The 144,179-nt window shown below is 44.4% G+C and overlaps 1 protein-coding gene across 2 annotated transcripts; it reads right to left on the bottom strand.

Annotated features, from left to right (window-relative positions):
• Nucleotides 1-58,287: 58,287 nt before the first annotated feature.
• LOC138663324 (zinc finger protein 271-like) lies at nucleotides 58,288-107,332 on the bottom strand. Of its 2 annotated transcripts, none has more exons than XM_069749503.1 (7): nucleotides 107,266-107,332; nucleotides 95,577-95,726; nucleotides 95,268-95,447; nucleotides 95,065-95,188; nucleotides 94,884-94,981; nucleotides 94,594-94,684; nucleotides 58,288-61,382 (listed from the first exon to the last, which is right to left on the bottom strand). In XM_069749503.1, exons 2-7 carry the CDS (start codon nucleotides 95,652-95,654, stop codon nucleotides 59,425-59,427), a joined length of 2,529 nt encoding a protein of 842 aa, XP_069605604.1. In that variant the 5' UTR covers nucleotides 95,655-95,726; nucleotides 107,266-107,332; the 3' UTR covers nucleotides 58,288-59,424. The 2 variants fall into 2 exon arrangements, with proteins under 2 accessions (XP_069605604.1, XP_069605603.1); XM_069749502.1 differs by having other exon boundaries at nucleotides 106,973-107,308.
• Between the last annotated feature and the right edge of the window lie 36,847 nt (nucleotides 107,333-144,179).

The following is a 144,179-nucleotide window of genomic DNA, read 5'->3' as shown; positions in this document are numbered from 1 at the left end:
GTACGCTGATACCCCATGAGTGGGGGTAAACCACTGTTTGGGCACACGTCGGGGCTCAGAAGGGAAGTAGTGACTTTTGAAATGCAGACTTTGATGGAATGGTCTGCGGGTGTCACGTTGCGTTTGCAGAGCCCCTGGTGTGCCTAAACAGTAGAAACCCCCACAAGTGACCCCATTTTAGAAATTAGACCCCCCAAGGAACTTATCTAGATATGTGGTGAGCACTTTGAACCCCCAAGTGCTTCACAGACGTTTACAACGCAGAGCCGTGAAAATAAAAAATCATTTTTCTTTCCTCAAAAATTATGTTTTAGCAAGCATTTTTTTTGATTCACAAGGGTAACAGGAGAAATTGGACCCCAGTAATTGTTGCGCAGTTTGTCCTGAGTATGCTGGTACCCCATATGTGGGGGTAAACCACTGTTTGGGCACACGTCAGGGCTCGGAAGTGAGGGAGCGCCATTTGACTTTTTGAATACGAGATTGGCTGGAATCAATGGTGGCGCCATGTTGCGTTTGGAGACCCCTGATGTGCCTAAACAGTGGTAACCCCTCAATTCTACCTCCAACACTAACCCCAACACACCCCTAACCCTAATCCCAACTGTAGCCATAACCCTAAACACAACCCTAACCGCAACACACCCCTAACCACAACCCTAACCCCAACACACCCCTAACCATAACCACAACCCTAATTCCAACCCTAACCCTAAGGCTATGTGCCCACGTTGCGGATTCGTGTGAGATATTTTCGCACCATTTTTGAAAAATCCGCGGGTAAAAGGCACTGCGTTTTACCTGCGGATTTTCCGCGGATTTCCAGTGTTTTTTGTGCGGATTTCACCTGCGGATTCCTATTGAGGAACAGGTGTAAAACGCTGCGGAATCCGCACAAAGAATTGACATGCTGCGGAAAATACAACGCAGCGTTTCCGCGTGGTATTTTCTGCACCATGGGCACAGCGGATTTGGTTTCCATATGTTTACATGGTACTGTAAACCTGATGGAACACTGCTGCGAATCCGCAGCCAAATCCGCACCGTGTGCACATAGCCTAATTCTAAAGGTATGTGCACACGCTGCGGAAAACGCTGCGGATCCGCAGCAGTTTCCCATGAGTTTACAGTTCAATGTAAACCTACGGGAAACAAAAATCGCTGTGCCCATGCTGCGGAAAAACTGCACGGAAACGCAGCGGTTTACATTCCGCAGCATGTCACTTCTTTGTGCGGATTCCGCAGCGGTTTTACAACTGCTCAAATAGAAAATCGCAGTTGTAAAACCGCAGTGAAATGCGCAGAAAAACCGCGGTAAATCCGCCATAAATCCGCAGCGGTTTAGCACTGCGGATTTATCAAATCCGCAGCGGAAAAATCCGCAGAGGACCAGAATACGTGTGCACATACCGAAACCCTAACCCTAGCCCTAACCCTACCCCTACCCCTAGCCCTAACCCTAACCCTACCCCTAGCCCTAACCCTACCCCTAGCCCTAACCCTACCCCTAACCCTAACCCTAACCCTACCCCTAACCCTAACCCTATTCTAACATTAGTGGAAAAAAAAATTTCTTTATTTTTTTATTGTCCCTACCTATGGGGGTGACAAAGGGGGGGGGGTCATTTATTATTTTATTTATTTTGATCACTGAGATAGATTATATCTCAGTGATCAAAATGCACTTTGGAACGAATCTGCCGGCCGGCAGATTCGGCGGGCGCACTGCGCATGCGCCCGCCATTTTGGAAGATGGCGGCGCCCAGGGAGAAGACGGACGGGACCCCGGCTGGATCGGTAAGTATGATGGGGTGGGGGGGGACCACGGGGGGGGGATCGGAGCACGGGGGGGGGAATCGGAGTGCGGGAGGGGTGGAACGGAGCACGGGGGGCGTGGAACGGAGCACGGGGGGGCTGGAATGGAGCACGGGGGGTGGAACGGAGCACCGGGGGGGGGGTGGATCGGAGTGCAGGGGGGGTGATTGGAGCACGGGGGGGTGATTGGAGCACGGGGGGAGCGGACAAGAGCACGGGGGGGAGCGGAGCACTGGACGGAGGGGAGCCGGAGCAGTGTACCGGCCAGATCGGAGGGCTGGGGGGGCGATCGGAGGGGTGGGGTGGGGGCACACTAGTATTTCCAGCCATGGCCGATGATATTTCAGCATCGGCCATGGCTGGATTGTAATATTTCACCCGTTATAATGGGTGAAATATTACAAATCGCTCTGATTGGCAGTTTCACTTTCAACAGCCAATCAGAGCGATCGTAGCCACGAGGGGGTGAAGCCAACCCCCCTGGGCTAAACTACCACTCCCCCTGTCCCTGCAGATCGGGTGAAATGGGAGTTAACCCTTTCACCCGATCTGCAGGGACGCGATCTTTCCATGACGCCGCATAGGCGTCATGGGTCGGAATGGCACCGACTTTCATGACGCCTACGTGGCGTCAAAGGTCGGGAAGGGGTTAATATAGGGTTTTCATTGTTTCTTGGGATTTCACCTAGCATTTCATTTTCCACCGTGAATACCGTGGAGAAGAAGGTGTTTAATATGTTAGCTTTTTCCTCGTCATCTACAACCATTCTTTCTTCACTATTTTTTAAGGGGCCTACATTTTCAGTTTTTATTCTTTTACTATTGATATAGTTGAAGAACAGTTTGGGATTAGTTTTACTCTCCTTAGCAATGTGCTTCTCTGTTTCCTTTTTAGCAGCTTTAATTAGTTTTTTAGATAAAGTATTTTTCTCCCTATAGTTTTTTAGAGCTTCAATGGTGCCATCCTGCTTTAGTAGTGCAAATGCTTTCTTTTTACTGTTAATTGCCTGCCTTACTTCTTTGTTTAGCCACATTGGGTTTTTCCTATTTCTAGTCCTTTTATTCCCACAAGGTATAAACCACTTACAGTGCCTTATTTCTGAGGATATTGTCCAAGTCTACCAGATTAAGGGCATCTCTAAGCTGATCAAACTTTGCCTTCCTAAAGATCAGTGTTTTTGTGACTCCCTGACAAGTCCCCCTAGTGAAAGACAGGTGAAACTGTACAATATTGTGGTCGCTATTTCCTAGATGCCCGACCACCTGCAGATTTGTTATTCTGTCAGGTCTATTAGATAGTATTAGGTCTAAAAGTGCTGCTCCTCTGGTTGGATTCTGCACCAATTGTGAAAGATAATTTTTCTTGGTTATTAGCAGAAACCTGTTGCCTTTATGGGTTTCACAGGTTTCTGTTTCCCAGTTAATATCCGGGTAGTTAAAGTCCCCCATAACCAGGACCTCATTATGGGTTGCAGCTTCATCTATCTGCTTTAGAAGTAGACTTTCCATGATTTCTGTTATATTTGGAGGCTTGTAACAGACCCCAATAAGAATTTTGTTACCATTTTTCCCTCCATGAATTTCAACCCATATGGACTTGACATCCTCATTCCCTTCACTAATATCCTCCCTTAAAGTGGACTTTAGACAAGACTTTACATAGAGACAAACCCCTCCTCCTCTCCGATTTTTACGATCCTTTCTAAACAGACTGTAACCCTGTAAGTTAACTGCCCAGACATGCCTGATGACGTGAAAATTAAGACGTATAATGCCATCCTACAGAGATACTTGGTTCATGCTAAACACGATGCAAAGGAACCAGCAACTTTACATTTCGTCAGCTCCTGAATCTGATCAACAACAACTGTCAAATTCAGACCATGACAAAAATCAAGAGGTCACTGGAATTGTCAGCCATGTAAACCAGCGATATAGAAAGAAGGATGAATTTTTACTAAACAGGTTACTGCAGAATAAGACTTTTACAGCATGGAAGGATAAAAGCGAATTTATTTTCAAAGGATCTGGAATAGCAGGATCTAACATGCTGGAGTTGGTACGCAGTACAACACAGAGCTGTGCCCTGTCCCGCAGGAATCTACCTCGGGGTTGGGATTCATTTATGGAGGAAATGGCCGAATTGAATATTCCATCCAGTTGTGGATAATCAGCTACTAGACAGCTTTTAGATGGATTCAAAATCTCCATCAATGAAGCTATTGCTGTATCAACATCCCAAACACGATCCACACCGCACCGTGTGATTCAATCTTTACACTCCCCATCATTAGGTATCACACAAGGAACTCTGCTACCTAAAAAAAAAAAGGTCTCTTCCAATCCTCAAAATCCATGTAGCTCACGATGTAACTGATGTGTAGGATAAATGATTTAGCTGGATTGTAATGCTCTATATTATTCTGTTAGAATTGTAATAATATATTATTAATTGCAGTTGTAATGTGTCTCTCCTTTTTTTACCTATGTAGAAAAAAACACATGTCAAGGTGATTTGGAAGAGCTAAATAATAGGTTTATGGGCCATATAAATAATATGCCCAATCAGTGAGAAACACTATCATATAAGAATGACAAATCATCTGATGGGTATATCAAACTCAAAATATATAGAGAGATATGAGATATCAAGGTCAAATAAAATACAGGGAACAGATGGTCTGAGAGGGGAGGGGGAATGTGTTTGGAGAGGGACGGGCAGCAGAACACACAATTTACGATACACTTTAATAAGGGTATGGCACCTCTCAGATTAAGTTTGAGTAGTAATATGTAAGCTACACTACTTTTTTTTCAGCCGGGGCCATGGACCCCTTAACTGGCATCCTGCGGAATGACAAATCTGCGTCCCTCATGTTGGAGCCATGCTGTCTTATAGAGAGTCTCAAGGTTCTTTGGATTTAAATCTGTATATGGAGGTATATATTATAGAGGCACATGATATTCTCTTTTTATAGTTTACAAATGTCCTTCAAGCCAGCATCCAGAAGTAAAGGGGAAGAATGTCAATGAGATCAACTCGCATTATTTGATTATTTAATCCATTTGCATAGTTTTTCATCCTCTGTTTTGTAAGCCAACAAGCTAGCTGGCCTGAACAATGTTTAATCAACATATCAGCAAACATCATTATTCAATTATTCTGTATTTCTAGTCATCCAGGATAACAGCACAATATGTTACATCAAATGTCAACTTACAAGTCAATATTACAGGTTTACACGAACAAAAATCTGTGTTTTCTTGACCAACCAGAAAAACACATTAATTCAAATGTCTACATATATATATATATATATATATATATATATACAGTATATATATATATATATATATATATATATATATATATATATATATATAAACAGTGAATGCCTCTTGGTAAAATTTATGCAATGCTACACTCCTAAAGGCTTTGCACAAAGTGTAAAATCACAAAATAATTATAAAGAGGAACAATCATACACTCTTAAAAGGCAACAAATGGAGGGCTTCATTCAAATATTGACCATTAAAAACACTTTATGTGCTGCTGTCATCTGGTAGTGTGGAAAAATGGGACTAAGCCAGGCTTTTTTCATTTTTGAGAGTGAGCCTGTCAGAATTCTCTGTTGACAAGCAAAAAACTAATGTCTGTTATGACCCTTCCAGGCAGCACTAAGACCCTCTCAGACAAGATCCAAGCAGCAGGGCTGCACAATACCTCCAAAGTATAGAGGGGCAGCTCATGCCAGGTGTCCAGCTTTGAGACCCAATAGTTGAAGGTCGCAGAGGAATTAGGGAGTACGCTGGTTTGGTCAGCCAGGTACTGCTAGACGATCTTTAAAAACGTTTCCCTCCTTGTGAAAAATAATTGGGTTATCGGCCCTGGATGCTAAGATGGTGTAATGAAATTGGACAAGGCCTTTGATAGTTAACCCTGCCACTGCTGTGTATCTCGCTCGCCTCTCTTCCTTGGTTGGGCAAGGAAGCTTGCCTCCTGCTGCTAGCGTTGTTTGACAGGAATTTTTTCAACATATTTTCCACAATGATCTTCTGGTGTAGCAGCATTTTAGAAGACCTCTCCGCCTCAAGAAGGAGAGATGCAAAGTTCTACTTGAAACATGGGTGTAGCAGAGTGAACAACCAGTACTCTTATTTGGCCAAGGTAAATATAAGGCTAGGGTAAAAAAAAGGCAGCACTATGTGAAATCGGCTATATGTGCCAAACTCCCTACAGCCAACACTTCCCTGTCTCTACCATGATGACTACTCTCCATCTATTCCTCAGCCTATCCACATAGGAGAGTCAGGACAAATCTTGCGTGGGTAACTAGCCTATGTTGTGTTAGCTGTTATGTAGTCAATCCAGTGACACAGTGTGCCAGCAATCAGAGCTCATACAGTGATCTGATAATAACCCAAAAACAATAGAACGAGCTCTGAGACGTGGAATCTCTGTAGACCGCAATACCTGAACCTATCCTAAACACAACTAAAGGCAGCTGTGGATTGCGCCTGACACTACCTATGCAACTCGGCACAGCCTGAGGAACTGACTAGCCTGAAGATAGAAATACAAGCCTGACTTGCCTCAGAGAAATACCCCAAAGGAAAAGGCAGCCCCCCACATATAATGACTGTTAGCAAGATGAAAAGACAAAACGTAGGGATGAAATAGATTCAGCAAAGTGAGACCCGATATTCTAGATAGAGCGAGGATAGCAAAGAGAACTTTGCAGTCTACAAAAAACCCTAAAGCAAAAAACCACGCAAAGGGGGCAAAAAGACCCACCGTGCCGAACTAACGGCACGGCGGTACACCCTTTGCGTCTCAGAGCTTCCAGCAAAAACGAATAGACAAGCTGGACAGAAAAAACAGCAACAAAAGCAAAGAAGCACTTATCTAAGCAGAGCAGCAGGCCACAGGAAAGATCCAGAAGCTCAGATCCAACACTGGAACATTGACAAGGAGCAAGGAAGACAGAATCAGGTGGAGTTAAATAACAAAGCAGCCAACGAGCTCACCAGAACACCTGAGGGAGGAAGCTCAGAAGCTGCAGTACCACTTGTGACCACAGGAGTGAATTCAGCCACAGAATTCACAACAGTTAGCAACCAGATCCTGTTCCTCCTCTTCATTGTCATACAATCAGGGCTGTGCAGATGAAATGAGAGGAGAGTCGGCTAGGTAGTATCTCCCTGTCTCATATCTTCCTCTATCTCCACCTGGTACACATGCATAGCTTCATGTTTAATTTTCAGTGACTGTTTAAGTAGGCACAGAAGTAGGATCGTTGCATAGACCATGGCGTCATTGCCTCTCACCATCTTTGTAGACTCCTCAGTCTTGGAGAATCACACAAATTACAGACATCCATGCCCATGATTTAGGCACAGTACCCAAGGGCGTGTTGGAGTGGGTATTGCACAACTGGCCTCTGCCTCTCACAAATACTTACCAGTATATGCTGCGTGGAGTTTTAGTGTGTGGTCACATCGTATACCAGTCGGCAAGCTGATACTTGCATGCGCTGCTGCAGCACTGCCAGAGTGGCAACAGCTGTAGCAGATTTGCGGAAATTGACACTGACGCAGCATACCTTGAACAGAGGCTCTGGAAAATCTGGCTGACCGCTGTGCTGGGACGATTTGGAATTGCCTAATGATGGAGAGTCATAATGTGCAAGGACAGGTCAGGCCGGGAGGCATCTGCACCAGTGGACAGGGGATTGGGAAGTACCTAGCAAAGGAGAAGAGGCAGTGGTGTCAACTGCTGGCACAACAGAGCCAGGCATCAGGTGCTTAGATGACATGTGCTTGATCATGCTAATGGTGGTTAGGCTCTTAGTGGTTAGGTCTCAGAACTTTCTTTAAAAAAGTCCCAGACTGGGGAACTCCTAACTCTGTGATGGAGAAATTCACGAGGGTCAGAACTCTACAAAACGGTTATCTGCCTTCTTCCTCTGGTCACCCCACTGCCTCTTTCTGCCTGTTTCAGTGTGGTCGATCTATCACCCTCAGCGCTTCTGGCCTCGCTCTGCATGCCATCTTGGGTCACTGACTTCGTCATCCACCGCCTCATCTTAAACCGCTGCATCTTGGTCCGCCTGACTTGGTGAATTAACAACAACCTGACTTGTAGACAGCTGTGCCTCATCATCATCTTCCTCTTTAGACAAAGTTTGGTGGTCTAAGTTTTATGCATCATTAAACAGAAAGTCCTCTTGTCCCTCTTGGAATATGCAGGTTGGGAGGTCACAATCAAGTGTGGGATCACTAATCTCCTGGGACTCAAAATGGAAGGAGGATCAGCATGCTAAAAGCATTATCTGCTATCCAACCGACCACCTGTTCGCACTGTTCTGTCTTCAGAGATGGTGTAGCTTATCTTCCTGCAAAGTGGGACAGGAAACTATGTGATGTGGATGGGCGTGGTTCTTGTATTTAAGCAACTTGCGTAGTCACATCTGTCCCACATCCTCGGCATCCACGTGCACCATCATTAGCACCTCCACTTCCCTGTCCCTTACCTTACACACTACAAATTTTCTAATTGCTAGGTATCTGGAAACCAAGTTTATTTTTTATCTAAAAATTAAAAAAATTGGCCACCTGCAACTGCCACTTTTTTTTTAGTTAATAACTCCATAATGTAACACAAAGCAGGTAAAAGCGTATGGATGACAAATTCAATCTAGAAAAATTTCTCAACGCTTATTTGGAGAGTTATATACCACCAAAATGCCCCACAAAGCACGTAATACTTTATGGATAACACTATAATCTATTTTTTCACCCCCTTAAAAAAGAATGTGGTCAGCCGTCCCTGCTATATATTTAGCAACGGACTGCAAAGCACTAAGTGCCTGTATTCAGCCAATCCCCCTGCTCATGCAACTGTCCCTCACTAGGCTAAATGCAGAATATATCTGATACAAACAACAAAGCACAAGATTAGCCCTTACAAGGACTGTTAATATGGTGGTTCAGCTTCAGAACCAGTAACAACACTACAGGACTCTGATTCATTATACTGTGCACACACAGGCCTGTACAACCACTCTTTCCAATAAGAACTGTCCCTGAACTATGCACTGGCATCAGTGTGCTGAGCGTGGCGACACCTGTTCTTTTATAACCCCTGATTATACAATATGGCCAGCCAATCACCAATCACAGTAATGCCACTGCTGAGATGGCTACGACATTACAATGCCTGGCAGGCAATCCCATGCATGCTTATTGGCTGTGTACCAGACACCAAACATGCGGACTGGGGAATTTGACCTTCAGATCCGAGCAACGGCTAATGCTCATCAAGTATTTCCAAGCACCCAGATACTCAAGGGATATCCAAGTATCACTGAGCACGTTCGCTCATCCCTAGTAATTAACCTTTTTCATTTAATTATACGACTTATTTTTTTGTGCAATTTGTCAATAACATATGTAGTGTCTCCCAGTCTGAGTTATTTTTGATGGTCAACAAAATTCGATTTTCTAGTAATTTATTTTCCACACTCTACTGTAGGTATTATAATGGTTTATCTTTGTGTGGGATTTTTATTGTTTAAAGGTGATGTTCACTACTTGGACAAACCCTTCTCATTGGAAAAGGAAAGATTGATCCAGCTTCTACTCTACAAATCCACGACATGTTTAAAATGATGAATTCTTTATTTTTTTTAAAGTTAAAATAGTCATATCAAAAAGTGTTTTTTTTTAATTTCTTCGTTGAAACCTGTAGGAAAATGTATTTAAAAAACATAGGGAAAAGACTAATACAGTTATGGACAAAAATTTTGAGAATGAGACAAATATTAATTTTTCCAGAGTCTACTGCTTTATTTTTTCTAATGGCAATTTGCATATACTCCTGAATGTCAGAGTGATCAGCTTAACAGCAATTACTGTGCTTGCAAAGTCAATATTTGCCCAGAAAATGAACTTTAACCCCCAAAACACATTTCAACATCATTGCAGTCCTGCCTTAAAAGGAGCAGCTAACATCGTTTTATTGATTGATCCATTAACACAGGTGTGGGTGTTGATGAGGACAGGGCTGGCGATCAGTCATGATTAAGTAAGAATGACATCACTGGACTCTTTAAAAGGAGGCTGGTGCTTGGTATCATTGTTTCTCTTCAGTTAACCATGGTTATCTCTAAAGAAACACGTGCAGCCATCATTGCACTGCACTAAAATGGCCTAACAGGGAAGAGTATCGCAGCTACAAAGATTGCACCTCAGTCAACAATCTATCGCATCATCAAGAACTTCAAGGAGAGAGCTTCCATTGTTGTCAAAATGGCTCCAGGGCGCCCAAGAAAGACCAGCAAGCGACAGGACCATATCTTAAAACTTTCAGCTGCGGGATCGGACTACCAGCAGTGCAGAGCTTGCTCAGGAATGGCAGCAGGCTGGTGTTCTGCACGCACTGTGAGACGGAGACTCTTTGAGCAAGGCCTGGTTTCAAGGAGGGCAGCAAAGAAGCCACTCCTCTACAGAAAAAACATCAGGGACCGACTGATATTCTGCAAAAAATGTACAAAACACGGCACTCTGCTAGTTGGTGAGAGATGGTGCTCAAGTAGGGTCTCCAACCCGTCAATCAATGTATACAATAAACTTGGCACTCAAACGGTAGTAAGGTGAAGTTAATCAGCTTTATTGCAAGTCCCAGATACAGTTTCGACAGTTAAACGTTTTCGGTCCCACCGGACCTTCTTCAGAACAATTTCCAATTTATCTGATGTAAAATACCAAAAAAGGCATATAGAACAATATTTTAGTTTCTGTCTGGTTACACAACATCACATATTAGGTGCAAAAATTAGCGAAAGATATGTCTACAAAAGAAAGAAACAAAAAAAATAAAACAAGGGCAGAAAAATATCAAACAAATTTCAAAACCAAGTATATACAAAATATACGATAATTAAGCGGATGCTACCGCAGCCTACGATTAACTCCAAGGACTAAACATTTAATGGAGATCTGACTCAGAAAAATTGGATATAGTATACTATGCTATAAAGAGCCCCTATGAGAAAAGGATATATGTTCACAGGTGAGGGGTGGAGCTCCCACGTGGATCAGAAATGAAGTGACGATATTTATTCATCTTTATAGCCTGATAAACTTAGTGCATGGTATAACGTGCCTAGGGAGATAAAGAATATAGGGTGTTGAAATCTAAACACAGACTAAACCTATATATGGAAAATAGAACAAGAGTACCTGGTAGTGGTGCTAAATGGTATGAGGTAAGATAGAAGCTGTGGAAAAGTGTGTAGTGAGGATGAAGAGCCATGATGAATGGTAAAAAATGAATAAAAATGAATAAAAAATGAAGTGTAAAATGAAAAATGAATCACCTGGTTAAGCTGGTTACAACATGTGGAAGGAAAAATCACCTTCTTACGCGAAACTGTGGAGTAATGCTGTAAAAAGTAAAAAATTACCAGAGGGAGAATGTGAGTGGTGGTGAAAAATATTGCAGCATGTGGGATAAATGTCCTTAAGAGAGGGTTGACAGGGGGCTTACCAATAAATGAGAAAACAAAGGGGCTCAGATATGACGTTAGATAGTGCTATAAAGCGAGACGCTGGAGCGTTGTAATATGCTCTAAAAATGAGACGCAGGAGAGTTATATAAGTGTCTGCTGTCTGTGTAGCGCGCTGGAGCGCAATATAAAGAAAGAAGGAGCTATATGAGCGTGCTATGAAGATGTGAGCAGGAGGTTAAGGGTAGAAACCTTCAGTAATAGTGTACTGAGTGGCATCCTATATACTATATACTATACCGTGAAGAGTGCAGGGTGCCACGAGGGAAGCATAAAGAGGGAAGAGGTTTTAGCGATTCTAAAAAGATAAAGAAAACAGGATTAATACTGGCATATCTTATTGAACAAATGTCAACCACATGTTCAAGCATAATACAAGGGTACAGCTTAGAGGAAACTAGATGTATCAAAATCTCTATTAAGGCCTTTCGGTTCTAAAGTCTGTAAAGTGAAAATCCAATAGGCCTCACGTTTCTTGAGCAGCCTTGTCCTGCTCTGTCCCCTTCTCCCTTGGTCGACATGTTCCAATACCTGATAGCGTAGTTGGGCAACGCTATGGCCCGTAGTACGGAAATGGTGTGGGAGGGGAAGATGGTCCCTGTTACACCGTATGTTCGACTTATGTTGTGATACACGATCACGTATGGCTTGAGTAGTTTCTCCAACGTATGCCAGGCCGCAGGGGCACTTAATGATGTAGATTACATACGAGGAATCACAAGTGAAGAAGCCACGTATAGGAATGCCTTTTCCAGTGTGCGGGTGGAAGACCTTGTCTCCCTTCTGGACATTATTACACTGCAGACAGTTTAAGCAGGGAAAAGTTCCCTGTTTTTGAGTGCGTAGAAAAGTCTGTCTAGGTACTCGAACGTCGGAACCTACATCAGCCCTCACCAACTTGTCCTTAATGTTGGTTGGGCGCCGGTAACAAGACAGGAAAGGTTGCTGAAATTCTGGAACTCTAGGGTAGCTCTTGCTTAGGATGTTCCAATGACGGTGGATTGAGGCCTGAACCCGTCTTGAGAATGGATGGTATGTATTCACGAATGGAATTCGTGGGACCGAATTTTTGGGCTTAGGGGATGAGTGTTTGGCTTGTGCTAAAAGGCTCTTGGGATAACCCCTATTGGAGAATTTCTCCTCCATTTCGTTCAGTCTTTGGTTTCTAGTGTCATTATCAGTAACTATCCTTTTAACCCTCTGAAATTGAGATATTGGGATAGATTTTTTTATTGCCGTAGGATGAAAGCTAGTGTACTGAAGAAGACTGTTTCTGTCGGTGGGTTTGATATATAGGTCAATGGAAAGCCTGCCATCCGTGTTTTTACAAACTCTAGTGTCAAGGAAACTGATGTTGTCGACACTGTATTGTAAGGTGAATTTAAGTTCCGGCCATATATTATTAATGTGAGAATCAAAGAGAAGGAGTGATTCAAGGGGGCCTTCCCATATGCAAAAAATATCATCTACGAACCTCCGCCATATCCTAGAATGTTGTTGAAAAAGGGAATGATTAAATATGAAATCTTCCTCAAAGGCCGCCATGTAGGCTACTGCATAAGGCGGCGCTACGTTAGAGCCCATAGCGGTCCCTTGTCGCTGGACGTAAAACGTGTCTTGAAAAAGAAAGAAATTCTCCCTGAGGACTAAACTCAAAATGTCTGCACAGAACCGCCTTACTTTGGGTTCAACCTTGGCCTCTGTCAGTAGTCGATCTGTGGCTTCCATCCCCTTGGTATGTGTAATGGATGTGTAAAGACTACATACATCCCAGGTGACGAGTATAGTAGATGTAGATAGTGGGCCCAAGGATTTAATTAGTCCCAAAAATTCATTGGTATCAAGCAGGAAGGATTTTGTTTGTTTGGTGAGTGGTGTCAAAATTCTTTCTAGTGTAATGGCTAGAGGTGAGAGAATGGAGTCAGTTGATGAGACTATGGGACGTCCCGGTGGTTTATGCAGATTTTTATGTATCTTTGGAAGTACATAAAAGATTGGTGTTATAGGGTCGGTTTTAATGAGATAATTTTTCAATTTTTTGTCTATAGTGCCCTCTTCAAAGTGATGATTAACAACTGACTTGATTTTAGAAGCTATACTGTTTGTAGGATTGTGAGGGATAGATTCATAAACCTGGGTGTCATTTAATTGTCTTAATATTTCAGACATATAATATGTACTGTCCATCACAACGATGGCACCGCCCTTGTCGGCAGGTTTAATGGTTAGTGTTTTGTCGGTGGATAATTTATTCAGAGCCAATTTCTCTTGTTGTGTCAAATTAGTTTGATGGTGGAACTTCCCTAAATGGACCTCACGGTTAAATGTCTCGATATCTTTTTCAACCAGAGAAATGAACGTCTCGATAGGGGGATAGTTTTTGGGTGGCATGAATGTACTAGGTATCCGTAAACCTAGTTTACTAAGTTGTAATGGGGCAGAGTCATTTTGACTGGCCACAGAATCAGGAATGCCCTGGAAGTGTGCCTTGAGTCTTAAATTGCGGAAGAATCTCTGGAGGTCCAGATTAAGTTCAAAAAAATTGAACTTATATGCTGGGCAAAAAGATAGGCCTTTTTGTAACAATGAGAGTTGGTGGGAGTCTAAATTCTTAGAGGAAATGTTGACAACTAGGGGGTTTAGCCTACCTGTGACCTGGTTGTGACTTGTGTCCTGGTGTCCCCGGCGGCATTGGCCCCCCCGCCTCGTCTTCCTTTGGATCGGCCTCTGTTGACCCCTAAAAAAGAAGCTGTAGTAAAGGAGTTTGTTGGGCCGGTTCTGCTGTCCGCTGATCGAGAGGAACTTGGTGAGGTGTTTCGTCTGAAAAACCGTTGTCTGTCCCGCCATTGATAAACTCTATTTTGTAAATAATCTTCAGTGTCTCTTAAAAATTTTGACCTCTTCCTCTTCTCAAGGTCTTGACGATGGGCCTGTAGGGTCTCCTGGTTCTTTGCTTTAAAAGACTGGAACTCTTCTTGTGTTAAAGTGCTTGACAATTGGTTTTCAATGGTGGTTATCTGTGTATTCACTGTATCAAGATTTTTCTGTAAATATGCTAGGGTTAAAGTCATGAGATCAAATGAGCATTTGTTCAGGATGTGTTCGAATTTAGAACAATATTCTCTATCTTCCTTGAAGAACGTAGGAAGTAACGGAAGTAATACCCAGGCATTCAGTGCGTCCCTCTCTGGCGATCCGGTGCCACGCATATCTGAGCTCCTCACCCTGGTAAGTCGGGCTGGTCCCCACATGCAGCGTCCTTAGATAGTGGTCTGATTAGACACGGTGGTCAGGCATTTATCTTATTGTGTGCTTCCTTTTCACGCAGATTATGGGCCACAGACTCCATTAGCGACTTAGTTCGCCTAGAGCCCCTTCGTTTTCTCATTTATTGGTAAGCCCCCTGTCAACCCTCTCTTAAGGACATTTATCCCACATGCTGCAATATTTTTCACCACCACTCACATTCTCCCTCTGGTAATTTTTTACTTTTTACAGCATTACTCCACAGTTTCGCGTAAGAAGGTGATTTTTCCTTCCACATGTTGTAACCAGCTTAACCAGGTGATTCATTTTTCATTTTACACTTCATTTTTATTCATTTTTTACCATTCATCATGGCTCTTCATCCTCACTACACACTTTTCCACAGCTTCTATCTTACCTCATACCATTTAGCACCACTACCAGGTACTCTTGTTCTATTTTCCATATATAGGTTTAGTCTGTGTTTAGATTTCAACACCCTATATGCTTTATCTCCCTAGGCACGTTATACCATGCACTAAGTTTATCAGGCTATAAAGATGAATAAATATCGTCACTTCATTTCTGATCCACGTGGGAGCTCCACCCCTCACCTGTGAACATATATCCTTTTCTCATAGGGGCTCTTTATAGCATAGTATACTATATCCAATTTTTCTGAGTCAGATCTCCATTAAATGTTTAGTCCTTGGAGTTAATCGTAGGCTGCGGTAGCATCCGCTTAATTATCGTATATTTTGTATATACTTGGTTTTGAAATTTGTTTGATATTTTTCTGCCCTTGTTTTATTTTTTTTGTTTCTTTCTTTTGTAGACATATCTTTCGCTAATTTTTGCACCTAATATGTGATATTGTGTAACCAGACAGAAACTAAAATATTGTTCTATATGCCTTTTTTGGTATTTTACATCAGATAAATTGGAAATTGTTCTGAAGAAGGTCCGGTGGGACCGAAAACGTTTAACTGTCGAAACTGTATCTGGGACTTGCAATAAAGCTGATTAACTTCACCTTACTACCGTTTGAGTGCCAAGTTTATTGTATACATTGATTGACGGGTTGGAGACCCTACTTGAGCACCATCTCTCACCAACTAGCAGAGTGCCGTGTTTTGTACATTATTTGAACTTTCCTTCTACACGAGCACCTGTCGAGTATGTCTAGTGAAACTTTCTTCTATAATGCTGAAGAAACAGCAGAGATTATCTCCAAGGTCACGGCATCTGGCGAATTCCTTCATACCTCCACGCAGGAATTGAAGAACAGGGATCTGGAGAGGGAGACTAAGAGGGCGATCAATCTCGAGCTACACACTGTCACCATTGCCAAGTATCTACGTGTTCAACGGATTCCTAGGGGTTTACGAGTACCGCTTCAACCTACGTTCTTCAAGGAAGATAGAGAATATTGTTCTAAATTCGAACACATCCTGAACAAATGCTCATTTGATCTCATGACTTTAACCCTAGCATATTTACAGAAAAATCTTGATACAGTGAATACACAGATAACCACCATTGAAAACCAATTGTCAAGCACTTTAACACAAGAAGAGTTCCAGTCTTTTAAAGCAAAGAACCAGGAGACCCTACAGGCCCATCGTCAAGACCTTGAGAAGAGGAAGAGGTCAAAATTTTTAAGAGACACTGAAGATTATTTACAAAATAGAGTTTATCAATGGCGGGACAGACAACGGTTTTTCAGACGAAACACCTCACCAAGTTCCTCTGGATCAGCGGACAGCAGAACCGGCCCAACAAACTCCTTTACTACAGCTTCTTTTTTAGGGGTCAACAGAGGCCGATCCAAAGGAAGACGAGGCGGGGGGGCCAATGCCGCCGGGGACACCAGGACACAAATCACAACCAGGTCACAGGTAGGCTAAACCCCCTAGTTGTCAACATTTCCTCTAAGAATTTAGACTCCCACCAACTCTCATTGTTACAAAAAGGCCTATCTTTTTGCCCAGCATATAAGTTCAATTTTTTTGAACTTAATCTGGACCTCCAGAGATTCTTCCGCAATTTAAGACTCAAGGCACACTTCCAGGGCATTCCTGATTCTGTGGCCAGTCAAAATGACTCTGCCCCATTACAACTTAGTAAACTAGGTTTACGGATACCTAGTACATTCATGCCACCCAAAAACTATCCCCCTATCGAGACGTTCATTTCTCTGGTTGAAAAAGATATCGAGACATTTAACCGTGAGGTCCACTTAGGGAAGTTCCACCATCAAACTAATTTGACACAACAAGAGAAATTGGCTCTGAATAAATTATCCACCGACAAAACACTAACCATAAAACCTGCCGACAAGGGCGGTGCCATCGTTGTGATGGACAGTACATATTATATGTCTGAAATATTAAGACAATTAAATGACACCCAGGTTTATGAATCTATCCCTCACAATCCTACAAACAGTATAGCTTCTGAGAGCTTCTAAAATCAAGTCAGTTGCTAATCATCACTTTGAAGAGGGCACTATAGACAAAAAATTGAAAAATTATCTCATTAAAACCGACCCTATAACACCAATCTTTTATGTACTTCCAAAGATACATAAAAATCTGCATAAACCACCGGGACGTCCCATAGTCTCATCAACTGACTCCATTCTCTCACCTCTAGCCATTACACTAGAAAGAATTTTGACACCACTCACCAAACAAACAAAATCCTTCCTGCTTGATACCAATGAATTTTTGGGACAAATTAAATCCTTGGGCCCACTATCTACATCTACTATACTCGTCACCTGGGATGTATGTAGTCTTTACACATCCATTACACATACCAAGGGGATGGAAGCCACAGATCGACTACTGACAGAGGCCAAGGTTGAACCCAAAGTAAGGCGGTTCTGTGCAGACATTTTGAGTTTAGTCCTCAGGGAGAATTTCTTTCTTTTTCAAGACACGTTTTACGTCCAGCGACAAGGGACCGCTATGGGCTCTAATGTAGCGCCGCCTTATGCAGTAGCCTACATGGCGGCCTTTGAGGAAGATTTCATATTTAATCATTCCCTTTTTCAACAACATTCTAGGATATGGCGGAGGTTCGTAGATGATATTTTTTGCATATGGGAAGGCCCCCTTGAATCACTCCTTCTCTTTGATTCTCACATTAATAATATATGGCCGGAACTTAAATTCACCTTACAATACAGTGTCGACAACATCAGTTTCCTTGACACTAGAGTTTGTAAAAACACGGATGGCAGGCTTTCCATTGACCTATATATCAAACCCACCGACAGAAACAGTCTTCTTCAGTACACTAGCTTTCATCCTACGGCAATAAAAAAATCTATCCCAATATCTCAATTTCAGAGGGTTAAAAGGATAGTTACTGATAATGACACTAGAAACCAAAGACTGAACGAAATGGAGGAGAAATTCTCCAATAGGGGTTATCCCAAGAGCCTTTTAGCACAAGCCAAACACTCATCCCCTAAGCCCAAAAATTCGGTCCCACGAATTCCATTCGTGAATACATACCATCCATTCTCAAGACGGGTTCAGGCCTCAATCCACCGTCATTGGAACATCCTAAGCAAGAGCTACCCTAGAGTTCCAGAATTTCAGCAACCTTTCCTGTCTTGTTACCGGCGCCCAACCAACATTAACCCCTTTACCCCCAAGGGTGGTTTGCACGTTAATGACCAGGCCAATTTTTACAATTCTGACCACTGTCCCTTTATGAGGTTATAACTCCGAAACGCTTCAACGGATCCTGGTGATTCTGACATTGTTTTCTCGTGACATATTGTACTTCATGATAGTGGTAAAATTTCTTTGATAGTACCTGCGTTTATTTGTGAAAAAAACGGAAATTTGGCGAAAATGTTGAAAATTTCGCAATTTTCAAACTTTGAATTTTTATGCAATTAAATCACAGAGATATGTCACACAAAATACTTAATAAGTAACATTTCCCACATGTCTCCTTTACATCAGCATAATTTTGGAACCAATTTTTTTTTTGTTAGGGAGTTATAAGGGTTAAAAGTTGACCAGCAATTTCCCATTTTTACAACACCATTTTTTTTTAGGGACCACGTCTCATTTGAAGTCATTTTGAGGGGTCTATATGATAGAAAATGCCCAAGTGTGACACCATTCTAAAAACTGCACCCCTCAAGGTGCTCAAAACCACATTCAAGAAGTTTATTAACCCTTCAGGTGTTTAATAGGAATTTTTGGAATGTTTAAATAAAAATGAACATTTAACTTTTTTACACAAAAAAATTACTTCAGCTCCAATTTGTTTTATTTTACCAAGGGTAACAGGAGAAATTGGACCCAGAAAGTTGTTGTCCAATTTGTCCTGAGTACGCTGATACCCCATATGTGGCAGTAAACCACTGTTTGGGCGCATGGGAGAGCTCGGAAGGGAAGGAGCGCTATTTGACTTTTCAATGCAAAATTGACAGGAATTGAGATGGGACGCCATGTTGCGTTTGGAGAGCCACTGATGTGCCTAAACATTGAAACCCCCCACAAGTGACACCATTTTGGAAACTAGACCCCCTAAGGAACTTATCTGGATGTGTGGTGAGCACTTTGACCCACCAAGTGCTTCACAGAAGTTTATAATGCAGAACCGTAAAAATAAAAAATCATATTTTTTCACAAAAATTATATTTTTGCCCCCAATTTTTTATTTTTCCAAGGGTAAGAGAAGAAATTGGACCTCAAAAGTTGTTGTCCAATTTGCCCTGAGTACGCTGATACCCCACATGTGGCAGTAAACCACTGTTTGGGCGCATGGGAGAGCTCGGAAGGGAAGGAGCGCAGTTTGACTTTTCAATGCAAAATTGACAGAAATTGAGATGGGACGCCATGTTGCGTTTGGAGAGCCACTGATGTGCCTAAACATTGAAACCCCCCACAAGTGACACCATTTTGGAAAGTAGACCCCCTAAGGAACTTATCTAGAGGTGTGGTGAGCACTTTGACCCACCAAGTGCTTCACAGAAGTTTATAATGCAGAACCGTAAAAATAAAAAATCATATTTTTTCACAAAAATTATATTTTTGCCCCCAATTTTTTATTTTTCCAAGGGTAAGAGAAGAAATTGGACCTCAAAAGTTGTTGTACAATTTGTCCTGAGTACGCTGATACCCCATATGTGGCAGTAAACCACTGTTTGGGCGCATGGGAGAGCTCGGAAGGGAAGGAGCGCCGTTTGACTTTTCAATGCAAAATTGACAGGAATTGAGATGGGACGCCATATTGCGTTTGGAGAGCCACTGATGTGCCTAAACATTGAAACCCCCCACAAGTGACACCATTTTGGAAAGTAGACCCCCTAAGGAACTTATCTGGATGTGTGGTGAGCACTTTGACCCACCAAGGGCTTCACAGAAGTTTATAATGCAGAGCCATAAAAATAAAACAAAATTTTTTTCCCACAAAAATTATTTTTTAGCCCCCAGTTTTGTATTTTCCCTAGGGTAACAGGAGAAATTGGACCCCAAAAGTTGTTGTCCAATTTGTCCTGAGTACGCTGATACCCCATATGTGGGGGGGAACCACCGTTTGGGCGCATGGGAGGGCTCGGAAGGGAAGGAGCATCATTTGGAATGCAGACTTAGATGGATTGGTCTGCAGGCGTCACATTGCGTTTGCAGAGCCCCTAACAGGGGCTGGCTGGCAAATTTTGGCCTGGGGGGCAAGCACACAGTAGTGGCCCATTACCGGCTGCAGCCCATCCTTACTGTTTACCTGTGGCTTATTCATAAAGAGAGTAGAGGTAACAAGGTTATAAAAAGATAAAGCTGGAATAATGATGAGATACTTGTGGTGAAATGCCAACTAAATTCTCATCCACTTCTATCAGTCAGCTACTCAGAGAGATGTCTGAGACTCTAGTCGGCACCAGGGCCGGCGTTAGGGGCATGCAGACCAGTTGGCTGCCTAGGGCCCCCGCTCCTCCAGGGGTCCGAGTAAGAGGAGCTCAGTGTCTTCCACTTATCGGCTGATACAGTTGAAAGCAGTGATGGATGAGAGTGCATCAGGTGACACTACCTCTCCCATCACTCCCCCTCTGCCTCTGACTCAGAGTGTGCCAGCAGTAGAGCTGATGAGACGCTAAGACGCCCTGTATTGTGTGTGCATTATAGTGTGTGAGTGTGTGTGTCTGCTGCATTATACTGTGTGTATGAGGCATTATACTGTGTGTGCATTATTGTGTGTGTATGAGTGTCTGCTGCATTATACTGTGTGTGTCTGCTGCACTATACTGTGTGTGGGGGACTGCACTATACTGTCTGTGTCTGCTGCATTATACTGTGTGTTTGCTGCATTATATTGTGTGTGCATTATAGTGTGTGAGTATGTGTGTGTCTTCTGCATTATACTGTGTGTGGGATGACTGCACTATAATGTGTGTATCTGCTGCATTATACTGTGTGTGTCTGCTGCACTATGCTCTGTAGGGGGGACTGCACTATACTGTGTGTGTCTGCTGCATTATACTGTGTGTGTCTGCTGCTTTATACAATGTGTTTGCAGCATTACACTGTGTGTGTACATTAGTGTGTACATGATACTGCATTATACTGTGTGTCTGCTGCACTACTGTACTGTGTGGAGGGACTGCACTATGCTGTGTGTGTGTGTGCTGCATTATACTGCATGTGTGCATTATAGTGTGTGTATGAGTGTCTGATGCACTATACTGTGTGGGTGGACTGCAATATACGGTGTGTGTCTGCTGCATTATACTGTGTGTACATTATAGTGTGGGAGTGTGTGTCTGCTGCATTATACTGTGTGTGGGAGGACTGCACTATAATGTGTGTGTCTGCTGCACTATACTGTGTGGGGGACTGCACTATACTGTGTGGCTGCTGCACTATACTGTGTGGGAGGTCTGTACTATGTGTGTGTGTTTGCTGCATTATACTGTGTGTGTCTGCTGCATTATACTGTGTGTGTTTGCTGCATTATACTGTGTGTTCATTATATTGTGTGGGCATCATTTTTACTGTGTCTGCTGCATTATACTGTGTGTGTGCCTGCTGCACTATACTGTGTGGGGGGACTGCACTATACTGTGTATGTGGGGGGCTACATTATACTGTGTATGGGGGGGACTGTATTATACTGTGTTGGGGGCTGCATTATACTGTGAGGGGGCTGCATTATACTCTATCAAGAACCATGGAGAGTGCATTCTACTATATCTACTATATGGGACCTGCATCATACTGTATCGAGGACTATCTGTACCCATCATTCTTCCTCAGCCGAAGTAAGGGTATGTTCCCAAGATCAGTAAAAACTGCGGGTTGGACGCTGTGTAGTTGTTCAGCGTCTAATCCGCAACGTCCTGATGTTACAGCACAGTGGAAATCCCATGCCCACTATGCGTGCACAGATGCCCGTGGATCACCCGCCGAGACGGACATGTAGTGCGTCTCTCGAGACTGCAGCATGTCTATTTATCTTGAGGAGACGCGAGGCTCTGCAAGATACATATCACCATTGCAATGTATTGGCCGTGGTGATTCCGCACGGTTCAATGAACACATGCGGATTTCCCTGCATTCAATAGTGAGGAGCGCTTTGGACGGAGCGGACATGTGCTGTGTCCAAAGTGCAGCCAGCTACTGAAGGTGTGCACATACCCTAAGGAGGCTGGGAAACAAGTGTCGAATGACTTCAATATTGTCGATCACACTCGTTTAGCAGCCTGAACTGAGCGCAAGTAAATACATCTGGAATGTTTCTATCTGATGGTGCAATATGTTAGCATTTGGGGACCCACTTTAAACTTTTGCCCAGGGCCCTACTTTGTCTTAAACTGGTCCTAGTTGACACGTGACTATAACTATGCAAACTCATACTTGCAATCACTACGCTGGGAACACAGAGGAACCATGACAGTGTGTGCACAGCGCTCTATCACGATTCAGTAACCTGCCGTAACACACAGACTGACTGCAGAAATTTGTCTTGAGTCCAGAAATCAGTGTTGGAAAAAAAAGTGTGAGGCTTGGCAATTTCTTATTGTCCTTATAGAACTAATTCAAATATACTCACCTCCATTGTGAAACAGACAACAGTCCAGCTAAAGAAGCCGCCATTAACTTGGTTTCTTCAAACCTGTGTAGAGTTTAGTTTAGTTTCAGTGTGTTAGTATACTCACTGATTGCAGCGTGTCAGTGTGGTAATATACTCACTGATTGCAGCGTGTCAGTGTGGTAATATACTCACTGATTGCAGCGTGTCAGTGTGGTAATATACTCACTGATAGCAGCGTGTCAGTGTGGTAATATACTCACTGATTGCAGCGTGTCAGTGTGGTAATATACTCAGTGATTGCAGGGTGTCAGTGTGGTAATATACTCAGTGATTGCAGGGTGTCAGTGTGGTAATATACTCAGTGATTGCAGCGTGTCAGTGTGGTAATATACTCACTGATTGCAGCGTGTCAGTGTGGTAATATACTCACTGATAGCAGCGTGTCAGTGTGGTAATATACTCACTGATAGCAGCGTGTCAGTGTGGTAATATACTCACTGATTGCAGCGTGTCAGTGTGGTAATATACTCACTGATTGCAGCGTGTCAGTGTGGTAATATACTCACTGATTGCAGGGTGTCAGTGTGGTAATATACTCAGTGATTACAGGGTGTCAGTGTGGTAATATACTCACTGATTGCAGCGTGTCAGTGTGGTAATATACTCACTGATTGCAGCGTGTCAGTGTGGTAATATACTCACTGATTGCAGCGTGTCAGTGTGGTAATATACTCACTGATTGCAGCGTGTCAGTGTGGTAATATACTCACTGATTGCAGCGTGTCAGTGTGGTAATATACTCAGTGATTACAGCGTGTCAGTGTGGTAATATACTCAGTGATTGCAGCGTGTCAGTGTGGTAATATACTCACTGATAGCAGCGTGTCAGTGTGGTAATATACTCAGCGATTACAGCGTGTCAGTGTGGTAATATACTCACTGATGGCAGCGTGTCAGTGTGGTAATATACTCACTGAAAGCAGCGTGTCACTGTGGTAATATACTCACTGATAGCAGCGTGTCAGTGTGGTAATATACTCAGTGATTACAGCGTGTCAGTGTGGTAATATACTCAGTGATTGCAGCGTGTCAGTGTGGTAATATACTCAGTGATTGCAGCGTGTCAGTGTGGTAATATACTCACTGATTGCAGCGTGTCAGTGTGGTAATATACTCACTGATAGCAGCGTGTCAGTGTGGTAATATACTCACTGATTGCAGCGTGTCAGTGTGGTAATATACTCACTGATTGCAGCGTGTCAGTGTGGTAATATACTCACTGATTGCACCGTGTCAGTGTGGTAATATACTCACTGATGGCAGCGTGTCAGTGTGGTAATATACTCACTGATAGCAGCGTGTCAGTGTGGTAATATACTCACTGATAGCAGCGTGTCAGTGTGGTAATATACTCACTGATTGCAGGGTGTCAGTGTGGTAATATACTCAGTGATTACAGCGTGTCAGTGTGGTAATATACTCACTGATTGCAGCGTGTCAGTGTGGTAATATACTCACTGATTGCAGCGTGTCAGTGTGGTAATATACTCACTGATTGCAGCGTGTCAGTGTGGTAATATACTCAGTGATTACAGCGTGTCAGTGTGGTAATATACTCAGTGATTGCAGCGTGTCAGTGTGGTAATATACTCACTGATAGCAGCGTGTCAGTGTGGTAATATACTCAGCGATTACAGCGTGTCAGTGTGGTAATATACTCACTGATGGCAGCGTGTCAGTGTGGTAATATACTCACTGAAAGCAGCGTGTCACTGTGGTAATATACTCACTGATAGCAGCGTGTCAGTGTGGTAATATACTCAGTGATTACAGCGTGTCAGTGTGGTAATATACTCACTGATGGCAGCGTGTCAGTGTGGTAATATACTCACTGATAGCAGCGTGTCACTGTGGTAATATACTCACTGATAGCAGCGTGTCAGCAGGGGCTGGCTGGCAAATTTTGGCCTGGGGGGCAAGCACACAGTAGTGGCCCATTACCGGCTGCAGCCCATCCTTACTGTTTACCTGTGGCTTATTCATAAAGAGAGTAGAGGTAACAAGGTTATAAAAAGATAAAGCTGGAATAATGATGAGATACTTGTGGTGAAATGCCAACTAAATTCTCATCCACTTCTATCAGTCAGCTACTCAGAGAGATGTCTGAGACTCTAGTCGGCACCAGGGCCGGCGTTAGGGGCATGCAGACCAGTTGGCTGCCTAGGGCCCCCGCTCCTCCAGGGGTCCGAGTAAGAGGAGCTCAGTGTCTTCCACTTATCGGCTGATACAGTTGAAAGCAGTGATGGATGAGAGTGCATCAGGTGACACTACCTCTCCCATCACTCCCCCTCTGCCTCTGACTCAGAGTGTGCCAGCAGTAGAGCTGATGAGACGCTAAGACGCCCTGTATTGTGTGTGCATTATAGTGTGTGAGTGTGTGTGTCTGCTGCATTATACTGTGTGTATGAGGCATTATACTGTGTGTGCATTATTGTGTGTGTATGAGTGTCTGCTGCATTATACTGTGTGTGTCTGCTGCACTATACTGTGTGTGGGGGACTGCACTATACTGTCTGTGTCTGCTGCATTATACTGTGTGTTTGCTGCATTATATTGTGTGTGCATTATAGTGTGTGAGTATGTGTGTGTCTTCTGCATTATACTGTGTGTGGGATGACTGCACTATAATGTGTGTATCTGCTGCATTATACTGTGTGTGTCTGCTGCACTATGCTCTGTAGGGGGGACTGCACTATACTGTGTGTGTCTGCTGCATTATACTGTGTGTGTCTGCTGCTTTATACAATGTGTTTGCAGCATTACACTGTGTGTGTACATTAGTGTGTACATGATACTGCATTATACTGTGTGTCTGCTGCACTACTGTACTGTGTGGAGGGACTGCACTATGCTGTGTGTGTGTGTGCTGCATTATACTGCATGTGTGCATTATAGTGTGTGTATGAGTGTCTGATGCACTATACTGTGTGGGTGGACTGCAATATACGGTGTGTGTCTGCTGCATTATACTGTGTGTACATTATAGTGTGGGAGTGTGTGTCTGCTGCATTATACTGTGTGTGGGAGGACTGCACTATAATGTGTGTGTCTGCTGCACTATACTGTGTGGGGGACTGCACTATACTGTGTGGCTGCTGCACTATACTGTGTGGGAGGTCTGTACTATGTGTGTGTGTTTGCTGCATTATACTGTGTGTGTCTGCTGCATTATACTGTGTGTGTTTGCTGCATTATACTGTGTGTTCATTATATTGTGTGGGCATCATTTTTACTGTGTCTGCTGCATTATACTGTGTGTGTGCCTGCTGCACTATACTGTGTGGGGGGACTGCACTATACTGTGTATGTGGGGGGCTACATTATACTGTGTATGGGGGGACTGTATTATACTGTGTTGGGGGCTGCATTATACTGTGAGGGGGCTGCATTATACTCTATCAAGAACCATGGAGAGTGCATTCTACTATATCTACTATATGGGACCTGCATCATACTGTATCGAGGACTATCTGTACCCATCATTCTTCCTCAGCCGAAGTAAGGGTATGTTCCCAAGATCAGTAAAAACTGCGGGTTGGACGCTGTGTAGTTGTTCAGCGTCTAATCCGCAACGTCCTGATGTTACAGCACAGTGGAAATCCCATGCCCACTATGCGTGCACAGATGCCCGTGGATCACCCGCCGAGACGGACATGTAGTGCGTCTCTCGAGACTGCAGCATGTCTATTTATCTTGAGGAGACGCGAGGCTCTGCAAGATACATATCACCATTGCAATGTATTGGCCGTGGTGATTCCGCACGGTTCAATGAACACATGCGGATTTCCCTGCATTCAATAGTGAGGAGCGCTTTGGACGGAGCGGACATGTGCTGTGTCCAAAGTGCAGCCAGCTACTGAAGGTGTGCACATACCCTAAGGAGGCTGGGAAACAAGTGTCGAATGACTTCAATATTGTCGATCACACTCGTTTAGCAGCCTGAACTGAGCGCAAGTAAATACATCTGGAATGTTTCTATCTGATGGTGCAATATGTTAGCATTTGGGGACCCACTTTAAACTTTTGCCCAGGGCCCTACTTTGTCTTAAACTGGTCCTAGTTGACACGTGACTATAACTATGCAAACTCATACTTGCAATCACTACGCTGGGAACACAGAGGAACCATGACAGTGTGTGCACAGCGCTCTATCACGATTCAGTAACCTGCCGTAACACACAGACTGACTGCAGAAATTTGTCTTGAGTCCAGAAATCAGTGTTGGAAAAAAAAGTGTGAGGCTTGGCAATTTCTTATTGTCCTCATAGAACTAATTCAAATATACTCACCTCCATTGTGAAACAGACAACAGTCCAGCTAAAGAAGCCGCCATTAACTTGGTTTCTTCAAACCTGTGTAGAGTTTAGTTTAGTTTCAGTGTGTTAGTATACTCACTGATTGCAGCGTGTCAGTGTGGTAATATACTCACTGATTGCAGCGTGTCAGTGTGGTAATATACTCACTGATTGCAGCGTGTCAGTGTGGTAATATACTCACTGATAGCAGCGTGTCAGTGTGGTAATATACTCACTGATTGCAGCGTGTCAGTGTGGTAATATACTCAGTGATTGCAGCGTGTCAGTGTGGTAATATACTCAGTGATTGCAGCGTGTCACTGTGGTAATATACTCACTGATTGCAGCGTGTCAGTGTGGTAATATACTCACTGATTGCACCGTGTCAGTGTGGTAATATACTGTTAGCCGGAGTATTACCACAGCAGCGCGTGTTACTTCATATAAGCAGCAGAATCCAACGTAAGGCAAACTGTGTTTTAATATATGCAGCTTGAACTGGAACAAAATAAGAAAGCTTTGACAGTAACTACCGATATAATCTAGTCCATGTAACACATGTCTCTCTGTGAAGGAAACAGCAGCAGAATGATGCAATCAGTGAGAGTCCTCTGACCTTTTTGTACAAACTTTAACAATCACAGCATAGCTGACAAATGAACACTCATAGACATTCAATGCAGACTACAACAGGAATGGAGTTGTTGCATTTAAACTTATTCCAACACCCCCACTCAACAACTGCTTATCCTGTTAGTCCCATTGCAGTTCTGAATTCTTCAAACTTGGCTCTTGACAATGGCTTTGTCAAAACATCTGCTAACATCTTGTCAGATTCACAGTAAACAAACTTTAGAACTTCACGCTCTACTAAGTCACGCAAGTGATGATGTTTAACATCAATGTGCTTTGTTCTTGCACTTATCCTTTCACTGCTGGCGAGCTTGATACATCCTTGGTTGTCCTCATAGATAACAGTTGGTTCAGCTAGTGGTTTGCCGAATTCTTCCAAAAGTTGCTTCAACCAAATTAACTCTTGACTTGCATGAGCAGCTGATGTATATTCTGCTTCTGTAGAAGACAATGCAACTGACACTTGTTTTCTACTGGACCATGAGATTGAAGTGTGTCCTAACTTGAACAAGTAACCACTTGTTGATCTTCGATCACTTGAGTCTCCAGCCCAATCTGCATCTACATATCCTCTGAGAATTAGATCTCCTGATGCAGAAATCTTTAGACTTAACTCTTGGGTTGCCTTAAGATACTGAAGAAGTCTCTTAATTGCATTCCAATCTCTTTGGCGTGGCTTGCTTACACGTCGGCAGAGAATTCCCACTGTGGCTGAGATATCTGGACGGGTTGTGGTTGCTATGTATAGAAGTGCCCCCACTGCTTGTCTGTAACTGTCATTTGTGGGTAGCAGATCTTCTTCTCCTTCCAATTTTAGGTAAGATGGATCCATTGGAGTTGATATGCCTTTGGCTTCTGACATTCCAAACTGGTTTAGAACTGTGGAGATTTTAGAATTTTGATTAAGAAGAAAACTTCCATCTTCCTCTCTCTGGATTTGGATTCCCAAATAGTATGTCACATCTCCAAGGTCCTTGGTCTCGAAATGCTTGTTCAGAATTTGACCTAGTTTTGAAATTTCTCTCTCTTCTTGATGCGCTATTATTACATCATCCACATATAGAATAACATACATCCAATCTTGTGATACACCTTTTGTATACAAACATGGATCCGCTTGAGACCTTTTAAATCCTTCGTCGATTAACACTTTGTTCATCTTAGTGTTCCATGCTCTTGCTGATTGCTTAAGGCCGTAGAGAGATTTTTGCATTCTGCAAACAAGGTTCTCTTTACCCCTTTTAACATAGCCTTCTGGTTGAGTCATGTACAGCTCTTCTTCAATGTCTCCATGTAGAAAGGCTGTTTTGATGTCAAAATGTCTTACTTTCATCTGCTGAACAGCAGCTATGGATAATAAAGTTCTGAATGTAGTTTGCTTGGCAACTGGAGCAAAAGTAGCATCATAATCTTCACCATATTTTTGTGAATATCCTTTTGCGACCAATCTTGCTTTAAAACGGTGAACATTACCTTCGGAGTCATATTTGTTCTTAAAGACCCACTTACATCCAATTGCTTTCTTGCCTTGAGGTAGCTCTGTGAGCTCCCATGTTTTGAGCTTATGAAGGGATTCCATTTCTTCATCAGCAGCTTTTATCCATTTTTGCTTCTTATGAATAGGCAGTTTTTGCATTTCCTGCCATGACTGTGGCTCTTCTTCTGGAATTGATCTGACCATATAAGAAAGGCGTTTAGCTGGAATTCCTTTATTTGATCTTTCTGATCTTCTGATCTCCTGAGGTTGGCTTGGTTCTTCTGTTTCTTTTTCAGTACTTTCAGAGCATATCCAGACTTCAGTATTTTCTTTGAGATTCTCTTCAATGTCTGGAATCACTGACTGAAATTCTTGTTCCTTAGGTTGAATTATTTGCGTAACCTCATGAAATTTGAGCGATACTGAGTTTTCATCAATCACTACATCTCTGCTGATTGTTACTGTGTTGGTCTGTGGGTGCAGGATTCTGTATCCTTTCTGAGTTTCACTGTACCCCACAAGAACTCCTTCCTTTGCATGAGATTCCCACTTAGAACGTTTTTCTTTGGGAACATGCACAAAAGTTTTGCTTCCGAATATCCTGAGATGCTTCAGGTTGGGCTTCTCACAGTTCCATAGCTCATATGGAGTTTTACTTGTAGCTTTACTTGGCAGTCGATTTTGAAGATAGGTAGCAGTCATGATGGCTTCTCCCCAATATGTTGTAGGTAGGTTTCCATCAAATAGCATACTTCTTCCACTTTCACAAAGAGTTCGGTTCTTTCTCTCTGCTGTGCCATTCTGCTCTGGGTTGTATGGAACGGTTGTCTGGAACACGATTCCATTCTTTTTCAGGATGGTTTGCACTTTACCACTTGTATATTCAGTTCCATTATCTGCTCGCAGTACCTTTGGTATTCTTCCAAATTTGTTAAGAACTGCAGCAAGATATTCTTCAAGTTTCTGTGGAACTTCATCTTTACTTTGAAGTAGGTAAGTAACAGTATATCTGGAATAATCATCAATGAATGTGAGAAAATATCTCTTCTTGCTGGGAGTAAGAACACTCATTGGACCACACACATCTGTATGTATCAAATCCAGTATCTGTGCAGATTTAGTAGTGCTTACTTTAGGAAACGATTTTCTGGACATTTTCCCTTTTAGGCAACTTGTGCACTTCATTGTTTGATTACACTGGTTGATTGCAATACCATTTGCAAGTTGAGCTAGTTTCTTTACTGCTTCTGGATCTCTGTGGCCTAGGCGTCTGTGCCACACATGAATACAGTCCTTATGAAAATCTTGTCTAGCACTGTAAACAGTTTCATTGCATTTCAGCTGATAAAGTTCATCTTTGATTTTTCCTTCGGCAAGGGTATGACCCTTCTTTGAAATGATGCATCTGTCATCCTTAAATGTAACTATATTTCCCTGTTGTGCAAGCTTCTTTACAGATAAAAGGTTACTTTCAAGTTTGGGAACATACAGCACGTCTTTAACTGGGATTTTTCTGACTTGTGCTGAGGATTGAACTTGACAATGGAGATAACCATCTCCTATTCCTTCTGATGTCATATAGTGACCATTAGCTAAAATTACCTTTTCAGACTTGCTTTCATCTAGATTAATGAAGAAATCTTTATCACGTGTCATGTGAGCAGTCGCTCCAGAGTCAATACACCAAACATGGTTTGCATATGGGCTTGTGCTGACCCCAAATGCAGTCGCAATACATGCATCTTCCTTCTTTACAGCTGTTTTAACCTTTTGATGACTGTCCTGCTTTTTAAACTGATTCATTCTTGCTTTCCACACTCTGCAGTCTGCTTTAAGGTGACCAGGCTTTTTACAGACAAAACATTCACGAGTTTCCTTTAAATGACTCTGAGCTTTAGAAAAGTACTGTGTCTTTAATGCTGCTTCTGCTTTGCATATATTATTGCTAATAGTCTCTGACTTTCTCTTGTATTCATCTGCAAGTTTCCCTTTCACATATTCTAGTGTGAGTTCATCATCTGGTCTGGCATCTAATGCAGTCACAAGCGTGTCATAACTTTCTGGAAGACCACTTAATAGTAATGCAGCAACATGAAAATCTTTAATTTCTTCACCAATACCCCTTAGGCGCTCCACAATCTCTAGGGTGTTTCTGATATAGTCCTGCATATGCTGGCCATCACTTAATTTAGACTGATACAGCTTTCTCATAAGATATAGCTTATTGCTGAGATTTGACCTTTCATGCACTTTCTGTAATTCTTCCCACATTTTCTTTGCAGTATCACATTTGCATACATGTACAATCTGGTTATCATCTATGCTGAGGGAAATAGTGCTTTGTGCTTTCTGATCAGTCTCTAGCCAATCACCCGGTACTGGGTCAGGCACAGGCTGTTCAATACATTTCCATGTACCCTCTCTTATAAGTAACATCTTTACCTTGAATTTCCAGGAGCTGTAATTGTGATTTGTGAGACTTGGCACTGTGTACTTCACTGCATTCCTTTCTGTAGACATTCTTGTCTCTTGTACCTTTTTTTTTTTTTGTTACTGGCCCTTTAAGCTGCGCTGTCCGGTGCTCTGTACACTGCGGTACCTTTGCGTTCCGGTGTCCTTGTATTCCGGGGGTTCCTCTGTGCTGTCTGCGCTTGGCTCGCTGCTTATTCCGGTGACTGGGCTTTTTACCATTTACTTTCCGGTGGCTGGGCCCATAACCTGTTAGCCGGAGTATTACCACAGCAGCGCGTGTTACTTCATATAAGCAGCAGAATCCAACGTAAGGCAAACTGTGTTTTAATATATGCAGCTTGAACTGGAACAAAATAAGAAAGCTTTGACAGTAACTACCGATATAATCTAGTCCATGTAACACATGTCTCTCTGTGAAGGAAACAGCAGCAGAATGATGCAATCAGTGAGAGTCCTCTGACCTTTTTGTACAAACTTTAACAATCACAGCATAGCTGACAAATGAACACTCATAGACATTCAATGCAGACTACAACAGGAATGGAGTTGTTGCATTTAAACTTATTCCAACATATACTCAGTGATTGCAGCGTGTCAGTGTGGTAATATACTCACTGATAGCAGCGTGTCACTGTGGTAATATACTCACTGATAGCAGCGTGTCAGTGTGGTAATATACTCACTGATTGCAGGGTGTCAGTGTGGTAATATACTCAGTGATTACAGGGTGTCAGTGTGGTAATATACTCACTGATTGCAGCGTGTCAGTGTGGTAATATACTCACTGATTGCAGCGTGTCAGTGTGGTAATATACTCACTGATTGCAGCGTGTCAGTGTGGTAATATACTCACTGATTGCAGCGTGTCAGTGTGGTAATATACTCAGTGATTACAGCGTGTCAGTGTGGTAATATACTCAGTGATTGCAGCGTGTCAGTGTGGTAATATACTCACTGATAGCAGCGTGTCAGTGTGGTAATATACTCAGCGATTACAGCGTGTCAGTGTGGTAATATACTCACTGATGGCAGCGTGTCAGTGTGGTAATATACTCACTGAAAGCAGCGTGTCACTGTGGTAATATACTCACTGATAGCAGCGTGTCAGTGTGGTAATATACTCAGTGATTACAGCGTGTCAGTGTGGTAATATACTCACTGATGGCAGCGTGTCAGTGTGGTAATATACTCACTGATTGCAGCGTGTCAGTGTGGTAATATACTCACTGATGGCAGCGTGTCAGTGTGGTAATAGACTCACTGATAGCAGCGTGTCAGTGTGGTAATAGACTCACTGATGGCAGCGTGTCAGTGTGGTAATATACTCAGTGATCGCAGCGTGTCAGTGTGGTAATATACTCAGTGATTGCAGCGTGTCAGTGTGGTAATATACTCACTGATGGCAGTGTGTCAGTGTGGTAATATACTCACTGACTGCAGCGTGTCAGTGTGGTAATATACTCACTGACTGCAGCGTGTCAATGTGGTAATATACTCACTGATGGCAGCGTGTCAGTGTGGTAATATACTCACTGACTGCAGCGTGTCAGTGTGGTAATATACTCAGTGATTACAGCGTGTCAGTGTGGTAATATACTCACTGATAGCAGCGTGTCAGTGTGGTAATATACTCAGTGATTGCAGCGTGTCAGTGTGGTAATATACTCACTGATTGCAGCGTGTCAGTGTGGTAATATACTCACTGATGGCAGCGTGTCAGTGTGGTAATATACTCACTGATAGCAGCGTGTCACTGTGGTAATATACTCACTGATAGCAGCGTGTCAGTGTGGTAATATACTCAGTGATTACAGCGTGTCAGTGTGGTAATATACTCACTGATTGCAGCGTGTCAGTGTGGTAATATACTCACTGATTGCAGCGTGTCAGTGTGGTAATATACTCACTGATAGCAGCGTGTCAGTGTGGTAATATACTCAGTGATTACAGCGTGTCAGTGTGGTAATATACTCACTGATTGCAGCGTGTCAGTGTGGTAATATACTCACTGATAGCAGCGTGTCAGTGTGGTAATATACTCAGTGATTACAGCGTGTCAGTGTGGTAATATACTCAGTGATTGCAGCGTGTCAGTGTGGTAATATACTCACTGATAGCAGCGTGTCAGTGTGGTAATATACTCAGTGATTACAGCGTGTCAGTGTGGTAATATACTCACTGATGGCAGCGTGTCAGTGTGGTAATATACTCACTGATAGCAGCGTGTCAGTGTGGTAATATACTAACTGATAGCAGCGTGTCAGTGTGGTAATATACTCACTGATTGCAGGGTGTCAGTGTGGTAATATACTCAGTGATTGCAGCGTGTCAGTGTGGTAATATACTCAGTGATTACAGCGTGTCAGTGTGGTAATATACTCACTGATTGCAGCGTGTCAGTGTGGTAATATACTCAGTGATTGCAGCGTGTCAGTGTGGTAATATACTCACTGATAGCAGCGTGTCAGTGTGGTAATATACTCACTGATTGCAGCGTGTCAGTGTGGTAATATACTCACTGATAGCAGCGTGTCAGTGTGGTAATAGACTCACTGATAGCAGGGTGTCAGTGTGGTAATATACTCACTGATAGCAGCGTGTCACTGTGGTAATATACTCACTGATAGCAGCATGTCAGTGTGGTAATATACTCACTGATAGCAGCGTGTCAGTGTGGTAATATACTCAGTGATTGCAGCGTGTCAGTGTGGTAATATACTCAGTGATTGCAGCGTGTCAGTGTGGTAATATACTCAATGATTGCAGCGTGTCAGTGTGGTAATATACTCACTGATAGCAGCGTGTCACTGTGGTAATATACTCACTGATAGCAGCGTGTCAGTGTGGTAATAGACTCACTGATAGCAGGGTGTCAGTGTGGTAATATACTCACTGATAGCAGCGTGTCAGTGTGGTAATATACTCAGTGATTGCAGCGTGTCAGTGTGGTAATATACTCACTGATTGCAGCGTGTCAGTGTGGTAATATACTCACTGATGGCAGCGTGTCAGTGTGGTAATATACTCACTGATAGCAGCGTGTCACTGTGGTAATATACTCACTGATAGCAGCGTGTCAGTGTGGTAATATACTCAGTGATTACAGCGTGTCAGTGTGGTAATATACTCACTGATTGCAGCGTGTCAGTGTGGTAATATACTCACTGATTGCAGCGTGTCAGTGTGGTAATATACTCACTGATAGCAGCGTGTCAGTGTGGTAATATACTCAGTGATTACAGCGTGTCAGTGTGGTAATATACGCACTGATTGCAGCGTGTCAGTGTGGTAATATACTCACTGATAGCAGCGTGTCAGTGTGGTAATATACTCAGTGATTACAGCGTGTCAGTGTGGTAATATACTCACTGATAGCAGCGTGTCAGTGTGGTAATATACTCAGCGATTACAGCGTGTCAGTGTAGTAATATACTCACTGATGGCAGCGTGTCAGTGTGGTAATATACTCACTGATAGCAGCGTGTCACTGTGGTAATATACTCACTGATTGCAGCGTGTCAGTGTGGTAATATACTCACTGATAGCAGCGTGTCACTGTGGTAATATACTCACTGATAGCAGCGTGTCAGTGTGGTAATATACTCAGTGATTGCAGCGTGTCAGTGTGGTAATATACTCACTGATTGCAGCGTGTCAGTGTGGTAATATACTCACTGATAGCAGCGTGTCACTGTGGTAATATACTCACTGATAGCAGCGTGTCAGTGTGGTAATAGACTCACTGATAGCAGGGTGTCAGTGTGGTAATATACTCACTGATAGCAGCGTGTCAGTGTGGTAATATACTCAGTGATTGCAGCGTGTCAGTGTGGTAATATACTCACTGATTGCAGCGTGTCAGTGTGGTAATATACTCACTGATGGCAGCGTGTCAGTGTGGTAATATACTCACTGATAGCAGCGTGTCACTGTGGTAATATACTCACTGATAGCAGCGTGTCAGTGTGGTAATATACTCAGTGATTACAGCGTGTCAGTGTGGTAATATACTCACTGATTGCAGCGTGTCAGTGTGGTAATATACTCACTGATTGCAGCGTCTCAGTGTGGTAATATACTCACTGATAGCAGCGTGTCAGTGTGGTAATATACTCAGTGATTACAGCGTGTCAGTGTGGTAATATACTCACTGATTGCAGCGTGTCAGTGTGGTAATATACTCACTGATAGCAGCGTGTCAGTGTGGTAATATACTCAGTGATTACAGCGTGTCAGTGTGGTAATATACTCACTGAAAGCAGCGTGTCAGTGTGGTAATATACTCAGCGATTACAGCGTGTCAGTGTGGTAATATACTCACTGATAGCAGCGTGTCAGTGTGGTAATATACTCAGTGATTACAGCGTGTCAGTGTGGTAATATACTCACTGATAGCAGCGTGTCAGTGTGGTAATATACTCAGCGATTACAGCGTGTCAGTGTGGTAATATACTCACTGATGGCAGCGTGTCAGTGTGGTAATATACTCACTGATAGCAGCGTGTCACTGTGGTAATATACTCACTGATAGCAGCGTGTCAGTGTGGTAATATACTCACTGATGGCAGCGTGTCAGTGTGGTAATATACTCACTGATAGCAGCGTGTCAGTGTGGTAATATACTCAGTGATTGCAGCGTGTCAGTGTGGTAATATACTCAGTGATTGCAGCGTGTCAGTGTGGTAATAGACTCACTGATGGCAGCGTGTCAGTGTGGTAATAGACTCACTGATGGCAGCGTGTCAGTGTGGTAATAGACTCACTGATGGCAGCGTGTCAGTGTGGTAATATACTCACTGATAGCAGCGTGTCACTTTGGTAATATACTCACTGATAGCAGCGTGTCAGTGTGGTAATAGACTCACTGATGGCAGCGTGTCAGTGTGGTAATATACTCAGTGATCGCAGCGTGTCAGTGTGGTAATATACTCAGTGATTGCAGCGTGTCAGTGTGGTAATATACTCACTGACTGCAGCGTGTCAGTGTGGTAATATACTCACTGATTGCAGCGTGTCAGTGTGGTAATATACTCACTGATGGCAGCGTGTCAGTGTTGTAATATACTCACTGATAGCAGCGTGTCAGTGTGGTAATATACTCACTGATTGCAGCGTGTCAGTGTGGTAATATACTCACTGATGGCAGCGTGTCAGTGTGGTAATAGACTCACTGATTGCAGCATGTCAGTGTGGTAATATACTCACTGATGGCAGCGTGTCAGTGTGGTAATATACTCACTGACTGCAGCGTGTCAGTGTGGTAATATACTCAGTGATTACAGCGTGTCAGTGTGGTAATATACTCACTGATTGCAGCGTGTCAGTGTGGTAATATACTCAGTGATTACAGCGTGTCAGTGTGGTAATATACTCACTGATAGCAGGGTGTCAGTGTGGTAATATACTCACTGATAGCAGCGTGTCAGTGTGGTAATATACTCAGTGATTGCAGCGTGTCAGTGTGGTAATATACTCACTGATTGCAGCGTGTCAGTGTGGTAATATACTCACTGATGGCAGCGTGTCAGTGTGGTAATATACTCACTGATAGCAGCGTGTCACTGTGGTAATATACTCACTGATAGCAGCGTGTCAGTGTGGTAATATACTCAGTGATTACAGCGTGTCAGTGTGGTAATATACTCACTGATTGCAGTGTGTCAGTGTGGTAATATACTCACTGATTGCAGCGTGTCAGTGTGGTAATATACTCACTGATAGCAGCGTGTCAGTGTGGTAATATACTCAGTGATTACAGCGTGTCAGTGTGGTAATATACTCACTGATTGCAGCGTGTCAGTGTGGTAATATACTCACTGATAGCAGCGTGTCAGTGTGGTAATATACTCAGTGATTACAGCGTGTCAGTGTGGTAATATACTCAGTGATTGCAGCGTGTCAGTGTGGTAATATACTCACTGATAGCAGCGTGTCAGTGTGGTAATATACTCACTGATAGCAGCGTGTCAGTGTGGTAATATACTCACTGATAGCAGCGTGTCAGTGTGGTAATATACTCACTGATAGCAGCGTGTCAGTGTGGTAATATACTCAGTGATTGCAGCGTGTCAGTGTGGTAATATACTCACTGATAGCAGGATGTCAGTGTGGTAATATACTCACTGATTGCAGCGTGTCAGTGTGGTAATATACTCACTGATTGCAGCGTGTCAGTGTGGTAATATACTCAGTGATCGCAGCGTGTCAGTGTGGTAATATACTCACTGATAGCAGCGTGTCACTGTGGTAATATACTCAGCGATTACAGCGTGTCAGTGTGGTAATATACTCAGTGATTGCAGCGTGTCAGTGTGGTAATATACTCACTGATAGCAGCGTGTCAGTGTGGTAATATACTCACTGATAGCAGCGTGTCACTGTGGTAATATACTCACTGATTGCAGCGTGTCAGTGTGGTAATATACTCAGTGATTGCAGCGTGTCAGTGTGGTAATATACTCACTGATAGCAGCGTGTCAGTGTGGTAATATACTCAGTGATTGCAGCGTGTCAGTGTGGTAATATACTCACTGATGGCAGCGTGTCAGTGTGGTAATATACTCAGTGATTGCAGGATGTCAGTGTGGTAATATACTCAGTGATTGCAGCGTGTCAGTGTGGTAATATACTCACTGATTGCAGGGTGTCAGTGTGGTAATATACTCAGTGATTGCAGGATGTCAGTGTGGTAATATACTCAGTGATTGCAGCGTGTCAGTGTGGTAATATACTCACTGATAGCAGCGTGTCAGTGTGGTAATATACTCAGTGATTGCAGCGTGTCAGTGTGGTAATATACTCACTGATTGCAGGATGTCAGTGTGGTAATATACTCACTGATTGCAGGGTGTCAGTGTGGTAATATACTCACTGATAGCAGCGTGTCAGTGTGGTAATATACTCAGTGATTGCAGCGTGTCAGTGTGGTAATATACTCACTGATTGCAGCGTGTCAGTGTGGTAATATACTCACTGATTGCAGCGTGTCAGTGTGGTAATATACTCACTGATGGCAGCGTGTCAGTGTGGTAATATACTCAGTGATTGCAGCGTGTCAGTGTGGTAATATACTCAGTGATTGCAGGATGTCAGTGTGGTAATAGACTCACTGATTGCAGCGTGTCAGTGTGGTAATATACTCACTGATAGCAGCGTGTCAGTGTGGTAATAGACTCACTGATGGCAGCGTGTCAGTGTGGTAATATACTCAATGATTGCAGCGTGTCAGTGTGGTAATATACTCACTGATTGCAGCGTGTCAGTGTGGTAATATACTCAGTGATTGCAGGATGTCAGTGTGGTAATATACTCACTGATAGCAGCGTGTCAGTGTGGTAATATACTCAGTGATTGCAGGGTGTCAGTGTGGTAATATACTCACTGATTGCAGGGTGTCAGTGTGGTAATATACTCACTGATAGCAGCGTGTCAGTGTGGTAATAGACTCACTGATGGCAGCGTGTCAGTGTGGTAATATACTCAATGATTGCAGCGTGTCAGTGTGGTAATATACTCACTGATTGCAGCGTGTCAGTGTGGTAATATACTCACTGATAGCAGCGTGTCAGTGTGGTAATATACTCAGTGATCGCAGCGTGTCAGTGTGGTAATATACTCACTGATTGCAGCGTGTCAGTGTGGTAATATACTCACTGATAGCAGCGTGTCAGTGTGGTAATATACTCAGTGATTGCAGCGTGTCAGTGTGGTAATATACTCACTGATAGCAGCGTGTCAGTGTGGTAATATACTCAGTGATTGCAGCGTGTCAGTGTGGTAATATACTCACTGATGGCAGCGTGTCAGTGTGGTAATATACTCAGTGATTGCAGCGTGTCAGTGTGGTAATATACTCACTATTCGCAGTCTTCTCCTGTGTCTAGAGTTGCTCCACTCCTGTTCTACGTCACCTGACGGCTGTTCAGACTCTCCAGGTCACGCTGGGCTCTATGTGACACATAGGTGGCTTTTACAATATAAGTCTATGGAGCGTGAGAATGAGGCTCACAATGAGGATCCATGGACTTACATTGTAAAGAGACGTCCAGGTCACATAAAGCATAGCGGGAGGCGGGGTCTGAAGAGTGAAGACGTCACTCAGAGGAGAAGCCGAGTGGTGCTGAATACCGGAGAACACGGCGCTAGGTGAGTACATTAACACACTGACACTGCTCTAACATGTACACGGGAACTAGGGGAAAAAACTGAATGTCTTCGCCATGATAGAGCATATTGGCAGACTCTGGTGAGATTTTTAATTAGTGTATGTCTATGTCTATTTTTTCTCCCCATTCTGTGTTTTGGTTAAGGGCACTATTTATCACTGGTCCCTGGTTCCCTTTGTTTATTATTTGTAATAGTCTATTTTGTACATTTTAGTATTGAATAAAAGTTAAGTTTTATTAGTATCCAATCGCTATTGCTGCTGCATATTCTATTTTGGACTACTACCCAGCTAATTTATATGGATAATATGTTACTTGTATATTGTACTATGAGAACAGACATGATATACTATACTATTCGCACTTTATCCAGCATATAACATCAGATGTTTATGCACACTGTATATTACATAAAGTATACTGTACAGGACAATATATGACTGCTATGTGACATACAGACATCAGACATTACATTAGTCACGTATTATCCTGTACATACCATCATATGTCTCTGCACATAGTGTGGGCGAATAATTTTTCAGAGGGGCCACATGACACACGACGACTGTCATGGAATCCAAACCAAAAGACTGAAGTTAATTCTGCTCAATATTATTATTAACATATTAATTACAATTCATATTAAAATATAATAATTATATCATACTAGATGGTGGCCCGATTCTAACGCATCGGGTATTCTAGAATATGCATGTCCACGTAGTATATTGCCCAGTGACGTAGTATATTGACCAGCGACGTAGTATATTGCCCAGCCACGTAGTATATTGCCCAGTCACGTAGTATATTGCCCAGTCACGTAGTATATTGCCCAGTCACGTAGTATATTGCCCAGCCACGTAGTATATAGCACAGCCCACGTAGTACGGTATATTGCCCAGCCACATAGTATATAGCAGAGCCACGTAGTATATTGCCCAACCACATAGTATATAGCAGAGCCACGTAGTATATTGCCCAGTTACGTAGTATATTGGCCAGCACAGAGCCACGCCGCCTTTCTCGCTCCTCGCCACACTCCCGGGACCGCTCCAGCCTCCATTCCAAGCGGCAGCTTGCGGTGCCGTCCCAGGGCTGGTGTGAGCAGAACCTATGATGAGGTCGCGGTCACATGACCGTGACGTCACGGCAGGTCCTTGTCGCACACCAGCCCTGGGACGGCACCGCAAGCTGCCGCTTGCAATGGAGCGGTCCCGGGAGCGTGGCGAGGAGCGAGAAAGGCGGAGGACGGTGAGTATAGCAGGTTTTTTTTTTTTTAATTATTTTTAACATGACATTTTTACTATTGATGCTGCATAGGCAGCATCAATAGTAAATAGTTGGGGACACACAGGGTTAATAGCAGCGGTAACGGCACGCGTTCGTGACAGAAGGACAGACAGACGGAAGTACCCCTTAGACAATTATGTATATAGATAGATACTACAGTATGTGCACATGCCTGCAGTGTTATATGCACTGATTATACCTGGACCTTATATTATAATGGATGGAATTATATATGATATATGGTGTCCTGGAGCCAGGCTCAGGAGCAGTCAGGATGACTGTATACTTGTGTCTGACCCTGACTGGGAGTTATTGCTGCAGCTTGAACGGGTGACGCTGGAGCCAAAGACTCCACTGATAGTGACCTGGGCTGCATGAAAGTTCAAATGGGTGCAATAAATCCTCACACTCACTGTGCCTCAGAGGGACTGCAGACACAAGACGCAGGATTCGGCCGGGTCCTTGATCTCCTGACCCCTGCAGATCTCTTCTGACTCAGACTGCTCTCCAGTCCTCCACGAGGAAGCATCCCAGCCAGCGCGCTGCTGAGGTGAGAGATCAGAAGACACGGCCGCACAGTGTGCAGTGTGGGCATGTCTACAATTCAGGGACGGACGGCCACCACTTCCAGGATTAAAGTAGCACAGAGTGCACTGCCAAAAGCCATCTTCTAGGCAGCAGGAATCCGGGCGGCCCGCATCTGCTGCTGAGGAGACAGGCCCGGGGGGCACTTGCCCTTTTGCCACCCGGCCCAGCCCGCCTCTGCGTGTCAGTGTGGTAATAGACTCACTGATGGCAGCGTGTCAGTGTGGTAATAGACTCACTGATAGCAGCGTGTCAGTGTGGTAATAGACTCACTGATGGCAGCGTGTCAGTGTGGTAATATACTCAGTGATCGCAGCGTGTCAGTGTGGTAATATACTCAGTGATTGCAGCGTGTCAGTGTGGTAATATACTCACTGATGGCAGTGTGTCAGTGTGGTAATATACTCACTGACTGCAGCGTGTCAGTGTGGTAATATACTCACTGACTGCAGCGTGTCAGTGTGGTAATATACTCAGTGATTACAGCGTGTCAGTGTGGTAATATACTCACTGATTGCAGCGTGTCAGTGTGGTAATATACTCAGTGATTACAGCGTGTCAGTGTGGTAATATACTCACTGATAGCAGCGTGTCAGTGTGGTAATATACTCAGTGATTGCAGCGTGTCAGTGTGGTAATATACTCACTGATTGCAGCGTGTCAGTGTGGTAATATACTCACTGATGGCAGCGTGTCAGTGTGGTAATATACTCACTGATAGCAGCGTGTCACTGTGGTAATATACTCACTGATAGCAGCGTGTCAGTGTGGTAATATACTCAGTGATTACAGCGTGTCAGTGTGGTAATATACTCACTGATTGCAGCGTGTCAGTGTGGTAATATACTCACTGATTGCAGCGTGTCAGTGTGGTAATATACTCACTGATAGCAGCGTGTCAGTGTGGTAATATACTCAGTGATTACAGCGTGTCAGTGTGGTAATATACTCACTGATTGCAGCGTGTCAGTGTGGTAATATACTCACTGATAGCAGCGTGTCAGTGTGGTAATATACTCAGTGATTACAGCGTGTCAGTGTGGTAATATACTCACTGATAGCAGCGTGTCAGTGTGGTAATATACTCAGCGATTACAGCGTGTCAGTGTGGTAATATACTCACTGATGGCAGCGTGTCAGTGTGGTAATATACTCACTGATAGCAGCGTGTCACTGTGGTAATATACTCACTGATTGCAGCGTGTCAGTGTGGTAATAAACTCACTGATAGCAGCGTGTCACTGTGGTAATATACTCACTGATAGCAGCGTGTCAGTGTGGTAATATACTCACTGATGGCAGCGTGTCAGTGTGGTAATATACTCACTGATGGCAGCGTGTCACTGTGGTAATATACTCACTGATAGCAGCGTGTCAGTGTGGTAATATACTCAGTGATTGCAGCGTGTCAGTGTGGTAATATACTCACTGATTGCAGCGTGTCAGTGTGGTAATATACTCACTGATAGCAGCGTGTCACTGTGGTAATATACTCACTGATAGCAGCGTGTCAGTGTGGTAATAGACTCACTGATAGCAGGGTGTCAGTGTGGTAATATACTCACTGATAGCAGCGTGTCAGTGTGGTAATATACTCAGTGATTGCAGCGTGTCAGTGTGGTAATATACTCACTGATTGCAGCGTGTCAGTGTGGTAATATACTCACTGATGGCAGCGTGTCAGTGTGGTAATATACTCACTGATAGCAGCGTGTCACTGTGGTAATATACTCACTGATAGCAGCGTGTCAGTGTGGTAATATACTCAGTGATTACAGCGTGTCAGTGTGGTAATATACTCACTGATTGCAGCGTGTCAGTGTGGTAATATACTCACTGATTGCAGCGTGTCAGTGTGGTAATATACTCACTGATAGCAGCGTGTCAGTGTGGTAATATACTCAGTGATTACAGCGTGTCAGTGTGGTAATATACTCACTGATTGCAGCGTGTCAGTGTGGTAATATACTCACTGATAGCAGCGTGTCAGTGTGGTAATATACTCAGTGATTACAGCGTGTCAGTGTGGTAATATACTCACTGATAGCAGCGTGTCAGTGTGGTAATATACTCAGCGATTACAGCGTGTCAGTGTGGTAATATACTCACTGATGGCAGCGTGTCAGTGTGGTAATATACTCACTGATAGCAGCGTGTCACTGTGGTAATATACTCACTGATTGCAGCGTGTCAGTGTGGTAATATACTCACTGATAGCAGCGTGTCACTGTGGTAATATACTCACTGATAGCAGCGTGTCAGTGTGGTAATATACTCACTGATGGCAGCGTGTCAGTGTGGTAATATACTCACTGATGGCAGCGTGTCACTGTGGTAATATACTCACTGATAGCAGCGTGTCAGTGTGGTAATATACTCAGTGATTGCAGCGTGTCAGTGTGGTAATATACTCACTGATTGCAGCGTGTCAGTGTGGTAATATACTCACTGATAGCAGCGTGTCACTGTGGTAATATACTCACTGATAGCAGCGTGTCAGTGTGGTAATAGACTCACTGATAGCAGGGTGTCAGTGTGGTAATATACTCACTGATAGCAGCGTGTCAGTGTGGTAATATACTCAGTGATTGCAGCGTGTCAGTGTGGTAATATACTCACTGATTGCAGCGTGTCAGTGTGGTAATATACTCACTGATGGCAGCGTGTCAGTGTGGTAATAGACTCAGTGATTACAGCGTGTCAGTGTGGTAATATACTCACTGATAGCAGCGTGTCACTGTGGTAATATACTCACTGATAGCAGCGTGTCAGTGTGGTAATATACTCACTGATGGCAGCGTGTCAGTGTGGTAATATACTCAGTGATTACAGCGTGTCAGTGTGGTAATATACTCAGTGATTACAGCGTGTCAGTGTGGTAATATACTCACTGATTGCAGCGTGTCAGTGTGGTAATATACTCACTGATTGCAGCGTGTCAGTGTGGTAATATACTCACTGATAGCAGCATGTCAGTGTGGTAATATACTCACTGATAGCAGCGTGTCAGTGTGGTAATATACTCAGTGATTGCAGCGTGTCAGTGTGGTAATATACTCAGTGATTACAGCGTGTCAGTGTGGTAATATACTCACTGATTGCAGCGTGTCAGTGTGGTAATATACTCAGTGATTACAGCGTGTCAGTGTGGTAATATACTCACTGATTGCAGCGTGTCAGTGTGGTAATATACTCACTGATTGCAGCGTGTCAGTGTGGTAATATACTCACTGATAGCAGCGTGTCAGTGTGGTAATATACTCAGTGATTACAGCGTGTCAGTGTGGTAATATACTCACTGATTGCAGCGTGTCAGTGTGGTAATATACTCACTGATAGCAGCGTGTCAGTGTGGTAATATACTCAGTGATTACAGCGTGTCAGTGTGGTAATATACTCACTGATAGCAGCGTGTCAGTGTGGTAATATACTCAGCGATTACAGCGTGTCAGTGTGGTAATATACTCACTGATAGCAGCGTGTCAGAGTGGTAATATACTCAGTGATTACAGCGTGTCAGTGTGGTAATATACTCACTGATAGCAGCGTGTCAGTGTGGTAATATACTCAGCGATTACAGCGTGTCAGTGTGGTAATATACTCACTGATGGCAGCGTGTCAGTGTGGTAATATACTCACTGATAGCAGCGTGTCACTGTGGTAATATACTCACTGATAGCAGCGTGTCAGTGTGGTAATATACTCAGTGATTACAGCGTGTCAGTGTGGTAATATACTCACTAATTGCAGCGTGTCAGTGTGGTAATATACTCACTGATAGCAGCGTGTCACTGTGGTAATATACTCACTGATAGCAGCGTGTCAGTGTGGTAATATACTCACTGATGGCAGCGTGTCAGTGTGGTAATATACTCACTGATAGCAGCGTGTCACTGTGGTAATATACTCACTGATAGCAGCGTTTCAGTGTGGTAATAGACTCACTGATGGCAGCGTGTCAGTGTGGTAATAGACTCACTGATGGCAGCGTGTCAGTGTGGTAATAGACTCACTGATGGCAGCGTGTCAGTGTGGTAATATACTCACTGATAGCAGCGTGTCACTTTGGTAATATACTCACTGATAGCAGCGTGTCAGTGTGGTAATTGACTCACTGATGGCAGCGTGTCAGTGTGGTAATATACTCAGTGATTGCAGCGTGTCAGTGTGGTAATATACTCACTGATGGCAGCGTGTCAGTGTGGTAATATACTCACTGATAGCAGCGTGTCACTTTGGTAATATACTCACTGATAGCAGCGTGTCAGTGTGGTAATTGACTCACTGATGGCAGCGTGTCAGTGTGGTAATATACTCAGTGATTGCAGCGTGTCAGTGTGGTAATATACTCACTGATAGCAGCGTGTCAGTGTGGTAATATACTCAGTGATCGCAGCGTGTCAGTGTGGTAATATACTCAGTGATTGCAGCGTGTCAGTGTGGTAATATACTCACTGATGGCAGCGTGTCAGTGTGGTAATATACTCACTGACTGCAGCGTGTCAGTGTGGTAATATACTCACTGATTGCAGCGTGTCAGTGTGGTAATATACTCACTGATGGCAGCGTGTCAGTGTGGTAATATACTCACTGATAGCAGCGTGTCAGTGTGGTAATATACTCACTGATTGCAGCGTGTCAGTGTGGTAATATACTCACTGATGGCAGCGTGTCAGTGTGGTAATAGACTCACTGATTGCAGCGTGTCAGTGTGGTAATATACTCACTGATGGCAGCGTGTCAGTGTGGTAATATACTCACTGACTGCAGCGTGTCAGTGTGGTAATATACTCAGTGATTACAGCGTGTCAGTGTGGTAATATACTCAGTGATTGCAGCGTGTCAGTGTGGTAATATACTCAGTGATTACAGCGTGTCAGTGTGGTAATATACTCACTGATAGCAGGGTGTCAGTGTGGTAATATACTCACTGATAGCAGCGTGTCAGTGTGGTAATATACTCAGTGATTGCAGCGTGTCAGTGTGGTAATATACTCACTGATTGCAGCGTGTCAGTGTGGTAATATACTCACTGATGGCAGCGTGTCAGTGTGGTAATATACTCACTGATAGCAGCGTGTCACTGTGGTAATATACTCACTGATAGCAGCGTGTCAGTGTGGTAATATACTCAGTGATTACAGCGTGTCAGTGTGGTAATATACTCACTGATTGCAGTGTGTCAGTGTGGTAATATACTCACTGATTGCAGCGTGTCAGTGTGGTAATATACTCACTGATAGCAGCGTGTCAGTGTGGTAATATACTCAGTGATTACAGCGTGTCAGTGTGGTAATATACTCACTGATTGCAGCGTGTCAGTGTGGTAATATACTCACTGATAGCAGCGTGTCAGTGTGGTAATATACTCAGTGATTACAGCGTGTCAGTGTGGTAATATACTCAGTGATTGCAGCGTGTCAGTGTGGTAATATACTCACTGATAGCAGCGTGTCAGTGTGGTAATATACTCACTGATAGCAGCGTGTCAGTGTGGTAATATACTCACTGATAGCAGCGTCTCAGTGTGGTAATATACTCAGTGATTACACCGTGTCAGTGTGGTAATATACTCACTGATGGCAGCGTGTCAGTGTGGTAATATACTCACTGATAGCAGCGTGTCAGTGTGGTAATATACTCACTGATAGCAGCGTGTCAGTGTGGTAATATACTCAGGGATTGCAGCGTGTCAGTGTGGTAATATACTCACTGATAGCAGGATGTCAGTGTGGTAATATACTCACTGATAGCAGCGTGTCAGTGTGGTAATATACTCACTGATAGCAGCTTGTCAGTGTGGTAATATACTCAGTGATTGCAGCGTGTCAGTGTGGTAATATACTCACTGATAGCAGGATGTCAGTGTGGTAATATACTCACTGATTGCAGCGTGTCAGTGTGGTAATATACTCACTGATAGCAGCGTGTCACTGTGGTAATATACTCAGCGATTACAGCGTGTCAGTGTGGTAATATACTCAGTGATCGCAGCGTGTCAGTGTGGTAATATACTCACTGATTGCAGCGTGTCAGTGTGGTAATATACTCACTGATTGCAGCGTGTCAGTGTGGTAATATACTCAGTGATCGCAGCGTGTCAGTGTGGTAATATACTCACTGATAGCAGCGTGTCACTGTGGTAATATACTCAGCGATTACAGCGTGTCAGTGTGGTAATATACTCAGTGATTGCAGCGTGTCAGTGTGGTAATATACTCACTGATAGCAGCGTGTCAGTGTGGTAATATACTCACTGATAGCAGCGGGTCAGTGTGGTAATATACTCAGTGATTGCAGCGTGTCAGTGTGGTAATATACTCACTGATGGCAGCGTGTCAGTGTGGTAATATACTCAGTGATTGCAGGATGTCAGTGTGGTAATATACTCACTGATGGCAGCGTGTCAGTGTGGTAATATACTCACTGATTGCAGGGTGTCAGTGTGGTAATATACTCACTGATGGCAGCGTGTCAGTGTGGTAATATACTCACTGATTGCAGGGTGTCAGTGTGGTAATATACTCAGTGATTGCAGGATGTCAGTGTGGTAATATACTCAGTGATTGCAGCGTGTCAGTGTGGTAATATACTCACTGATTGCAGGGTGTCAGTGTGGTAATATACTCACTGATAGCAGCGTGTCAGTGTGGTAATAGACTCACTGATGGCAGCGTGTCAGTGTGGTAATATACTCAATGATTGCAGCGTGTCAGTGTGGTAATATACTCACTGATTGCAGCGTGTCAGTGTGGTAATATACTCAGTGATTGCAGGATGTCAGTGTGGTAATATACTCACTGATAGCAGCGTGTCAGTGTGGTAATATACTCAGTGATTGCAGGGTGTCAGTGTGGTAATATACTCACTGATAGCAGCGTGTCAGTGTGGTAATAGACTCACTGATGGCAGCGTGTCAGTGTGGTAATATACTCAATGATTGCAGCGTGTCAGTGTGGTAATATACTCACTGATTGCAGCGTGTCAGTGTGGTAATATACTCACTGATAGCAGCGTGTCAGTGTGGTAATATACTCAGTGATCGCAGCGTGTCAGTGTGGTAATATACTCACTGATTGCAGCGTGTCAGTGTGGTAATATACTCAGTGATTGCAGCGTGTCAGTGTGGTAATATACTCACTGATTGCAGCGTGTCAGTGTGGTAATATACTCAGTGATTGCAGCGTGTCAGTGTGGTAATATACTCAGTGATTGCAGCGTGTCAGTGTGGTAATATACTCACTGATAGCAGCGTGTCAGTGTGGTAATATACTCAGTGATTGCAGCGTGTCAGTGTGGTAATATACTCACTATTCGCAGTCTTCTCCTGTGTCTAGAGTTGCTCCACTCCTGTTCTACGTCACCTGACGGCTGTTCAGACTCTCCAGGTCACGCTGGGCTCTATGTGACACATAGGTGGCTTTTACAATATAAGTCTATGGAGCGTGAGAATGAGGCTCACAATGAGGATCCATGGACTTACATTGTAAAGAGACGTCCAGGTCACATAAAGCATAGCGGGAGCCGGGGTCTGAAGAGTGAAGACGTCACTCAGAGGAGAAGCCGAGTGGTGCTGAATACCGGAGAACACGGCGCTAGGTGAGTACATTAACACACTGACACTGCTCTAACATGTACACGGGAACTAGGGGAAAAAACTGAATGTCTTCGCCATGATAGAGCATATTGGCAGACTCTGGTGAGATTTTTAATTAGTGTATGTCTACGTCTATTTTTTCTCCCCATTCTGTGTTTTGGTTAAGGGCACTATTTATCACTGGTCCCTGGTTCCCTTTGTTTATTATTTGTAATAGTCTATTTTGTACATTTTAGTATTGAATAAAAGTTAAGTTTTATTAGTATCCAATCGCTATTGCTGCTGCATATTCTATTTTGGACTACTACCCAGCTAATTTATATGGATAATATGTTACTTGTATATTGTACTATGAGAACAGACATGATATACTATACTATTCGCACTTTATCCAGCATATAACATCAGATGTTTATGCACACTGTATATTACATAAAGTATACTGTACAGGACAATATATGACTGCTATGTGACATACAGACATCAGACATTACATTAGTCACGTATTATCCTGTACATACCATCATATGTCTCTGCACATAGTGTGGGCGAATAATTTTTCAGAGGGGCCACATGACACACGACGACTGTCATGGAATCCAAACCAAAAGACTGAAGTTAATTCTGCTCAATATTATTATTAACATATTAATTACAATTCATATTAAAATATAATAATTATATCATACTAGATGGTGGCCCGATTCTAACGCATCGGGTATTCTAGAATATGCATGTCCACGTAGTATATTGCCCAGTGACGTAGTATATTGACCAGCGACGTAGTATATTGCCCAGCCACGTAGTATATTGCCCAGTCACGTAGTATATTGCCCAGTCACGTAGTATATTGCCCAGTCACGTAGTATATTGCCCAGCCACGTAGTATATAGCACAGCCCACGTAGTACGGTATATTGCCCAGCCACATAGTATATAGCAGAGCCACGTAGTATATTGCCCAACCACATAGTATATAGCAGAGCCACGTAGTATATTGCCCAGTTACGTAGTATATTGGCCAGCACAGAGCCACGCCGCCTTTCTCGCTCCTCGCCACGCTGCCGGGACCGCTCCAGCCTCCATTCCAAGCGGCAGCTTGCGGTGCCGTCCCAGGGCTGGTGTGAGCAGAACCTATGATGAGGTCGCGGTCACATGACCGTGACGTCATGGCAGGTCCTTGTCGCACACCAGCCCTGGGACGGCACCGCAAGCTGCCGCTTGCAATGGAGCGGTCCCGGGAGCGTGGCAAGGAGCGAGAAAGGCGGAGGACGGTGAGTATAGCAGGTTTTTTTTTTTTAAATTATTTTTAACATGACATTTTTACTATTGATGCTGCATAGGCAGCATCAATAGTAAATAGTTGGGGACACACAGGGTTAATAGCAGCGGTAACGGCACGCGTTCGTGACAGAAGGACAGACGGAAGTACCCCTTAGACAATTATGTATATAGATAGATACTACAGTATGTGCACATGCCTGCAGTGTTATATGCACTGATTATGCCTGGACCTTATATTATAATGGATGGAATTATATATGATATATGGTGTCCTGGAGCCAGGCTCAGGAGCAGTCAGGATGACTGTATACTTGTGTCTGACCCTGACTGGGAGTTATTGCTGCAGCTTGAACGGGTGACGCTGGAGCCAAAGACTCCACTGATAGTGACCTGGGCTGCATGAAAGTTCAAATGGGTGCAATAAATCCTCACACTCACTGTGCCTCAGAGGGACTGCAGACACAAGACGCAGGATTCGGCCGGGTCCTTGATCTCCTGACCCCTGCAGATCTCTTCTGACTCAGACTGCTCTCCAGTCCTCCACGAGGAAGCATCCCAGCCAGCGCGCTGCTGAGGTGAGAGATCAGAAGACACGGCCGCACAGTGTGCAGTGTGGGCATGTCTACAATTCAGGGACGGACGGCCACCACTTCCAGGATTAAAGTAGCACAGAGTGCCCTGCCAAAAGCCATCTTCTAGGCAGCAGGAATCCGGGCGGCCCGCATCTGCTGCTGAGGAGACAGGCCCGGGGGGCACTTGCCCTTTTGCCACCCGGCCCAGCCCGCCTCTGGCCCCTAATGTACCTAAACAGTAGAAACCCCCCACAAGTGACCCCATATTGGAAACTAGACCCCTCAATGAACTTATCTAGATGTGTTGTGAGAACTTTGAACCCCCAAGTGTTTCACTACAGTTTATAACGCAGAGCCGTGAAAATAAAAAATCTTTTTGTTTTCCCACAAAAATTATTTTTTAGCCCCCAGTTTTGTATTTTCCCAAGGGTAACAGGAGAAATTGGTCCACAAAAGTTGTTGTCCAATTTGTCCTGAGTACGCTGATACCCCATATGTTGGGGTAAACTCCTGTTTGGGCACACAGGAGAGCTCGGAAGGGAAGGAGCACTGTTTTACTTTTTCAACGCAGAATTGGCTGGAATTGAGATCGGACGCCATGTCGTGTTTGGAGAGCCCCTGATGTGCCGAAACAGTGGAAACCCCCCAATTATAACTGAAACCCTAATCTAAAGACACCCCTAACCCTAATTCCAACGGTAACCCTAACCACACCTCTAACCCTGACACACCCCTAACCCTAATCCCAACCCTATTCCCAACTGTAAATGTAATCTAAACCCTAACCCTAACTTTAGCCCCAACCCTAACTGTAGCCCCAACCCTAACCCTAGCCCTAACCCTAGCCCTAGCCCTAACCCTAGCCCTAACCCTAGCCCTAGCCCTAACCCTAGCCCTAACCCTAGCCCTAACCCTAGCCCTAACCCTAACCCTAGCCCTAGCCCTAACCCTAGCCCTAACCCTAGCCCTAACCCTAGCCCTAACCCTAGCCCTAGCCCTAACCCTAGCCCTAACCCTAGCCCTAATGGGAAAATGGAAATAAATACATTTTTTTTTTATTTTTCCCTAACTAAGGGGGTGATGAAGGGGGGTTTGATTTACTTTTATAGCGAGTTTTTTAGCGGATTTTTATGATTGGCAGCCGTCACACACTGAAAGACCCTTTTTATTGCAAAAAATATTTTTTGCAATACCACATTTTGAGAGCTATAATTTTTCCATATTTTGGTCCACAGAGTCATGTGAGGTCTTGTTTTTTGCGGGACGAGTTGACATTTTTATTGAAAACATTTTTGGGCACGTGACATTTTTTGATCGCTTTTTATTCCGATTTTTGTGAGGAAGAATGACCAAAAGCCAGCTATTCATGAATTTCTATTGGGGGAGGCGTTTATACCGTTCCGCGTTTCTTAAAATTGATAAATCAGTTTTATTCTTCGGGTCAGTGCGATTACAGCGATACCTCATTTATATCATTTTTTTATGGTTTGGCGCTTTTATACGATAAAAACTATTTTACAGAAAAAATAATTATTTTTGCATCGCTTTATTCTCAGGACTATAACTTTTTTATTTTTTTGCTGATGATGCTGTATGGCGGCTCTTTTTTTGCGGGACAATATGACGCTTTCAGCGGTACCATGTGTATTTATATCTGTCTTTTTGATCGCGTGTTATTCCACTTTTTGTTCGGCGGAATGATAATAAAGCGTTGTTTTTTGCCTCGTTTTTTTTTTTTTTTCTTACGGTGTTTACTGAAGGGGTTAACTAGTGGGACAGTTTTATAGGTCGGGTCGTTACGGACGCGGCGATACTAAATATGTGTACTTTTATTGGTTTTTTTTTTTATTTAGATGAAGAAATGTATTTATGGGAATAATATATTTTTTTTTTTTTTCATTATTTTGGAATATTTTTTTTTATTTTTTTTACACATTTGGAAAATTTTTTTTTTACTTTTTTACTTTGTCCCAGGGGGGGACATCACAGATCAGTGATCTGACAGTTTGCACAGCACTCTGTCAGATCACCGATCTGAGAGCAGTGCAGGCTGCTTCACAGTGCCTGCTCTGAGCAGGCTCTGTGAAGCCACCTCCCTCCCTGCAGGACCCGGATCCGCGGCCATCTTGGATGCGGGGCTGGAGGGAGCAGGGAGGGAGGTGAGACCCTCGCAGCAACGCGATCACATCGCGTTGCTCCGGGGGTCTCAGGGAAGCCCGCAGGGAGCCCCCTCCCTGCGCGGTGCTTCCCTGCACCGCCGGCACATCGCGATCATCTTTGATCGCGGTGTGCCAGGGGTTAATGTGCCGGGGGCGGTCCGTGACCGCTCCTGGCACATAGTGCCGGATGTCAGCTGCGATAAGCAGCTGACACCCGGCCGCGATCGGCCGCGCTCCCCCCGTGAGCGCGGCCGATCGGCTATGACGTACTATCCCGTCCAGGGTCAGATAAGCCCAGGGCACCTCGACGGGATAGTACGTCTAAGGTCACAGAGGGGTTAAGGACAAGTTGGTGAGGGCTGATGTAGGTTCCGACGTTCGAGTACCTAGACAGACTTTTCTACGCACTCAAAAACAGGGAACTTTTCCCTGCTTAAACTGTCTGCAGTGTAATAATGTCCAGAAGGGAGACAAGGTCTTCCACCCGTACACTGGAAAAGGCATTCCTATACGTGGCTTCTTCACTTGTGATTCCTCGTATGTAATCTACATCATTAAGTGCCCCTGCGGCCTGGCATACGTTGGAGAAACTACTCAAGCCATACGTGATCGTGTATCACAACATAAGTCGAACATACGGTGTAACAGGGACCATCTTCCCCTCCCACACCATTTCCGTACTACGGGCCATAGCGTTGCCCAACTACGCTATCAGGTATTGGAACATGTCGACCAAGGGAGAAGGGGACAGAGCAGGACAAGGCTGCTCAAGAAACGTGAGGCCTATTGGATTTTCACTTTACAGACTTTAGAACCGAAAGGCCTTAATAGAGATTTTGATACATCTAGTTTCCTCTAAGCTGTACCCTTGTATTATGCTTGAACATGTGGTTGACATTTGTTCAATAAGATATGCCAGTATTAATCCTGTTTTCTTTATCTTTTTAGAATCGCTAAAACCTCTTCCTTCTTTATGCTTCCCTCGTGGCACCCTGCACTCTTCACAGTATAGTATATAGGATGCCACTCAGTACACTATTACTGAAGGTTTCTACCCTTAACCTCCTGCTCACATCTTCATAGCACGCTCATATAGCTCCTTCTTTCTTTATATTGCGCTCCAGCGCGCTACACAGACAGCAGACACTTATATAACTCTCCTGCGTCTCATTTTTAGAGCATATTACAACGCTCCAGCGTCTCGCTTTATAGCACTATCTAACGTCATATCTGAGCCCCTTCGTTTTCTCATTTATTGGTAAGCCCCCTGTCAACCCTCTCTTAAGGACATTTATCCCACATGCTGCAATATTTTTCACCACCACTCACATTCTCCCTCTGGTAATTTTTTACTTTTTACAGCATTACTCCACAGTTTCGCGTAAGAAGGTGATTTTTCCTTCCACATGTTGTAACCAGCTTAACCAGGTGATTCATTTTTCATTTTACACTTCATTTTTATTCATTTTTATTCATTTTTTACCATTCATCATGGCTCTTCATCCTCACTACACACTTTTCCACAGCTTCTATCTTACCTCATACCATTTAGCACCACTACCAGGTACTCTTGTTCTATTTTCCATATATAGGTTTAGTCTGTGTTTAGATTTCAACACCCTATATTCTTTATCTCCCTAGGCACGTTATACCATGCACTAAGTTTATCAGGCTATAAAGATGAATAAATATCGTCACTTCATTTCCGATCCACGTGGGAGCTCCACCCCTCACCTGTGAACATATATCCTTTTCTCATAGGGGCTCTTTATAGCATAGTATACTATATCCAATTTTTCTGAGTCAGATCTCCATTAAATGTTTAGTCCTTGGAGTTAATCGTAGGCTGCGGTAGCATCCGCTTAATTATCGTATATTTTGTATATACTTGGTTTTGAAATTTGTTTGATATTTTTCTGCCCTTGTTTTATTTTTTTTGTTTCTTTCTTTTGTAGACATATCTTTCGCTAATTTTTGCACCTAATATGTGATATTGTGTAACCAGACAGAAACTAAAATATTGTTCTATATGCCTTTTTTGGTATTTTACATCAGATAAATTGGAAATTGTTCTGAAGAAGGTCCGGTGGGACCGAAAACGTTTAACTGTCGAAACTGTATCTGGGACTTGCAATAAAGCTGATTAACTTCACCTTACTACCGTTTGAGTGCCAAGTTTATTGTATACATTGATATTCTGCAAAAGGTACAGGGAGTGGACTGCTGAGGACTGGGGCAAAGTCATTTTCTCTGATGAATCCCCTTTTCGATTGTTTGGGACATCTGGAAAACAGCTTATTTGGAGAAGAGGTGAGCGCTACCACCAGTCTTGTCTCATGCCAACTGTAAAGCATCCTAAAACCATTCATGTGTGGGGTTGCTTCTCAGCCAAGGGAATCGGCTCACTCACAGTCTTGCCTAAAAACACAGCCATGAATAAAGAATGGTACCAGAATGTCCTCCAAGAGCAACTTCTCCCAACCGTCCAAGAGCAGATTGGCGCCCAACAATGCCTTTTCCAACATGATGGAGCACCTTGCCATAAAGCAAAGGTGATAACTAAATGGCTCATGGAACAAAACATTGAGATTTTGGGTCCATGGCCTGGAAACTCCCCAGATCTTAATCCCATTGAGAACTTGTAGTCAATCATCAAGAGACGGGTGGACAAACAAAAACCAACAAATTCTGGCAAAATGCAAGCATTGATTATGCAAGAATGGACTGCTATCAGTCAGGATATGGTCCAGAAGTTGATTGAGAGCATGCCAGGGAGAATTGCAGAGGTCTTGAAGAAGAAGGCTCAACACTGCAAATATTGACTTGCTGCATTAACTCATTCTAACTGTCAATATAACCTATTGGTACTCATAATATGATTGCAATTATATTTCTGTATGTGATATAAACATCAGACAAACACTAATAAAAACCAGAGGGCAGCAGATCATGTGAAAATATAATTTTGGTGTCATTCTCAAAAATTTTGGCCATGACTGTAGAATACAAAATGTGTTTAGAAAGCAAGAGCGTTCCTAAACTTGGTTCACTGTCTCCACTTTTAGACACAAACAATAAGAGTAAGTCAGAGAGCAGTGGTGGCCCTAGCTTCCTGTTGATGTAGGCCCCTTAAAAAATAGTGAGGAAAGAATGGTTGTAGATGACGAGGAAAAAGCTAACATATTAAACACCTTCTTCTCCACGGTATTCACGGTGGAAAATGAAATGCTAGGTGAAATCCCAAGAAACAATGAAAACCCTATATTAAGGGTCACCAATCTAACCCAAGAAGAGGTGCGAAACCGGCTAAATAAGATTAAAATAGATAAATCTCCGGGTCCGGATGGCATACACCCACGAGTACTAAGAGAACTAAGTAATGTAATAGATAAACCATTATTTCTTATTTTTAGGGACTCTATAGCGACAGGGTCTGTTCCGCAGGACTGGCGCATAGCAAATGTGGTGCCAATATTCAAAAAGGGCTCTAAAAGTGAACCTGGAAATTATAGGCCAGTAAGTCTAACCTCTATTGTTGGTAAAATATTTGAAGGGTTTCTGAGGGATGTTATTCTGGATTATCTCAATGAGAATAACTGTTTAACTCCATATCAGCATGGGTTTATGAGAAATCGCTCCTGTCAAACCAATCTAATCAGTTTTTATGAAGAGGTAAGCTATAGGCTGGACCACGGTGAGTCATTGGACGTGGTATATCTTGATTTTTCCAAAGCGTTTGATACCGTGCCGCACAAGAGGTTGGTACACAAAATGAGAATGCTTGGTCTGGGGGAAAATGTGTGTAAATGGGTTAGTAACTGGCTTAGTGATAGAAAGCAGAGGGTGGTTATAAATGGTATAGTCTCTAACTGGGTCGCTGTGACCAGTGGGGTACCGCAGGGGTCAGTATTGGGACCTGTTCTCTTCAACATATTCATTAATGATCTGGTAGAAGGTTTACACAGTAAAATATCGATATTTGCAGATGATACAAAACTATGTAAAGCAGTTAATACAAGAGAAGATAGTATTCTGCTACAGATGGATCTGGATAAGTTGGAAACTTGGGCTGAAAGGTGGCAGATGAGGTTTAACAATGATAAATGTAAGGTTATACACATGGGAAGAAGGAATCAATATCACCATTACACACTGAATGGGAAACCACTGGGTAAATCTGACAGGGAGAAGGACTTGGGGATCCTAGTTAATGATAAACTTACCTGGAGCAGCCAGTGCCAGGCAGCAGCTGCCAGGGCAAACAGGATCATGGGGTGCATTAAAAGAGGTCTGGATACACATGATGAGAGCATTATACTGCCTCTGTACAAATCCCTAGTTAGACCGCACATGGAGTACTGTGTCCAGTTTTGGGCACCGCTGCTCAGGAAGGATATAATGGAACTAGAAAGAGTACAAAGGAGGGCAACAAAATTAATAAAGGGGATGGGAGAACTACAATACCCAGATAGATTAGCGAAATTAGGATTATTTAGTCTAGAAAAAAGACGACTGAGGGGCGATCTAATAACCATGTATAAGTATATAAGGGGACAATACAAGTATCTTGCTGAGGATCTGTTTATACCAAGGAAGGTGACGGGCACAAGGGGGCATTCTTTGCGTCTGGAGGAGAGAAGGTTTTTCCACCAACATAGAAGAGGATTCTTTACTGTTAGGGCAGTGAGAATCTGGAATTGCTTGCCTGAGGAGGTGGTGATGGCGAACTCAGTCGAGGGGTTCAAGAGAGGCCTGGATGTCTTCCTGGAGCAGAACAATATTGTATCATACAATTATTAGGTTCTGTAGAAGGACGTAGATCTGGGGATTTATTATGATGGAATATAGGCTGAACTGGATGGACAAATGTCTTTTTTCGGCCTTACTAACTATGCTATGCTAATACATCCAAAGGCAGGAACAGTGAAGCCAGTGCTGATTTTGTAACAACCTCACATGAGCCCCGGGAACGTGAGTGCAAAGACTATTGGAACAAAACTGGCACGGAAAGTGAGTGAGTGTGAATATTTTTATTTGAACTAGACCAAACATGACAAGGGGTTGTCCTAGTAATGGACAACCCCTTTAAGAAATACATTTTTATGTTAAAACATTTCCAACATTCTGAACATGAAAACGTTTCACCCCCTTTGTGACTTTTCTGATGTTAAAGAGTTATTTTAGTATAAAACATTTCCTACATTATGAACATGAAAAAGGCTTCGGCTAATGCTCATCAAGTATTTCAAAGCACCCAGATACTCAAGGGATATCCAAGTATCACTGAGCACATTCGCTCATCCCTAGTAATTATCCTTTCTCATTTAATTATACGACTTATGTTTTTGTGCAATTTGTCAATAACATATGTAGTGTCTCCCAGTCTGAGTTATTTTTGATGGTCAACAAAAATTCGATTTTCTAGTAATTTATTTTCCACACTCTACTGTAGGTATTATAATGGTTTCTCTTTGTGTGGGATTTTTATTGTTTAAAGGTGATGTCCACTACTTGGACAAACCCTGCTCATTGGAAAAGAAAAGATTGATCCAGCTTCTACTCTACAAATCCACGACATGTTTAAAATGATGAATTCTTTATTTTTTTTAAAGTTAAAATAGTCATATCAAAAACTTTTTTTTTTAATTTCTTCTTTGAAACCTGTAGGAAAATGTATTTAAAAAACATAGGGAAAAGACATACAGAAGAATACCAAATGTGTTTAGAAAGCAAGTGCGTTCTTAAACTTGGTTCACTGTCTCCACTTTTAGACACATCAAACAATAGGAGTAAGTCAGAGAGCAGTGGTGGCCCTAGCTTCCTGTTGATGTTCAATACATCCAAAGGCAAGAACAGTGAAGCCAGTGCTGGCACGGAAAGTGAGTGAGTATGAATATTTTTATTTGAACTAGACCAAACATGACAAGGGGTTGTCCTAGTAATGGACAACCCCTTTAAGAAATACATTTTTGTTACAACATTTCCAACATTCTGAACATGAAAAAGTTTCACCGCCTTTGTGACTTTTCTGATGTTAAAGAGTTATTTTAGTATAAAACATTTCCTACATTATGAACATGAAAAAGACTTCTCCTCTGTGTGAATTTTTTGGTGACTAAGAAGATATGATTTCCTTACAAAACATTTCTCACATTACGAACATGAAAACGGCTTTTCCCCTGTGTGTTTTCTGGTGCTTAACCAAAGATGATTTCTCGTTAAAACATTTCCCACATTCTGAACATGAAAAAGGTTTCTCCCCTGTGTGAGTTCTTTGGTGTATAACAAGATTGGATTTCTGTTTAAAACATTTCCCACATTCTGAACATGAAAAAGGTTTCTCCCCTGTGTGAGTTCTTTGGTGAGTAGCAAGATTGGATTTCCTGTTAAAACATTTCCCACATTCTGAACATGAAAAAGGTTTCTCCCCTGTGTGGGTTCTTTGGTGTACAACAAGATCACATTTCAGTTTAAAACATTTCCCACATTCTGAACAGGAAAAAGGTTTCTCCCCTGTGTGGGTTCTCTGGTGTATAACAAGATTGGATTTCGCTTTAAAGCATTTCCCACATTCTGAACAGGAAAAAGGTTTCACTCCTGTGTGGGTTCTTCTTTGGTGTCTAACAAGACGGCATTTCTCGCCAAAATAATTCCCACATTCTGGACAGGAAAAAGGCTTCTCCCCTGAGTGAGTTCTCTGGTGCTGAACCAAAGATGATTTCTCCTTAAAACCTTTCCCACATTCTGAACATGAAAAAGGTTTCTCCCCTGTGTGGGTTCTTTGGTGTATAACAAGATTGGATTTCTGGTTAAAACATTTCCCACATTCTGAACATGAAAAAGGTTTCTCCCCTGTGTGGGTTCTTTGGTGTATAACAAGATTGGATTTCTGGTTAAAACATTTCCCACATTCTGAACATGAAAAAGGTTTCTCCCCTGTGTGGGTTCTCTGGTGTATAACAAGATTGGATTTCTGTTTAAAACATTTCCCACATTCTGAACATGAAAAAGGTTTCTCCCCTGTGTGAGTTCTTTGGTGAGTAGCAAGATTGGATTTCCTGTTAAAACATTTCCCACATTCTGAACATGAAAAAGGTTTCTCACCTGTGTGGGTTCTTTGGTGTACAACAAGATCACATTTCAGTTTAAAACATTTCCCACATTCTGAACAGGAAAAAGGTTTCACTCCTGTGTGGGTTCTTCTTTGGTGTCTAACAAGACTGCATTTCTCGCTAAAATAATTCCCACATTCTGGACAGGAAAAAGGTTTCTCCCCTGTGTGGGTTCTCTGGTGTATAACAAGATTGGATTTCGCTTTAAAGCATTTCCCACATTCTGAACATGAAAAAGGTTTCTCCCCTGTGTGGGTTCTCTGGTGTATAACAAGATTGCATTTCGCTTTAAAACATTTCCCACATTCTGAACAGGAAAAAGGTTTCACTCCTGTGTGGGTTCTTCTTTGGTGTCTAACAAGACGGCATTTCTCGCCAAAATAATTCCCACATTCTGGACAGGAAAAAGGCTTCTCCCCTGAGTGAGTTCTCTGGTGCTGAACCAAACATGATTTCTCCTTAAAACCTTTCCCACATTCTGAACATGAAAAAGGTTTCTCCCCTGTGTGGGTTCTTTGGTGTATAACAAGATTGGATTTCTGGTTAAAACATTTCCCACATTCTGAACATGAAAAAGGTTTCTCCCCTGTGTGGGTTCTCTGGTGTATAACAAGATGTGATTTGTGTTTAAAACATTTTCCACACTTGGAACAAGAAAATCTTTTCTCCACTGTGTGAATTTTCGGGTGTTTAAGAAAAGACTTTTCGATGAGAAAACTGTTTTCATATTCTGAACATGAAAATGGCTTCTTTGATTTAGGAGTATTTCTGTTTTTAATGCTTATTTTGTGACTCTGATTTTCCTTAGTTGTCACTAATGAATCAGAAGACACAACCTGTTTCAAAGGATCAGATGAGATATCTTTGCTGCGAAGGAGTGATGGAATATTTGGAGTCATGGCATTAACGTCAATTGTATCCAGTGGGATCTCAAAATCATCTGATTTAAAAATTGAAGATGTTAGCTGTTCATTTGATCTCTGGGTACAGTTATCTGCAAGATATAAACCAATTATCATTTTTTAATATAATATCCTTGAATGCCATTTAACATTTCTACTTAAACTGTCTGCAAAAATTGCAAGTTATGTAAAAATATTGAATTCTTCACCAAGACAATGACAGTTCACAGTCTAATAGAGAATCTCATATGATGAACCTGTGGAGCGTGGTATTTAACTGTTTGTTCATTCTGCCTACAAAATATGGAATAAAAAGCTACAAAGAAACATTAGGTTGACGAACATAATACCAATAAAAACTTCTATTCATCTAACAAAAAACAAGTCCCCACTCAGGTCCCCAAACAGAGGTTTCCACGTTATTAGTGGCTCAAAGGCTCTTGAAAAGCATCATGGCTTCCATTAACCAATCCAGCAATAACCACTCTGTCAAAGTCAAATTTCCCCCTCGCTTCTGAGCTTTTTAGTGTGCCCAAACCACATGTATTTGGCATTACTATAGTGAGAGGAACCCACTTAATTTATGGTGTGTGTGTGTGTGTCTCCTGCAGCACAATCAGGGCACTATCTGTTGGGTAATAAAATGGCATATTTGCAATGGTTTTCTCCCACATCCACTGTGTGCTAATTTCTGGAAAGTGCCCGTAGAATCAAAAATAGTCACTACTCCAATAGATTAGTTCTCTGAGGGTTATAATTTCCAAAATGGAGTCATTTCATGGGCATTTCTTCAGCTCTGATTTTCAAAAATGTTGTCATATTAGGGCTTCTGCAGATGGTGTGTCACATCTCTTCTGTCATCTGCTCCTATGACGTCACCAGGTGTGTCCTTATTCATATGGCAGGGGTGCTGGTAATGGAGTAGACGTTGGAACCAAAAGCTCTGGATGAAATAAGCTTGATTCATCCACTTAAGGTACTGTCACACTGAGCGACGCTGCAGCGATCCAGACAACGATCCGGATCGCTGCAGCGTCACTGTTTCTTCGCTGGAGAGCTGTCACACAGACAGCGCTCCAGCGACCAACGATGCCGGTAACCAGGGTAAACATCGGGTTACTAAGCGCAGGGCCGAGCTTAGTAACCCAATGTTTACCCTGGTTACCATCGTAAAAGTAAAAAAACAACCACTACATACTTACCTTCCGCTGTCTGTCCCCCGGCGCTGTGCTTTCCTGCACTGATTGTGAGCACAGCGGCCGGAAAGCACAGCGGTGACGTCACCGCTGTGCTTTCCGGCTGGCCGGCGCTCACAGCCAGTGCAGGAAAGCACAGCGCCGGGGACAGGCAGTGGAAGGTAAGTATGTAGTGGTTGTTTTTTTTACTTTTATGATGATAACCAGGGTAAACATCGGGTTACTAAGCGCGGCCCCTTCTGGCCAGGGCATACAGATCTAGTGAGCTTACAGATTGCGGCTCTCTGCTGCCAGCCTGTGTCCTGTTTATGTATTGTGCTAAATGCACATAAGAAAATACTGTTGAAATTGAATAGACAACTCTGTAGCCCCTTTGAGATTAGTTTCCGGACCACCTATTTATTCTGCAAAAGCATACTATACAACTAATAAGAATAATTGATCTTGAATAACCCACCTTCTGCTGAGATATAGCAGCACAAGATCCGCTCGGCTCCTGAGAGACATCAGGCCACATCCCTACACTGAGTGAAAGTCGCGCTGGGGGAGGGAGGTTTGCTGATGGGGGATAAAGTAGCTTGATGTAGCTGCTCCTGCCTCACGTGCCCCCCTTCCCCTGTAGCCACATATAATTCTATAAAATCCACTTATTTATGGGCAAACCCAAAAAGTATACTGGACAGTTTCTGGATAATAAAGCGCCTTCAGGAGACATGGATCACTTTCTTACTACAAAACACCAACAACGCAATACCAGATCCATGTCCGCCTCAAAGATCCCTGGGGAATGCTCCTCTTCCCAGGATTCCTTAGCCTCGCATAGTTCGCCTGATAGAGCAACGGATGAGGGGGACGATAATCCTGAGTTCCCAGATGACTTGACTATCCACGATCTTGGTAAATTTATCAGAACTCTTCCCACTAAAAATGACCTGGAGACATTCACTCGCAGAATTGAAAACTCTTAGGCCGGCTTCACATTCAGCGTATGAAAATACGGTCTGTATATTACGGCCGTAATACGCTGAAAAGTCCCGAAAATAGTGGTCCGTAGCTCCTCCGTAGGCAGGGTGTTTCAGCGTTTTTTGCGCATGGCATTCTCCGTATGTCATCCGTACTGCGTGTTTTTATCGCAGGCTTGCAAAACCGACATACGGCTATAGAAGGGATCCATGTGTAAAAAAACAAAACAAAAAAAAAACCATTATATATATATATATATATATATATATATATATATATATATATATATACACAGTGGGGCAAAAAAGTATTTAGTCAGTCAGCAATAGTGCAAGTTCCACCACTTAAAAAGATGAGAGGCGTCTGTAATTTACATCATAGGTAGACCTCAACTATGGGAGACAAACTGAGAAAAAAAAATCCAGAAAATCACATTGTCTGTTTTTTTATCATTTTTTTTGCATATTATGGTGGAAAATAAGTATTTGGTCAGAAACAAAATTTCATCTCAATACTTTGTAATATATCCTTTGTTGGCAATGACAGAGGTCAAACGTTTTCTGTAAGTCTTCACAAGGTTGCCACACACTGTTGTTGGTATGTTGGCCCATTCCTCCATGCAGATCTCCTCTAGAGCAGTGATGTTTTTGGCTTTTCGCTTGGCAACACGGACTTTCAACTCCCTCCAAAGGTTTTCTATAGGGTTGAGATCTGGAGACTTCCTGACGGGATGCCATAACCCTGGATCTGGTATGCGTCGGGTTTGCAAGTGTTCAATAATATGGACACTTTTCAACTAAGTGGACTCCATGACTACTGATGTGTTAATGAATAGAAGGTCTAGTTATCCCCTCTACAGTGTGCTTTATTTAGTTGAGAGCTCAAAGTTAATTCAAGTGGGGTCAGATGTTAGTTAATTTTGATAGACCTTATCTATTATTTTTTGCTAGTCATTATTTAAAAAAAAAAAAAAAAAAAACACAGAATAATATCCCTGCCAGGGTCACGAAGGAACCAAAGTACAAAACCAACAACAGACCTTCACACAACAGACCCAAGGAAGATGAAACAAGAATATGAAAATATATATTTTATTGAATAAATACACATATAAAATAAAAACAGGGCAGTAGCCACCAGTGCAGCAGCAATGGTGGGACTCACTCAGGGACAACCTCATAAACGTGCATAGCAAGTATAAACATAGCAAATATTCTGGTGCCCAGCTTTATATAAAATGGAAATAGATATACGTGGAATATACAGTGTAATACAAAATGAATAAAGATAAATAGTGAAATCTATATGTTAATAAGTAATACTAATGATCCACAGTATAAATGTCAGAAATACACTAAAATGACCGGCTAACACACCAAATATGTAAACACAGCACTAGTAAGGGTATAGTTACCGTGAGGAAGACCCCGGGGACCCACCACACCCGAAGCGCGATTCGCAATGAAATGCTTCGTCCAGGGGTGGTTGGGTACTGGCCAGATAGGGGTTATAACATGGTCATGACCAATAGGAGCGGAGATGTAGATAAGGTTTGGAATACTGACACCTGTGTGTGCCGGATCCTGATAGGAGGGCGTCCTGATGCGGCGTACGGAATATAACGAGGTGGCATTCAATACAATGTGAAGGTGCCAAAATGAAAGTGAAACCCATCCGGAACAGGAAGTGACCGAGTAGAATGTACGCAACGTGAGCGAAGGGCAACTGTTGCCACAACAACACAGGAGCCAATAGCGGCAGAGAATAGACGTAACCAGAGAGAATACAGCAGGGTGCATGCGCAGATATCAACTTGTCCACTGCCAGCGATGAAAGCAGCTGATGGAAAAAAATGAGGCAGCGCAGGCGCACAGGATCTACCAACATGCCCGCGAGTGCGCAAGCGTGCAGGAACGGTAACCATAGTTACTACCAACTAGGACACATACTGGGAACAGGACGGAAGATACGGCAAGATGAAACATATATTGCACTGAAGATGATTTAGCAAAAGCGCATAAATAAAAAAATAGAGAGAATAAGGACACCCTAATGCCCAATAGAATACAAAGCGCCGCAAGTGAAGCGGAGCAAGAGTAGTGCCGTATAGATAAGTACATACCCGAAAAGTGAACAAAAAGAACACATAGCAGGATGGCAAGGCTAGAAGAAATGCAGCAGGGCGCATGCGCAGGTAACACTAATCAGCTACCAGAAATGACAAAGGCTGACGGGTACTAGGGCAGCAAAAGTAACCATAGTTATAGCCAGACACATCCAAACACTAGGCAGCAGGGATGGAGGTACGGCAGAAAAAAATAAAATAGAAAATAAAAAAACGTGTATTTATTCAATAAAATATATATTTTCATATTCTTGTTTCATCTTCCTTGGGTCTGTTGTGTGAAGGTCTGTTGTTGGTTTAGTCATTATTTAGCTTAGGCTGTGGGGGTGGCGGGTGGAGGCTGGACCCCGCCTTCGGCTGTTTCTCACCCTAACTGATGTGTCTGGTGAACTCTCGACACACCACCACGTCACCATTTCCTCTTATAGATGTACCATGCACTACGTACTGAATTATTCTCAATCTGTTTGTTTCCTGTTCTTTTGCCGTCTCTTTACTGTTCCATCCCCAATTCCTTAACCTATCCCCAAACCTGGAACTACATATGAAAGTCCAAGGGATCCGGTGTCCGTTCTCATATATTCAATTCTTCAAACAACATCTTGATTATGGCTGGAGTTAAATTTTGTTCCTTTAATGCTAGGGGTTTAAACATACCAGAAAAAAGAAGACAGATTTTATACTCCAATCATAAGCAACGTGTCTCAATTTTGCTACTCCAGAAGACCCACTTTAAGACTGGAGTGACCTCTGTTTGTACATCTTTTTATTACCCGAAGTGGTACCATAGTACAAACCCTCACTCCAAGTCCAAGGGAGTATCAGTGGGTTTCCATAAGTCCTTTCTCCCAGAGGTCCTTGACTCGGTGATTGATACGGAGGGGAGATTTATTTTCTTGAAGTTGGCTTGGAGATCTCGTGAACTTATCTTGGCGAATGTTTATTGCCCTAACCAGGATCAGCAGAAATTTGGCTCTTCGTACAAGAAGCTTCTGGAGAAATTTGCAGGTGACTCGCCGATTATTCTTGGAGGTGACTTTAACCTCCCAATGAACCCTCAAATTGATGTATCAATGGGTAAGTCCTCTTATTCTCCATCCTCTATTAAAAAAGTAGGAAAGCAGATTAGAGATCTCCGCCTGGTTGATGTGTGGAGGGCTCTCCATCCGGATGTGAGAGACTATAGCTTTTATTCACAGGTACATTCCACTTATAGTAGGATTGACTATTTTTTTGTGTCCCACTCCTTACTGGACATGGGGGTGGGGGCGGTGTTGTGGTCCGACCATGCTCCCATTTACTTTTCAATGCAACTAGACCCCTTGGCGAAATCTAAGTTTTCTTGGCGATTAAACGAGAACTTGCTACAGGACCCGATATGTATCTCTGAGATTAAACGATCTATCGAGGGTTTTGTGGTGGACCATACGGCAGACCCCACGTCTCCCTCAATAAAATGGGAAGCCCTGAAGAGTGTCCTGAGAGGTGTCCTTATCTCACAGGGTGCCCGCCTTAAGAGGATTCGCATAGCAGAAATAGCTGACCTCTCCTCCCAGATTTCTAAACTCGAGACACAGCATAAACAAGATCTCTCCCCGCTTACCCTGTCAAATTTATCCACAGCCAGACAAAGTTACTCACAATACTAGATCAGAAATCCTGTTGTCTTAAGTGATAAAAACGGCTCTTGGTTTTCTCCCTAAGTAACAAGAGTGGCAAATTTCTTGCAAGAGCTCTACATCCACGGGGTCCACAAACATTTATACACTCCATAAGAAATGCCAAGGGCAATTTAGCTCATAGTACACGGGATATATTATCCAGTTTTTACGATTATTATAATGCCCTGTATAACAAAGAGTCATTTCAAGGATCTTCTAAGCCCATTGATTCCATGATAAAATCAAAACGTATATAGAATTAAACAAATTACCCGCTGTTTCGGAGGAGTGCCTGGCAGGTCTGGAGGAGGACTCTTCTTTGGAGGAGGTCACCTCTGTAGTTGGGGACCTGAAGCCGGGCAAGAGTCCTGGTCCCGATGGTTACACGGCGGGATTCTATAAACGGTTTTTGGACTTGCTGGGCACTCCATTCTTGGCCGCATGTAATTTTGTAGCATCGGGGGGTTCATTTCCTCCACAAGCTTTAGCAGCCCATATAACGGTTATCCCGAAGCCAGAGAAGGATCCCTCGCTGTGTAGCAGTTATCGCCCTATTTCACTCATCAATATTGATGTTAAAATCTATGCAAAAATGATCTCTAAAAGATTAAGTGGCCTCTTGCCCCACCTGATTAATCAGGATCAATGTTGTGAATTCTGTGGCAGAGCTCCCTCCTGTGGTCACAAGTGGTACTTCGGCTAGTTCTCTCTGTGAGCTTCCGTTGGAGGAGGAAAGTGGTACTGCGGCTTCTGAGTTTCCTTCCTCAGGTGATGTGGTGAGGTCGTTAGGTGTTTCTCTATTTAACTCCACCTAGTGCTTTGATTCTGGCTTCCAGTCAATGTTCTAGTATTGGACCTGTTTCCTCCTGGATCGTTCCTGTGGCCTGCTGCTCTGCATAGCTAAGTTCCTCTTTGCTATTTTGTTTGCTGTTTTTTTCTGTCCAGCTTGTCAATTTGTTTTTTCTGCTTGCTGGAAGCTCTGGGACGCAGAGGGTGTACCTCCGTGCCGTTAGTTCGGTACGGAGGGTCTTTTTGCCCCCTTTGCGTGGTTTTTGTAGGGTTTTGTGTTGACCGCAAAGTTACCTTTCCTATCCTCGCTCTGTTCAGAAAGTTGGGCCTCACTTTGCTAAATCTATTTCATCTCTACGTTTGTCTTTTCATCTTTACTCACAGTCATTATATGTGGGGGCTGCCTTTTCCTTTGGGGTATTTCTCTGAGGCAAGGTAGGCTTATTTTCTATCTTCAGGCTAGCTAGTTTCTCAGGCCGTGCAGAGTTGCATAGGCAACGTTAGGCGCAATCCACGGCTGCCTCTAGTGTGGTTGGAGAGGATCAGGGATTGCGGTCAACAGGGTTCCCACGTCTCAGAGCTCGTTCTTGCTTTTTGGGTTATTGCCAGGTCACTGTATGTGCGCTGACCTCTATGTCCATTGTGGGACTGAATTACCTTTCATAACAGATCAAGTAGGTTTTGTTTCAGGGAGGGAGGCAAGGGACAACACCATAAGAGCAATTTCTCTGATAGACAGAGCTAACAGGACGGGAGATCCCATGTGTATATTCTCAATCGATGCCGAAAAGGCCTTCGATAGAGTGGGTTGGGAGTTTATGTACCATACACTAGAGGGTATTGGATTGAGGAAGAAAATACTGAGAAGTATTATGGCCCTTTATGAGGCTCCTTCTGCACAGATTAAAGTTAATGGCTCTTTATCAGATTCCTTGCATATACGAAACGGCACGAGGCACGGCTGTCCTCTTTCTCCCTTGCTATATGTAATGACTTTGGAACATCTGGAAACGCGATCCGTAATAATCCATCTATAAAAGGGGTAAAGTTCCCATCAGAAGAACACAAGTTGGCACTTTTTGCTGACGATGTGCTCATGTTCATTACCTCCCCCATAACTACTATGCCCAATATCCTATCGGAACTGCATCGCTTTGGTCAATTGAGCAATTTCAAAATTAATTCCCATAAATCCGAAATATTAAATATCTCTTTGCCATCCTCCCTTGTTTCTCAGCTATACTCTTTCCCGTTTAAATGGCGTGTTGATTCCCTTAGATATCTGGGTATAAATCTAACCTCAAAGACGTCTCAATTATATGAAGCCAATCATAAAATAGCTCTACGTAGAGCAGAACTTGATCTGGAGAAATGGAATAAATTGCATATATCCTGGCTTGGGAGGATCAATGCAATAAAAATGGACTTACTACCACGTCTCCTTTATTTTTTTCAGACTATTCCATTGGTCCTACCCGCCTCCTTTTTCTCCAGACTCAAGACAACAATTACAAGATATGTGTGGTCGGGCAGACGCCCTCGCTTATCATATCAGTTATTAAGCAGATCTAAACAAAAAGGGAGGATTGGGTCTCCCCAATTTTTTACTTTACAATGATGCCTCCCTCGGAACTTGTCTGTTAGATCTCTATCACCATAAACATAAAAAATGGGTAGATTTAGAATCAAAGATCTTAACGAAGGGAAATATGGAGGATCGGGAGGGGGACCTGCCCTATCTCACAAGAAATTTGACCCTTTTTGTTAGACGCAACAAACAAAAGCTTAATATCTCATCCATACCAGGCCCCCTGACCCCGATTTTTGACAACCCAGACTTTCCCGCTGGCCTGGATAAAGTTATATTCCTACATAAACACAAGGATAGCCATCCGGTAGTCTATGATTACATAACCCAATCTTCTATTAAACCTATGCAGTCCTTCTTTGGGAAGACAGGATCTCCCCCCAGCTCGTGGCTTTTTTACGAACAAATTAGAAGCTATATAACTAAATTGTCCATACAGGTTAATTTATTTAGATCTCTTACTCCATTTGAGTCGGCTTGCCTGGATGGGGACCCTCCAACACACACAGTATCACTCCTCTATAAAATGTTCCAGGAGCACCAGGTGTCTACATCTGATCCTCCAGCTTTCTTCTCGAAGTGGGAAAATGATTTGCACAAACCATTGACATTAGAGGACAGGAATAAGAGTCTCCTCCACACGTTCAGATCTTCACTATGTGCAGATTTCCAAGAGAGGAGTTATAAATTGCTGACTCGTTGGTACAGATGTCCAGACGGTATTCACATTATGTTCCCTACTACCCCAGATACATGTTGGAGGTGTTGGAAGGAGAGGGGTTCATATGCTCATATTTGGTGGTCTTGTCCACCCATTAGAGGTTTTTGGGAGGCTGTTTTTGATCTCCACAACAAATTATCCCTCCATAAGGCCAGACCCACAATGGAGGTGGCTCTGTTGTCTATTTCTGATCTCTCCATAGCTAAATTTAAGAAAAGCCTTCTTAGACATTTTTTTGACAGCTGCACGAAATCTAATACCTCGTTATTGCAAACAATCAATTTCTCCTTCAAAATCTGAACTTGTGGCAGAACTAAACCATCTCCTTCGTATGGAACAACTGGTGGGTCAGGATACGGGAACTTTGGATAAAGTATTAAATATATGGACCCCTTGGATAGTGTTTAGAGAGACTGAGGAGCTAACTACCTGGCTTGGTTAATTTACTAAATATACTATCCGTTCCCTAATGTATCTACTTTTCAGGTGGAGGAACATTTTTGCTTTAATACTAACTGAAAGTTGAGTTGGACGGGACGCCGTAAACCTTACCCTCTCTCCCCACCCCATCTCCTCTCTCTTTTCTCTTCTCTTCACTCATTTTCAAATTCCTCTACTAATCATAAAGTTGGTTTAATTTACACCAAAGTTTATATAATGTAACATCCTGGTACCCATATCCTAGCATTAACCAACTTTAATCAACTGAATGGGTCTTGGAGAATTGGACCTATAGTGGCCAGGAACCCCATTGCCAAAAGTAATAGATTACTATATAGTTAACGGGAAGACGTTCCTGGTCCCGATTTCTAGAAAGTGTTTATTGTTCACAGATTCTCCTTTGAAAAGTTCTTAGAATAGCACTCTTTATATTTAAGGAGATTAAGAAATTATTTCATGGGTTGATTTTGAAAACTTTACTATGCCTTTTCTGAATTATAATGCTTGACACTGTTAACCCCTTCATGACCCAGCCTATTTTGACCTTAAAGACCTGGCCATTTTTTTGTAATTCTGACCAGTGTCCCTTTATGAGGTAATAACTCAGGAACGCTTCAAGGAATCCTAGCGGTTCTGAGACTGTTTTTTCGTGACATATTGGGCTTCATGTTAGTGGTAAATTTAGGTCGATAATTTTTGCGTTTATTTGTGAAAAAAAATGGAAATTTGGCTAAAATATTGAAAATTTTGCAATTTTCAAATTTTTATTCTGTTAAACGAGAGAGTTATGTGACACAAAATAGTTAATAAATAACATTTCCCACATGTCTACTTTACATCAGCACAATTTTGGAACCAAAATTCTTTTTTCCTAGGAAGTTATAAGGGTTAAAATTTGACCAGCGATTTCTAATTTTTACAGCAAAATTTACAAAACCGTTTTTTTTAGGGACCACCTCACATTTGAAGTCAGTTTGAGGGGTCTAGATGGCTGAAAATACCCAAAAGTGACACCATTCTAAAAACTGCACCCCTTAAGGTACTCGTAACCACATTCAAGAAGTTTATTAACCCTTCAGGTGCTTCACAGCAGCAGAAGCAACATGGAATGAAAAAAATGAACATTTAACTTTTTAGTCACAAAAATGATGTTTTAGCAACAATTATTTTATTTTCCCAAAGGTAAAAAGGGAAACTGGACCCCAAAAGTTATTGTACAATTTGTCCTGAGTACACCGATACCCCATATGTGGGGGGGAACCACTGTTTGGGCGCACGACAGGGCTCGGAAGGGAAGGAGCGCCATTTGACTTTTTCAATGAAAAATTGGCTCCAATCTTTAGCGGACACCATGTTGTGTTTGGAGAGCCCCTGTGTGCCTAAATATTGGAGCTACCCCACAAATGACCCCATTTTAGAAACTAGACCCCCCAAGGAGCTTATCTAGATGCATAGTGAGCACTTTGAACCCCAAGGTGCTTCACAAATTGATCCGTAATAATGAAAAAGTACTTTTTTCACAAAAAATTTCTTTTAGCCTCAATTTTTTCATTTTCACATGGGCAACAGGATAAAATGGATCATAAAATGTGTTAGGCAATTTCTCCTGAGTACACCGATACCTCACATGTGGGGGTAAACCACTGTTTGGGCACGCGGCAGGGGTCGGAAGGGAAGGAGCGCCATTTGACTTTTTGAATGAAAAATTAGCTCTAATCGTTAGCGGACACCATGTCGCGTTTGGAGAGCCCCTGTGTGTATAAACATTGGAGCTCCCTCACATGTGACCCCATTTTGGAAACTAGACCTCCCAAGGAACTTGTCTAGATGTATTGTGAGAAATTTGAACTCCCAAGTGTTTCACTACAGTTTATTACAAAAGGCGTGAAAATAAAAAATCTTTTTTTTTCCCCCACACATTATTTCTTAGCCCCCAGTTTGGTATTTTCCCAAAGGTAACAGGAGAAATTGGACCCCAAAAGTTGTTTTCCAATTTGTCCTGAGAACGCTGATACTCCATATGTGGGGGGAACTACTGTTTGGGCACACGTCGGGGCTCCAAAGGTAAGTAGTGACTTTTGAAATGCAGACTTTGATGGAATGGTCTGCGGGCGTCACGTTGCGTTTGCAGAGCCCCTGATGTGCCTAAACAGTAGAAACCTCCCACAAGTGACCCCATTTTGGAAACTAGACCCCCCCAAGGAACTTACCGTATATACTCGAGTATAAGCCGAGATTTTCAGCCCAAATTTTTGGGCTGAAAGTGCCCCTCTCGGCTTATACTCGAGTCACGGTAGCGATGCGGTCGGCGGGTGAGGGGGTGAGGGCGCTGAGGTATACTTACCTAGTCCCAGCGATCCTCGCGCTGTCCCTGCCTTCCTCCCCGTCTTCTGTGCTGCAGCTTCTTCCCCTCTTCAGCGGTCACGTGGGACCGCTCATTACAGAAATGAATAGGCGGCTCCACCTCCCATAGGGGTGGAGCCGCCTATTCATTTCTCTAATCAGCGGTGCCGGTGACCGCTGACAGGAAGAGGCTGCAGCACAGAAGACGGGGAGGAAGGCAGGGACAGCGCGAGGATCGCTGGGACTAGGTGAGGATGTTATATTCACCTGTCCACGTTCCAGCCGCCGCTCCATCTTCCCGGCGTCTGCGCTCTGACTGTTCAGGTCAGAGGGCGCGATGACGCATATAGTATGCGCGGCGCCCTCTGCCTGATCAGTCAGAGCGGGGAGACGCCGGAACGAGACGCTGGGAGCTGCAATCAAGAGAGGGGAGTATGTGTTTTTTTTTTTTTATTGCAGCAGCAGCGGCCATGGCACAGATTTATGTGCAGCATCTATGGGGCACAATGAACGCTGCAGAGCACTATATGGGGCATCTGTGCAGCATCTATGGGGCACAATGAACGCTGCAGAGCAATATATGGGGCATCTGTGCAGCATCTATGGGGCACAATGAACGCTGCAGAGCAATATATGGGGCATCTGTGCAGCATCTATGGGGCACAATGAACGCTGCAGAGCACTATATGGGGCATCTGTGCAGCATCTATGGGGCACAATGAACGCTGCAGAGCACTATATGGGGCATCTGTGCAGCATCTATGGGGCACAATGAACGCTGCAGAGCACTATATGGGGCATCTGTGCAGCATCTATGGGGCACAATGAACGCTGCAGAGCAATATATGGGGCATCTGTGCAGCATCTATGGGGCAATATGAACGCTGCAGAGCACTATATGGGGCATCTGTGCAGCATCTATGGGGCACAATGAACGGTGCAGAGCACTGTATGGGGCACAGATATTGGGCAAAAATGAACGGGGCACATCTGTGCAGCATCTATGGGGCACAATGAACGCTGCAGAGCACTATATGGGGCATCTGTGCAGCATCTATGGGGCACAATGAACGCTGCAGAGCACTATATGGGGCATCTGTGCAGCATCTATGGGGCACAATGAACGCTGCAGAGCACTATATGGGGCATCTGTGCAGCATCTATGGGGCAATATGAACGCTGCAGAGCACTATATGGGGCATCTGTGCAGCATCTATGGGGCACGATGAACGCTGCAGAGCACTATATGGGGCATCTGTGCAGCATCTATGGGGCACAATGAACGCTGCAGAGCACTATATGGGGCATCTGTGCAGCATCTATGGGGCACAATGAACGCTGCAGAGCACTATATGGGGCATCTGTGCAGCATCTATGGGGCACAATGAACGCTGCAGAGCAATATATGGGGCATCTGTGCAGCATCTATGGGGCACGATGAACGCTGCAGAGCACTATATGGGGCATCTGTGCAGCATCTATGGGGCAATATGAACGGTGCAGAGCACTATGGGGAATCTGTGCAGCATCTATGGGGCACAATGAACGCTGCAGAGCACTATATGGGGCATCTGTGCAGCATCTATGGGGCACAATGAACGCTGCAGAGCACTATATGGGGCATCTGTGCAGCATCTATGGGGCAATATGAACGGTGCAGAGCATTATGGGGCATCTGTGCAGCATCTATGAGGCAATATGAACGGTGCAGAGCACTGGGAAACACACATTCGCCAGAAGACTCGCTACACTCATCAGGAGGGCGTTAAACTAGAAGAAGAGGGGACGGGAAGAAAAACATTAGACTCGAACAAAGACGACCCAGGAAAACATACTCAGAAGGGAGGTAAGAACATTTCTAAAACAATCCACAGTGAGGAGATTGGAACAAAACAAAATCCTCTAAACTGCATGCTCGCAAACGCCAGAAGCCTGACAAACAAGATGGAAGAACTAGAAGCAGAAATATCTACAGGTAACTTTGACATAGTGGGAATAACTGAGACATGGTTAGATGAAAGCTATGACTGGGCAGTCAACTTACAGGGTTACAGTCTGTTTAGAAAGGATCGTAAAAATCGGAGAGGAGGAGGGGTTTGTCTCTATGTAAAGTCTTGTCTAAAGTCCACTTTAAGGGAGGATATTAGCGAAGGGAATGAGGATGTCGAGTCCATATGGGTTGAAATTCATGGAGGGAAAAATGGTAACAAAATTCTCATTGGGGTCTGTTACAAACCCCCAAATATAACAGAAAGCATGGAAAGTCTACTTCTAAAGCAGATAGATGAAGCTGCAACCCATAATGAGGTCCTGGTTATGGGGGACTTTAACTACCCGGATATTAACTGGGAAACAGAAACCTGTGAAACCCATAAAGGCAACAGGTTTCTGCTAATAACCAAGAAAAATTATCTTTCACAATTGGTGCAGAATCCAACCAGAGGAGCAGCACTTTTAGACCTAATACTATCTAATAGACCTGACAGAATAACAAATCTGCAGGTGGTTGGGCATTTAGGAAATAGCGACCACAATATTGTGCAGTTTCACCTGTCTTTCACTAGGGGGACTTGTCAGGGAGTCACAAAAACATTGAACTTTAGGAAGGCAAAGTTTGAACAGCTTAGAGATGCCCTTAATCTGGTAGACTGGGACAATATCCTCAGAAATGAGAATACAGATAATAAATGGGAAATGTTTAAGAACATCCTAAATAGGCAGTGTAAGCGGTTTATACCTTGTGGGAATAAAAGGACTAGAAATAGGAAAAACCCAATGTGGCTAAACAAAGAAGTAAGACAGGCAATTAACAGTAAAAAGAAAGCATTTGCACTACTAAAGCAGGATGGCACCATTGAAGCTCTAAAAAACTATAGGGAGAAAAATACTTTATCTAAAAAACTAATTAAAGCTGCCAAAAAGGAAACAGAGAAGCACATTGCTAAGGAGAGTAAAACTAATCCCAAACTGTTCTTCAACTATATCAATAGTAAAAGAATAAAAACTGAAAATGTAGGCCCCTTAAAAAATAGTGAGGAAAGAATGGTTGTAGATGACGAGGAAAAAGCTAACATATTAAACACCTTCTTCTCCACGGTATTCACGGTGGAAAATGAAATGCTAGGTGAAATCCCAAGAAACAATGAAAACCCTATATTAAGAGTCACCAATCTAACCCAAGAAGAGGTGCGAAACCGGCTAAATAAGATTAAAATAGATAAATCTCCGGGTCCGGATGGCATACACCCACGAGTACTAAGAGAACTAAGTAATGTAATAGATAAACCATTATTTCTTATTTTTAGTGACTCTATAGCGACAGGGTCTGTTCCGCAGGACTGGCGCATAGCAAATGTGGTGCCAATATTCAAAAAGGGCTCTAAAAGTGAACCTGGAAATTATAGGCCAGTAAGTCTAACCTCTATTGTTGGTAAAATATTTGAAGGGTTTCTGAGGGATGTTATTCTGGATTATCTCAATGAGAATAACTGTTTAACTCCATATCAGCATGGGTTTATGAGAAATCGCTCCTGTCAAACCAATCTAATCAGTTTTTATGAAGAGGTAAGCTATAGACTGGACCACGGTGAGTCATTGGACGTGGTATATCTCGATTTTTCCAAAGCGTTTGATACCGTGCCGCACAAGAGGTTGGTACACAAAATGAGAATGCTTGGTCTGGGGGAAAATGTGTGTAAATGGGTTAGTAACTGGCTTAGTGATAGAAAGCAGAGGGTGGTTATAAATGGTATAGTCTCTAACTGGGTCGCTGTGACCAGTGGGGTACCGCAGGGGTCAGTATTGGGACCTGTTCTCTTCAACATATTCATTAATGATCTGGTAGAAGGTTTACACAGTAAAATATCGATATTTGCAGATGATACAAAACTATGTAAAGCAGTTAATACAAGAGAAGATAGTATTCTGCTACAGATGGATCTGGATAAGTTGGAAACTTGGGCTGAAAGGTGGCAGATGAGGTTTAACAATGATAAATGTAAGGTTATACACATGGGAAGAGGGAATCAATATCACCATTACACACTGAACGGGAAACCACTGGGTAAATCTGACAGGGAGAAGGACTTGGGGATCCTAGTTAATGATAAACTTACCTGGAGCAGCCAGTGCCAGGCAGCAGCTGCCAAGGCAAACAGGATCATGGGGTGCATTAAAAGAGGTCTGGATACACATGATGAGAGCATTATACTGCCTCTGTACAAATCCCTAGTTAGACCGCACATGGAGTACTGTGTCCAGTTTTGGGCACCGGTGCTCAGGAAGGATATAATGGAACTAGAGAGAGTACAAAGGAGGGCAACAAAATTAATAAAGGGGATGGGAGAACTACAATACCCAGATAGATTAGCGAAATTAGGATTATTTAGTCTAGAAAAAAGACGACTGAGGGGCGATCTAATAACCATGTATAAGTATATAAGGGGACAATACAAATATCTCGCTGAGGATCTGTTTATACCAAGGAAGGTGACGGGCACAAGGGGGCATTCTTTGCGTCTGGAGGAGAGAAGGTTTTTCCACCAACATAGAAGAGGATTCTTTACTGTTAGGGCAGTGAGAATCTGGAATTGCTTGCCTGAGGAGGTGGTGATGGCGAACTCAGTCGAGGGGTTCAAGAGAGGCCTGGATGTCTTCCTGGAGCAGAACAATATTGTATCATACAATTATTAGGTTCTGTAGAAGGACGTAGATCTGGGGATTTATTATGATGGAATATAGGCTGAACTGGATGGACAAATGTCTTTTTTCGGCCTTACTAACTATGTTACTATGTTACTATGTATGGGGCACAGATATTGGGCAAAAATGAACGGTGCAGAGCATATATGGGGCACAGATATGGGGCAATATGAACGGTGCAGAGCACTATATGGCACAGCTATGGGGAAATAATGATCTATTTTTATTTTTGAAATTCACCGGTAAATGCTGCATTTCCACCCTAGGCTTATACTCGAGTCAATAAGTTTTCCCAGTTTTTTGTGGCAAAATTAGGGGGGTCGGCTTATACTCGGGTTGGCTTATACTCGAGTATATACGGTATCTAGTTATGTGGTTAGCACTTTGAACCCCCAAGTGCTTCACAGAAGTTTACAACGCAGAGCCGTGAAAATAAAAAATCATTTTTCTTTCCTCAAAAATAATGTTTTAGCAACTATTTTTTTATTTTCCCAAGGGTAAAAAGAGAAACTGGACACCAAAAGTTATTGTACAATTTGTCCTGAGTACACAGATACCCGATATGTGGGGGGGAACCACTATTTGGGCGCACGACAGGGCTCGGAAGGGAAGGAGCGCCATTTGACTTTCAATGAAAAATTGGCTCCAATCATTAGCGGACACCATGTCATGTTTGGAGAGCCCCTGTGTGCCTAAACATTGGAGCTTCCCCACATGTGACCCCATTTTGGAAACTAGACCCCCAAAGGAACTTATCTAGATATGTGGTGAGCACTTTGAACCCCCAAGTGCTTCACAGAAGTTAACAACGCAGAGCCGTGAAAATAAAAAATCATGTTTCTTTCCTCAAAAATGATGTTTTAGCAAGCAATTTTTTATTTTCACAAGGGTAACAGGAGAAATTGGACCCCAATAGTTGATGCCGAGTTTGTCCTGAGTACACTGATACCCAATATGTGGGGGTAAACCACTGTTTGGGCACACGTCGGGGCTCGGAAGGGAAGTAGTGACTTTTGAAATGCAGACTTTGATGGAATGGTCTGCGGGCATCACGTTGCCTTTGCAGAGCCCCTGATGTGCCTAAACAGTAGAAACCCCCCACAAGTGACCCCTCTTTGGAAACTAGACCCCCAAAGGAACTTATCTAGATATGTGGTGAGCACTTTGAACCCCCAAGTGCTTCACAGAAGTTTACAACGCAGAGCTGTGAAAATAAAAAATCATTTATCTTTCCTCAAAAATGATGTTTTAGCAAGCAATTTTTTATTTTCACAAGGTTAACAGGAGAAATTGGACCCCAATAGTTGTTGCCCAGTTTGTCCTGAGTATGCTGGTACCCCATATGTGGGGGTAAACCAGTTTGGGCACACTTCGGGGCTCGGAAGGGAGGGAGCACCATTTGACTTTTTGAATGCAAGATTGGCTGGAATCAATGGTGGCGCCATGTTGCATTTGGAGACCCCTGATGTGCCTAGACAGTGGAAACCCCTCAATTCTAACTCCAAACACTAACCCCAACACACCCCTAACCCTAATCCCAACCCTAACCATAATCCTAACCCTAATCCAAACCCTAACCCCAACACACCCCTAACCACAACCCTAACCACAACACACCCCTAACCCTAACCCCAACCCTAACCATAACCCTAACCACAAGCCTAATCTTAACCCTATTTCCAACCCTAGCCCTAATTCCAACCTTAACCCTAAGGCTATGTGCCCACGTTGCGGATTCGTGTGAGATTTTTTTCACACCATTTTTGAAAAATCCGCAGGTAAAAGGCACTGCGTTTTACCGTGGATTTCCAGTGTTTTTTGTGCGGATTTCACCTGCGAATTCCTATTGAGGAACAGGTGTAAAACGCTGCGGAATCCGCACAAAGAATTGACATGCTGCGGAAAATACAACACAGCGTTTCCGCGCTGTATTTTCCGCACCATGGGCACAGCGGATTTGGTTTTCCATAGGTTTACATGGAACTGTAAACCTGTTGGAAAACTGCTACGAATCTGCAGCGGCCAATCCACTGCCGATCCGCAGCCAAATCCACACCGTGTACACATAGCCTAATTCTAAGGCTATGTGCACACGCTGTGGAAAATGCTGCGGATCCGTGGCGTTTCCGCAGCTGCGGGTCTGCAGCAGTTTCCCATGAGTTTATAGTTCAATGTAAACCTATGGGAAACAAAACGCTGTGCACATGCTGCGGAAAAAACTGTGCGGAAATGCAGCGGTTTACATTCCGCAGCATGTCACTTCTTTCTGCGGATTCTGCAGCGGTTTTACAACTGCTCCAATAGAAAACCGCAGTTGTAAAACTGCAGTGAAATCCACGGAAAACCCACGGTGAATCCGCAATAAATCCGCAGCGGTTTTGCACTGCGGATTTATCAAATCCACTGCGGAATTTTCTTTATTTTATTGTTGTCCCTACTATGGTTGAGCGACTTACTTTTTTAGGGTCGAGTTGGGTTTCGCGAAACCTGACCATCTCAAAAGTAGAGTCGAGTGAAATCGGCCGATTATGGCGAAAAGTCGGGGATCGACCGAAACACGAAACCCAATGCAAAGTCAATGGGAAATCTCTCCTCCGTCCCTGAACAGAAAATCTGGTGTTACACATTGCAAATCGCTACAGCGCACAAGCGAGAAGATGGCGATAGGTGTCCACGCCCCTAACACCTATGTCATCACTCTGCCCACGCTCCATCATTGGCTGAAAAAATGGCGCCAAACGCGTCATACGAAACGTGACTTTGGCGCGAAGATCGCCAACCGCATGGCCGATCCCACACTAGGATCAGGTCGGGTTTCATGAAACCCGACTTTGCCAAAAGTCGGCGACTTGAATTTGTCCGATCCGTTTCGCTCAAGCCTAGTCCCTACCTATGGGGGTGATAAAGGGATGGGGGGTTCATTTACAATTTTTTTTTTTATTTTGATCACTGCGATAGATTTTATCACAGTGATCAAAATGTACATGGAACGAATCTACCGGCCGGTGAACTATGCCTGCGCCCGCAATTTTGGGGATGGCGGCGCCCATGGAGGAGACGGACGGACACTGGGAGGCTCGGTAAGTATGAGGGGGTGGATCGGAGCACGGGGGGAGCGGACAGGAGGATGGAGGGGAGTACGGGACAGAACAGAGGACTGGGGAGGAGATCGGTGGCGGTGAGGGGGGCAGATCAGGGTTTCCAGCCATGGCCGATGATTTTGCAGCATCGGCCATGGCTGGATTGTAATATGTCACCACTTTGCACTTTCAACAGCCAATCAGAGCGATCGTAGCCAGGGCTAAAGTACCACTCCCCCTGTCCCTGCAGATCGGGTGAAATTGGAGTTAACCCTTTCACCCGATCTGCAGGGACGCGATCATTCTGTGACACAGCATATGCGTCACAGGTCGTATTGGCACCGACTGTCATGACGCATATGCTGTGTCACAGGTCAGGAAGGGGTTAATATGTTTTGCTCTCTTAGATGAGCCATCATTTCTGCCAGTATCTTTGTGAACACCTGGGGAGCTATCGATATCCCAAAGGGGAGGGCTTTGTACTGGAATTCTCGTATTTGTCCATTTATGGAGACTGCTAATCTAAGAAATCTCTGGGATTATATGTGGATAGGAACGTGGTATTATGCATCGCTGAGATCTAACACAATCATGAAGCAGTTCAAAATCGGATTTTTATGGTGGATCTTATTGTTTCCATCTTGAATTTTTGTTTATTGACATATTTGTTTAAATTCCGTATATTTATTATTGTTCGATAGGTGCCATCTGGTTTTGACACTAGAAATAATGGGGAGTAGAATCCCCTCCCTGCTTCTTGGGGGGAAATTTCCTGTATTACTGATTTCTGTAGCAGGGTTAGGATTTCTTTTTCTAGAGCTTTCTGTTCTGTCGCTGAGGATCTTGGCTGGGTTACCACGTAATTTTTTTTTTGAGGGGGGGTGGGAGGGGAGAGAGGAAAAAATCTATTCTCAGCCTGGTCTTTATTAGATTTGGAATCCATGAGTTGTTTGATATTTTTTCCCAGGACGGAAGGAACGAAGTTAGTCTTCTCCCCCACCCTGGGGAGAATGTCACTTAGAGGGTTTTTTTTTTTTTTTTTAATCTCAGGAAGTTACCAAAAAGGAATCCCCTGTCTTTCCTTCTTCCTTCATCCCATCTACTTTGCTCTCTGGGGGTTCTTCTGCGGAAGAATTTTTGTGTTCCGAAAGAACTGTTTGAATGACATTGGTCCCAGGTTCGGGAACCCCGTTTCTTATCTCCCTCTTTCTAGAGTATATCATCCAGGGTTTCACCAAACAAGAATCTTCCCCTGCAGGGAATGAAACAATTTAAGTTTTGTTTGAAGGTCCCCTGGCCAGCGTTTAAGCCATAGGGTTCTCCTCGCTGCATTAGAGAGGGTTGCTGACTTAGATGATAAGCCGACAGAATCCGCTGATGAGTCCGCTAGAAAAGCTGCCGCACCCCCTTATTACAGGAATAGATTCTAGTATATTATTTCTGGATGTGCCATCTTTAATCTGTTTCTCCAACTGGTCTACCCATACCATTAGGGATCTGGTGGTACACGTCGCTGCTACAGCTGGTCTCAAATTACCCCCTGCTCATTCCCAAGCCCCTTTAAGAAAGGCGTCAGCCTTTTTATCTAAGGGGTCTTTAAGTGTACCCATATCCTCAAAGGGGAGGGCAAATTTTTTTGAGGCTTTGGCTACAGCAACATCCAGTTTAGGAGCTTTATCCCAGGATGTGGACGCTTCTTCGAAAGGATAATTCCTTTTAAGAGAAGGTACTGAGGAATTTTTTCTGTCTGGATTTTCCCTTTTTCATTAGGGTTTGGGCATTCAGGTTTAAAGGGAAGGTGCCACCAGTTTTCTTGTATTTTGTTTTTTTGTGAAATTAAGCTTAAAATAGTAATTAAAATGTATTAATGCAATGTTTGCACTGTTTGCAAACATTTCTATATGAAAAATATTATATATTTTTCTACAAATATACATATTTACCACTAGGGGGAGCATTTTCCGTTTTAGACCTCAAGCAGCTATAGTAAGATTTAGCAGCTCTGCCCCAGGGATATTAGACCACCCAAAAGGGGAGGGAAATGGTGATGTCAGCAGTTACTGCCCCAACAGTAAGAATGAAGAGCAGCATCACAGGGCAGCACCATTTTGTGTGTGACTGCCCTGTGACCTGCTATCACCAGCAGTTACTGCATCAGAGGAGCAGAACACAGTGGGCTCCGCAGCATCTGGACCCAAGAAGAGTGAAGACATGTGCTGTGCATGGAGCAGCATTAGGAGCTGTCTGGGAGCTCCAGCTCTGCAGTGAATGGCCAGGCATTATGGAGGGAGGGGAGAGATGCATTGTATGGCTAAGGCCGGGGTCACACTAGACCGCAATACGGACGAGTGCAATGCGATAAAAAAAAAAAATCGCATAGCACTCGTCCCAATGTTAATCTATGGGGCAGCTCCCATCATCCGATATTTTCTCGGCCGTATTCAGGATCCGAGTGAAATCGCAGCATGCTGCGATTGTCAGCGTATCTCGGCAGAGAATCGCCAATGAAAGTCTATGGGGGTGAGAAAAAAAAAAATAAATAAAATCGCACAGCACACGGACCATCAGTGTGACGTGCGAGAAATTCTCAGGCATTGGGCAGGTGACAGGAAAGGCTCAGCCATTATTTGCTCATTTTGCAAGTGTGTGAGAAAATCTCACCATACGGACGCCATACGGATGTCACACGGATGCCAAACGGATCATTGGATGCGAGAAAAATCGCATCCTCGCACTGCACACGGATCACTGTTTTGGTAACATTTGTGCGATTCTCGTCCGTCAAAAACGGACCGTTTTTTTATACGTTGTGTGTGTCGCCGGCCTAAGAGTGACTGATGGGAGAGAAAGAGACGTGAAGTATGATGAGTGAGACACATATGGAGTGTGATGGGGAGATACACATTGAGGCTGTGTGCACACATTCAGTATTTTTCGCATTTGTTCGCTATAAAAATGTGATAAAAATTTAAAAATGCATACATATGCATCCCATCATTTATAATGCATTCCGCATTTTTTGTGCATATGTTGCGTTTTTTTCTGGGGGAAAAACGCATCACAGTAAAAAACGCAACATGTTCTGCGCATGTTGTGTCTCCTCCTTTGATGTGGGCTCCGGCGCTGAGCCCACATCAAAGTCACGACATGTCGGCTGTTTTGTACAGCTGACATGTGCGCGCAATAGCGGCAGGTGAAATCGCAATTCACCCGCCGCTATTAACCTGTTAAATGCCGCTGTCAAATGCTGACAGCGGCATTTAACTACCGCTTCCAGCCGCGCGGCCAGAAATGAGCGCATCGTCCACCCCGTCACATGATCAGGGGTTGGCGATGCGTCAGGATGGTAACCATAGAGGTCCTTGAGACCTCTATAGTTACTGATGCCGGCCTGCTGTGAGCGCCACCCTGTGGTCGGCGCTCATAGCAAGCCTGTAATTCAGCTACGGAGCAGCAATCTGATGATCGCTGCTATGTAGCTGAGCCGATCGACTTGTGCCAGCTTCTAGTTTCCCATGGAGGCTATTGATGCATGGCAAATGTAAAAAAAAAATGTTTTTAAAAATATGAAAAAAAAAAAAAAGTTTAAATCACCCCCCTTTTTCCCCATCAAAAATAAAACAATAAAAAAATCAAACCTACACATATTTAGTATCGCCGCGTTCAGAATCGCCCAATCTGTCAATAAAAAAAAACATGACTGATGTGCCCGCAATAGTGGCGGGTGAAATCGCGATTCAACCGTTCCTCTGTATGTGTTTTCCTTCCGGCGGAAACAGCTGTTTTGACGGATCCTGCAAAAAACGGATGAAACGTGTGGCTATCCGGCGCCAATACAACTCAATGAGAAAATAACGGATCCGGCGAAAAAAACTGATCTGGCAGAAAAAAAAGTAAATTGTGGAAAAAAAATGGATCCGGCGGAAAAAACGGATCCGGCGGAAAAAAATGGATCCGGCGGAAAAAAACGGATCCGGCGGAAAAACAGATCTGGCGGAAAAAAAACGGATTCTGCAAATGTGCTCGCAGGATGCGTTTTTTTCCCATAAACTTGTATTAGCGACAGATCGTGACGGATGGCCACACGTCGCGTGGTCGCGTCCGTCGTGCAACGGATCCGTCGTGTTTTGGCGGACCGTCGGCACGAAAAAACGTTCAAGTGAACTTTTTTTGTCCAGCGCGTCCGCCATTTTCTACCGTGCATGCGCTGCCAAAACTCCGCCCCCTCCTTCCAGACTTCAGAATGGGCAGTGGAGGTGTTGAAAAACTGCATCCGCTGCCCAAGTCGGGCACAAATTTCACAACGTGCGTCGGTACGTCGGCCCGACGCATAGCGACGGACTCGTACCGACGCAAGTGTGAAAGAGGCCTTTATAAGGGTTGAATTAAAAAAAAAAAAAAAAAAACCACGTGGGCGCCCGTGCAATTTTCTGCGCCAGAGGGGGAAAGCCGACGGCCGGGGGCCAATATCTGTAGCCTGCTATGAATATCAGCCCGCAGCTGTCTGCATAGCCTTTACTGGCTATTAAAATAGGGAGACCCCCCCAAAAAAAAATTGCGTGGGGTCCCCCTATATTTTATAGCCAGAAAGGCTACGCAGACAGCTGCAGGCTGATATTCATAGCCTAGAGAGGGGCCATGGATATTGCCCCCCCCCAGGCTACAAATACCAGTCTGCAGCCGCCCCAGAAATGGCGCATCTGTAAGATGCGCCAATTCCGGCACTTAGCCCCTCTCTTCCCACTCCCATGTAGCGGTGGGATATGGGGTAATGAAGGGTTAATGTCACCTTGCTATTGTAAGGTGACATTAAGCCGGGTTAATAACGGAGAGGCGTCAATAAGACGCCTATCCGTTATTAATCCAATAGTAAGAAAGGGTTAAAAAAAAAAAAACACGCACACATTAGGAAAAAAGTATTTTAATATTCTTCATTTCACCATACTTACCATACTTCAGCGCCTGCAAAAAAACGTAAAATAATAAACCGTATACTACCTATCCGCCGTAGTCCAATTAATATCTAGTGTCCCACGACGATCTCCCCTATAGAACAGTGATATCGGGTGATGTCACTGCTCTATAGGACCCTCAGTGACACACTGACAGGAGACAATGGCTCCTGCAGTGCATCACTGGGAGGTTACCTTAGGACAAAGTCTCACTTTATGGCAATTGCTGTCTGGGAAAATTTCTCATACAGCAATGGCATAAAGTGAGACTAGGGACTTTTTTTTTTTACAGCGGCGGAGGAATACAGTGGTGGAAGGATACCTTCCTGCTGTCATTGTGTTCCTGGAGCCCCTAGAGAGCAGTCGCATTATCTGATGCTGCTGCTCTCCACGGGAGATCGTCGTGGGACACTCGTGGATTTCTGCGGACAGGGAGTATATTGGTTGTTTGTTTTTTTAATATTTTTTTTTACAGATGACAGTGGCTTCGGGGAACAAAATGACAAGTAATGGTGAGTATGAAATCTATGTTTAATGTACTGTATGTCTATATGTATGTAATGTATGAATGTATTGTATGTAGCATGTATGTAGCATGTATGTAGCATGTATGTAGCATGTATGTAGCATGTATGTAGCATGTATGTAGCATGTATGTAGCATGTATGTATGGAGTATTTTTTTTTTTTTTTCATTCAACACATTAGCCGGATGATGGGACTATTACTGTCCCATAATTGGCTAATGTGTCAATCACTGTCATTGTAGCAGGCATCGTCCGATGGGACTTGTAGTCCCATCGGACGATGCTTGCATACACGCATAGAGACCCCCCCACGCCGCACAGAGACCCCCCCACGCCGCACAGAGACCTCCCCACGCCGCGCAGAGACCCCCCCACTCCGCACAGAGACCCCCCCACGCCGCGCAGAGACCCCCCCCACGCCGCACAGAGACCCCCCACGCCGCACAGAGACCCCCCCACGCCGCACAAAGACTCCCCATGCCGCACAGAGACCCCCCATGCCGCACAGAGACCCCCCCACGCCGCACAGAGACCCCCCCCCACGCCGCACAGAGGGGGAGAGCGACACAGGGGGATTTGCAGTTTACCGGAGATCACTGGGACTCTGTGCAAGTGGGGAGGCGGAGACAGAGCAGGGGGAAGCACACGGCAGAGTGTGAGAGCAGAGGATGTCTGCCCAGAACCTGCAGTGCCTGGAGTACAGAGGAGAAGTGAGGGCTTCTTCTCTCCTGTGATAGAGAGCAAGTGGAGCTCGGCAGATAGCACAGGGCTCTAATAAAATGGCGGCTAGTCACACCTACAGCAGTGAGTTGTGCAGCCCACAGAGGCGTGCCCAGCTCACTGCTAATGCTGCTGCAATGTTACAGATAGGTGATAATAGACCGGCTCGGACCCTATGTCCGTGGGGTGCCGTAATCTGACACGGATAGTGACGTACTACTGCTGCAAAACCAAGATGTCAGCCCCCAGTGCATTCTTTCTACTCATATATCACACAAAAGCATTAAGCTACTTACTGGTAGCAGCATTTTTCGGAGGCCCATGACAGCACTACGAGAGAGGGGATCCGCCCTTCAGGAACAGGAAACCTACAGATACAAAAGGGCGGCACCTCTCCCCCTGCATCAGTTGTATATTAGAGCCTGAGAGGACTACCGCGGTTAGTAGCACACAAACATACATTATATACAGTTTATGTACAAAAATAATCCATCATATTGAACTATATACCACACGTGAGATCTATCTATCTCATTATATACATTATAGGAAGTGCAACCCCCACGTGAATAGGGAGGGAACTAAGGGTGCTGTCATGGGCCTCCGAAAAATGCTGCTACCAGTAAGTAGCTTAATGCTTTATTCGGACTCCCATGACAGCACTACGAGAGAATTACAGAGATGTAAACCACCCTAGGGAGGGACTATAGCCTGTAGCACCCTTAACCCGAAGGTGAGATCAGAAGAGAACCCCAAGTCCAACCTATAGTGCTTGAAAAAGGTGGAAGGGGATGACCACGTAGCCGCCTTACATATCTGGTCGATGGAAACTCCAGATCTTTCAGCCCAGGATGTGGCCATGGCCCGGGTGGAATGTGCCCTCAGATTCTGCGGAACAGGACCTCCACCTGCAGTATAAGCCAGAGAGATAGCCTCCCTAATCCACTTCGCTAACGTGCACTTTGACACTCTAAGACCTTTCCTGGGACCTTGGAAGGATAGAAACAAAGCCTCCTCTCTCTTCCAAGCATCAGTGACTGAAATATATTCTAAGAGACATCTCCTAACATCTAACGTATGGAGTAACTGTTCTTTGGAATTAGAAGGATTAGGGAGAAATGATGGTAGAACTATCTCCTGAGATCTATGAAAATCTGAGACCACTTTAGGTAAATAAGCTGGATCTGGTCTGAGGACTACTCTGTCCTGTAGAAACTCTGTATAGGGGGACAGCCTAGAAAGAGCCTGTATGTCTCCTACCCTACGAGCAGATGTAATTGCCACCAAAAATGCTGTTTTGAGGGATAGTAATTTAAGTGAGGCTGAATGTAAAGGCTCAAACGGTTCTTTAGTCAAAGCAGAGAGGACTAGATTGAGATCCCAAGGCATTGACCTATTCCTGTGTATAGGTCTGGACCTACTAGCTGCTTTGATGAACCTTGATACCCAATAATTACCAGCAATGTTACAAGAAAATAGGGCCCCTAGGGCTGAGACTTGTACTTTTAGCGTACTCGTGGATAGATTTAGCTCTAGCCCTCTCTGCAGGAATTCTAGAATCTGGTTAATTGGTAAACCCTCTTCGATATTAAAATTTGAAGAGGCCAGAAACTTCCTCCAAGTTCTAGAGTAGATCTTAGTTGTTATGAGTTTTCTACTCTTCATAAGGGTATCAATGAGATTTGGAGAAAATCCTCTGTTTTTTAACAGTGACCTCTCAAAGACCATGCCGTCAAATGGAGACCCTTCACTTGTGGATGGTTGATCGGACCTTGATGAAGTAGGTCCGGGATGTCCGGCAGTACCCAGGGGTCTTCCACCGACATGGTCCTGAGCCAGGAGAACCAAGCTCTTCGGGGCCAGAACGGAGCGATCAGTATGATTCTCGCTTGATCCTCCCTTATCTTTCTGACCACCAGAGGCAACAGGTTTAGCGGGGGGAACGCATATGCCAATCGGAAATCCCATCTGATCAGGAAGGCATCCACTGCCAGCGGATATTCCCTGGGATTCAAGGAACAGAATATTTTCGTTTTTCTGTTGTCCTTGCTGGCAAATAAGTCCACCTCTGGATGACCCCACCTGCGGACAATTTGGTTGAAGATTTTTGAGTTCAGAGACCATTCTCCTTGTCTTAAGGTGTTTCGACTTAGAAAGTCCGCCCTTATATTTTCCTTCCCTTTTATATGCACTGCTGTTAAAGATAGAAAATGGTCTTCCGCTATCCGGAGCAGGCGGTCCGCTATTTCCATCAGGAACTCGGAGCGTGTTCCACCTTGGTGATTCACGTAGGCCACTGCCACCTGGTTGTCGGAGAGGATTTTGACATGGTGACCCTGTAGATACACGAGGAGTTCCTTAATTGAGAATTCAATTGCCATCAACTCCTTCTGATTGGAAGAGGCTGACATTTGGGGGTCCCATAGACCCTGGACTACCACGTCACCCATGTGAGCCCCCCACCCCATGGGGCTGGCGTCTGTTGTGATTACTCGAGTCACCTGAGTCACCCAGGGAACTCCTGCTGACAGATTGTCTTCCTCTAGCCACCATCTAAGAGATGTAAGAACCCCTGGACTCAATGTCATCTGACCCTGCAAGGAACCCTGTAAGACCCTATCATAATGTAGTACATCAAACTGTAAAGGCCTGGAGTGGAACTGGGCCCAACGGACGGCGGGGATACAGGAAGTTAGGGAACCTAACAAAGACATAGCCTGTCTAAGGGTCATGGATGGTTTATTAATTGCTTTTAACACCTGTTGTTGGATATGAAGCAATTTATCAGGCGGAAGACAGCATTGTTGGGACTCGGAATTTAACAGCAGCCCTAGGAACCTCTGGGTCTTTAGGGGTTGCAATCGGGATTTATCATAATTTATGATCCAGCCCAGATTTTCCAGTTTAAATATAGCTGTTTTAACCTGAGCCAGGCAATGGTCTACTGAGTTCCCCACTATTAGGAAATCATCCAGATAAGGAACAATGAGAATATCGGATTCACGTAAGTGCGCCATAACCTCCGCAACTACTTTAGTAAATACCCGGGGAGACGTTGAGAGGCCGAAGGGAAGGGCTCTAAATTGAAAATGGCGAACAATACCTCCCATAGACACCGCCACACGTAGAAACTTCTGGAAGTTTTCGTGGATAGGAACATGATAGTATGCATCCTTTAAGTCCACAACTACCATGAAGCAGTGTTTAAACAACATCTTTATTGCAGAACTGATTGACTCCATTTTAAACGTGTTATTAACCAGGTATTCATTAAGGGATTTAAGATTGATAATAGTCCTGAACGACTTGTCTGGTTTTTGAATCAAAAAAAGAGGAGAGTAGAATCCTCTTCCTCTCTCTGACTCCGGAACCTCAATCAGTACATTTTTACGGCATAAAGTCATGACCTCTGACTCTAAGGCCGTCTGCTCAATAGTGGAGGAACGCAAGGGGGTTAACATAAACTTATCACGAGGCCAATGAACAAATTCCAATTTTAGGCCTTCCGATACAATACCTCGGACCCAGACACTATTCGTGATGTTAGTCCAAGCGGAAGAGAAGGTTGACAATCTCCCTCCCACAGGGATTGCTAGTCATTGGTCTGGTTTTTTACGTTCTTTTGAGGAACGGCGAAACATGTAACCCGTACCTCTCCTGCGTCTATCCTCCCATCTAAAATTTTCTCTAGAGGGTGAGGATGCGCGCTTCCTTCCACGACCAAATCTCCTTCTGTTAAATGGACGCCGGTAAGAAGCTGATGACAAATTAGGAAATTTCTTCTTATCATCTCCAGCCTTTTCGAGCAGCTCATCCAAGGTTGGCCCAAAGAGATATTCCCCTTTACATGGGATAGCGCATAATTTGGATCTTGACTGGATATCCCCCGACCAACACTTCAACCATAAGGCTCTACGAGCCGCGTTGGAGAGTCCTGCTGCTCTGGCCGCCATTCTGACCGAGTCCACCGACGCGTCCGACAAGAAAGCCGCAGCATCCTGAATCACTGGAAGCGCACCTAGAATAGAATTCCTGGAGGCGCCTTCTTTAAGCTGGGATTCCAACTGTTCCAACCAGACCATTAGGGATCTGGCTGTACAAGTCGCAGCCACTGCTGGCCTCAAGGATCCGGCTGCCATCTCCCACGTACCCTTAAGGAAGATCTCCGCCTTCCTGTCAAGAGGGTCTTTAAGGGACCCCATGTCCTCGAAAGGTAAAGCTGCTTTCTTAGATGCCTTCGCCACCGCCGCATCTAATTTAGGGGCCTTGTCCCAGGTATCCACATCCGTATCTTCAAAGGGATACCTGCGCTTTAAAGCCGGTGGCAAAGAACCTTTCTTCTCCGGTTTTTTCCATTCCCGGAGAATCAGGTCTTGAATCTTATCAATCACCGGGAAGGATCTGCGTTTCTTGTGTTCCAAGCCGCTGAACATTAGCTCCTGACGGGAAAGCTGAGTCTTAGGCTCTTCTAGGCCCATCGTACCTCTGACCGACTTGACTAACTTATCCACCCGGTCCAGAGGCAGACAGAATCGGCCAGATTCCTCTTCTGATGACGAGGAAGAGAGATTTGAGCGATAAGAACCTTCCTCTTTATCTTCCTCTGACGAATCAGAGATCACCGAGGCTCTCTGTTTTGAACTTCCCGCCTGGGACATAGACCGCAGGGATTCCCTTACTTCTGTACGGATCATCTCACGCAGATTAGCCGTAGAAGCAGATTCTTCCGCTACCTAGGGGAGGACAATAAGGGAGATCCATCTATCTAGCCTGATGTCACTCAACCCTTCCACTCCTGTAAACCTCACCGTCTGTTGTATACAGGAGGCACACAATTTTTTAGGGTAGGAATCTGGTAAGGGAACTTCACATAGGGCACACTCCTTATGTTTCGACTTTGCACTTCTCTTCCCCTAGAATGACAAAGTATAAGGGGCCCGCGTCACTGAGTGAACATTCACGTAGATCACTTACCAGTGTACGTGAAAGAGAAAGGTACCGGAACACGAGGGGGCTCCTTGCCAGTCGAAGCTCTAGATCCTTGCCTGGACGAGCTTTTACGGCTGGACTGGTCACTTCTGATATCCTTTCCCACGGCTTCCTGCCGTACTTTATCCAGAAGTCGAGGCTGCTGCTCACCATCATCTGCCATGATGAAGCTGTGGCCAAAAGCAGGGTTCTATCGCTAACACCTGCTTATATCCCCCTGTATTCCGGTCAGCAGGCCATCTGGCGTGTCCCCATTGGTTCCTGATGATCAGGCTGCAGCTGGGAGGTTAGCGGTGGTAGTACAGAAGAACCGGCGACCGGACCATGGGCGCCGCCATCTTGGAAAGACCGCGCATGCGCAGTCAACCCGCAAACCGGAAGCGCCTGCCGGCTCCACCCCCGGCGCCCCAGCGTTCCGGAAACGCTCAGTGAGCGATGCAGGACGCCGGGAATGCCCAGCAGTGCTCCGGACGGCGCCCACTTCCGACGCCGCAACCACACCACCGTACCTCACTGCCGCCGTCTGCTCAGGGGGGGGAAATGAAACTTACCAACGCCGGCTTCCGGAGACAAGGAATCCTCCGGACCCTGCTCCCTGCTGCCAACGCCACTGACGTGCAGTCCAGCCTGGACCACCGTGGCGTCTCCAGGACTTTCCGCACCGGTCGAGGTAGGAGACCCCCCCGCTACCAGATTCGACCGGCCGGCCTGGGCTCCTTACGAGATGAAATCTGTAGGATCCTGTCCCTCCAGGAACAGGAAACCAACTGATGCAGGGGGAGAGGTGCCGCCCTTTTGTATCTGTAGGTTTCCTGTTCCTGAAGGGCGGATCCCCTCTCTCGTAGTGCTGTCATGGGAGTCCGAATAAATCTGTTTTACCTGCATTCAAATCTGGGTTATAACAGCATGTTATGCTACATTACATTGATTAATTAATGATCTACAAACGCGGTACCTTCCCTTTAAGGGAAAGGCTCTCCGTTTTTTCTGTCCCAAACCCCCAAACATTATATCCTGTGCAGTTCTATCAGGACGAGGTCTTCTACTCCCATAGTAGATCTCACAGCTTTCACTAGAGTTTCTACTTCATCTAAGGGAAAGCAGTGGTGACCCAATTCTTCATCTGAGGAAGATGAAGAGAAATTGGTTCTATCTGGGTCAGCGTCTTCCAAGGCAGAAGGGTCAGATTGAGAGTATACTGCCTCCTTTTTGTTTATTCCCCCCCCCCCTCCTTACTAAGAAATGCAAAGGCACTTCTGACCTGATTACAGACTTCAGTTCAGAGGCGAAATCTGGGATTTCCTCACATGATTGTTGAATGCAGGGATTACAAAGCTTTTTTTGTTCCAGGATACAGGCAAAGCTTTGTTATAGGTAGGACATCACCTATTTTTCATTTCCCCCCTATCTCTTCTTTCTCTAGTAAGGGAAGAGAAGGAACCCCATTATAATAGTGATCTTCCTCGATGATCATTCACCATTCAGATGTGGACACAGCTACCGGTTCTGGAGGGGGGGAATCGGAGGAAGATTCAAAGATGGTGGGTTGCTCACTGCAGCAGATCTGCTGCGCTGTGTAGAGTGGCTGCTGGACCCACTTCGCCTGTCTTTGTATTTAGGGATCTCCAGTTGCTGCTTGTGGTGGTGCTGGTGCTGTGGCCTAAGCTGCTGTTCCAGTTCTTGCTAGGGGACTGAGTATATCAAGAGTGTGTGCACTCTCCCCATTTTTAAATCTCCCGCCCCTCCAGCGTTTCCAGCTGCCTCTTCCTGCGCCGCGTCAGTGAGGGAGCGTTCTTATTGTGCGTGCGCACGCCTCAGGGACCCGGAAGCTCCGTTCTACTACCAGAGGGGCAGCCATCTTTGTGCACCTTCCAGAATGAGTGCTGATAGACGCGAGCTCCCCATAATCCAAAAAGCCCCTATCTCCCTTTTGGAGCGGTGGCAGTGCTCCCCCCGCTCACCCTGAAGAACCCATTGGTTCCAGCCGTGGCAGCCTCGGAAACTGGGACCAGCCGCGACAGGAGCGTCCTCGCTGCGAGATTGAGACTGACCGGCCCCGTTCCCCATCTTCATCAGACGCCACCTTCATGCAGGTACCGCACTGAAGGTTCCCCGTCAGGAACAAGAAACCAACTGATGCAAGGGTGAGGTACCACCCTTTTATCTATAGGTTTCCTGTCACTGAAGGGCGGATCCCCTCTCTCCGTGGTGCTGTCATGGGGGACTGAGAAAAATACTTTTTACAAGCACGCCGCGCCTCTGAGCTCTGCAAACCCCCTCCCCTCAAACACGTGCCCCACGCTCATGATACACCACCATCATGGTTGCAAAAGAGTTGAAAATTGCGGGAAAATTTGTAGATTGCAACAAAAGTATTTTCAACAAAATGTTTCTGATTTTTCCCTATTTTATTAAAATTTTGCTTGTGTTTCCGATCACGAATACGAATGTGTGAATTGATGCTTGGCGATTGTTTTCTGAAAAAATGTGCTTATCATTACTACTCACCTGGGTAGTCATATGTAGGAATCGCCTCTTTACACCGCTCATCACCCCTCACATATGTCTCTGTAGTATTAATATGGGTCAGATCTTCACCCTGAAACAAATATTGCAAAAAGTCACAGACAGATGGAGAAGTCACATCTATGGTCAGCTCTAATCCTGCCATCTCCACCGTTCTGATTACACAAGTATAAAAGATATCATACTGGTGGATAAAACAAGACTGAACACAAAACCATCACAGCCGTCTACACATCATAGGGGAGATCTCATGACACCTTCTCTCCATCTACCTGATGATCCTGAGGAACATTGGGATCTTCTTGATTCCAGTCCTGTGGAAGAAGAGGATGGGGACATCTCTCTGGTGTTGTCCTCTTACTGGATAGAACTGGAGGAAACACATACAGGGACTGAATTCATTCTTTACATACAGATAATTATAGGTCGTGTGTATTTAGTCCTGTCTATTACCTGATGATGTGAGGGGCTTGGGAACTTCCATCATTACGTCCTTGTACAGATTTTTGTGTCCTTCTAAATACTCCCACTCTTCGATAGAGAAATAGATGGTGACATCTTTACACCTTATAGGAACCTGACACATACAATAAGACCATCATTTCCCAGATCTGATCCCTTCATATCGCTAGTGCATAATGTCCCAGCAGTGTCACCTCTCCAGTCAGCAGCTCCATCATCTTGTAGGCGAGTTCTAGGATCTTCTGGTCATTGATGTCCTCATGTATCAGGGGGTGAGGTGGAGGCCCCGTGATTGGGCTCAGGGGTCTTCCCCATCCCTCAGACACAGGGTCCTGACAACTCTCACTATAGGTCTTCTTCACTACTGTGTAATCCTGGTTATGGAGAGACACATTAATAAATCTCACTACAGACATTTCCAGAGTCCTCACCTCTCCAGTTCTGTCCATCTGTTATTCCCATAGATAAGAATGATGTAATGTGACGTCATCAGAATCTCTCACCTCTCCAGTAAGCCGGAAGAGGATCTCTAGGGTGAGGTGTAATATCCTCTCCACCATCTTGTCTCTGTCCATATCCATCTTTGATGGGTAAATCAGAAAAATGATTTTATATGAAAGATCTTCACTGAGAGAATCCGATATTGTAGAGACCTGAATGAGAAGATGAGCCGATGTAACATCATAAAAATCCTGTGTAATAATACAATTACTGGAGATAACAAGGGAAATAAGATAATAAGATTTATTTTACGCTATTTAGTGTAAAATAAGGCATGCTGATTCAAGGAATGAGGAAACATCTGAACAAAAGGATGAACATAATCAAAATGACGTAGGCAGGCTGACCTGAGTTTATATGTTTCACTACAACTCAATTTAGGATTATAGGTCACATCTTTAAATCATAATAGGCAAAATGGACGTAATATGAGAACATTGTCAAACAAAAGTTTAACTTTAAATCGCCTTGTGAGTGGTGGTCAAATAGTAATGTCAGTTCGTCACCTTTAGGCCGGTGTTAGACTAGCGTATGGCATCTGATGTGATATGCTAAGGACCACTCTGTTCCTGCTCTGCTGCAAGTAGGAGCCGAGAGTCATGCTACTGTGCTACGAGCCTCTCGCACAGAGACAATCGAAGCACAGCTGAGGAGGAGGCGGAGAAATTAATTTCTCAAACTCCTCCAATGCCAGGGTCAGGGTATATTGCACATGACTCGGATGATATCTGAGGGATGTGCGTTGTCTCACTCGCACCCATAGACTTATATGGGTGTGAGTGAACCGAGATTCGGACGAGTGTCGGTGACAATCGCAGCATGCTGCGATTTCACTCGCACGTTGAAAACGGTCGGAAAAAAAAAAAAGCCGATGGGAGCTCCCGCATAGATGATTACTGGTCCGAGTGCTATGTTTTATCACCTAGCACTCGTCTGTTTTCATCGCTAGTGTGACCTCGGCTTTAACTCTACCTCCCGAACCCCTTTTTTCATACATGTTGGGAACAACTCATGAGTCTAAGCATTTACTGCAAATTAAATTAGGAGATACAATTTATCTTTCCAGGTGACATCCTATGGTAAGACAGCTTGACTTGAAGCAGGAATTATGCCAACTTTCAGGCTATGTGTACACGTCCGAAATTGCCACGGAAATTTCTGCGGCAATTCCGGAACTTCCTGCCACGGGAAAAACGCATGCGGAATTGGCATGCATTTTCCCGCTAAACACTAGCTTTTTACAAGTGTAATTAGCTTGCAGAATGCTAGCGTTTTCCAAGCGATCTGTTGCATCGCTTGGAAAACTGACTGACAGGTTGGTCACACTTGTCAAACATAGTGTTTGACAAGTGTGAGCAACTTTTTACTTTTGATGCTGCCTATGCAATAGTAAAAAGATAGAATGTTAAAAATAAAAAAAATCATGATATTCTCACCTTCCGGCGTCCTTCGCAGCCTTCCCAGTAATGCCTAGCGGCAATGACCCCAGATGACGTAGCACCGCACATCATCACAGGTCATTGCCACAAAGCATCCTTGGGAACGCGAGGAGCGGGAAGACTGCCGGGGACGCCAAAGGGTGAGAATATCATGATTTTTTATTTACATTTTTTTTTTTTTTAACAATTATATGGTTCCAAGGGCCTGAAGGAGAGTCTCCTCCACCCTGGGTACCAACCGCACATGATCCGCTTACTTCCCGCATGGTAGACATAGACACATGCGGAAAGTAAAGAGATCAATGTATTCCTATGTGTGCGGAATCCCCACACAAAGAATGAACATGCTGCATTTTTTTCCGGAATGTGATTCCGCCGCGGAAAAAAAAAGCAGCATGTGCACAAAAGATGCGGAATGCATTCTAATAGGATGCTTAAACAAGAAACATAAGATAAAATGTCAAGAGGTTTTGTGGACTAATGAAATGAGAGTGACTCTTGATGGGCCAGAGGCTGGATAGTAAAGGGCAGAGAGCTCCACTCCGACTCAGACGCCAGCAAGGTGGAGGTGGGGTAGTGGTATGGGCTGGTATCATCAAATATGAACTTGTGGGACCTTTTTGGGTTGAGGATGGAGTGAAGCTCAACTCCCAGACCTACTGCCAGTTTCTGGAAGACAACTTCAAGCACTGGTACAAGAAGAAGTCGGTATCGTTCAATAAAAACATGATTTTCATGCAGGACAATGCTCCATCAGATGCCTCCAACTACTCCACAGAGTGGCTGGCTAGTAAAGGTCTCAAAGAAGAAAAAAAAAATAAATGATATGGTCCCCTTGTTCACCTGATCTGAACCCAGGGCTGCCACTAGGAATTTCGGGGCCCCCTTGAAACTCCACCCAGGCTGCACCCCCGTTCCGCCTCCACCCTAGCTCTGCCTCCACCCTTCAAACCTTCCACAGTCCCTCTGCCCTCTCTTGGAAAAACTCCACTTCTGCACCACGTCCTCACCAATCACACATACACCATATCACATATATAGCCATCAGCTTTTGTTTTGACCAAAAGATTTTTTTAAGCCTGCCACCACGACAAGGTAGACTCTTGATCTAACTAGTAGTAGCAAAAAATAAGAAAAGACGTGGCAACACTCACCGACCCTGTGGAGCAGACTATTCCTTTATTGAAGCAATTGTGAAACCGTCTTCACGGCACGGGGGAGACAAAAACCAAGAGAGGTGAGCGGGGAGAGGACAACAGCCATTTCACGCCAACACCGGCGCTTCTGCGGGTCCACCCTTGATCTAACTAGAGGAATCTGACTAGAGGAACCGCTGGTGAATATCGGTCTGCACCTGGAGTGCAGTGCATGGACCGGCCGCCGGTCTCCTGACCTGAACTCGGCAGCCTCACAGCATGTATGAGGATGCTGGTCAGGAGATTGGCGCCCAGTCCATGCACTGCTGTGCAAGCGCAGACCGATTTCCCCCTTTCAAAAATTACACTGCCATAATAATAAAGATCCTTCCCAGTCATATATACTCACTTGCATCAATAATTGCATCAATAAAACTGAAATGGTGGACAAACAAATACATGGACTTGTTATTTACTCACACAGCCGATGTTGCCACCGTGGCCACTATCCAGTCAAGAAGAATCTAATGGTCGCCTCAGCCTGCCCACCAAATAAATGGAAACAGTGTATATTATCTAATATATAAAGAGGTGTGTGTGTATGTGTGTGTGTGTGTATGTGTATGTGTGTGCGTGTGCGCGTGCCCGGGATTGGCATCTGCACCGTCACAGCTACAGCCACAAAATTTTGCACAGTCACATGTCTGGACCCCGAGAGTGTCATAGGCTATGTTGTGAGGCGAAATTTTAACCCCGCGCTTTCCAATTCACCAAACAATTTTGCCCCTATCTACATAATGGGGAAAAAGTGAAAGGAAAAGTGTTGGAGGCAAATTGACAGCTGCCAGATGTGAACAAGGGGGACTTAAAGAATGAGAGTGATGGCGCCAAAGAGTATATACCATACAGCTGCTAAGGTGGGGCCCCGACATGGGATACTCACCACACATGGGGATATGAACACACACACAAAATGCGCCACACACTACCACGTGCTTGATCACATATACCACCCTCAGCACACATTTCACCACACATACACCAACCTCGCCACATAAAAGTTGAAACACAAAAGTCGCCGCTCAAAACTCGCCACGCGCAAAACTCCCCTCATGGAAAACTCGCCACACGCAAAACTTGCACACGCGGGAAAATTGCCACATGCACAAAAGTTGCAACACATGCAAAAGTTGCCTCAATCAAAACTTGCACATACTCAAAATACACCACACATAAAACTCGCCACATGCAAAACTTGCTGCACACAACTTTCTACACTAACCTGTCACATGCAACTCGACACACAAAAAGTTGCTACACGCATGTCGCCACACAAAACTCATCTCACAAAAGTCGCTACATGCAGCCACATGCAACTCAACACACACAACTTGACACATGAAACTCGCCCTAAAACACACACAAGTCTGGTATTATCCTTCAAAAATAAAAATCTGGTTAATAAGCAGACAAGCTACAAGAGCAACAAATGTACCATATAGGAAATATGGCAGCTGTCAGTCACATGACTTGTCTATTATGTGTATGTGTGAGCTAATATATACTGCCAGGGGGGAGGGCTTCCTGTTGGCTGGGGATTTATCAGGCTGCCAATTTAGCTTACAAATACTGAGGTAAAAATACTGACCAAATAACGTGTGAACGCGGTCTAATACAGAAGGAGATGACATACAGATATATACAGGGGAGATGACACACAGGTATATACTATATATAGGGGTGATGACAGACAGGTATATACAGGAGGAGATGACATACAGCAGGTATATACTATTTACAGGGGAGATGACATACAGGTATATACTATATACAGGAGATGACATACAGGTGTATACTATATATAAGGGAGATGACAAACATGTATATACTAAGGGGAAAATGAGAGGTGTGAGGTGAAAATGAGGGGTGTGAGTGCAAAATGAGAGGAGTGAGGGAAAATAGTGGAGTGATCGGAAAATGACAGATGTGAGGTCGAAATGACAAGTGTTAGGGGGGAATGAAGTGAGGGAGAAAATGAGAGGCGTGATGGGAAAATAAGAGAAGTGAGGTGCTATAACTAACCACAGATATTTACTATGCCCAGGCAAAGCTGGGCTCTTCAGCAAGTTGCATATAGAATCACCAATTATGAAAAACTAAAAAATAAGCGTTGCAGAGTTATTACCACATAAAGTGATACTGGTCAGATTTCAAAAATTTGGCTCCATCACTAAGGGGTTAAATCACCACAGTGTTATGCATCGGGAGTTCAGCAGAATATAACAAAATGTCCAGGGGCCCGAAGAACAGAAACAAAGAGAGGGGGGCCCAAGTGGAGTGAGCTGCCAGCGTGTTCGGGCACCCCTTTTTGCCTCTGACCTCCGGGCCCCATACTGTAGTAATGGCTGTAATGCCCTGATGGTGGCCCTGTCTGAACCCCATAGAGAACCTGTGGTCCCTCATAAAATATGGGATCTACAGGGAGGGAAAACAGTCCACCTCTCGGAACAGTGTCTGGGAGGCTGTGGTGGCTGCTGCACGCAATGTTGATCGTAAACAGATCAAGCAACTGACACTATGGATGGAAGGCTGATGAGTGTCATAATAAAGGAAGGTGGCAATATTGGTCACTAATTTTGGGGGGGTTTGTTTTTGCATGTTAGAAATGTTTATTTCTAAATTTTGTGCAGTTATATTGGTTTACCTGGTGAAAATAAACAAGTGAGATGGGAATATATTTGGTTTTTATTAAGTTGTCTAATAATTCTGCACAGTAATAGTTACCTGCACAAACAGATATCCTCCTAAGATAGCAAAATTTAAAAATAACCCACTCCAACTTCCAAAAATATTAAGCTTTGATATTTATGAGTCTTTTGGGTTGAATGAGAACATAGTTGTTGATCAATAATAAAAATAATCCTCTAAAATACAACTTGCCTAATAATTCGGCAAGCAGTGTACACTCGAGTATAAGCTGAGATTTTCAGCCCATTATTTTAGGCTGAAAGTGCCCTTCTCGGCTTATACTCGAGTCATTGTCCTAGTGGGTTGGCGGGGGAGGGGGAGCGTCAGCTGTCACGTCATACTCACCTGCTCCCAGCACGTCTCTGCATGTCTTTGCTTCTCCAGGTGCCGGCAGCTTCTTCCTATGTTCAGCGGTCACGTGGTGCCGCTCATTAAAGTAATGAATATGGATGCAATGCATAAGGGTGGAGGACATGTTCATTACTTTAATGAGCGGTACGATGTGACCGCTGAACATAGGAAGAAGCTGCCGATGCCCGGAGAACATCTGTCAGTGAGAAGCTGCCAGCGACCGCGCCGGGTGCAGGTGAGTATAACGGGGGAGGGTGAGTGTTATGAACTGGTGATTCAGAACCACAATGGACCTAGTGGTTAAGAGCACACAAAGTGACCTGATAGTTACTAATAACATAGGACGAGCTCTGAGACGTGGGAACTCTGCTGACCGCAATCCATAATCCTATCATACCACACTAGAGGTAGCCGTGGAGCGCTCCTGACCAAACCTAGGCGCCTCGGGCACAGCCTGAGAAACTAGCTAGCCCTGAAGATAGAAAAATAAGCCAACCTTGCCTCAGAGAAATTCCCCAAAGGAAAAGGCAGCCCCCACATATAATGACTGTGAGTAAAGATGAAAATACAAACACAGAGATGAAATAGATTTTAGCAAAGTGAGGCCCGACTTACTGAATAGACCGAGGATAGGAAAGATAGCTTTGCAGTCAGCACAAAAACCTACAAACAACCACGCAGAGGGCGCAAAAAGACCCTCCGCACCGACTAACGGTACGGAGGTGCTCCCTCTGCGTCTCAGAGCTTCCAGCAAGCAAGAAAAACCAATATAGCAAGCTGGACAGAAAAAATAGCAAACAAAAGTAACACAAGCAAAACTTAGCTTATGCAGGGCAGACAGGCCACAAGAACGATCCAGGAGAGAGCAAGACCAATACTGGAACATAGACTGGAGGCCAGGAACAAAGAACTAGGTGGAGTTAAATTGAGCAGCACCAGCCGAAGTACCACTCATGACCACAGGAGGGAGCTTGACCACAGAATTCACAACAGGTGAGCATTCCGATATTCACCTGTCCCCGTTCCACCGCCGGGCTGAGTCTTCCACGTCCTCTGGCTGTGACGTTCAGGTCAGAGGGCGCGATGACGTGGTTAGTGTGTGCGCCGCCCTCTGCCTGAACAGTCACTGTAGAGAGCCGAAAGACGGAGTGGCATGCGGCGGTGGACCGAGGACAGGTGAATATCGCAAGTGAGGGTGTCCCCGCCTGCTCAGGACAAGAGGTTAGTATGTCAGTTATTTTTTTTATCGCAGCAGCATATGAGGCAAGTGTTTCTATAGAGCATCTTATGGGGCCATAATCAACCTTTATGCAACATTATATGGGGTAAATTTTTCTATGGAGCATCTTATGGGGCAATAATCAACCTTTGTGCAGCATTATATGGGGCTTCTGATTCAATATGGATATTCAAAAACACAACCTTCTGATGTCTCAATTAATTTTACTTTTATTGGTATCTATTTTTATTTTTTAAATTTACCAGTAGCTGCTGCATTTTCCACCCTAGGCTTATACTCGAGTCATTACATTTTCCCAGTTTTTTGTGGCAAAATTAGGGGTCTCAGCTTATATTCGAATACATACGGTATATCACAAAATAGGTTTGATGCTTCCTGTAGTAAATCAAGACCCAACATTTTTATAAATTTAGAGAGAATTTGGGAGATGAACAGATACAAGCTGATAGACGTTGTGAAGCTATACCTGAGACAAAAAAAAAAAAAAGACATTGTTTTGAATTTGCAAAGATTTTTTCATCAACACAATCAGTTAGTAATCCTTTTTAAAACAGACTTAGAAAAAGAATGCCAAGTGCGGAATATCAGTTTGTAATAAGAGCAGACAAGACACCGGTTGGTGAGCGCAGAAGGAGATTTAATTCTCCCAGTGTCAACAAAGTAGCTATTGTAATGGTTGGACAGGACTTTCTAAGCCAAGATATACCGTATTTTTCTGATTATAAGATGCTCCGGATTATAAGATGCACCCCAAATTTTGAGGAGAAAAATAGGGAAAAAACTTTTTTTGTTTAATAAAATCGTGCTCCTTATAATCCATGCATCTTATTGCTTACCGGGGGTGTAGGCTGCGGTGAAGCGGGGTCCCAGGGTCGCTGCTGGAGGAGGCAGGAGTGGCGCAAGTCGGGATGGGGGGGTTTCCGATGTTTGGCGCGCCACTGTGGGTGCCTCTGATGCTGCTGCGGGGGTCTCTAGTGCTGCTGCCGGGAGTCTTCCAACATTTTGTGAAAGGTCAGAGCCCCCGCAGTTCCATGGTTTCCTATGCGGTGGACTCTGGGAAAATGGCTGCCAGGGGGTGGCGCATGCGCAGATTGAGATCTCGGCACCAAGATCTTGGAGATGAGATTTCAGCGCCGAGATCTCATCTCCCAAGATCTTGGTGCAGAGATCTCCATCTGCGCATGTGCCATCCCCGGCAGCCATTTTCTCGGAGTCCACTACATAGGAAACCATGGAACTGCAGGGGCTCTGACCTCTTACAAAATGTCGACAGAGCCCCAGCAGGTCCCCGCAGAAGCCCCGGAGACCCCCGCAGCAGAATCTGAGACCCACGCAGCAGCAATGGAGACCCCAGCAGCAGCGTGTCGCACATCGGAACACCCCCTGATCCCAGCCTGCGGCCTGCCCCGACCCTATGACCGTGCTCCACTGTGGCCGGTAAGGTACCGTATATACTCGGGTATAAGCTGAGATTTTCAACACATTTTTTGTTCTGAAAACACCCCCCTCGGCTTATACACAAGTCATTGTCCAAAAAGCTGGCGGGGGAGCGGCAGAGCAACGGCAGGAGCCGGCAGTTGTGACATCATACACACCCTCTTCGGGCCCTTGCTGAACGGCGCTGCATTTCGGTTATCCCAATGCCGGCAGCTCCCCTGTGCTGAGCGGTCATGTGGTACCGATCATTAAGGTAATGAATATGCACGCGTCTCCACTCTCATAGGCGTCAAGCGCATATTCATTACCTTAATGAGCGGTAGCACGTGACCGCTGAGCACAGGAAGAGCTGCCGCGCCGGGACAACAGAGAGGGGGAGGACTGGGGATCCGAGCAGAGCCATGTATACAAGATGGGATGTGGGACCGGGGGATCCATGCATACAACAGAGGGAGCCACACAAAGCAGGACAGGACGGGGGGAGCCACACAGAGCAGGACAGGACGGGGGGAGCCACACAGAGCAGGACATGGATTAGGGGACAATGCATACCCGGCTTATAATTGAGTCAATAAGCTCACCCAGTTTTCCTTGGCAAAATTAGGTGTCTCGGCTTATACTTGGGTAGGATTATACTTTATATATATGTTATATCTGCATTGGGCAGCACGGTGGCTCAGTGGATAGCACTGCATTGGGTTCAAATCCCACCACGGACAACATCTGCAAGGAGTTTGTATGTTTTCCCTGTGTTTGCGTGGGTTTCCTCCGGGTACTCCGGTTTCCCCCCACATTCCAAAGACATACTGATAGGGATTCTAGACTGTGAGCCCCATCAGGGACAGCGATGATAATGTGTGCAAACTGTAAAGCGCTACGGAATATGTTAGCTCTATATAAAAAGATTATTATTATTATAATCTTATAACCCGAAAAATACAGTAATTATTCAGCGACGAAGCAAAAATCTTCAACGCATTACAGAAACACAGATAATATGATGCTCTACAATATCCTATAATATTATGGAATGGCCAAGATGGCGATCACTATAATCTAACGCAGACTGATCCAAACACTGCTAGGCCAACCAATAAACCAACCAATAAAATATATCAACTATGGACTTCTACGCCTACCAAATAATGACCAGACATGGTTCATCAAACCACATTTAACAATGGAGGCAATGTTTTCATCAATTTATATTAGATATGTATGCCAAGGTGGAAAGCGAGCGTCTTTTGTACATACAGCCGAAGAAAGAAATATTTAGAGTGTATGAATACATTAATATAAGAAATGCTATTGCCAATTATGGCAACGTGGTGGACATTGGGGAATGGTTATTTTACTGGCTACATTCACAGGAAGTCCCAGACATATGCACGAGTACGCTCAGGACGCCATGACACATGTTCGGATATACGGCCGTCCAGATTTGCTTATTACAGTAACGTGTAATCCAACTTGGCCTGAGATAAGGGAAGAGCTTCTGAATGGTCAGGGCCCCTCTGATCAACAGGATTTAAAGGGAACCTGTCAGCAGGACTGTGCACAGTAACCTACACACAGTGTCAGCTCGGCGCCGTTATACTGATTAGAATGATACCTAGTGATGAAATCAGTCTTGTGGTTGTTTAATCTTTATTTACAGGTTTCAGGTAATGAGATTCTCGTGCTTCGGGGCGGTCTGTGAGTGGGGCTTTACGTGGTGCTCTGCTTCCATATTCATACTGATGGCTTCTGACAGGTCACTGATCCCTCACTGACCTGCCCCCTATTTCACATACTGAATATAATAGGTTTTGAAAAAAAAAAAATTCACATTCAGCAGGCAGGTAGCAGCAACTGTGCCATAGCATGATTGTATTATTTTATTTTGTGATATAAACTTGTTCAGAGAAAAAAAAGAATTCTCAAAATTGCGCCGGCAGCGCCTGTGCAGTAACATTTATCGGCGATCCGAAGGCGCTGACCGTGCCATTTTGTTAGAGGAAAAAAAATTGACTCCACCAAGATCAGATTGACAATAGATGCCACTGCACAGGCGCGGCTGGGGCCATTTTGAGAGAGATTTTTTTTTAATTAAGTTTATATCACCAAATAAAATAATGAAATGGGTATTATAGATGTGATCATGCTACAGTGCAGGCATCACCGCTAGCACCTGCCTGCTGAATGTGCATTTATTTTTCTTCAAAACATATTACATTCAGTATGTAAAATAGGGGGCAGGTCAGTGAGGGATCAGTGACCTGTCAGAAGCCATCAGTATGAATATGGAAGCAGAGCACCACATAAAGACAGAATAAGTTCTGGATCAGGACCGTACAGCTGGAAAAAAGACGGGTACTGGATAGGAAACAGACGCGATACGGTCAGGAACAGGACGGACTCAGGTACAGGATCATACAGGTGCAGGTTCAGACTGCATTGGTGAGGGTAGCGGTACAGGTGCGTACAGGACAGATAAGGTTCTAGAAGATGCAGGATGGGCTCAGGAGCAGGTGATAGAAGGATCCACATGATCAGGCTCAAACAGGGCAAGCATGATGGACAAGATCAGGATAAGGGAGCACAGGTATAGGGACCTTACAACTAAGTGGAAGAAAACACACTGATTACTAGAGTTGCTGAGGTACCTCCCAATAATGGAGGGTGCCTTAAATATCAAACGTCTCCATCATGTAACAAGAAGGAAAGGCTATGTGCAACATGAAGGGATAAGGAAAAGGGAACCAAACACTAGGGAAGGGGGGAGTGGAGACCTCTAGACAGATCTAATGTCACCCTGTCTGCTCTATCTTACCTACATTAGGTGCGGAACCTATCGCCGAGCAGGATACATAATCCCTGCCTGACCCTTGTGATAATCGCTGCACTGGGAAGGACAGGATGAGCGCTAGTCAATCCCACTACCGCTAAAGACAGCTAGGATACACAAAACAAGGGGAAACTTAGCTTGAGTAGACTCAGAGAGAAACACCGTCGTCCTTCAACCTCCACAGAGGACACTAGCCGACTGCTGCAGCTCCAGGACTCACCAGGGAAGTGCAAGTAGAAAATATCATCCACGCTTGCCATCAGCAAGTATATCACACTCAGGTCCAGGTGCGGCCATTAGCATCGGGGAGGTGACCACTCGTCTGCAAAGCAAACTACTGAGACCTTCTAACGTAACGGTCTGCAGCCTCTGACACATCCGTCTCCCGGCTATTGGCTGAGGATGTTTGCAGACGTGCAGGTGCTGCCCCAGTGATAGGCCGGAGCGCGCGCCCGCAGCACACTGCCAGGAGACCTGCGCCACACAACCAACTAGACTTCTACCAAACCTCACCTGATCTTAAAGGGCAACACCAGCTGAGGAGCTGAATGGCTGCACTGTGCGCACGCACAGGACCTGTGATGAGGTCACAGGAGGGGAGGAGTCAGGGGTCACATGATCAGGGGCCTCAGTGTATGCAGGACTCTGCTGTACTGGTTGTCATGGAGCTGCATTAGGTGGAAGCTTACATGTGGGGTCAGGAGGGGTTTATAGTGTGGATGTAGCAGAGCCGTGTGTGTACGAGGTGTATGGAGCAGAGCTGGGTGCGAGCGAGGTGTATGGAGCAGAGGCGCGCGCGTGCGTGCGAGGTGTACGGAGCAGAGGCGCGTGCGTGCGGTGCCGCAGGTGTACGGAGCAGAGCCGCGTGCGTGCGAGGTGTACGGAGCAGAGCCTCGTGCGTGCGAGGTGTACGGAGCAGAGCCGCGTGCGTGCGGAGCCGCAGGTGTACGGAGCAGAGCCGCGTGCGTGCGAGGTGTACGGAGCAGAGCCGCGTGCGTGCGAGGTGTACGGAGCAGAGCCGCGTGCGTGCGAGGTGTACGGAGCAGAGCCGCGTGCGTGCGAGGTGTACGGAGCAGAGCCGCGTGCGTGCGAGGTGTACGGAGCAGAGCCGCGTGCGTGCGAGGTGTACGGAGCAGAGCCGCGTGCGTGCGAGGTGTACGGAGCAGAGCCGCGTGCGTGCGAGGTGTACGGAGCAGAGCCGCGTGCGTGCGAGGTGTACGGAGCAGAGCCGCGTGCGTGCGAGGTGTACGGAGCAGAGCCGCGTGCGTGCGAGGTGTACGGAGCAGAGCCGCGTGCGTGCGAGGTGTACGGAGCAGAGCCGCGTGCGTGCGAGGTGTACGGAGCAGAGCCGCGTGCGTGCGAGGTGTACGGAGCAGAGCCGCGTGCGTGCGAGGTGTACGGAGCAGAGCCGCGTGCGTGCGAGGTGTACGGAGCAGAGCCGCGTGCGTGCGAGGTGTACGGAGCAGAGCCGCGTGCGTGCGAGGTGTACGGAGCAGAGCCGCGTGCGTGCGAGGTGTACGGAGCAGAGCCGCGTGCGTGCGAGGTGTACGGAGCAGAGCCGCGTGCGTGCGAGGTGTACGGAGCAGAGCCGCGTGCGTGCGAGGTGTACGGAGCAGAGCCGCGTGCGTGCGAGGTGTACGGAGTGGAATCGCGTGTGTGTGTGTGGGGTGTACAGAGTGGAGCCGTGTGTGTATGAGGTGTGCAGAGCGGAGCCGCGTGTGTACAGAGCAGAGCCGCGTGTGTAAGAGGTGTACGGAGCGGAGCCGTGTGTGTACGAGGTGTACGGAGCGGAGCCGTGTGTGTACGAGGTGTACGGAGCGGAGCCACGTGTGTGTACGAGGTGTACGGAGCAGACTGCATATAACAGAAGTACTGGGTGTACACTGCGCACAGAACGGAGCCGTGTGTGACGCTTCGGGTATATAGGCCGCAGTGCAGACACTTGCTGAGTGTGAGGAGCGAGTGGAGTGGGATCCCAGTGAGAAGAGAATGTCCGCTGCTCCCTCCATTGATGCCGTACGTTAAACTGCATTCCTCGAGGGCTGCAAACAGGTCATGTTTTCAGGATTTCCTTAGCATTGCACAAGGTGCTGGAATCATTCTCTGCAGGTGATTACATTATCACCTGTGCAATGCAAGGAAATCCTGAAAACATGACCTGTTTGCAGCCCTCGAGGAATGCAGTTTGACACCCCTGCTGTATGTGATCGTGCTCCTTGGATCTGATCATCATGACGTTTTGTTGTAATGACCTTTCTCAGACACTCGCTGGATGGGGGCGCTGTGGGCAGGAATATCTTATAGGACGCAATTTCTGGAGAGAAGAATCACTGGTTTTTGGATTGTAGATTTGTCTGGAATAATGTGCAGCTGCTAGAACAGCGACCCCCTCTCCCCCAAAGTGACCCCATTTCAGATCCACAGTCCTCAGAGAATCCATCTGGGGGTGGGGGGCATGTTGAACCCACAATTACATCATAGATCTTTATATTTCTGGTCGTTATTTTTTCCACTAAAGTGTTGTTTTGGGTCCAAATGGAGTAAAATGGAGCCACAATTTATACAGAAATTTCTCCCCAAACCTGAGGTCAGAAATGACTGCACACGGCCGGGCTCCAATGGGGAGAGTCACTGTTTTGCTTTTGGAGCAGTAATTTGACAGTCCTCCCTTGTGGGGGCCAACTGCAAAGCCCCCGAGGTGTGTGAAGACATACAACCCCCTAAAGTGACCCCATTTCAGGCCCTGTACCCACCAGGGAAGTCATCTCAGGGTGTAATGGCCATTTTTATCCCACAGCTGTCACTGATTTCTTTATCACATGGCTGTGAAGATAATATTACATTTGTTCTGAGGCTCAGTGAGGGGTTCAGCTCAGGGGGAAACATCTGAGTGGGCTCCTAACCAGGTGTCATGGTGGTACCTCACCTGCCCTCTCAGCACCTCCCTACTCACTATGGTCACCACACGGCTTCTCAGCATGTTGCTTCCATTTGGCCTTATGGCAGGATTGGCCAGTCCCTACAGGAATATAACCCTGCTGTGTCCTTCAGAGATTAGGTTCCCCAGCCTATCCTGTGCCGGCAGGTCCTATATTAGGAGCTCCACCCACCGCTCTGCTGAATGTTGGTTCCTAGACAGTTCATGCTTTTAGTGGTTGGGTTGTGTTGCCTGTTGTACCTCACACTTGTGTCTCTTACCCCCGATCAGCTGCTGCAGTCCTGGTGACTACCCTGGAGCAGTACCTGGTGCTACCGGCTGTCCAGCCTATCCTCTCCACCAGTAGCTGTAGTGAAGACCTGGTGGACACCTTGTTACACCCCTCCAGGGAAAGCCCGGCCCATGGTGCATGGGGTCCACATCCACCAGTGTTACACCAAGTAACTGTGCACACCTCATAACTTTTGAAGCACAGATCATGTGGCGCGCATAGCAACAAATTTGGGCCACACCCCAATCCACGCCCATTTACCATAATGACGTGAATTGAAGATGTTACCTTTAGTAGCCATTCAAACCCATTTGTGTCAACTTCTGCGCATGTTATCAGGCCAAAATCTCCAGGGTGTGTGAACATTTGATGAGGGTCATTTCGTTGTATTGGGTTGTCATTATGATTTAAAAAGAGAAAACACAATAGTTTGACAATAAATGGCTTCACCCAACCACTAATTATGAGTGGAGAAAAGGTTTTGGTGTTATCTTTTATGTTCTTTGATAAAAGGCCAAGAAAGCAAAAAGTCTGCCGGCGTATGTAAACTTTTGAGCACAACTGTATACACAATGTATTGCTAGGGATGTGTATACTCTTCTTCTGAATGCATTGCCGGCAATATAGCGGTCAATATGACCAAATTCTCCCATCTCCAGCATTGTGAGCTTTGGCTCAAGCAACAGCCTGCAGACACTGAGATGGAAGTTCATAGTCCTGGGGAGACCAATCACTGGAGGCGAGGAAGTGAATATTATATATAATTTATGCACTCAGCAGAGAGAAGCCGCCCCACCCTCCGAGGAGGAGGAGCTATGGGAGCAATGAAAACATCGGAGCGGTGAGTATAGAAGTTGGGAGAACAGCTGAGATTATTCTGACTCATGGATATGTAGAACGTAGTGGTGCCTGGATAGACCCTTCTTTTTAGGCGCTTCCGTATTCACCTGTACTCACGTTCATACCGATTAATCAGACAGCTTAACTCAGCCACGATCTCATGTAAGGAGACTCCAGGAAAAGAGGGTTGCTTTAACTGAAATTCTTGTATTATGATGAAAGTAGCAGGTAAAAAGGAATATTCAACAGAGGACATGTAGTAGGATGCATACAGATGGAGGAATGATGACAAAATGGAGAATAAGGGCGTGAACAAACATACATCACAAGACTACAATGAGAGAGTTGGGACAAAATACAGGGAAAGGCAAACTTCTGCCTAGAAAGAAGGAAGGAACACAAGCAATGCAAATATTAAATGATTTCTCAAGTCGTGAGACATGACACTCCCCGTCTGAAGTCCTTGGATTTCACGATGTCTGTAATTCTTCGAAGTCGTTCGAAGTTGAAAAAGAAAAGCAAGAGGAAAGAAAACATGCATGCAATAATAAACATCAAAGATTTTAAAGTCCAAACTCGTGTCGACCCGTAGATCACACCGAAAGATAAGTCCAAATATATTAAACCCATCTTCAGATTGGGGAAGCCACAAACATGCCAACTCTTCCACCAACCCAGAATCCAATGGGAATGTTAACAGTTCAATCCAATGGAAAATATCAATATTCAATAAACTGGGAGACGAGGAGGAATGCTCCCCGCCGTGAGCAACGTCCAGGAGCATGTTCAGTTCATGTGATGTCCTCCTTTCGTAGAAGCAGCACGAGTTCAGTGACCGGGCGGAAGAAGGTTCGGGTAGAGCCCCCTTTTGTCACCTTAACTTCTACCTTACGAGTCTTTCCGTCCTCACTGGGTAGGACCTTGGCGATAAGTCCCATTGGCCAGTCATTACGATGAGCCTCTTTGTCCTTTAAGAGAACAAGGTCTCCTTCTTGGAGATTGGGACTGGGCGTCTGCCATTTGTGACGGTTTTGAAGCAAGTGCAAATATTCGGTCTTCCAGCGATGCCAAAACACGTTAGCCAGATGTTGTACTTGCCTCCACTGACGTTTGTAAATGTCCTTGTTATCGAAATTCCCAGGCGGAACTGTAGCAGCTCCAGTCTTCTGTGTAAGAAGTGTAGCCGGAGTAAGGATCGTTGGAGCATCGGGGTCGGATGATACTGGAACCAAAGGTCTAGCATTTATTATGGCCGACACTTCTGCGAGGAAAGTGACCAGAACTTCATGAGTAAGGGGAAGTTTATGGTCCAGCAACATGGAGTCGAGGATCCTTCGTGCAACACCAATCATGCGTTCCCAAGATCCGCCCATGTGTGAAGAGTGTGGAGGGTTGAATACCCAAGTGCATCCATTGTCGGACAAGAATTTGTCAAACTGCAGTTCCTTGCAGGCTCCTACAAAGTTTGCACCACAGTCGGACCGGAGTCGCTTGGCAGGTCCCCGGATGGAAAAGAATCTTCTTAGGGCATTGATGAAGCTGGAGGTATCCATGGATTCAATTACCTCGATGTGAACTGCCCGGATACTGAGACAGGTGAATAGGACAGCCCACCGCTTACTGTTCGCGGCTCCTCCACGGGTTTTCCTGGTAACAACCGACCATGGCCCAAAGACGTCTACACCAACATATGAGAACGGTTGATCCGTGCTCAGTCGATCTGCTGGGAGGTTCGCCATTTGTTGTTGTTGGTGTTTTCCTCGTAACCTTCGACACTTGACACATCTATGGAGAACTGAGGAGACGCACCTTTTCATTGCCATGATCCACAAGCCAGCAGACCTGATGGCACCTTCAGTAAGATGTCTGCCTTGGTGCTGTACTCGTTCGTGATAGTGCCGAATCAACAGAGTAGTGACGTGATGTCGACCTGGAATGATGATAGGGTTCTGCTCCTTATCGTATAAGTCTGATTTACTTAAACGTCCACCCACTCTTAGAAACTTGAGATGATCGACTACTGGGTTCAAGTCGAGTAGAGTGCTGTTTTTGGACACACTGACTCCCTTGGTAATACTACCAATCTCATTTGAATATTCTTCTTGTTGCACACACCTGATGATGACTTGTTCAGCATGGTCTATGTCGTCGGCAGTAAGACGACTCTTACACACGTGCCAACCATGGCACCCTGAGAGCTTGTCCTTTGTAAAACAGCGAGCAATGTGGATAAGACGAGCTACAGTTCGTACAACGGAGGACCAGCTTGAGAAGCGTTCAAAGCGGTGAGACTTCAAACCTTGCCTAGATGTCATTGAAGTATAGTGAGCAGAGATAGTTTGTCTTATCTCCTTGTCAGATTCTTGTTCCACCAGCTCATAAGCATTTTTGGTGTTGTTCGCACAGAAATCTTCGTACAGGAGACTAGGAGGCGCCAACCACATGTTATCACCAAGTTTAGAAGCAGCTGTGAGTCTTGTACCTCGGTCGGCTGGGTTTAAATCGGTGGAGATATGATGCCACTGCTCAGGGGTAGAAAAACTTCTGATGCGCTCTACTCTGTTGCTCACATATGTATAGAACTGCTTCGTTTGGTTATGTATGTACCCGAGTACCACCCTGCTGTCTGTGTAGAAGGTAAAGGAATCAATTGTAATGTCCATTTCGTCTCGTACAACTTCAGCAATTTCTACTGCCAATACCGCAGCGCAAAGCTCGAGTCTGGGTACAGAGTGTGCAGGCTTTGGAGTTAATTTGGTCTTACCCAGGATGAAACCACAATGTACCTTATTGGCTCCTAAGGTCATCAGATAAGCTACTGCGGCTATGGCTTCTGTAGATGCATCAGAGAAAATATGGACTTCTCTTCTGATTGCAGTCAAAGGTGATCTTGGAGAATAACAACGTGGAACTTGGAGTTGCTGTAAGAACTCCAGAGACTTCTTCCATGCTTCCCACCTTTGCTGTTTCTGAGTTGGAAGTGGGGTGTCCCAATCCGTGTTCTCGGCCGTAAGCTGTCTTAACAGTATCTTGCCTTGAATAGTGATGGGTGCTACAAACCCGAGAGGATCATAGATGCTATTTATGACAGATAGGACTCCTCGTTTGGTAAAGGGTTTGTCATAGGGTGACACTTGGAAGGTGAAGGTGTCCCGTTTGATATCCCACAATAGACCAAGGCTGCGCTGTGTTGGAGGAACATCAGAACCCAAGTCGAGGTCTTTTAGGTTTGTGGCATGGTCTTCAGATGGAAACGCGTTCATTACCTCTTGACTGTTAGAGATAATCTTGTGGAGTCTGAGGTTTGATGTGGATAGCATTTCCTGTGTCCTGGAGAGTAAGTCAATTGCATCTTCACTTGTGGGCAAGGACTTGAGCCCATCGTCCACGTAGAAATTCTTCTCTACAAATTGCCGAGCATCGGATCCGTACTCTCTCTCACCTTCCTGGGCTGTCCGTCTCAGACCATAGATCGCCACAGCAGGTGAGGGACTGTTGCCGAAGACATGGACCTTCATCCGGTAGTCTATGACCTGATTGTTGACATTGTTGTCTTTGTGCCATAGGAACCTAAGATAGTTTCTGTTGTCTTCTTTCACGATGAAGCAATGAAACATCTGCTGAATGTCGGCCATTATGGCGACAGGTTCTTGTCTGAAGCGGATCAATACTCCAAGGAGGCTGTTGTTCAGGTTGGGCCCAGTTAGGAGCAGGTTATTGAGAGAGAGGCCTTCAAACTGAGCACTGGAGTCAAATACCACTCTGATCTGATTAGGCTTGCGAGGGTGATAGACACCAAAGGATGGAAGATACCAACATTCTTCTCCCTCCCTCAGTGGTGGCGCAGGTTCGGCATGATCTCTGTCAAAGATGTTCTGCATAAAGTCAATGAAATGCTTCTCCATCTCTGGTTTCCTCTTTAGGGTACGCTTTAAGGATGAGAACCTTGCAGTAGCTTGTTGCAGGTTGTTCGGCAACCTCACTCTTGGGAAACGAAAGGGTAAAGGAGCTACCCAACTGTTGGAGTCATCTTGAGCAAATTCTTTATCCATAACCTTTATGAATTCTTTATCTTCCCTTGTGGGTGCCAACTTGTTGTCACTACTTGTAGAGTCGAACACTGATGACCCGAGGTTTTCATCCCTGGGCTGGTGCATGTTCATGTTGTTGGATTCCTGTTGCCACTTGGTGTTGCTCACTTTCTCTTTCACCCAGTAGTGATGTGGGCATGGTTGGAAATGGGTGCTGCGACCATTTGACAAGATATGTGTTTTGTAAGAGGAGATGTTGTTAGGTCTCTTCATCTTATGTATGCAAACATTGCCTACGATTACCCAGCCTAGATCTAAGCGTTGGGCAAATGGTGCATCGAGTGGTCCGTTAATTTGCTGACGTACCCTGTGCAGCCGGAGAATGTCTCTGCCCAGCAGAATCAGGATATCTGCTTTGTTGTTGAGGGCTGGTATCTTGTTTGCTATCCTCTTGAGATGTTGATGATGAAGAGCAGCCTCTGGCGTTGGGATCTCTTCTCGATTGGATGGAATCTGGTTGCACTCGACCAGTGTAGGTAACGGTATCTCGACGGTGTTCTCGAGAGATGTCGCTGTAAGGCCACTGGCCCTTCTCCCAGAAACCTCTGTAACACCACTGCAGGTACCTAAGGTGTAAGGGTAAGCATTTCCCTTTAAGTTAAACAAATCAAAGAGTTCTGACCTTGCAAGTGATCGGTTGCTCTGATCATCCAGAAGGACATACACCTTCACGGCTTTCTCTGGGTGACCGTTGGGATACACGTTCACCAGGCAAATCTTCGCACAAGACTTGTCCCAGAGGTCTTCTCCGCAGACTTCTGTGCATGAAGAAGATATTGTGGTATGGCTTGCAGTTTGAGCTGCGTCCTCCCCGCCATGGCTCATGGTGGGGGAAGGAGTAAGTGTAGAGTCAGGACGGAATGGGTGGAGTGCTTGTACGTGGTCCTCACTGTCACACTACATTCACAATTTGGGTTCTCTATCTTTTCACCCTTGTTACTGTTGCCTGGGGCTGATGTTGGTAAGGGAAGAATATCCGTCTTCTTCACTGACACTGGACCCCTGCGGTTTCTGTCATTCGAGCCTGCGCTGACGTATTTAGAAGGAGGTGAAGCTGGGCCACTGGATTCTTCGTAGGAAAAGCTTGGGTCGTTCTTACGCTCTGCCACGTCTTTTATAAACTCACAGAAGTAGGAGAATGGAGGAAATGACACTTGATGGTCTTTCTTGTATTTTGACCCTAGTGTAGTCCACTTTTCTTGTATGTTGTACGGTAGCTTGGATATAATGGGATTTACTCCACGGGCAGTGTCCAGGTAGCTGAGGCCAGGTAGGTGGGTGTCTGCCTTGGCCAGCTGGAGCTCTAACAGCAAGTCACTGAGCTCTAGGAACTTTGAACTGTCTTTGCTTGATATCTTTGGAAAACTCTGTAATTGCTTGAACAGTGTATCCTCTATGGCTTCTGGACTGCCAAAGTTTTTCTCTAGTCTTTCCCATGCAGCCATGAGACCAGCCATTGGATTACTGATATGTACAGACCTGAGTCTCTTGACACGCTCTGTGGATTGTGGTCCTAGCCATTTGATTAGCAGGTCCAGCTCTTCGGTAGCAGTGATGCCGAGGTCACTAGTTACGGTTCTAAAGGCATTTTTCCAACCTCTGTAATTTTCAGGTTGGTCGTCAAACCTTGTGAGACCGGTTTTAGTAAGTTCGCGGTGAATCATGTACCTTGCGAAGTCGGACATGTCTGTTCTTTCTGACTTAGGATGCACAAATGTAGGCTGAGCAGTGTTGTACATAGGGGTGGAGACGTCCTGGCCTTGAGACGTGGGTAAGTATGGAGTGGCATATGCATTTAGTCCAGCAACCGGTTTGGTGGGTATAGTCTCTGCTACATGCGGAGCTGGCACTGCGCGGTTGTCGAGAGTATAATGACCTGCCGGCATATTGGGTTGCGTGTAGATAATAGCCTGTGGAGTTTGGTGAGATGCGGGGTCTTGGCGCATACTGGAATACGAAGGAAGTTCAAGTTTGGGAGCATTGTACTGACCTTGAATGCAGGGTTCTGTAAGTGGATCCGCATCCTGGTGCCCTGGAGAAGCATGAACGCCACCAGGAGTGTTAGTAATGATCTGCGGTTCGCCATTTTGGCTTAGCACGTAGTCTCTTGTGCGTTCAATAGGGTCTTCTGCCTCCACTTCACACAAACTGATGCTGTCTCTTTGACTCCCACTGATAGCTCGCTCCAGGATCCTTAACTCTGCCATGGCTGTCGCGTGCTCGCATTCCTTCTCCAGAGCTTCCTTGCGTGCTGCATCCGCATCCATTTCTGCTCTCTTTTGTGCTGCGGCTGCATCAATTTCTGCTCTCTTTTGTGCTGCGGCTGCATCCATTTCTGCTCTCCTTTGTGCTGCGGCTGCATCCATTTCTGCTCTCCTTTGTGCTGTGGCTGCATCCATTTCTGCTCTCTTTTGTGCTGTGGCTGCATCCATTTCTGCTCTCCTTTGCGCAAAGGCAGCTTGTATCTTAGACGTTTCAGCCTTAGCACGTGCTCTTATAAGCTGCTCGCTGAGAGTGGAATATTTTGATGAACTTGACCTAGATGAGCGTTTTGAGTGCTTGGACAATTTGGATGAGCGAGTTGATGCATCTGGTGTCCATGCGATTTTAGCCTCTAACTTGGTTTTAATGTCACGTACGGTGCAGTCTCTTTCAGAATTAAGCTGCTGGAAACTTTGCAATTCGATTAAAGTCTCTGGCAGATTCAGTTTTTTCAGGAGAATAATGTATTGGTCAGTCTTCTCCATATACATTTGGTATGCTGTGCATAATTGTTCTAGGACTCCCTCAAGTGGTAACTCATGAGAAGCAGGCCTTGATACAGTGTCTATGTGATTCAGCACTTTCTCCCACAGTGAAGACACATCACTATATACGACACATTTTGCAGTCTCTAAATTCTCCATGACTTTCCATGTAGGTTTGACTGTACGTTTTCCCCTTTCACTAGCTGGTGGATGGGGATCTGGGTCTCTTTCTTGTGTTTGTAAGTCTGGTAGGGACATTGTATTCCTTGCTTCAGACATGATTTGATTGCAGGCAGGAAGAGTGGAGGATGAGGGTTATACTTCTCCCTGTTTATCTGCAGTGTGTGCTTCTATGCACGCTGGGGTCTGGCTGGGAACTGGGTTACTATCTATCTGGGAAATGTCCTTTTCCACTGAGGTTCAGCACAGACCTTGAGTTACTGTCTCTGAAGGCAGGCTATTCCTTTTTACTGTTCTGACTCATGGATATGTAGAACGTAGTGGTGCCTGGATAGACCCTTCTTTTTAGGCGCTTCCGTATTCACGTTCATACCGATTAATCAGACAGCTTAACTCAGCCACGATCTCATGTAAGAAGACTCCAGGAAAAGAGGGTTGCTTTAAATGAAATTCTTGTATTATGATGAAAGTAGCAGGTAAAAAGGAATATTCAACAGAGGACATGTAGTAGGATGCATACAGATGGAGGAATGATGACAAAATGGAGAATAAGGGCGTGAACAAACATACATCACAAGACTACAGTGAGAGAGTTGGGACAAAATACAGGGAAAGGCAAACTTCTGCCTAGAAAGAAGGAAGGAACACAAGCAATGCAAATATTAAATGATTTCTCAAGTCGTGAGACATGACAGAGATGTAACAGGACAGTCCAGCTGAATCCGGGACGGTTGGGAGCTATGTGATTGAGATGCTGTGTCATGAAAGGACAAAGATGAGTGGCCAAAATAACTCCAGAAACTCATTGCCAGTTATCGCAAACACTTGATTACAGTTGTTGCTGCTAAGGGCTTTGCAACCAGTTATTAGGTTTAGGGGGCAATCACTTTTCACACAGGGCCCGGTAGGTTTGGATTTCTTTTTCCTGTAATAATAAAAACCTTCATTTAAAAACTGTATTTTGTGTTATCTTTGTCTAATATTTACTTTTGTTTGGTGATCTGACACGTGTGACAAACATGCAAAAGAATAGGAAATGTCTATGCTTACACATATATATGATGATGAGGCAGGAAGGAGTTTGTGTGGAAAATGGAGAAGCCATGATAAGTGCTGGCTCACGGGCCACTGCAACGCATGATGGAGCTTGTAGTATTAGAACACAGTACGCCTGGGGACAAGAAGTCATTGATAAACATCAGAGTTGCATCTGGCAGACACCAAGTGATGCTATCTGCATGATAAAGGTATATATCTATAATAAGAGTTTGGATGATTGGCGCAGGATGGAGCAGCACATACTAGGATGGAGACCATATACCAATATAAATGCTCGCCACCCGGGCATAGAACGGGTTCAATAGCTAGTGTATCTATAATAAGAGTATGGATGATTTACTGGTATATAATAGATTAGTGAATAAGAAATGAAATTAATTAGGGTAGTGGGTAACTTTTTTAATAATTGGTACAGAAACCTTTGTTTGAAATCACAAAGGTCAGACATTTCCTGTAATTCTTGACCAAGTTTGCACACACTGCAGCAGGGATTTTAACCCACTCTTCTACAGTATACAGATCTCCTCCAAATCTTTCAGGTTTTGGGGTTGTCGCTGTGTAACATTGATATTCAGCTCTCTCCAAAGATTTTCTATTGGTTTCAGGTCTGGAGACTGGCTAGGCCACTCAAGCTCCTTGAAATACTTCTTACGAAGCCACTCATTACTTGCTCTCGCTATGTGTTTCGGGTCATTGCCATGCTAGAAGAGCCAGCCAGGACCCATCCTCAATGCTCCTACTGAAAGGAGGTTGTTGGACAAAATGTCGCGATCCATGACCCATCCATCCTCCCTTTATACAGTGAAGTCATCCTGTTTGTGATAACTCTACATAGAATCATAGAATGGTAGGGTTGGAAGGGACCTCCTGGGTCATCTGGTCCAACCCCCTGCTCAAAGCAGGATTCACTAAATCATCCCAGACAGATGTCTGTCCAGCCTCTGTTTGAAGACTTCCAATGAAGGAGAACTCACCACCTCTCGTGTCAGCCTGTTCCACTCATTGATCACTCTAACCTTCAAAAAGTTTTTTCTATCTAATCTGTGTCTCCTCCCATTCCGTTTCATTCCACTGCTTCTAGTCTTTCCTCGTGCAAATGAGAATAAAGATGATCCTTCTACAATGTGATAGCCCTTGAGATATTTGTAAACAGCTATTAAGTCTCCTCTCAGTCTTCTTTTTTGCAAACTAAACATTCCCAAATCCTGTAACCGTTCCTCATAGGACATGGTTTGCAGACTGGTCACCATTCTGGTCGCTTTTCTCTGAACCTGCTCCAGTTTGATGTATTTTTTAAAATGTGGTGCCCAAAACTGGACACAGTATTCCAGGTGAGGTCTGACCAAAGAGTAGAGGGCAATAATGACTTCACGTGATCTAGACTGTATGCTTCTGTTCATACCAGAATTGCATTTGCCTTTTTTGCTGCTGCATCACACTGTTGACTCATGTTCAGTCTGTGATCAATTAGTATACCCAAGTCTTTTTCACATGTGCTGCTGCTTAGCTTTATTCCTCCCATTCTGTATATGCTGTTTTTATTTTTATTGCCCAGATGTAGTACTTTGCATTTTTTCCCTGTTAAAAACCATTCTGTAAATTGCTGCCCACTGCTCCAGTGTATCTATATCTGTTTGAATCTTCTCTTCTCTAGTATTAGCTATCCCTCCTAGCTTTGTGTCATCAGCAAATTTAATCAGTGTACCCTCAATTCCTTCATCTAAATCATTGATAAAGATGTTGAACAATACAGGGCCCAGGACAAAGCCCTGTGGTACCCCACTTGAGACATTCTTACAACTGGATGTGCAGCCATTTACGACAACTCTTTGGGTCTGATTGGGTTTCACTTTTTGTATGGAAGAACTGAAATAAATTATAATGATATCATAATTTTTTGAGAAACACCTGTATATACATACACAATGCTGCTGCATCGACAGTGCACGCGCACTCAGTTCTACTACATATGCACATTTCAATATACGCATCTTTGCTACATTAGCACATTTACATTCACACACAGCTCTGGTACAAACACATTTCCATACATACAGCTCTGCTGCATATGCATATTTAAATACACATAGCTCTCTTACACATGCACATTGACATACACATACATAGTATACATTACCCCATTTTGCAGTTCCTTCCAGGCAGGGCCGTATTTAGAGTTTATGCCGCCCTAGGCACTTTTAGTGCTGCCTCCCCCATTGGTGAGTATGACTAATTCAGACACTATTGGCAGTGACTTACGCTACTTTCACATCAGCGATTTTTGCCATTTGCAGCAGACCTGGAAGTTTTTCCAGATCTGCTGCGTAACAGATCACTTACGGCAACACTGCGTTCGGCCTCATTCATTCCCTATGGGACTTGCGGACATGTGCGGCACTTGCGGTTTTGCCATGATCCAGCAAATGCGGTACTTGCAGCAACAGAAAAAAAACGCTGCTAGCGCTGTTTTTTTGTCTCACTGCAAGAGCCGCACATGTACGCAAATCCCATAGGGAATGAATGAGGCTGAATCTATGTATATGCCCATGTAGCTCTTTCAAAGACTATTCCAGCAATATTTTTACATTTCCAGTCCATTCATCTGAAATTGGTTTGCATACATATGCAAATGAGGGAGTAGATTTGTTACTCCAGCTATATACCCGCTCAGTGCCACCTCTTCCTGATCGACTTACAGCTCTTTTTCCAGAAGGAAACACAGCATAGAGGCCATCAGTGAAACAAAAGGAGGTGGCACTCTGCGGGAAATAGAGCTGGAGTGATAGAGGGTTAAGATCCACCATAGTGGTTAGGCATTATTTATATATCAATTGAAATGCTGATTTGGCCCATTATACTGATTACAATGATACCTGGTGATGAAATCCATCTTGTGGTTGTTTAACTCAAAACTGAAGATAAAGATTACTGATATGCTCCTGCTCTGTGGTGGCTTCATGTGGTGCTCTGATTTGCTATTCAACTGTATGGCTTCTGACAGGTCACTGAATATTTTATATATTTAATTCTTTTATTTGGCATAAATTTAATAATAATAAAATAAATATTATATATATATATATATATATATATATATATATATATATACACATATATATGTATATATATATATATATATATATATATATATATATATATATATCTCTATCTCAAAATGGCGATCCAATAGATGCTACTGCGCCATTTTGCTACAGAGAAAAAAAAAATCCTCCACCAAGATGGCGCTGCCTGCGTAGTAGCATCTATTGGATCGTCGATAGCTGCTACTGCGCAGGTGTCGCCATTTATATACAGATTTTATACCAACAAATAAAAGAATTAAATTCACATTATACATGCAATCATGCTGCAGTGCAGGCGCCTGCCTGCTGAAGGTGATTTATTTTAATCTTTCAATATATATAATTTTAGGATGTAAACTAGGGGGCAGGTCAGTGAGGGATCAATAATCTGTCAGAAGCCATACTGATGAAGACCCCCCCCACAGGCCACCCCGGAGCACGGGAATCTCATTAACTGAAAATAAAGATTAAACAACCACAAGACAGATTTCATCAACCAAGCTGTCATTTTAAATCAGTATAACTGTGCAGACCAGACACTGTCTGTAGGTTACTGAGCACAATCCTGCTGACAGATTCCCTTTAACCCCTTACTGCCAGCTGATGGAATAGTACATCAGCTGGCAGTATCCCCCTTTTTGAGGTGGGCTCTGGCAATGAGCCCACCTCAAAGCCGAGACATGTCAGCTGTTTAAACAGCTGACATGTGCCTACATTAGGTGTAAGCAGAACCACGATCCACCCGTGCCTATTAACTAGTTAAATCCCGCTGTCAGATGTTGACATCAGGCATTTAACTAGAGCTTCCGTCGCACGGACGGACATACGCACATCGCTGACCCCCGTCACATGAGTGGGGATCAATGCTGCGTTTCCATAACAACCTGAGGTCTCCTCGAGACCGCTATGGTTGTTGATGCTGGATTGCTATGAGCGCCTCCCTGTGGTCGGCACTCATAGCAATGCTGTAGTTCTACTCATAGGAGCGATCTATGCATCACCTCTATATAGCAGAGGCGATCACACTATGCCAGCTTCTAATCTCCTATGGAGGCTACTGAAGCATGCCAAAAAAACAAAAAAAAAGGGTTTAAAAAAAAAAATAAAGTTTAAAATCACCCCCTTTTTGCTCAAATAAAGAAAAAAAAAAAAAAAAAAATCAAACCTGCACATATTTGGTATCGCTTTTTTCAGAATCGCCCGATCTATCAATAAAACAAAAAAAAGAATTAATCTGATCTCTAAACAGCGTAGCGGAAAAAAATAAAAATGCCAGAATTACTATTTTTGGTCTCCGCAACATTACATTAAAATGCAATAACAGGCGACCAAAAAAACATATCTGCACAAAGGTGGTATCATTAAAAACGTGAGCTCGGCGCACAAAAAATAAGCCCTCACCCAACCCAAGATCATGAAAAATGGAGCCGCTACGGAAGGCGCCATTTTTTTTTTTTTTGTTTTAGCAAACTTTGGAAGTAGATCAAAGAGAAGCTAGACATGTTTGGTGTCTATGAACTCATAATGACCTGGAGAATCAGAATGGCAGCTCAACTTTAGCATTTAGTGAACCTAGCAAAAAAGCCAAAAACAAGTGTGGGATTCTACTTTTTTTGAAATTTTACTGCTCTTGGAATTTTTTTCTTGTTTTCGAGTACACGACTTTGTAAAACCAATGATGTCGCTCAAATGTGCAACTTGTCTCGCAAAAAATAAGCCCTCACATAGCCATATTAACGGAAAAATAAAAAAAGTTATGGCTTTGGGAAGAAGAGGAGTGGAAAACTAAAACTAAAAAAAGCTCCTGTCAAGAAGGGGTTAATATAATCAAACAAGTCCCATTTTATTGATAAAGGAGTTTCTAAAGGTACCGTCTCACAGTGGCACTTTGGTCGCTACGACGGCACGATCCGTGACGCTCCAGCATCGTAACAATATCGCTCCAGCGCCGTAGACTGCGGTCACACTTTGCAATGTACGACGCTGGAGCGATAACTTCACGACGTATGTGCGATGTAGAAGCCGTTGGTTACTATGCGCACATCGTATACAATATCGTGCACACCTTTGTTACACCATGCGATCATTCCGCCACAGCGGGACACTAGACGATGAAAGAAAGTTTCAAACGATCTGCTACGACGTACGATTCTCAGCGGGGTCCCTGATCGCAGGAGCGTGTCAGACACTGCGAGATCGTAAGTATATCGCTGGAACGTCACGAATCGTGCCGTCGTAGCGACCAAAGTGCCACTGTGTGACGGTACCCTTAGGCTGCGTGTCCACTTTCAGGATGGCCGGCGGTATCGTTGGAGCGGCTTTGCCGCTCTGCGATAAGCCCCGCCCCCTTTCTGGGACGCGATGATGCTGCATGTGTTCACAGCACACATCCGGCATCATCGCACCCATCGCATAGGGCCCTGTGCTATGTCTTGCGGCGACGCCGCAAGATATACGGACATGCTGCGATCTCAAAAGACGCGCAGCATGTCCGGAGTCGCAGGGCCGCCGCGTGCGTGTTACCACGCATAGAGACGGGATTTCATGAAATCCCCTCCACTATGCTGTAACATCTGGACGCTGCGTGTCTGACGCTGCGGCTCTATGCAGCGTCAGACACGCAGCGTTTCCTGCACGTGGAAACATACCCTGTACACACGTTCCTGATTTCCATCCTTTTTTTTTCAGGACTGTTTTTTAAAAGACTGCAGCTCTTGGCAGAAAACGCAGGTCCTTTTTTTGATCCTTTTTTTTATGCAGTTTTCTATGCAGTTAAAATGGCTGAAAATACCCTAACCCTACCCCTAACCCTACCCCTAACCTTAGTGAAAAAAAAAAAAAAAAAAAATTCTTAATTTTTTTTTATTGTCCCTACCTATGGGGGTGACAAAGGGGGGGGGGGGGGTCATTTACTATTTTTTTTTATTTTGATCACTGAGATATAACCTATCTCAGTGATCAAAATGCACTTTGGAACGAATCTGCCGGCCGGCGCAGTGCGCCCGCCATTTTGCAAGATGGCAGCGCCCAGGGAGAAGACGGCCGGACGGACACCGGGACGCCGGGTAAGTATAAGGGGGGGAGATTAGGGCACGGGGGGGGTATCGGAGCACTGGGGGAGGGAATCGGAGCACGGGGCGGTGGGATTGGAGCACGGGGGGGCGGGATCGGAGCACGGGGGGGCAGCCACACTCCGCCCACGCACTTCCGCCCGCTTCCCCGCACTTCCTGCTGCAGCGGTTCGGCACCACAAACCGCAGTAAAACCCGCAGATATTTTTTTCATCTGCGGGTTTTACTGCGGGTTTGACCTCACAATGGAGGTCAATGGGTGCAGAACCGCTGCGGCTCCGAAAAAAGAAGTGACATGGTACTTCTTTTTTACCGCGGTTATTCAGCGCGGCTTTTTTTCCCGATTCCCGCATCATGTGCACAGTGGTTCCTGTTTTCCATAGGGTACAGTACACTGTACCCTGCATGGAAAACAGCTGCGGAACCGCAGCGGCAAAAACGCTGCGGTTCCGCAGAAAAAAACGCACTGTGTGAACATGGCCTAAGACTTGTAGTTTCACTAACTGCTGAGCCCCGTCCACTTAGAGAGGGGAGATGAGGCACATCAGAGGTGGATAGCTGCACATAACTGTAAACCATCAGATGTAGCAGAGCTGAAGCGGTCATGGTGCCCTGTATGTGCTGTGTATTAGACCAGCAGCCCCCGGGGTTATGCCAGAACATCGCAGAGGAACACGATGGGCCATTAGTACGAGACATAATTTGAGCAAAGTCGCTTGATGCCCAATAAATGTGGTATAACCCCTTTTAAGAAATCACAATACGATTTCCCCAGATAACACACGACTCCTTCAGCACTGCTACATCCATATTCACGCGGCTGCTGTCCGGTCTCCTAGTAACAATTTTGCACAATTCTTGACACCTGGAGATCAGTCATATTGTGCAGTAATTCTGTGCATTTAGTAAGAGCATAGTCTTCTCATTAGATTTCTAATGCACAAAGCAGATTTGCACCATCCACTAAGCTTCAGCTCTGCAGTGTGTGCTGGGACCTGTAGTTCCACTCAAGCTGCACAGCTATAAGCTAGCAACCCCTGCCCCAGAGACTGGGGGCTGCACATCTCACCTGCAGCTTCTAATGCCTCAAGCACAAAGTTTGTGTCCCATTCTCAGTGCAATAAGTAAAACAAGTTGTGCAGTCCGACCCCCCTTCCCCCACACAGGCTGCAGTGGACTGAGGAGAGGAGCCAGACCGGACACAGCACGGACCTGCTGGAGGACACTTGGCAGAGCAGGAAGCCTGGCCGCATCTGCACCGGAGCAGCTCCTGCTGGGTATTGAAGATAACTTAGGAACCACGTGACACAGGCAGGTCCCTGCAACATTGGGGTCTGCAGTGTATAGCACAAGTGTATAGCCGGCGCCCGAGACCCCCTCCCCCCGCAGCAGCCGGGACTGAGGTGGGTGGGCGGGGCGACCCCGAACTTTAAAAAAAAAAAAATTTTTTTTATTTACACTTGCTCAGGTGCCGCCCCCTGCATTGTCCCCGCCCTAGGCACGTGCCCTCAAGTGCCTAGTGGCTAATACGGCCCTGCTTCCAGGTAATGTGATTGAGTATATGATCTGAAAGGTCCTTGAGCTAGTCGAGTGGACGGTCCTTCAGCTGCTCACTCAGGACGTGCAGCCTCTGTGCAGGACCCGGTACGTTCCTCTCCTGCTCTGCACCAATTAGATAAGTGTGGAGCTGAAGAAGAGATCAGTTCTCTCAGTGATCCGGAAGGACACTGTCACAGTAATACACTGTCACAGGAAGTTGCCTAGTCTATAAGACACACTCACTTATTAGCAAGAATTTTCTTATTAAAAGTAGAAAAATATTTAGAATTGAGAGTCCTCAGTGGTTGATACCTTTTAATGGCTAAGGGCTCATACCCATATGTGAGAAAAAAAAGTCTGATTTCTGGACTGAAAAAATGGAGGCAAAACATGCGAGTGTCATGCGATGTCAATGCGATTTTTTTTTTTATCGCAATATCCATATGACATCCGTATTACATCCATATGCAATCTATGTGCAGTTCGATTTTAACATGAGCTTTTACATACAGCAGTTCTCTGACATTTACACATCGTTTTACAACAAAATATTGTTCAAAACACACATATATTTGCGGTGCTGCGCTCCCTTCTGGCATAACCTCATATGAACTCAAGCGTGGGGATTTTTGAGAATATTTTCTCACGCTTGAGTTCATATGAGGTTATGGCAGCAGGGGGCGCAGCACCGCAAATCTAGGTAGCTGCGTTCTCCTGCTTTCCATTCATTCCCCAGTTTTACAGCCAGGAGTGACAGCTGCATTAGCAGAGCTCCTGGTTGTAACATTATTTAACCCCTTCTGATGGATTTACATCGTGGGACATGACTGAAGCGGCGGAGAGGTATGGGATATTGTTGTTTTTTTACCTTTTTTACAGAAGACATGGGTCGTCATTTGGATTGAGCTTATAATAAACATATTGCAACACCCTGTGTATTTATTTAATTAACATACCATTTTCCCAATGTGTGTGTGTTTTTTTAACCCTTTCTTAATGTATTAATAATGGATAGGTGTCTTATTGACACCTTTCCATTATTAACCAGGCTAAATGTCACCTTACAATAGCAAGGTGACATTAACCCTTTATTACTCCATATCCTACTCGGGATTGGGAAGAGAGTGGCCAAGTGCCAGAATAGGCGCATCTTCCAGATGTGCCTTTTCTGGGGTGGCTGGGGGCAGATGTTTTTAGCCAGGGGGGGCCAATAACCGTGGTCCCTCTCTAGGCTATTAATATCTGCCCTCAGTCACTGGCTTTCCCTCTCTAGTGGAGAAAATTGCGCGGGAGCCCACGCCAGTTTTTTCCGTGAATTAACCCTTTATTTTAACAGCTACAGCTCCCAAATTTTGCACACATACACTTGGAACATTATTAGTGAGGAATATGTAAAAAAATAAGGGATATGAAGTGGCTTTCTGTATGTAACCATGTCTCATATCCTGTTGGGTTTGATAATGAGATAGCAAAAACCGGCAATTAAATTACTGGCTTTTATAATATCTAGCTCTGTATGAAATTTTATAGCACGGTGGCGCAGTGGTTAGCACAGCAGCCTTGCAGCGCTGGGGTCCTGGGTTCTAATCCCACCCAGGACAACATCTGCAAAGAGTTTGTATGTTCTCTCCGTGTTTGCGTGGGTTTCCTCCGGGTACTCCGGTTTCCTCCCACATTCCAAAGACATACTGATAGGGATTCTAGATTGTGAGCCCCATCGGAGACAGCGATGATAATGTGTGCAAACTGTAAAGCGCTGCGGAATATGTTAGCGCTATATAAAAATAAAGATTATTATTATTATATATATATATATATTCTACTATATAATTGTCTAAGGGTAACTTCCGTCTGTCTTTCTGTCACGGATATTCATTGGTCGTTGCCTCTGTCTGTCATGGAAATCCAAGTCGCTGATTGTTCGTGGCAACGCCCACGACCATTGTCACGACCAATCAGCGACGGGCACAGTCCGGTGGCAAAATGGCCGCTCTTTCCACCTGGCAGTCACTGCCCGCTCCATAGTCCCCTCCAGTCAGCCCTCACACAGGGTTAATGCCAGCATTACCAGACCACGGTGTAACACACTCCGGTTATGCAGCTATTAACCCTCTGTGACCAACTTGTTACTATTGATTGAACAAATAGTCCCCAAAACATTATTATCAAAAGGTTTTACCATGCATATAATTGCATGCATATGCTAAATTGCATGTTCAGACAAAGGGCAAAAAACAACTCAAGAATATAATTAAACTACCGGAGAAACTAGAGTCAAAATGCCAGTGATTGCAAAACATACTGAAACTTTATTAAATTACATGTACAAACAATAAAATCAGTTTTGTGCACGAAATGTGCACAGTACCGTGAGCAATTAGTAAATACTATAACAGTAGGAGGTAAGTGATATAAAATTCCAAGAAACATGAGTAACGGTGCGCCTTGTCAGTGCATATGGGCCATAGTGCAAGAGCAGCTTACTGTGGCATAAGTAAATCTAATGCTTAACACCACTTGTATAGAGGAAGCTACGGTGGGATAATAAATTGCTCAGTGTTGGGCTATGCCCAAGCTAATAGAGAGCATCTGAATCGTGCAAATCCCTGTGGATATATAACACCTATACCGGCCTCAGCAACTAAGCATGGTCCGAAGACTCCAAACAACCCATAGTAGCTTGCTTGATCAACCTCTTAGGCCGGCGTCACACTCAGCGTATGCAAATACGGTCCGTATATTACGGCCGTAATACGCTGAAAAGTCCCAAAAATAGTGGTCCGTAGCTCCTCCGTAGGCAGGGTGTGTCACCGTTTTTTGCGCATGGCATCCTCCGTATGTAATCCGTATGGCAGCCGTACTGCGTGTTTTTATCGCAGGCTTGCCAAACCGACATACGCCTATACAAGGGATCCATGTGTTAAAAAAAAAATAAAAACATATATACTGTCTATATATATATATATATGTCAGTAGACACATATATATATATATACATATTATTCCTTCATACAGCGCGAGATAGCAAAAAGCCGGTAATTCAATTACCGGCTTTTGCTTTCTCCTTCCTAACTTTTGCTTTCTCCTTCCTAAAACCCGACATGATATGAACTCGTGGGAACTTACCTAGAAAGCTCCCAGGCCACGGCAGAGGGCGCCTCACCGCAAATGAAGCTAAATATAGATCAATGATCTATTTTTAGCTTCATTCCCCGGGGTTTTGCAGCAAGGAGCAGCCTGCATTAGCGGAACTTCTTGCTGCAAAATGTTTTAACCCCTTCAGAAGGATTTACATCGTTGGACTTTACAGATCTGCGGAAGGTAAGTATATTGTTGGTTTATTATGTTTTTTCTTTTCCAGAACGAGGGTCTTCAGTGATTGGATTGGGCGTTAAATAAAATATTACAACAACCTTTGTTTTTATTTCATTAAAATAATTTTTAATAATGTGTGTGTGTTTTTTTTAACCCTTTCATTCAATTGGATTAATAATGGATAGGTGTCATAATTGACGCCTCTCCATTATTAATTAGGCTTAATGTAACCTTACAATAGCAAGGTGGCATTAACCCTTCATTACCCCATATCCCACCGCTACACAGGAATGGGAAGAGAGTGGCCAAGTGCCAGAATAGGCGCATCTTCCAGATGTGCCTGTTCTGGGGTGGTTGGGGGCAGGTGTTTTTAGCCAGGGGGGGGCCAATAACCATGGACCCTCTCCAGGCTATTAATATCTGCCCTCAGTCACTGGCTTTACTACTCTGGCGGAGAAAATTGCGCGGGAGCCCACGCCAATTTTTTCCGCCATTTAACCCTTTATTTTAAGAGCTAGAACGGCCAAATTTTGCAGATACACACTACTAACATTAGTAGTGTGGATTATGCAAAAAAAATGGTGATATGAGATGGTTTACTGTATGTAAACCATGTCTCATATCATGTCGGGTTTAGGAAGGAGAAAGCAAAAGCCGGTAATTGAATTACCGGCTTTTTGCTATATCGCGGCTGTATGAAGCAAGAATATATATACATATATGTGTCTACTGACATATATATATATATACCTATTCTATGTGTACATATTTATTCTACCTATTCTACTGTAAGCTGTCAGTGTGATTTTACTGTACACCGCACTGAATTACCGGCTTTTCTCTGTAACAGCGCTGCGTATTTCTCGCAAGTCACACTGCTGGTCCGTGTGTAATCCGTATTTTTGGGGCTTCCATAGACTTTCATTGGCGTTTTATTTGCGCAATACGGTGACAAACGCAGCATGCTGCGATTTTCTACGGCCGTAGAAAGCCATATAATACTGATCAGTAAAATACGGCAGATAGGAGCAGGGGCATAGAGAATAATTGTGCCGTATTTTTTGCGAGTTTTACGGACATAGTTTCTGCGCTCTTACGTCCGTAAAACTCGCAAGTGTGACGCCGGCATTAGGGTTTAACATATTGGCCACAGAAAGCACAGAAAGTATGAAAGTAATATTTACCCATATTAGTGCAAAGGCAGGCGTCACCGAACTCACTCCCCAACGCACGTTTCGGTGCGAGATCACCTTCTTCAGGGGACGTGACGCGAGTGCAGTGCGATTTTATTCTCGCACCCATTGACTTGCATTGGTGAGTCTCATCCGAGACTCGCAGCAAATCGCAGCATGCTGCGATTTTTTTTTCTCAGTCCGATTTTGGCTGAGAAAAAAAATCGCAAATGAGATGTCACCTATTGAATAACATTGGTCTGAGTGCAATCCGATTTTTTTATCGGATTGAACTCGTCCGTTTTGCTCGCAAGTGAGTATGAGCCCTAACTGAAAAGATGGTAACAAATTGCAAGCTTTCGAGACTACTCAGGTCTCTTTATCAGGCATAGAATAACACAAAATCTGAAGAATCACATATTTATGCACAATACAGCACAGAAATAATGCCATAGATAGGACAGGTGACATGAAGCAGAACTACCATTATGTGAGAGTGATAAATGACCATGACGTCATCGAAGGTCCTTCGCTCAATGCATTCTTAGGAACGGAGGCAGCCGCTTGCACCGCTGAGAGCAGCGGTCCGTCGGAGGGTAAGTATATCCCATATTTTTTATTTTTATTCTTTTTTTACATGAATATGGATCCCAGGGCCTGAAGGAGAGTCTCCTCTCCTCCAGATCCTGGGAACCATACAGGACCGCTCCCTGCACACGCCATACCCAGCGTATAAGACGAACCCCGACTTTTGAGATGATTTTCAGGGGTTAAAAAGTCGTCTTATACGCCGGAAAATACGGTACTTAAAAAAATGTGAAACAACTGAAATTATGTCTTATATTCTATGTTCTTCAAAGTAGCCACCTTTTGCTTTGCACACTCTTGGCATTCTCTTGATGAGCTTCAAGAGGTAGTCACCGGAAATAGTCTTCCAACACTCTTGAAGGAGTTCCTAGAGATGCTTAGCACTTGTTGGCCCTTTTGCCTTCACTCTGCGATCCAGCTCACTCCAAACCATCTCGATTGGGTTCAGGTCTGGTGACTGCAGGCCAGGTCATCTGGCGTAGCACCCCATCAATCTCCTTCTTGGTCAAATTGCCCTTACACTGACTAGAGGTGTGTTTGGGGTCATTGTCCTGTTGAAAAATAAATGAGGGTACAACTAAATGCAAACCGGATGGAATAGCATGCCACTGCAAGATGCTGTGGTAGCCATGCTGGTTCAGTATGCCTTCAATTTTTAATAAATCCCCAACAGTGGAACCATCATAGCAACCCCACACCATCACACCTCCTCCTCCATGCTTCACGGTAGGAAATAGGCATGCAGAGTCCATCCGTTCACCTTTTCTGCGTTGCACAAAGACACGGTGGTTGGAACCAAATATCTCAAATTTGTACTCATCAGACCAAAGCACAGATTTCCACTGGTCTAATGTCCATTCCTTGTGTTCTTTAGCCCAAACAAGTCTCTTAGGCTTGTTGCCTGTCCTTAGCCGTGGTTTCCTAGCAGCTATTTACCATGAAGGCCTGCTGCACAAAGTCTCCTCTTAACAGTTGTTGTAGAGATGTATCTGCTGCTAGAACTCTGTGTGGCATTGACCTGGTCTCTAATCTGAGCTGCTGTTAACCTGCGATTTTTGAGGCTGGTAACTCGGATAAACTTATCCTCAGAAGAAGAGGTGACTCTTGGTCTTCCTTTCCTGGGGCGGTCCTCATGTGAGCCAGTTTCTTTTGTAGCACTTGATGGTTTTTGCCACTGCACTTGGGGACACGTTCAAAGTTTTCCCAATTTTTCGGACTGACTGACCTTCATTTCTTAGGCCAGCCTCACACTAGCGAGATTTACGGACGTAAGAGCGCAGAAACTACGTCCGTAAAACTCGCATAAAATACGGCACAATTATTCTCTATGCCCCTGCTCCTATCTGCCGTATTTTACTGATCAGTATTATACGGCTAGAAAATTGCAGCATGCTGCGTTTGTCACCGTATTGCGCAAATAAAACGCCAATGAAAGTCTATGGAAGCCCCAAAAATTACACACGGACCAGTAGTGTGACTTGCGAGGAATACGCAGCGGTGTTAGAGAGAAAAGCCGGTAATTCAGTGCGGTGTACAGTAAAATCACACTGACAGCTTACAGTAGAATAGGTAGAATAAATGTGTACACATAGAATAGGTATATATATATATGTCATTGGGACACATATATGTATATATATTATTACTTCATCCAGCGCGATATAGCAGAAAGCCGGTAATTCAATTACCGGCTTTTGCTTTCTCCTTCCTAAACCCGACATGATATGAGACCTGGTTTACATACAGTAAACCATCTCATATCCCCATTTTTTTGCATATTCCACACTACTAATGTCAGTAGTGTGTCTATGCAAAATTTGGCCGTTCTAGCTAGTAAATTAAAGGGCTAAATGGCAGAAAAAATTGGCGTGGGCTCCCGCACAATTTTCTCCGCCAGAGTAGTAAAGCCAGTGACTGAGGGCAGATATTAATAGCCTGGAGAGGGTCCATGGTTATTGCCCCCCCCCCCCCCCCCGGCTAAAAACACCTGCCCCCAGCCACCCCAGAAAAGGCACATCTGGAAGATGCGCCTATTCTGGCACTTGGCTACTCTCTTCCCATTCCCGTGTAGCGGTGGGATATGGGGTAATGAAGGGATAATGTCACCTTGTTATTGTAAGGTGACATTAAGCCAAATTAATAATGGAGAGGCGTCAATTCTGACACCTATCCATTATTAATCCAATACTAGTAAAGGGTTAAAAAAAACACACACACATTATTAAAAATTAATTTAATGAAAAAATCACAAAGGTTGTTGTATTAATTTATTCTACTCTCAATCCACTCACTGAAGACCCTCGATCTGTAAATAAAAAAAAAAAAATAATAAACCAACAATATACATACCTTCCGAGGATCTGTCACGTCCAACGATGTAAATCCATCTGAAGGGGTTAAAATATTTTGCAGCCACGAGCTTTGCTAATGCAACGTTGCTCATGTCTGCAAAACCCCGGAGAATGTAGGTAAAGTAGGTCATTGACCTATATTTACCTGCATTTGCGGTGAGGCGCCCTCTGCTGGCTGTTCCTAGATCGTGGGAACTTTCCTAGAAAGCTACCAGGCTCGAGATCATAAGAGGGCGCCCTCTGCTGGAGGATGCCATGCGCAAAAAACGCTGAAACACCCTGCCTACGGAGGAGCTACGGACCACTATTTTGGGGACTTTTCAGCGTATTACGGCCGTAAAAAACGGACCGTATTTTCATACGCTGAGTGTGAAGCCGGCCTTAAAGTAATGATGGTCACTCGTTTTTCTTTACTTAGCTGCTTTTTTCTTGCCATAATACAAATTCTAACAGTCTAGTCAGTAGGACTATCAGCTGTGTATCTACCAGACTTCTGCACAACACAACTGATGGAAACAACCCCATTTATAAGGCAAGCAATCACACTTATTAAACCTGACAGGGCACACCTTTGAAGTCAAAACCATTTCCGGTGACTACCTCTTGAAGCTCATCAAGAGAATCAAAACCAAAAAGAACAATCCTTCACATAAGGCCAAATTGTGTTAAAAAAAATGTATATCCACTATCCAACTTAAACTACCAACATGCAAATAAATGTAAAAAGACTGTGTAGATGTAAATAAGGCATAGTTACCAGAATTTTGTTGCATTTTTAGCACTTATATATATGTATACTTACAGTATATGTGTTTATATTTATGTTGTATTTTCCTTTCACAGGTTATCACTAATAGGGTATTTATATTCCCTGGAGCTCATCCATGGATATCGGACCGTTGTTTCTTTTTTCGGGTTTTTTCCTTTTTTTTGGTTTTATTGTCCGTTCACTCCTTCATTTTTTACATAGTTAATGGCATTATATATTTGCCAGTCTTTATTCCTTCTTTTTCACCTGGGCTGTTAAATAACCCTGGTGAATGTGGGAAGTATCTTTTATCTTTGTTATGACTACATACATGTCGAGTTTGGACCTTGTGCCGGGCATCCTGGGGCCTTTGTTGCTTTAGTGACACATTGTGTACTTGCAGGAAGTGAAGTTATGGACTATTGATTGAACTTAGTATCCGGAGTCCAACTGCTGCTATGGTAACATATATTACTCCCTTACATCGGACATATGCGCATGCGCCAGTTCCGCGATACCAGGAAGAACTTTGTCTACTACCGCGTGAGCACTGATCTCTCGCTGATAACTGAATAAATAGTGATCTGACGTCAGTACCGCAGCGGCCTTTATGCAACCAATGTATTCCAGCACAGGTTAATGGGAGGGTGACAATTGTTTCTGCCATTGCTATTGGTCATGACTCATAAAACTCTATCTGGCCAGTACCTAACCACCCCTGGACAAAGAATTTCAGTGCGAAATGCGCGTCGGGTGTGGTGGGTCCCGAGGTACGCCTTCTGGTAACTATGCCTTATTTACATCTACACAGTCTTTTTACATTTATGTGCATGTTGGTAGTTTAAGTTGGATAGCGTCTACTTTTTACTATTTGTCTCCTTAGTGCAAATACGGATGCGATTGTACCCTTGATTTTCTCATATACCTCTGTTATCACTAGATCTTCATCTACTTTTATACAGTTACTATGCATCCTGATTTGCATTTTCAGACAAATTACTTTATATATTTCCTGTAATACTGCCATATTTGACATATATATTGTTTTTATACTTTATGGTGTACTTCAATTGTTTTGGGGGCATTCCTGTTGGTGTCCCACCATTTCATCTGTACGTGGTATCTGCCCTGTTTTTATGGTTATACGTAGTGTGATGTAGCAATGTCCTTGCTGTGCAGTGAATAGGCAGTGACCCATATAAAGTTCAAATAAAGTCTTGTTTATTTTGTAGCATACTCACAAACCAAAAACATAAGCAACAAGTCCTTCAGTATGCAGCTGGGAAAAGTAAAGACAGTCCACAATCCGTTGCCGTGGACGTATTACACCACTGTGTACGCTGGGGTGTCAGGCTTTTAGTCTCTGCCTGACCCGTGTTGCTCCACACGGAAGGAGCTCCTCATAAGCCTCCTGCTAGGCCAGACCAGACTGACACACCCAAACTCTCTTGCAGGGTTTTTTTTTTCTTTCCTCCAGATTCTATGGCCATGGGCCACTATAAGATCTGGGCTGGAGGAAACGGACCGGCCCCACTACCTTCCTGCAGTCCGTTTCAAAATAAAAGCCCATACCGGGTTTTCCTGAATAATTTCTGGGACAAATAACTTGACCCAGTTCACACTCACTTTTATTCTTCCCTGTGTCTCACAGGCAACCTGCTGTGAGCACAGGGCACTCCAGCGGATCTAATATGCTTCTAAGCACATCCTGGGGGATACATAGCGACCCTCGCATATGACACCGGTCACTGCCTCACAGTAGTTTAATAAAGATATATACATTTTTAACACAATTTGGACTTATGTGAAGGGTTGTTCTTTTTGGATTTCATTTTTGTTTTTCTTCATGGCCCCACATGGATATGATTAGGTGTTTCTTGTATTTTTTGATTCTAGATTGAATTGATATCCCGGTCCAACATGGACTTTAGAAGCAGAGATGCTTCTTGGACTATACATGCTCAAAATGTTTTTTTGTGGCAATTCCCCACTGGTGCAGGAACCAGTTCAGAAAACAGCATTGAAAAAAACATTTGGAAATCTATTGAATCGTCGTACCAGACTATGGCGGAATAAAACATCCTTAGAGAATTATGTATCAAAAAGTCTTGTTCCTAGGGGATTGAGAGTCCAGATTTTTCCTTCATTTTCTATTAATGATACATCTATGCGGTCTAGATGGGAGACAGCATGTCATACGTGTTCTATTACATTTATGGTATAGACGAACATGGCACTTTATAGTAAAAGTATTGTTGGTGCTCAAGTCAGGTATCCAACCCGTCAAAATATAATAATAAACTTGGCACTCAGTATTTGAACAAAATAGAGCTTCCATTTATTTGTGCATCCAGACAAAAATGGTTATGAACGTTTTCAGTCCGTCAAAGGACCTTCGTCAGAACATTCTTTAACAAGAACTAAAAGTATACACAAAATAAAGAAAATTTAGAACATGGGAAATGTCACATGATGCATAATAGCAAAGTTACAAATTGTCATATAACATCGGTGAAAAAAACTCACAAACTTGCAGTCCAAAATTTCCCATAAAACTATAACTTTATTAATATAAAAATACACACATAAAACTGTGAAAAAGGTTAATATACCACAGGGAGAAACAGGATACGCACTAGATGGCAGTACATATGCCCACAGGCTCAAAGCCAACTGGCTGCAGCAACATCAGTGCGGTAAGATAAACAATAAATAGGGGGCCTATGATAAATAATATGAAGAATAAATAACCCCAACCACCGCATCCTAGTAGCGCAATAATGGAAACCAGTGTATATATAATAGCTACCTGATGGTGTCACAGCCAGAAGCCAGGAGCACACCCGACGCGCGTTTCGGAGCGCAATGCTCCTTCCTCAGGGGGCGTGGAAAGATGTGAACCGTGTCATCCTTTTATGGCAATAAGACCGGAAGTGTCCGGTATATAACCCATGATGCGCTGCCCGTCGCCGACGCAGCTGTACCCGGCGCCCACATCACCAGCACGGAGGACACACGTGGGGCCCCACGTGATCACTCACCGCATAGCCATGGGAACGCCGGGTCGCCGCACACCCTCGGCACCGCGCATGCGTGAAGCAGCCGCGGCCATATTGGAAGAGGGAATAACAAAGGGCAAACAGCCCATCTACGGCCACAAATGAAACCATAAAGAAGAACAACATACATATACCGTAGGACGATGGGGACAAGTAAAGAGCAGGACCAATATATTAGAATACAAAATACATGTGCACAACAAGTACAAAACATAAAAACACCAGATAATGAAAAACAGGGCGATACACGACGTGTATATCCAAAAGCTAGTCCATAAATAGCCGAGGATATCCTTGTGTGAACTCCATATGGATAGAAGAAGCACGCAGGTCCATCAATTGTACACAAACCAGGCCTCCATCCTACGGACACATCCTCCAAGCATTACAGTATATAGTGACTCCATATGGATAGAAGAAGCACGCAGGTCCATCAATGGTCCACAAACCAGGCCTCCATCCTACGGACACATCCTCCAAGCATTACAGTATCTACATGTGAACAAGAATAAAAAAATTAAAAACAAGAAACAGCCAAACTAGTGCACATCCAAGGGATGCAGGGGATAACTGTTGTGAATTCTGTTGTCGGGCTCCCTCCTGTGGTCATGAATGGTACTTCGGCTGGTTCTGTCCATGGACTTCCTCTGGTGGGTGTTTCTGAGTTTCCTTCCTCAGGTGACGAGGTTAATTCATTAGCTGGCTGCTCTATTTAACTCCACTTAGATCTTTGCTCCAGGCCACCTGTCAATGTTCCAGTATTGGTCTAGTTCACTCCTGGATCGTTCTTGTGACCTGTCTTCCCAGTAGAAGCTAAGTTCCAGCTTGTATTTCTTTGGTTTACTATTTTTCTGTCCAGCTTGCTATTTTTTTGTTGTCTTGCTTGCTGGAAGCTCTGGGACGCAGAGGGAGCGCCTCCGCACCGTGAGTCGGTGCGGAGGGTCTTTTTGCGCCCTCTGCGTGGTCTTTTTGTAGGTTTTTGTGCTGACCGCAAAGTAACCTTTCCTATCCTCGGTCTGTTCAGTTAGTCGGGCCTCACTTTGCTAAATCTATTTCATCTCTGTGTTTGTATTTTCATCTTACTCACAGTCATTATATGTGGGGGGCTGCCTTTTCCTTTGGGGAATTTCTCTGAGGCAAGGTAGGCTTTATTTTTCTATCTTCAAGGCTAGCTAGTTCCTTAGGCTGTGCCGAGTTGCATAGGGAGCGTAAGGCGCAATCCACGGCTATTTCTAGTGTGTTTGATAGGATTAGGGATTGCGGTCAGCAGAGTTCCCACGTCCCAGAGCTCGTCCTTATTATCAGTAACTATCAGGTCATTCCATGTGCTCTTAACCACCAGGTCCATTATTGTCCTGACCACCAGGTCATAACAGATAACCCATCACAGATAGGGAACAAAAGAGATATTCTCATTCAGCCCATTAGGACTGATGGTCTGAAGAGTCCAGATCCATCTAGTCTCTATTTGGGCTAAACGTTTGCTGAGATTACCCCCCCTAATATTGATATTTAAGAGATCAATCCCCCGGACCTTAAGCCCAGAGGCATCGCAGTGGTGGAATTCCCTAAAATGCCTTGGTAGAGTCTTGAGGGTGAATGAGTCCGTGCAGGTGGCGGCTGCCTGAATCCCAAGGACGTGCTCTCTAATCCGTACCTTGAGCTGACGTGTCGTCAGCCCAATGTAAATAAGTCCACAAGGACAGGTAGCGTAATAAATTACGTACCTAGAGACACACAATATATTCTGTTTAATACTGTATACCTTAGTACCCCCAGAGTCCACGAAAGAGGTACACCTCTCAACATTAGGGCAGGCAACACACCTACCGCACGGAACACACCCACCCCCTGGCCGCATCAAATCCAAAAATGTAGGAACTGATTTACTCACATAGTGACTTTGTGTAAGGCAGTCACGAAGATTTTTTGCCCGTCGGAACGAAATTGCAGGGCAATCTGGCAGAAATTTACCAAGTATAGGGTCGACTTTTAAGATGGGCCAAGCCCTACTAAGCGCCATGCGTATCTTCTCATGTTGAGGATTATACGATGTCAAAAACCTCACCATGCCGCTATTTTTAGATTGTCTAGATGTCCGATTATACAGAAGGACAGGGCCGTATTTAGAGTTTATGCCGCCCTAGGCACTTTTAGTGCTGCCTCCCCCATTGGTGAGTATGACTAATTCAGACACTATTGGCAGTGACTTACGCTACTTTCACATCAGCGATTTTTGCCATTTGCAGCAGACCTGGAAGTTTTTCCAGATCTGCTGCGTAACAGATCACTTACGGCAACACTGCGTTCGGCCTCATTCATTCCCTATGGGACTTGCGGACATGTGCGGCACTTGCGGTTTTGCCATGATCCAGCAAATGCGGTACTTGCAGCAACAGAAAAAAAACGCTGCTAGCGCTGTTTTTTTGTCTCACTGCAAGAGCCGCACATGTACGCAAATCCCATAGGGAATGAATGAGGCTGAATCTATGTATATGCCCATGTAGCTCTTTCAAAGACTATTCCAGCAATATTTTTACATTTCCAGTCCATTCATCTGAAATTGGTTTGCATACATATGCAAATGAGGGAGTAGATTTGTTACTCCAGCTATATACCCGCTCAGTGCCACCTCTTCCTGATCGACTTACAGCTCTTTTTCCAGAAGGAAACACAGCATAGAGGCCATCAGTGAAACAAAAGGAGGTGGCACTCTGCGGGAAATAGAGCTGGAGTGATAGAGGGTTAAGATCCACCATAGTGGTTAGGCATTATTTATATATCAATTGAAATGCTGATTTGGCCCATTATACTGATTACAATGATACCTGGTGATGAAATCCATCTTGTGGTTGTTTAACTCAAAACTGAAGATAAAGATTACTGATATGCTCCTGCTCTGTGGTGGCTTCATGTGGTGCTCTGATTTGCTATTCAACTGTATGGCTTCTGACAGGTCACTGAATATTTTATATATTTAATTCTTTTATTTGGCATAAATTTAATAATAATAAAATAAATATTATATATATATATATATATATATATATATATATATACACATATATATGTATATATATATATATATATATATATATATATATATATATCTCTATCTCAAAATGGCGATCCAATAGATGCTACTGCGCCATTTTGCTACAGAGAAAAAAAAAATCCTCCACCAAGATGGCGCTGCCTGCGTAGTAGCATCTATTGGATCGTCGATAGCTGCTACTGCGCAGGTGTCGCCATTTATATACAGATTTTATACCAACAAATAAAAGAATTAAATTCACATTATACATGCAATCATGCTGCAGTGCAGGCGCCTGCCTGCTGAAGGTGATTTATTTTAATCTTTCAATATATATAATTTTAGGATGTAAACTAGGGGGCAGGTCAGTGAGGGATCAATAATCTGTCAGAAGCCATACTGATGAAGACCCCCCCCACAGGCCACCCCGGAGCACGGGAATCTCATTAACTGAAAATAAAGATTAAACAACCACAAGACAGATTTCATCAACCAAGCTGTCATTTTAAATCAGTATAACTGTGCAGACCAGACACTGTCTGTAGGTTACTGAGCACAATCCTGCTGACAGATTCCCTTTAACCCCTTACTGCCAGCTGATGGAATAGTACATCAGCTGGCAGTATCCCCCTTTTTGAGGTGGGCTCTGGCAATGAGCCCACCTCAAAGCCGAGACATGTCAGCTGTTTAAACAGCTGACATGTGCCTACATTAGGTGTAAGCAGAACCACGATCCACCCGTGCCTATTAACTAGTTAAATCCCGCTGTCAGATGTTGACATCAGGCATTTAACTAGAGCTTCCGTCGCACGGACGGACATACGCACATCGCTGACCCCCGTCACATGAGTGGGGATCAATGCTGCGTTTCCATAACAACCTGAGGTCTCCTCGAGACCGCTATGGTTGTTGATGCTGGATTGCTATGAGCGCCTCCCTGTGGTCGGCACTCATAGCAATGCTGTAGTTCTACTCATAGGAGCGATCTATGCATCACCTCTATATAGCAGAGGCGATCACACTATGCCAGCTTCTAATCTCCTATGGAGGCTACTGAAGCATGCCAAAAAAACAAAAAAAAAGGGTTTAAAAAAAAAAATAAAGTTTAAAATCACCCCCTTTTTGCTCAAATAAAGAAAAAAAAAAAAAAAAAAATCAAACCTGCACATATTTGGTATCGCTTTTTTCAGAATCGCCCGATCTATCAATAAAACAAAAAAAAGAATTAATCTGATCTCTAAACAGCGTAGCGGAAAAAAATAAAAATGCCAGAATTACTATTTTTGGTCTCCGCAACATTACATTAAAATGCAATAACAGGCGACCAAAAAAACATATCTGCACAAAGGTGGTATCATTAAAAACGTGAGCTCGGCGCACAAAAAATAAGCCCTCACCCAACCCAAGATCATGAAAAATGGAGCCGCTACGGAAGGCGCCATTTTTTTTTTTTTTGTTTTAGCAAACTTTGGAAGTAGATCAAAGAGAAGCTAGACATGTTTGGTGTCTATGAACTCATAATGACCTGGAGAATCAGAATGGCAGCTCAACTTTAGCATTTAGTGAACCTAGCAAAAAAGCCAAAAACAAGTGTGGGATTCTACTTTTTTTGAAATTTTACTGCTCTTGGAATTTTTTTCTTGTTTTCGAGTACACGACTTTGTAAAACCAATGATGTCGCTCAAATGTGCAACTTGTCTCGCAAAAAATAAGCCCTCACATAGCCATATTAACGGAAAAATAAAAAAAGTTATGGCTTTGGGAAGAAGAGGAGTGGAAAACTAAAACTAAAAAAAGCTCCTGTCAAGAAGGGGTTAATATAATCAAACAAGTCCCATTTTATTGATAAAGGAGTTTCTAAAGGTACCGTCTCACAGTGGCACTTTGGTCGCTACGACGGCACGATCCGTGACGCTCCAGCATCGTAACAATATCGCTCCAGCGCCGTAGACTGCGGTCACACTTTGCAATGTACGACGCTGGAGCGATAACTTCACGACGTATGTGCGATGTAGAAGCCGTTGGTTACTATGCGCACATCGTATACAATATCGTGCACACCTTTGTTACACCATGCGATCATTCCGCCACAGCGGGACACTAGACGATGAAAGAAAGTTTCAAACGATCTGCTACGACGTACGATTCTCAGCGGGGTCCCTGATCGCAGGAGCGTGTCAGACACTGCGAGATCGTAAGTATATCGCTGGAACGTCACGAATCGTGCCGTCGTAGCGACCAAAGTGCCACTGTGTGACGGTACCCTTAGGCTGCGTGTCCACTTTCAGGATGGCCGGCGGTATCGTTGGAGCGGCTTTGCCGCTCTGCGATAAGCCCCGCCCCCTTTCTGGGACGCGATGATGCTGCATGTGTTCACAGCACACATCCGGCATCATCGCACCCATCGCATAGGGCCCTGTGCTATATCTTGCGGCGACGCCGCAAGATATACGGACATGCTGCGATCTCAAAAGACGCGCAGCATGTCCGGAGTCGCAGGGCCGCCGCGTGCGTGTTACCACGCATAGAGACGGGATTTCATGAAATCCCCTCCACTATGCTGTAACATCTGGACGCTGCGTGTCTGACGCTGCGGCTCTATGCAGCGTCAGACACGCAGCGTTTCCTGCACGTGGAAACATACCCTGTACACACGTTCCTGATTTCCATCCTTTTTTTTTCAGGACTGTTTTTTAAAAGACTGCAGCTCTTGGCAGAAAACGCAGGTCCTTTTTTTGATCCTTTTTTTTATGCAGTTTTCTATGCAGTTAAAATGGCTGAAAATACCCTAACCCTACCCCTAACCCTACCCCTAACCTTAGTGAAAAAAAAAAAAAAAAAAAATTCTTAATTTTTTTTTATTGTCCCTACCTATGGGGGTGACAAAGGGGGGGGGGGGGGTCATTTACTATTTTTTTTTATTTTGATCACTGAGATATAACCTATCTCAGTGATCAAAATGCACTTTGGAACGAATCTGCCGGCCGGCGCAGTGCGCCCGCCATTTTGCAAGATGGCAGCGCCCAGGGAGAAGACGGCCGGACGGACACCGGGACGCCGGGTAAGTATAAGGGGGGGAGATTAGGGCACGGGGGGGGTATCGGAGCACTGGGGGAGGGAATCGGAGCACGGGGCGGTGGGATTGGAGCACGGGGGGGCGGGATCGGAGCACGGGGGGGCAGCCACACTCCGCCCACGCACTTCCGCCCGCTTCCCCGCACTTCCTGCTGCAGCGGTTCGGCACCACAAACCGCAGTAAAACCCGCAGATATTTTTTTCATCTGCGGGTTTTACTGCGGGTTTGACCTCACAATGGAGGTCAATGGGTGCAGAACCGCTGC

The sequence above is a fragment of the Ranitomeya imitator genome, chromosome 2 (assembly GCF_032444005.1).
Source record: "Ranitomeya imitator isolate aRanImi1 chromosome 2, aRanImi1.pri, whole genome shotgun sequence".
NCBI lineage: Eukaryota > Metazoa > Chordata > Amphibia > Anura > Dendrobatidae > Ranitomeya > Ranitomeya imitator.
This window is presented reverse-complemented; position numbering and strand designations above follow the sequence as displayed.

Bases quoted from the DNA above. Each gene is read 5' to 3' on its own strand.
- LOC138663324 (XM_069749502.1), bottom strand. From the start codon at position 106,999: ATGATATTTTCTACTTGCACTTCCCTG. The intron at 94,982-95,064 runs GTAATAGACAGG...TGTTTCCTCCAG, and splicing joins CAAGCCCCTCACATCATCAG to TTCTATCCAGTAAGAGGACA. The intron at 94,685-94,883 runs GTAGATGGAGAG...TATTTGTTTCAG, and splicing joins ATGTTCCTCAGGATCATCAG to GGTGAAGATCTGACCCATAT.